The sequence below is a fragment of the Watersipora subatra genome, chromosome 3 (assembly GCF_963576615.1).
Source record: "Watersipora subatra chromosome 3, tzWatSuba1.1, whole genome shotgun sequence".
Classification (NCBI taxonomy): Eukaryota; Metazoa; Bryozoa; class Gymnolaemata; order Cheilostomatida; family Watersiporidae; genus Watersipora; species Watersipora subatra.
The window spans coordinates 10,393,233-10,514,901 of record NC_088710.1 but is presented as its reverse complement, the minus strand read 5'-3'; the positions used below and the strand labels follow the sequence as shown (position 1 = coordinate 10,514,901).

Below are 121,669 nucleotides of genomic sequence, written 5' to 3'. Positions count from 1 at the left end.
ATTTGTAAGCCATTGATGAATTGTCAAAGGTTAAAGGTTAACTTTGTCAAAGGTTGACTCGCAACAAAATTCACATTACAGTTATTTGGTATCAAAAGATTCACCATGTCTTACTCTGTTGTGTTGTAGGTGCAAAAGATGTAGAAATGTGATTACAAGCTTTTAAAAGCTCAAAAATGAACAGTTAATCAACGCCTTCTCGAAACCAACGTAGATTAGAATAAAAAGTTACAGTACAAGTTAAAAAACTGTTAAAATGGAGTGAAGGAATGCATTGCGGAAAATTCTGACTTTTATTGATCACCAGTTCAAAAGCAGCACATTCTGATTGATATTATTTCTGTTTATACCAATTATATTTTCAGTTAAGGATAACTTCACTATGCAATAAGCACTATGCAGTATGCTATATTTACTATTAACTATGCAATATGCCCTATGTACTATACAACATGGAATTTCACAATGTGAAATATGCACTATGTTCTATTATTTGATATGCTATAAACACTGCATGCAAAAAGTGTAAAATGTTTGCTTACACAAAATTAAAACCTGTAAACCGCAAGGTAAATAAATCATAATTTAAGCAGTTGTATTACTTAGCACAAGCTGGTTTATCTTTAAATAAAAAGGAAAGTTCTAGCATTAAGTTCATGTTTCTGATACTTTGCTATTTTAATTTAGCACTCTATTTTTTCATACCAATTTTTTAGTTTTTTCACCCCATCCGCCGTTTACTTAAGCAAGCTATGATATGGTTTCCTACAGAATCATTCGGAGTGAAGTGTAAAAACTGGGAGAATGTTATGCCATTTTCCTTCCTCCAGCTTTAGAGAGTGAGAGCAGCTGTTCCATTGGTTGATGGCATGGTTGCTTGTGCTGTTAGGCCCGATCAACACATGGCCGATAATAGCGTCACTCGTGTTATAACGTCTTCTCTCTGTAACTAAGAGACAACGAAAAGCATGATGACTACGTGTGACTACTTCCAAACAGTTTGTAATCAACTCTAACCATAGACATGAGCCTAACCACTGAGAGCTGACAAGTGTGATTATTTGTATGAGTGCCATTATAGCGTGAGTAACAGTGGGCACCTGCAAGGGCTTGCCAAACACTTCAAGATTTTATGAGCTTGTGAAAGTATATGACAGCCAGCAAAAGTATGTGATAGCCTCTAATAGAGATTGTGAAGAACTGTGATGGGCTATAAATGACCGTGAAATAGAGTAGGAATGACTGGGTCGGCGTATGAGAGCCGAAGAGAAAAAGAGAGAAGTTGTGAGTGACAGAAAAAGACTTTGGAGAGGTTAGCGATTAAGAGAGACTTGGGAGCTGTGGGTAGTCACAAGTGGCAGTGAGAAACCACGGGTGACAATAAGAGACCACAAGTGACTGCGAGAGATCACTAGTAAGTGAGGAACTGTCAGAAGACACCAATGACTGTGACAGACCAGTAGTATTATGGGAGATGGTGTCAGAAGATGGTGTCTCTTACAATCATTGATGGTCAGAGACCACCAATGATTGTAAGAGACCACCAATGATGGTCAGAGACCACCAATGATTGTAAGAGACTGTAAAAGATGGTGAGAGGCCGCAGTGACACAAAGAGATTCCGAATGAATGTGAGAGAATGTCAAAGGCTACAGTAACTGTGAGAAACCTTGAGCGTCATGAGGTACGATGACGGGCTGTGATAAATTCTGGTATTCCATGATAACATGTACAGCTCCATGCAGTTAGGTAAGAGTTGATGATAACTAGTGAAGGGGCAGAACTAAAATGAACACATGAGAGTTGCATGAGAAGTGAATTTGGACTCTCAAAGAATCCTTTGTTATAATAACTTCTTGATGTCAGGAGAGCAGCCATGACTTGGTAGGCAGCTGTCCTGCAAGCTAAAGGTTAGGGTTGAATTCCAAAAGAGGCCAATTGTGGTGACGTGAATGACATTCAGCATAGCTTTCCAACAACTGGGCATGTCTACAGTCATTGAAACTCCCTTGCCACGGGACTCAAAACATGCGCAGCCAAAATCACAGATCCATAGTTTGTACAACAATGTCGTAAAAACATACACAGTCTCTGCTTGCAGGAAGATAAACAAACATCCTACTCAACCTTCGAGAGATTGCTCGCGCTTTTCACAATATTTTATCAAATGCAAAATGAACAGCTTGTGTGCCACTCTCTTCTGACAAATTTAAACTCTTTTCCAGCTGGAGCAGCATTTTTTTAACATAATCCTCGCTGTCAAGCTTGGCAAAAAACCATTGGCATTAGGTAGAATCTTGTACAGCCTCTATTTATATATATCAGTGTTTGTCTTTTTATTAAACCCTGTGCCTAGTTGAAACAATTACAATGTAGCAATTGCATTCATTGAGCAAATAGTCATTACATTGGTTAAGATACTCACACTTGATACGCTTGCTCGGGTTAATAACTAGCACTGCTGACCGTTACGTGTAATGGTTGTTAAGCTGGTCCAAAACACGGGTATTGTATTAGTAAAAATCTAGCTGTTCAGGTAAGTTACTCAAATTCATTAGGTAATATTCTATTACCCGTGCAATGCTAGGGATTTGGCTAGTATATTCATAAATCTCAGTGTTTGTCTGTCTGTCTGTCTGTCTGTCTGTCTGTCCATCCGTCCAATTATAAAGATAAAGTTTTAGGATTGAAAAATCTGCTGCAATCTAGATTTAAACTCAGAACTTCCAGTTCAACAGACAGGCATGTATTCAATACACTATGTTGTCTCACTGGCCATACTATAGTATAAATTGTGCACATTTTTATTACATCTGCCAATCTTTCATGGCTTCACGCTTACCACTTTAGCTTGCCAAAATGCCTGAAGCTATAACAGAAGAAAAATATGTGCCCATCTGTGAAAAAAAACTATTGCAAGACTATTGTAATCAGTATAGAGCTGATACAGTATGAATTACACAGAAATAAACACAGTACACAGAAATAAACAAACACTTTAATTTAAAATGTTACATGTTTTATATGAAGACTAAACGTAAATTTTCTTTGCAAAAGACTTTTTTATTAGCCGTGCAACGTCAGGCATTCACCTAGTACCATCATTAAGTTACAACTATCGTAGCGACTCAAAATTATTGCACAGGTCTTACATGTACATGTAAATGATAATTCATTATGTCTTAAACAAACACATCTTTTGCCAAAATATATTTTTACCTGTAAAGTTGATAAAATGATCATCGAATATGTTCGAGGTCATATTAAAGAGAAAAACCTCATTCCATGTGGGCGTGTCTCCTGCCTGTAAAGCTGTGATCTTTGTTTCAACTGGTTGTTGAATGCTGGTGTGATAGAGTTCTACTTTTACCTGATAGTCTACAATCACAGGCTCTTTGAATTTATTTATTATAATAAACACTTGTTACTGATTCTGATTCGTTACCTCACTCCTTGTACTGGCAAAAGGGTAACAGCTAAAAGTACTAGCGAATAAAACAAAAAACAGCAACTTATTAGACAGAGTAATGATTGTTTTCCAGTTTAGGAAAGGGTAATTTGTGTTTTTGGAAAACCGTAAACATTTTTATGAAATAAACTGCTGGCTTATCATAGATTTGTTTGTTAGTTGCTGATAAGAAATGGTGAATAATTGCGTAACAGGTTCTCAACTCATTTCAACTTACGTGATAGGAACAAATTGCATACAACATCTAAGAATTATTTTGAGAATATCATTGCTGGCTGCTTTAACAATTTTCCACCTAATATCTGCTTCTTTAGCAGAGAAAGGTACAGTAAACACTATACAGTTACCACTCATTTTATTTTAGTGGCTACCGATTGCCCTTTTTCTTTTTTTTTTCTTTTATGATTCTTGTTTGGTCCAATATAGAAAACATTTTTTCTTGAAATGAAATTTCTGCCAATAAAGAAATATAAATATATGCATTGGCGACTTAATTGGGAACTCAAAAACTAACCAATAAAACACAGGTTGGGTAGTCACTGCACTCACCAGGCCTGAAAGGAAGAGAATCTACTTTTGGTAGTTGTATAGCCTTATGCACCACAACCTTTAATCTGTTGGGAATGGGCTGGTGGCGTACGAGCACCATTAGCTGTCCAAGCTCCTGATCTAACAGTTTTTCTAAAGTAGACCTCTGCAAGCAAATCAAACTGAATATAGATACGACGTGAAGCGCGACTTTGTGCTGGCTTATTTTTCAACCAGTCATATTCTCATGTCTGTATTAGAAAACAAATTGTTGGAAAATTGTCCAACTATAAACAGAGAAATCATTTAATATTTTAAAAGAGAATGGTTTTAAACACAGCTTTTTCAAACATTGTTATATCTATGGCTTTAAAGTATACAACTTTTTTATTTACTACTAATAGTTTTCCATATATTGTTTTAATTTGTCATATATATTTATTTATAAGTTTATAAAAATGTAAATCACGGTGCAAGTTGTATAAATAAAAGAATTTTAATAATTGAAGCAGCCAATTGCTTGATGAAAACTACTTCGGAAGGTTTTACATTTTTAGCCAGGTGAAAATTTAGCTCTCAAGAGAGAGAGGAATGAAAAGATACAAGTTTTGAACTTCATTCAAATTTTTTTAGTAGCAAATCAAAATAATGATAAACATTACTCTAAGCTCATAGTTCCAGATCAATGGTTACCTAGAAATTGACAAACATAAATTAGTTTTAAAAAAGTCTTTGAAACACTAAATAAAATTAAATAGATAAAAATTCAATCTAATTCTGGCCACGTATGATGCTGAGGAGAGCCTTATTGTTTGAGAACAGAAGACACCATAGGGTTGCCCAAAGTAGTTTATATATTTTAAAAAGCAAACAAGAAAATTTTTTTAAATATTTTATTAGATTTTTCATCTAATTTTTTCATTATATGTTTCTGTCTTCATTATATTTCTATTCCTGCAATGTATTTGAATCTAGTATGGCTTTTATCTTTTTTGAAATACCCCAAATAGCTAGTCAGGAAACTCATCCTATATAAAAATTTTAAATTGACTTTTTAATTTTGTTTTATTCATGTTTATTGTTATTCTTTTTTAATGAGAAGTTAAATAAAAAATGCTATAAAAGGTAGCCAGCCTTTTATTACTGTTTTGCAGCCAAAAACAGAGTTATTGCTTATAGCTCAGTATTACATAGAGTATTACATAGAGTATTACATAGAGTATTACATAGAGTATTACATAGAGTATTATATAGAGCACATTTATTTGTTCTACCTTTACTTGTATTACATAGAGTATTACATAGAGTATTACGCAGAGTATTACGTTGAGTATTACATAGAGTATTACGTAGAGTATTACGTAGACTATTACATAGAGTATTACGCAGAGTATTACATAGAGCAAATTTATTTGTTCTACCTTTACTTGTATTACATAGAGTATTACATAGAGTATTACGCAGAGTATTACACTGAGTATTACATAGAGTATTATGTAGAGTATTACGTAGACTATTACGTAGAGTATTACATAGAGTATTACATAGAGTATTACATAGAGTATTACATAGAGCAAATTTATTTGTTCTACCTTTACTTTGCAATTTGTTGAGTAATATTTTTGTGGTAAGACGACAGATCACATAAATAATCACATTATCACAGAAGATCACATGAATAATCACATGATCACAGAAAATCACATAAATAATCACATGATCACAGAAGATCACATGAGTAATCACATGATCACAGAAGATCACATGAATTATCACATGATCACAGAAGATCACATGAATAATCGCATGATCACAGAAGATCACATGAATAATCACATGATCACATGAATAATCACATGATCACAGAAGATCACATGAATAATCACATGATCACAGAAGATCACATGAATAATCGCATGATCACAGAAGATCACATGAATAATCGCATGATCACAGAAGATCACATGAATAATCGCATGATCACAGAAGATCACATGAATAATCCCATGATCACAGAAGATCACATGAATAATCACATGATCACAGAAGATCACATGAATAATCACATGATCACAGAAGATCACATGAATAATCCCATGATCACAGAAGATCACATGAATAATCCCATGATCACAGAAGATCACATGAATAATCGCATGATCACAGAAGATCACATGAATAATCGCATGATCACAGAAGATCACATGAATAATCGCATGATCACAGAAGATCACATGAATAAACTTGCTTTTTTATTTTTTAATCCTGTCATCAAAGGAAATTTCAGGTGCAAAGTTTTTCCAAACTCCAATTGAATGGAAGCCAAGGTGAAAAACAGCTCCCCGACTCTCTTGTTGCTAGGGCTTTTGTTGACTGTCAACAGGAAATGACTAGTCTGTAGGTCGGAGCTCATCACTTGGTCAAAATAGAAGCATTCATTGAATTCTGCACTTAACGAGGGAACGACTCTCGTCAGCTGTTTCTGGTGAGAGCACGGCCGCAGGACTGCTTGTACATAAATGTGATCTTCATCGCTCAGGTGCTGGTCAAGGTTGTTGATGCCAAATATTGTCATCGTCAGCGAAGCATTCTTGTCATTATATAGTATTGAGAGAAAGATCTCAATGGGCAAGGTTTCTCCCGTGTGTGTTTCAGTTAGTTCATTCACAAGTTTCAGACCGCAAACTGACATCACTTCCTGTTTCGAGGCAAAGTGTTGAGGATTTGCTAAATAAATAGAAGACGGTTTTTTCTTTCGACTCAAAGATGCTGTCAAAGAAGTAGGTTTCATGGCACCACTTATGATACTGCCTGTCGACTTGAACTTTTTGATTATGTTAGGTTTGTACCCCGATGGGCTATGCGTGGGCGACAAACTTTGGCTGTCCGAATGATTGGGTATCTGTATGTGGGTGAGAGATTGCGTTTTCATCAGTTCCTGTTGATCTTGAGCAACTGAAAATAATCAAAAACTATCATGTGCGGATTTGTAAAAAATGAATGTTCTATCTTTATAGTCCTTTAATATTCCACATAAATTTAGCTTAAAATGTTTGCTAGGGAATTCTCTGTAAATACAGTTTAGTAAGTTATTTATCTGAGCTGCAACTCATACCATTACAAAGGAATGTTTAAAAGAACTAGTGACAACCAAAGTAGAGCTACTTTTTATTGGTAATCATTAAAAAAGGATGTTTTTCGTTACAAGCCAAAAAAATGGAAAAAATATGTGAGTAATCTTCAGGTACTAGCTAGTGGCTAATAGTAGCCTCCTCCAATGTTCAAATCAAGGCTTTTAAAATGGCTGCCAGTAATGGGAGGCAGCGTCTCACACCCGATAGCTTAGCTAAAGAGCAATGAAGTAACAACTGATAACGCTATTCAGCTAGCTCTTTAATTAAGATTCATAACTCATTGTTTGTAGCAGGAAAGCAAAGAAAAGATATGCATTGAGTAATCGCCAATGTTTTTATCATCACCCAAATATGCAGTAGTGATGCTTAAATATTGCTTGATAGTGGATAGAGTGTTTAGATGACAATTGTGTATGTAGCATACAGTTTTCAAGGTTTAACATGAAAATTTTTATTGATTCTTTATAGTGGCCAGTAACTTTTCAGTGAATGGTAAACTCACCTTCCACATCAATGGTGTCTGCGCTTCTGAATTTTTTGGCAGCTGGATTCAATCTCTTGTCTAGAGGGGCTTGCGTAGGCTGGGCAACAACCAGCATTTTTCCTGAACACCATAAATGTTATAACTGAATGAGAACGCTTTAAACACAAATGTGTTGGTTGGAGAGACTATTTTGGTTTTAGTTTCTGTAAATCTTTTGCTAGCCTAAACGAAGACAATGCTATTGGAGTCAATGTTAACTTCATAGTTACATCATGTTGTTGGTCCTGTAAAAACTAAAGCAAAATATTATGAAACAACCAAGTTATGACTTCTTATTACCCAATTCTATTAGCATGTCCATATGCCTGTAAGAACTCTCCACCACTAACAAAACTAAATGTTAGCATTAGCTCTTACCGTTGCAAAGCACTGATCCAGCGCTTTTTCTTGCTGGGAACCCAAATTTCCTAAATCTTTGTGCTGGTTTCATATCCTTTATGTAAGACCTGTTCTGAACTCGTTCCTTAGCAGCTCTCAGATTTTGTGCCTGCCGATATCTGTAGATTATCACTGAGACAACGATGACTAACAATCCTGACAGAATTCCTGCTGTTGCTCCTATCAAAGCTGCCTCCATTTTTCTGTTAAAAGAAAACAGCTTAAAAGAATACTTACGTATATAAGTCACAAACGATGACACAAACGACTTGTTATAATAAACCCATGAACAGGCAATCTTAGAAAGTTCAGCGATCTCTAATTCCCCAAACTAAAGCCAATGACTTATGACCCAATTATCTTTATGAATAACTAGGTCGAGCTATAAGTTTACTGAGATGTTATTTATATTATCAATCGACTCCTCAGCTATACTATTAGATTACCAGCTTTTAAAACACGTCTGCTCAACTCACTCAATAATTTTTAATTTCTGTCTTCTCATTTTTTTCTTTATTTTGACATGTAATAAAAAACATCATGTTGATGATGATTTCCTATGCCATTAAAAAGTTTTACATATATACTGTAGTTTTTTAGTTAATTAATTAGCTAGTCATTGCTGTTCTTTTTCTTCTTTACTATGCAAGAATTCACAGTTATCTTTTGTCAATAACTTATTACTAAGAGCTTTTTCTTGTTTTTACCGTTATTTAGAATGAGTTCCTCAGGTACAGAGAAGCATACCGTTTACCACCCAACACAGCTATCATATTTGGATTTCTAATAGTGCCCTACAACCAGTCTTTAAAAAACTCACCTTAGTCTCCAGAAAACACCTGCTATCGCATGCCAGTGCTACAGCTATCATACTTGGATTTCTAATAGTGCCCTACAACCACTTTTAAAAGAACTCACCTTATCCTCCAGCGACTACCTGCTATCACATGCCAGTGCTTGTAGGTGACTTTAGTCAGGTTGATAGTTGATATCCTATGAGTAAATCAAAACAATACTGCAGAATACGCAATGCATCAGCGTTTACACCTGTTATATTTGCTCAAAGACTCTTATCGCAGCTACTTGACAAGATCAAAGAGTTGTTACCCCTTATCTTCATTCAATGTGGCGAAAGAGTTATTCTCCACGTCATAGCTTTATTTAACAAGTTTTTAAGCTTTTCACGAGACACTCAAGTCAGACAACCTGTAAGTGCTAAACAGAGAGAAAAGTTCTATATATAAGGTATTGAAAAAACACTGTTGCTATATCCCCATAGTTACTCTCAATAATTTAGAGCAATACATAACAGCAGTTGCATTTTAGGCATCATTTGTGACCTTTCATGTGACTTTCATTAAATAAGTTAATGAAACACTTTGCAATGATTTTTTGTGGAATAGGAAACAGATAAACTTCTTTTTTTAAGTCTAAACAAGTATTTCTCTAACTATGAATATGTATATGCAACCTAAAATGCCCACCTACTCCTTTATGCTAAAGTAAACACGCAGCAAGAGAATTATTATTTTGATTGTTTCACTTAGAGAAATGTTAATGTGTGGTAAAATGAATTGAAAATTAATAGTTATTTTACTATATTACACTACAGTAAAATGTATTACATATTTTTATTTTTTATCCTATATTGCATCATTTTAAGCTACATTTTATGTTATAATTATTATTTTTTTATGTTATGTTATATTGTGCCATACAGCATATTATATCATCTTGCATTACATTGTTTCAAGTAATATTATTTGATATTGTCTAAGTTACATGTATGTCATATTAAATTGTATAATAGAAAATTATGTTGAATTAAATTTTATTATATTGTGTTATATTATATTAATTTATAGATTATATATTATATTATACTTGAATGTATATTTTTTTCTTTCTATTCAATTGTACATGAAAACATTTTTACAGACGAAATTGCTTCAATATGAGGAATAAATTGGTTTTGAGTTCATTAATGAATTTTTTAAAATTGAAACACACTAAAAAATGTTGAGATACCAGTAAAGTTGTTGAAAATAGAAACTATCTTTCCATCACAATCCCGTTTAAAAAACAAACATAAGGTAATAATGTTATTTATTGCACATCATCTTCAACCATTATTATGGAATGCTTGGATGGCGACAGTCACATCAAAATTTCAATCCCGCGCCTGCCAATCTAGATACTAAACTTCAATAATTATTGCCCCATAAATGTATTTTGCAATGTGTTACTCAAATCTATCAGTGTTACCAAACATACCCATGTGAGAGCTATTTCGGCCATGCTGTATGAGTGGACAACTCCTTCTGAGAGGAACAGCATGGTATTGATTCGGAGTTATGTTAAAGGAGTAGACAACTCCCTCTGAGAAGAATAACACAGCATTTATTTTGAGTTATGATGTAGGAGTGAATAACTCCTCCTGAGAGAAACAAAACTGTATTCATGCTCTAAAACAACTTGGTTGTAAAAGAGAGCTTCAATGTAAAAGCTTTTGATTCAATTAATAATTTAAATGGCTAACATTACTACTTTGCTACAAAAAAGGGTACAGGGTATAAGTTACAGCATGATCTATCTGTCAACTGTCTCATCACCTATTAGTAATATAACATTGCCTGCAAACTTTGCCGTATGTCTAAACTTTGGCTAAAAAGTTGAAACACAAAGAATACATTTTTATAAGTCTAACCATAACCATCTGCTCTGAGAGTTAAACAACTCAACTCTACTTTAGCTATATGCATATATAGTTAATTTTGTTTTTGACCTAATAATAATCTGAGACAATGTCATTGCTCTCTGGCTATGTAGTCAACAAATCAGAAACATCAAGCGTATCATAGCTTATCAAGTATGTTAATTTATCGTCTTCATCTTTTATAAGAATTCAATACTAAAGCTAAATGTCACCTACTTATAGGGAAAAAATAAAAGGTGAGCAGCTCTTTTACAAGTGAGTGACATGTTACTTATGATTTAGTGAGGTAGCAGGCAGCAACTGAAATTTTCAAATTCAACTAAAAATAGGAATTGACCTAATAATAAATTTAAAGAGTCTTTTATAAAAGTTCTTTTCGAATTATTTTATCAGCTCTTTTCAAGCAGTTTTAATTTATCACTAGTCTTATTCTTTTTAGGGAGTTGTTTTCTCTCATATGCTTTTTGCTATTGGTGGCACTAACACGAATGTCCATGACTCTTGACACTACTACAACTACAGAGTTAATCATTATACTGTAACAGGGTTAGATACTCTATTTTTCTTTGATGTGACTGTGCAATGCATCAAGATATATATCTAGTTTATCACTACATTATGGTATGTAATGTCAAGGTCATAATAAAAGTGGCTTATTTATATGATAGGCTTGCTTGTTTTTTTCTGCAAAACTAACAAAAATTCTGTAAAATAAAACATATATAAATAGATACATGTATATACGGTATATATATACAGTATATGTATATATAAAGTGTATATACGTATATACATAACTGTCTGTACCGCTACTCTCCACAAGACAGTCAAGCAATAAACACACCCAGTGTTAACCGCCAGTATATATATATTTGAGCAATATACATTACATATATGTATATAAATATACATGCTTGTCACTGTACAACAAATGAGCATGCATGCAGAGAGCGGGGCCGCTGTACGACTCTGCTGGAACAATCGCGATGGTCTTCTTTATATATCGAGACTTTACAATAGGCATCGTCCCTTTTCTTTTGTTTTTTTGCTTCTCAGTCTGCCGAGCCGGCTCACCGGCGACTGAGCCCCCTTCTATAATAGGGAGGCTCGGTCTGGCTATGCTGGTGATTGAGAGGTTTGTCTTACCTGATCTGGTCCTGGTGCTCTGTCGTAACACTCTCTCCTTCTTTCAGTGGAGGCCCTGGGAGATGTCTACTCAGCGCTGGGAGACAAAAGTAGCTGTGACCAAAGCTAGTGTTCTCTGGCTCCAAACTACAGCTTCGGTACCTCAGTCTCAGCAAAACCTTTATCTGCTTTTTATAGGTGCCAAGCTCGTACCAGCTGGCATGTCCAGATGGCCATCTTCTGCCAGTGGCAACTGTCAGTATATAATTGTCGGGCTCCCTCCTCGTGACTGCTGTAAGGAGTCTCATTGGTGGTTGGCGCACCAAGAAGGCAAACTTATCTCTCCATCTAATTTTCCATCTGGGTTGTGGGTCCAACAATTTGGCCTTCCTCTGGCTGCTTCGACAGAGGTGTCTTTTTGCAGATCGGTGCAGACCTCTTCCTCAAGAGTGGGCTGTCAGCTCTGGACCCGGCAGACCCTGGCGGGCTTAGTTGATCTATGGCAGCCCTGGTACTTTGCATCGGCCTTCGGTTTCGGCACCATCTTTGTCAACTTTGTGGCAACCTACTGGGCCTCCGATTGTTTAGGGGGCAGTCAGCCATAGTCAGGGTCGGGTTGCAAGGTAGCATCTCCAAATAGGTTGGCCATAATCGACCAGGTATACTACTCCGGTGTTCTGGTGTGCTTTTTGATGAGTCATGATCTAATCCCTTAGCTCATGCTGATATTGATAGAGGCAGACGTAAGCAGCAGAACGCTGCACTATGTGCTGCCAGATCCTACGTGTGCTCGTAATTACTCCACACAGACCACACATGCCAGGCCTCTCCAGTGCATCTTCCACCCGCTCCCAAGTGCCGTCGCTGATGTATCACATCGTGTAGAAGACTCCTTTCTTAGGCTCTGTCCGTAGCGTGGCCAGCTTTACTCTTAACTCTGTAGAGGTGGTTGCGTAATGGCCGGTGGCCGAAAAGACTCGGTCTGTGTTACAAACAGAATCTGAGCCAGCTCAGGCAACTCGGCCTTTTCTACCTCTTCCACCCGAGTCGAGATGCTCATGGATCTCCAAAGGTGCCTCAGTCAAGGGGGTTCTCGACATCATTTTAAAAGGCACTATGCATACCGGTATAATTTGGCCGATGGCTGTGAGAGTGTCGACCAGGTGGGCCTATACTCGACTGCCTTTGCCGGTAGCAGATTTGCTCGAGAAGGCAGCCTGACCAAAACACTCCTCCGGATTGTCCGGGAGCCTGGCTGCATCATCAGAGATAGCGGGGCCCATGCTCTGATGCACGAATGCAGACTCTTCATCTGAACTCAGCAAGCCAGCCAACACCTCTCCCTTTCTTGTTTCTACAGACTCCAACAAGTTTGGCATATCTGCTAAAGAATGGAGTGTCTCTCCTGAATCAGCCAAAGCTGTATCGACAGGATTCCTTGGAGTAAGATCACTAGTGGTAGCTGCAGTAGTTATGCTGCTGTGCCTTCATGAGAAAACTAGTTTGCAGGAAGGTGCAGAAACAAAAGGCCTTGTTTTACTCATCTCCCAGCCCCCCCCCCCCCCTCCTTCTCACTCTGGCCCCTGTATCACTACGCATGTGGCTTTGCCATAGATATATATACCTAGATTGGCCAATAATAGCTAGTCCCATTGGTGGCCTTGTCAGACTTAAATGCCATGACGCAACGTACTCATATTGTACCTTACGCTTGACTGACCGCAAGATTCATCATTAGTTTACATTGGCTGAAGCTGAGAAGAGTGTGTCAGCTGCTACTAAGGTGAGTTTTTTACTACTTTTAATATCAAAGATAGGCTTGGAACTCCTAAATATCAGCTGTAAGGCTTTATAGTAAAAACTAGAACAGTTTTCATACCAATAGTGGACATATTTTTCCCATATTTGACACTTTGAAAAAATTATTGAAGACAATCAAATCAGCAGACATCATTGTTTGTAAAGTTACTATCAACTTCAACTTGTTTGATTCATTAACTGATTGACTCTCTCTTGGAAGGTTTCTTTAACTTTGCCCAAGGAGCTGCTTGTGTAATACTGCTACTTTGTGATGCTTGAGTCATTAATTTGGATACCATCTTGCTATAAATCACTAAGTCAGAATGGAATTCATATTCATTGCTATTTTGGCAGCGATCTCACCATTATTCATCAAGCTCACAGTCATCTGAGAGGACTAGTAAGAATTGCTGCGTTGCTTTTGGATGTTCCAATTATCCAAGAAAATGCTCAGAGAAAAGCTTCCACAGGTAGGACAATATAACAAACATTCACCCTACTAATCGTTGGAAGAATTCATGAACATACTACATGAGCATGGCTTGGAGCATGGTTATCTTTGGCTATAATCAGGCTTAAAAGTTTCCATTATTTGACAAGGTTAATGCTACACTTCTCAAAGGCAAAAAGTCAATAATCCAATGAGCAAAAAACACCACTAATTGTATGTATCTTTTATTACTGGTTAAGTTTTCCTACTGCTGCTGATCGCAAGGATGTCTGGATTAAAGCAGTGAGACGAGAACAGTGGACCCCAAGTAAATCTTCTGTACTTTGTTCAGACCACTTCACTAGTGACAGCTACCAAGTATCACCTGGTATTGGGAAAAAAGCTAGATTGAAGGCCAATACCATACCAACATTAGAGTTTGTCTTTTAAGACTTTGATAAAATTCAAATTTATCAAAGACAACTGTTGTAATGAAGGATAACTTATATGTCCCTCTCTCGCAAATGCTAGCATTAGCTGCTATTGTATGTATTTAATTTTACATTTTAAATAATCACATTTCCTTGTATTATTTTTTGATTGTTGCTTTTTGAAAGCATGTGGTAAATTATGACAATAACCAACATCTTCTTTCTGTTACAATATCTTGTTTTGAGTGTTTTATTTGCATTTTTAGAGCATGGAAACCAAGCAATATATATTTAATTGTTCGATATATAAATAAATTGCACCAACATGCGAGTATATTAACATACGAGCTCAGTCTCGGAACGCGTTAAGCTCGTAAGTTGAAGTATGACTGTATAAGTTTTTAGCTTTTAAGAGCTTGTAATCACCTTCTCATATATTTCACACCTACAACACAACAGAGTAAGGCATGGTGAATCTTATGATACCAAATAACTGCAATGTGAATTTTGTTGCAAGTCAACCTTTAACTTGCTTATGCATATTGTACAAATAACTTGGTATTGTCCTTTCGTGACTGGATTCTTAGTGGTGGCAATTAGTGCTAGCCTGGCAAAGTTTTTCGCCAATCCAGCACTACTAAGCAACACTCTTGTCGCTTTCTCGCTGTGGTTGCAAACCTCAATCACCACAGGCGAAGACAAAGTCAAGCCACCCTGATTCTTAACTGTAATTAGGGAATTCGTTGCTTGGTTTACATCAACGTTGGTAACATCCATGATGCTAGTGATACAATCATTACACTTCAGCTTTGGTGACCTAGCCAGCTGTAAAATAATCATTCTGTATCATTTTTGACTTCAGACATACTTGCATACTCATCATATTTAGTCATGTTTAGTTCAGCATATTAGTCTATTTACCTAGCCAAGGTCTGGCTCTTTGAGTGGGCGGGCTATTTCCCCTCCCCTCTTCATTCCCCTTCTCTCTTTTTCCCTTCTAACTTATTCTTTGGAGAAGGGGAAAAGAGAGAATGGGGATAAGAGAGGGTTGCAAATAAAGCCATGATGGCTCATGATTTGTGTGCAACAATTCATAGCTTTTATAGTTTTAATCTATGGTGGTTATCAGATATTATCACAGAATTGCTTTAGTTTACTGGATTATGTATACAAGAAGGTTTTTATGTGAAAATAAATGTAATTTTGTTACCTTCTTCCCATTAGATTCATTGTAAACAGGAGTGCAGTCAAGCGTGAGGTACAATACAGTGACGTTGCGTCATGCTATTTAGGTCTGACAGGCTTTTTTCCTATTGGCCAATCTAGGTATATATATCTATGGGCTTTCCTGATTGGCTGTCACCATCAATCGCCACTCCCACTCACCAAACCGGTTTGTTGGTTGTGTAAACCGGGCCAGCCAAGGGTTATGCCGAGTGGCACCAGAAGCCTTTTTTCTCTTGACTGAGAAACCAGACTGACGAGGGACTCATAGGTCAGGCTGGTTTCCCTGAAATTTTGTGTTTTTGCTGCACCTCACTCCTTTGGAGCTTTTGTAGCCGGCCTTCTAGTCATTTGCTAAAGGCAAGAGAGGTGTAAGCCTCTGTCCTTTGCCTTTTCAGCTCAAACGCAGTTTGCTCCAAATGCCTCCTGGTCTTTGCCTCTTTCATGTTAGGCCTTCTCTAGGGCTCCATAGTGACAGGTGCCTGTCCGAGCCCTTCCGGACAAGCATGGAAAGGCTTCAGCTAGCTCTTGCTTTGCACCGAGGACTGGCCCTGTCTCTCTCTCAAGCAGGTGTGGTTTGGCCAGGCCCTTACAACCCAGAGAGGCTCCACAAACTTAGACTAAAATTTAGGGTCCTTTCCTCATCTCCTCCTTTTATTTAGGAGTGAGACCCAGTCTCCTGGTGCATATAGCAGAGGCCCTTCTTGATCTTCCTGTCGGTTTCAACCTGTTCATCTCGGAGAATCGCATGCCCCTTTTCCAGCTTCTTCAACATCTCCACCACATATTTGCCCAAATATTGGGCCTTGGGGGTAGTGGGTTAAATTCCAGCTGGTCAGGTAGCCGCAAGTGTTATTTGAGCATCAGCAGGTAGGTCATCTCTAGTGGCTGATTGCGGTGTGGGGCGATTTGCTCTTATCATCTGAGAAAGTAACCTGTCCCACTTATCCTGACTCTGGGTTAGCAGCAGTGCTTGCAGGGAGTTGCCCAGCTGTCTATTGTTGCACTCAACGACACTGTTGGCTTGAGGGGATAGGGTGTAGTATGAGTCTTCTTCACAGAATCAACACAGCTCGGTCACTAGCTGACTTAACTGTGCACCCTGGTTGGTGAAGATCTGCTCCGATAAACCCATGTAGCAAAACATCCGTTCATCCAATGCCCTTGCAGCCACTCGAGCCATGGTCTCCGGGAGGAATAGGGCATTCTGCTACCTCATAAAGTGAGTACAAAGATCAACTTGTTCTCTATCAGAGTTGCCGGCATTGGTCTCACCAGGTCCACAGCTACCTTCTGCCAAAGTTGCCCGGTATAAAGTCTATGCTTAGTCTAGTCCATGCTTTGCGGCCTAGCCAACTTCACCACTTTTGAGCAGTCTTCTCACTGTTGCTGTTATTCTTGGCCAGTACCAGATCAGTTACAGCTACCTGATCATCCTACCCAACCCAGAATAGGCAAGGGTATGAGTCAGCCAGATGGTCGTTTCCCTGATGGCTGATGGGCAGACCGAGCAAAACCATGGCTTGCCATAGGGGTAATTCTGGGCCTCCAGTACCCCATCGGATCGTAGCCTGAGGAACAGACAAATTTTATGCAGCTGTCGGAATTGTTGACCTCTGAGATACAGCTGCTCCCAAGCCAGATCCTCACCCTGCTCAATGGCGTGGCACATAGTGGCTATCAGTCCTCAGCTCGTGGCTTGCATCTGAGCCAGCTCCCTTATTGTATCTTTATGAGTCTTCACGTGTGCTGTGGCACAGAGTCCTAGGGTAGCCTCGGTCAGTCCTGGGCTGGCTCCATCGGCTGTAGTAGCAGCGAATGGGTTCATGTGACCAACTGTCTTGTGTGTGTTTTTGTTGACTCCGTGCACAGTGAATGGGCTTCCCTTGGGTCCTTCCGGCAAATGCTTGCCTTCCAATGCAAGCTCACTGTGAGTTGGTCCTCTGTCTCTCAGCTTAATGAGCTCACATTGCCAACAGTCTTTGCAAGTCTGCCGGCTGAGCCCATCAGAGTTCTCTTGACGGAGACCAGCTCTGTGCTCCAGTGTGTACGGTCAGGATATCCAACCATCCGGCCATTTGGTTAGAGGGTTCCTTCCATTGACACAGCCACTGCAGAAAGGCATGATCGGTACGCAGGAGGAGCTGTGTGCCGTATAGGTATATCTGAAAGTGTTTTACGGCCTTTACAACAGCGAGCAGTTTCTCCAGGTCATGCAGTAGCTTCCCTCAGCAGGTGTCAGTGTTTTGCTAAAAACAGCTATCACTCTCTCGACCCCCCATTCTGTACTTAGAAGACCACTGCACCTTTGCAGCCACTGTCATCTGTATCTAAAACATTGACCGGCTTGGGTCTGAGTAGCCCAGTACAGTGGTCAAGGAGAGATGTCCCTTTAGCTCGTCAAAGGCTGTTTGGTCTGCCTTGTTCCATGTCTACTCTTCCCCCACTCATCAGTTGGTGTAGAGGCCATGCTATGGTGGCAAAGTTAGAAATATATTGCTGGTATTACCCTACCATTTCTAGGAAGCCTTGCAGCTTTCAGAGTTTCTTGGGGGTTGGCCATTGACAGACCGCCTGGGTCTTCTTCGAGTTGGTAGCTACTCTTTCTATGCTCACCACGTGGCCCATATACTAGACCTGTGATTGGAGGAGATCACACTTTGAGGGCTTCAACTTGCACCGACTCCTTTCAGGGGCTGGAGCACCTCCTCCAATTGTTGGCAGTGAGTGTCAAAGTTGGAGGCGATGACTATGATGTCATTTAGGTAGAGCAGTAGCGTCAATCAATGCAAGCCATGCAGTACTCGCTCTATCGACCTCTAAAAAGTGGCCAGTGCTGAGCTAAGACCAAAGACTCTCTGTTAGAGCTAAGACTTCTTCTGTGTATCAGTGTCCAAGGGTATTTGCCAGTAGCCATTGACCAAGTCCAGTGCACTAAAGTACCTGCTGCCGGACAACGCATCAAGGTTGTCATCAATCCAGGGAAGGGAGTAGGCATCTTGCTTGATGACTGCATTTAGTCAACGGTAACCGACCCAGAAACATTACTTGCCATCCTTTTTCATGACGAGTATGTTCCTGGCTTCTTCCATACAGGTGTCAACTTTGGCCACTTTTTTAAACTGGCTTATAAAGTTCTCGACATCTCCGGATTCCGAGTACTGAGGAGCCTTGAACTGGTGAGCTGGGCCTAATCCCAAAGTACTAATATCAGTTTTTTAATGACCTCTGCCAACCGGTCTGTCTTTCTTTCCGCGCTCCTTGAGCGTTTGTCATCCATATTACCTGTGAGAGAGCTGACCAAACTCAAGAGCCTGGTTGCTCGGGCAACCGAGTTCAGGGAAATCCCTTTTCACAGGTTACTCAAGTAAGTCCCCATCAACTGCTGAGAGACAATGATGCTGGTTCTAGCGCATGGCCCATCAGGGATCATGGATGACTCTCGTTCCTAGACTCATTCTTGCGGAGCTGAGATTTTGATCTCGCCACTGCCACCAGTGTAAAGGAAACTTCCCGTTCCTTCACATTCCACAAGCCAGTCATTCAGTCAAGCAATAAACACACCGAGTGTTAACCACTAGAATATGTATTTAAGCAATATAAATATATAAATAAACATGTATGCCCCTGTACAGTAAACGAGCATGCGTGCAGAGAGTGTGTGCGCAGTACGACTCTGCTGTATTGATCGTGATGATCTTCCTTGTATATCGAGACTTGACGACAGGCACTGCTTTTTTTCCTTTGCTCCTTCTCGATCTGCCAAGCAAGCTCACCGGCGACTGAGCCTCCTTCTATAATAAAGGGAGGGTTGGCCCGGCTATGCCGGTGATTGAAAGGTCGGTCTCGCCGGCTCTGGTTGCAGTCATCTGCCATACCACAGTGATATTTTCAAAATAATTGTTAGATATTGTATGCAATTAGTTTATATCACGTAAGTTGAAATGAGTAGATGGCCTGTAACTGTCATGTAAAAAATGAGAACGCAAACTTAATATAATTTTTATGCTAATGTTTTATGCTCACAGCCGGTTTAAAAGTTTTCAGTCCTTTCTTACAAATTTCTGACACACCCATCCATATATATATATATATATATATATATATATATATATATATATATATATATATATATATATATATATATATATATATAAATCTCAGTGTTTATCATTTGTTTGTTCCTCTGTCATTCGTATGTCCAGTTATAGCAATGAAGTTTTAAGAAAGAAAAATTCGGTTCGCACCGCACTTGAACTCGCAACCTTCAAGTCTGCAGACAGACATGCTAAACCACTATTACATTTCTAGCTAGCCGTAGTGATAAATTATTGTGAACATACCTATGTGCCGCCCAATCTTTAATGCCAATTTATTAATTTATTACCTCTGCAACGCTGGGCATTCAACTAGTCCTCATATAAGGCTGAGTTGTATAGTAAGTGAGAAATATGAGTAATAATGCTAGAACTTTAACTAAACATTAAAATTCATTTTACAGTAAGTCTTGAAATATAGTTATGAGATATGACAGTTTATAGAGAGTACAGTCTCCTTTCATGTATGCCAATAAATAGATTAGTAAATATTGCTGTATATATACATTTGCTATTGTGTGTGTGAACACTGGTTTTAGTATTTACATCTTTGTATTAGGACACGACTCAAGGAGTTTTCGATTTAACCAACATGGCGTTAGTACTTCATAATACAGTTATTGTATATAATGCATAGTATCCATCCTCTTAAGCTAAGTATCGACCAAAACAATACATGGTGGCAGCGGTGGAATAGATTTTTGTTATGGTTGAGACAGAGGAGGATGAACCCGTTGAGCCTGTAACTCCATCAATCGTTGTTCAGAACAATGATAGACATCTACCCAAAATAGACCTTCTTGCTTCATTAGTACTAGATGGTAACAGAGAGGCTAATTTTCGAGTTTTCAAAAGTAGGTGGGGCACATTTTTGGACTCACTAGACTCTCAAAGGAAGATGAAGAGTATCAGCAAGTGTTATTGTTATACACTGCTGAGCAAGATGCTACAAAAATGGTAGAATCATCTGCAGCATATGCCACCGATCAGAGTTGTGCATCAACACTTGACATTCTAGAACAATATTGTGTGAGGAGCAAAATGTCATTCACGAATGATACAACTTTAATGCAAGAAATCAACTGCTTTATGAATCATTTGATGTCTTTTATGCTGGCCTCAGAACATTAGCAAAAAGATGTGGTTATAATAATTTTAAAAGAGATAGTGGTAACAGTGAGACACTACTAGATGAAATGATTCGCGACATAATTGTGCTAGGAATTATGTCGCGAATCATTTCCTAAGAAAAGATGACCTAAGGAAAAGATTAATTTCACAAGGCACTGTATTAACCTTAGCTATTGCAGTTAGACTGTGTCGGAGCCAAAAAGTTACTTCTACAGCGATGAAGTCTATGGGGGCCAGTGTTAAATCAGTTGACGCTGTGCAGCATCCCAAAAAGCTTAAGCAAAAGAGCCACGGCCAAGCATACTTCCCAGCCTGCAACAGATAGAAGACAACATAACTCAAAAGCCAGCAGCTATAGCAAGAAGCAATGCACAATATGTGGCAGGGAGTCACATCCAAAACTGAAATACCCAGCACTATATTCTACTTGTAAAAAATGTCAAAAGACAGGGCATTAGGCAAAGTGTTGTCAGAGTAAAGCTACTCATGAAGTAACTGCTTCAACAAGTTGTCAAGACTACCTTTTCACTGGCGAACTCACAATAAATGAGGTGGCGACATGGAAAGCTGAGGTCAATGGAAATGGCTGCCAGACTACCTTCAAATTAGATAGGGGGAGGGGGGACAGATGAGACAGTTATTAGTCATTTGGAACCTTGGCTTAATAATGTCAATCTCTCAAAGCCAGCAATTGAGCTTCACGGTCCAGGCTAAAAACTAGTTGAACTTTTAGGTACCTTCGAGGCTGTACTTTCTTACAAGGGGAGAAAGCACACAGAGGTAGTTCACGCTGTTAAAGATTAACCAACTTACTTGCTTAGTAGGTCAGCTTGTCTAACACTATGCCTTGTTACTTGCCACAAAGATGAAAGCAAAATGGCTTCTCACAAAGATGATACTGTGGCTAAGTTTCCTAAGTGATTTACAGGTCTAGAGCTCTTGAAAAACTATACATATCAGATTTCATTGAACACTGATGCTAAGCCTACATGCATATACATACAAAAAAATATACCACACCCGCTGAGAGAGAGAAAGCCAAAGAACAACTCAACAGGATGGTAGACCAAAGAGTTATATTGCTAGTCACAGAGACTATATTGCTACGCTAGTAGCTAGAGTTATATTGAGAGTCACATATTGCTAGTCACCTACAGAGTGGTGTAGTGGTTTAGTGAATGTGCTTAAGCTTTCAGATGTTAGACTGTGCGTAGACCTAACAAGACTAAACAATGCAGTAAGAAGAGAGGTTCACTCTATGGCTACAGTAGATGAAAGTTTAAGTCAACTAGGAAACAGCAGAATATTTTTAATGCTTGACGCCAACAGCGGCTTTTGGCAGGTAAATTTTGAAAAGAGTCCAGGAAACTTACAACTTTCTCATCACCGTTTGGTAGATTTTGCTTTAAGCGTCTACCTTTTTGGCATATCTAATGATCCTGAGATATTCAAGAGAGCTATGAGCATGTTGATATCTGAGCGACCAGAAGTGTCTTGTCACATGGATGACATCCTCATTTATGGTGAAGACTTGGAAAGTCATGACAGAGCTTTGTACAGAGTGTTAGAAAAGCTGCAGAAGTCAGGAATCACTCTTAACCTCAGTAAGTGTCAGTTTAGAGCACCTACACTAAACTTCTTGGGTTATGTCATAGATGCTGAGAGAGTAAAACCAGATCCAGCTTAGGTACAGGCAATGAAAAACTTTCCTCCATCTGATAATAAAACTGAGCTAACAAGGTTGAATAAAATGCTAAACCAGGTGGCTAGATTCATTCAGCTGCTGGCTACTATAAAGGGAGCTACTGAAAGAACAGAGAGAATGGCTATGGGATAAACCAAAGGAGCCAGTTTTCAAGAAGATCAAGAGACCACTGATGTCAGCACAAACTAGCTAACAAACCCTAAGCTTGAGACTCTTATAGCAACTGATTCTAGCAATGAAGGGTTAGGAGCTACAATGTTCCGAATACAAGAAGATGGAACAAGAAAGCCTGTAACCTAAGCTTCCAAATCGGAGGGGAACTATGCAGTCATAAAAAAAGAAGCATTAAGAGTGGTCTGAACCTGGGAAAAATTTGATCAATATGTTGGAGTAATGATGTTCACAGTAGAGACAGATCATCGTCCTTTAGTCTCCTTTCTGATGAGTAAAGACTTGGATGAAGTTCCAGCTCAGATCCTAAGGATGCGTTTACGACTCATGAGATACGCTCCAGCGGTAGTGTATGTCCAAAGATGTCGGAACAATATAGCTGATGCACTCTCAAGGAAACCAACTGGGGTTCCGACACTCAAGGACTCATTATTGGTTGATGAGCTAGAAACTAGTACAGCCAGAATTTATGACTTACTTTCACAGAGCCAATTAGTACCAGAGATCCAGGAAGCACAAGAGAATGACGTTATCTGTCAACAAGTTACATATTATTGTAGAAAAGAATGGCCAGCCCACAAGTTTGATTTAAACTGAGTTATCTATCCCTGCTGAGATCAACAAAGCTATTTTTCATGTGTTGGAGGACTTCTATTATATGAGAACAGAATAGTGGTTACTACAGTTCTACAACTAAAGGTACTAGAGCAGATTCACCAGGCACACCAAGGCATTGTAAAATGCCAAGGATGTGCCAGGAGAGCTGTCTGATAGCCTTCTATGATGATCCAAATCAAAATCATGGTCCAACAGTGTGAACTATGCAAGAAGAACTCACCAACTTCTACTGAGCCACTCTGTCCTTCTACACTGCCTGACAGACCATGGCAGAGATTAGGGCAGATCTATTCCAGTTCCAAGATAAACACTATCTGTTGCTAGTAGACTTTTATAGCAGGAGGATTGAAGTTCAACAGCTCAGTTCATTAGGAACCAGGACGGGTATAGACCCCATGAAGTCCATCTTTAGTATTCATGGCATACCTGACCAGGTTCTCTCGGACAACGGACCTCAGTTCGCATCAAAAGAGTTTCAGGAATTTGCTACTTCGTAAAAATTTACAGGCGTAACCAGTTCCTCACCCTATCCCAAAGCTAATAGAAATTCAAAACATGTGATGGGCACTGTTAAGAGGTTGTGGGAGAAGAGCAATGACTACTTTTTGAGCCTAATCATATACCGGGCTACACCCCTGGAGAATGGTTATACACCATCTGAGCTACTTATGGTAAGGATGCTGCAAACTACATTGCTCAGCTTTCTAGGAACTATAATGCATAGACCTGTTCACAGAGCAGATATTCAAGAAAAAGAAAGTCACATCAACTCTAGGACTAAGAAGAACTATGATGAACAACACAGAGCGTTCCAGTTGCCTCCTCTGGACCCAGGAGCAAAAAGTGGTAGTGAGCGATATGGACCGGAAGGTGTGGTCATGCAGTCAGCAGGCCCATGTTCACTGGTTGTTCAGACTGACAAAAGTACTGTCAGGAGGAACAAGGGCGCTCTGGTAAAGATCAAAAACCAAGAAATGTCCGTGGTGGCCTGTGGAGCAGAGGGCGCAGGCCAATGTCAGGTCACTCTAGCTAGCTGCGTGTCATCACAGACAGCACCAGATACTCTGTGCGCAAAAGACACCAATCAATTTCAGGCCACTTCAGCCAGCCAGGTGTCTGCTGCAAAGAGGCGGATAGGCCAGCAAGGGCCACAAGATTACCAGTGAAGCTGAAGGACTATTACACCAACTTTTAGAGAAATGCTTTACCGACAAACGATACCTAGAGGACTATTTTCAATATGGACAATCAACTAGTTTAACTTCTAATCTAGTTCTAATCTAATGAGACGATCAATTTTAAATTAGAACTCCACCTTAGAGGGGGAGATGTTGTATATATACATCTGCTATTGTGTGTGTGTGTGTGCGCACTAGTTTTGGTATTTACACTGTTGTATGAGTACATGGCTCAAGGAGTTTTTGGTTTAACCAACATGGCGTTAGTACTTCATGAATAAAGCTATCGTGTAAAATCCAAAGCATCCATCCTCTTAAGATAAGTATCGACCAAAACAATACAAATATATTATAGGTGCCATGTACTAAACAATTATAGGATTTTAAGGAGTTGTCTTTTCTCAGATAGTTTTGCTAATTTCGTTCCTAAACTTGTTTTGATTGTTACGGGACGATAACTATTCAAAATAGCCCTAGCCGTAACGTTAAAGGATCTGCGAGCATGTCATATTAGTTCTTGGCGCCTAGTGAATCTTAATTTTTTCTACTTCAGAAACTTTTAATTGTTCGAGATTAACGCTCTCAGAGTGGCATTTTTACAATGCCTGGAATTCTCAATCGCTTGGAGATTGAGAATTTCAAGTCTTGGAAAGGAAAGCAAACGATTGGACCATTTGCTAGGTTCACGGCAATTATTGGACCAAATGGTTCTGGTAAGTATTAGGCCTACACATTAAATCTGAATAACACTTTACTCAACCAAAGATATGTGTAAATCGGTAACGTGTAGGTTGACGTGGTTTCTGTTTATTTCAATTCATTTTTAGCATAAATTTTGAGCATCAGTTGACAGCAATAGTCGCAAGCGATTAAGCGCGGCTCAAAATCGGCCCATCGTTACAATTCTGTTGCATTAGGTAACAGCATTTGAATGAGTAGTGCAACTTTATAGATAGAATGACAATAAGTTGCAGTAAAAAGTGGCGTAACATTTTTATTATATCATTTTAAGGATGTTGCGTAATAAAAATATGAAATTAATTGAAAACCTATAACTTTAAATGTTCAAACTGTAGCCCACCAACTCTTACGCAAGCTTTTTCCAAAGCGTTTGCATATGGAACTTGGAATATCATCACCAGTAAGAATATTTTAGGTTATTTGTAGCTAGGTGTATTACTTTCCAAGTTGTTTCATCGTCGCACAATAACTGGAAATAGCAATGAACTGCAACTCTAGCAGTGAATCTGATGATATTAATTGGTTCTAGCATTTTTTCTATCAAGTTATAGGAGCATCTGGTTTATACAATATGACTACAGAGATAATTGCCTCTAAGATATATGTTATGCATGCAAGTATAGCATAGTAAAATGATACAAACTGAGCACCTAAAAGTCAACAACAACCTTTTTAAATGTTAAAATAATCTTCAAATACAGATCTTTACTATTTTTGCTCTTCAAACATTAGACTTGGTTGTCCTGTTATCTGTGATAATCAATTATTTTAGGCAAATCAAATCTCATGGATGCTATCAGTTTTGTGTTGGGTGAAAGACCGTCCCATCTAAGAGTGAAGAAGTTAAGTGTAAGTAGAATCAGATCAAGATGGCATTAGACTTTGATATGAAACTCTAGATTATCTTTTGCTAGTGATAGATATAATCTTTTATCTATAATCTTTATAATAACTTGATATAATTTATGCTGTTTTAGGGCTTATCACAGGAGATTAGTTTGGAAATGTTTTACACGTTTCTGTGCGTGCTATTGGTTACAGTTTCTGTGGAAAATATATACATGTAACGGTGTTGTGTGTTCGCTGTTTCTAAACTGAATGGTTTTGGAGTTGTTTCCATTCCAAACCGTTGAAATGATAAAATCTAAATGCATTCGACACCATTTCGCTTCGTTGAATTTGTGCGAAGGCACTTGTTGTGAGTCAATCTACTACAACCGAATCTACTGTAACAAGTTTAGTTTTGAGGGATACCTTTTGAAGAAAGATCTAGCGCAACTCCGAATCGTTGAAATGGTAGGGTCCAAATTCGTCGGCAGTGGGCAACCAACGCCGGACCTGTTCAAAGCATGGAAACAATCATCATGGCCCTGCTGGAACGTAGGTTTAGTTGTTAATAACATAATGGATGAAAAATGTTAATTCGTTTCTTTCATCAAAATGAAATATTAAATTTCATTTCGCTAAAATGAAATGTCAGCCGAAATGTAAATTTCATTTCGATGCTTTTTATAATATTTTCTGTAAAACTCTTCTCAAATACTTTCTTTGAGTTTGTTATACTGCTATGTAAGGACTTGATTCATGGAGCCCCGGTTGGAAAGCCAGTTGCCAACAAGGCTCACGTAGCAGCCGTGTATGTGGATGAGGAAACCGAGGAAGAGACTGTGTTTATCAGAGGCATATCCGGGTCATCGTCAGAGTGGAGACTCAATGGACGGGTGAGGAATGTTGTATTTTACTCACTTAGGTATCTAGATGTGATAAGGAATGTATTGGCGGCATGCGCTGTTGCATGTGATTAACATGGATTGAAATTCAGTCGTAATATCTGAACAATAAGCAACAACGTGGAGTATTCTTTATGGTAGGACTGATTTAAGTATATCCGCAGAACGGAAGTGAGGATTATCCGTAGTAATGTTTCTTGCCTCGTTATGGCTGTATATAACTCTACGGTTGTGTAAGTCTATGGATATATGTCTATGGATATTTACACTATGTACATGACATGTAAATTTACATACACTCTGAAGTCAGTCATTGCAGTCTCATGAAGATTTTTAAACAGAGAATGCATTTTGGTCATGTGACAGCTATTTCCTGAACATTTTCAATCTTCAGAAGGTTCTTGAAGATTGAAAATGTTCAAATCAACAAAACCTTGGTTCAAATTTAGACATAGAGTGCGTCCTCGGGTTACGATGTCCTTGTTATAAGATTTTTCGTCTTACGAAGTGGAACATGATGGTTTTTCATAATTCATATGAATATATTCAACGGATTCATACGAATTCATACAAATTCATATGAATTCAAATTCATATACGAATTCACATGAATTTGTTTTCAAAAAAATGAATTCAACAAAAATTTTTTACTCGAAATCCAAATCTGGCAGTCGATGTGCTTATTACGTCGAAATAACAAAGATGCTGATATGCTGTTTCCCGAAGACCTTCTCACAACGTCTGAAGGAGATACGATGACCGATTTCTCTGAGTGTAGCATTCCTCGTGTGAAAAGTAGTAATCTTTGCCCTTTGAACTAGTAGCAAAGTGGGAGTTGCAATCTCTTCAAACAAAGGGTCAGGGATCAGACAACCTCTCTTAGCCTGCTAATAAAAATCTACTTTGTTACATATTAAATTTATTTTCAAGTATACAGTAACATAATTAGCATTAATACGTTTTTTGCCTCCTTTCTGCTCTACCCACTACATGTACCAGCTCAAATCACATCACTCCAAAGGTACGGTAATAAAATTTAATTTCTTCTTTCGATGGCCATAAAATGGTCAAGTATTCGAAAGGCTCCTTTCGAGAACAGTATTGCTCGGGCTTTCTTGTCAAATTAGGTTGAAAAAGGTTTTAATGAGGTCGACTAAAGGTTTGAGGAAAGCCCCAAACTGATGGGTGATAAAATTTTAGCGATTGAAAAGGCGAAGTTCAGTAAAATAGTTAAAAGTACATACTAAAACTTAGCTTTAAGTGTGTGTTTAGTAAGCTGAATTCATTTAAAGGTTGACTTGTAACAAAGTTCACATTACAGTTATTTGGTATCAAAAGATTCACTGTCTTACTCTGCTGTGTTGTAAGCGCAAAATATGTGGAAATGTGATTACAAGCCCTTAAAAGCTCAAAAACGAACAGTTAATCGCCTCCATCATGAAACCGCCGTAGATCGTAATCAGTTTATTTCTCTGACGTAATCATTACATTTGGTTATTGTTTTGACACGTGATGTTCTCACGTGAATGGAAAGGCCAATAAAAGGCTCAATATAAAACTTCTAGTAGCACTCATTTATGACAAACACTTCGGGTTTCACCGAAGAGCTCTTACCAAATAAAGATGCTCGGTAGTTTACAGTTTTGTTTCGGCTTGGTCTAATCGTCTAGTCGTAATCTGATCATGAGACCCATACTTCTTGCCAAACAGCGCGAACAATTTCTGCAGCATTTTTCTGCTATCACAGGGGACCAACAAGCTCGTCATGTTTATCAGAGGATGATATGCACTCCTTCGAGTTGAGTTAACAAATTAAACGAATTTTTACAATAGGTTTTGAGATATCAATGCTCAAAATGACAGCATTACCAATGATGATGAAATGGACGCGTAAGGACAATAGACATGGTTTTATTGAATGCGTGAAGTATATTTGTGAAAATATTTCGACGAATGAGGTTGCATGAAAGTGTAAACAGAAGCCATCTTGTTCAACTATGTCCCGTTTGAGCCGTTTTGGAAAGAGATTCTAATCTACGGCAGTTTCGAGGTAGCGGCGATTAGCTGTTCATTTTTGAGCTTTTAAGAGCTTGTAATCACATTTCCACATATTTTGCACCTACAACACAACATAGTAAGACATGGTGAATATTTTGATACCAAATAACTGTAATGTGAATTTTGTTGCCAGTCGACCTTTAAGTTAAGTTCAAAGTTTATGTTATACTTCTGTGTCGAAGGTAAGACTCCTTACAGTTCGTGTCGCTGTTACTGCTATTACAAGTTGTACATTGTAATGTTACATTTGATACAGCTCAACCACTAAATGTACTAAAGTTACTGCAGGTAACTATAGTCACTAAGGTTAACATGTTACTGTGTTCCTAATTTTTAATATGTACAGTACCTATATAAAAATTCTGATGATTCTTACCTTGCATTATACAATTGCTATGGGTTTCTATACCCCTCTATACGACATTTCTTCTATACGATACCGGCGCTAAAACGGATTAAAATCGTATGGCGAGGGTCCATTGTTGTATCATTATTAACTTTCAGTCATTTTCTCTCAAGAACTTTAATATATAATCTTGCTGTATTATTATTATATATTATATATATAATAATAATATATATATATATTATGTATATTATTATTGCTGTGTATTATGCTAATGGCTGTACACCTACCTTATGATTTTATACAGAGATGCAGTGAATCTGAGTACGTGGATGCCTTGGCAGAGATTGGCATCCTTGTGAAGGCTAAGAACTTCCTTGTCTACCAGGGAGAGGTGGAGAGCATCGCTATGAAAAATGCTAAGGACAGGACTGTCATGTTTGAGAAAATCAGCAAGTAGGCTATGCTCCTTCCGCTAAAAGTTTGCTTCATTAGTTTTATAATGCTCGATGGGAAATAGAATCAAGGCTATGTCATTTAGCCTTATAGAATGACATTGCTCTACAAAGCCACTGTATATATGTAGTCACTCTGAGTGCAGAGAGAAGGAGCTAAAAGAAAGAATATTTTTTGTTGATACGTGTAATATTTGCTGAGTTTTAAAAATCTGTTTTTTTTTCTTACATGTTCAATTTTCACTTACCGTAAAACCTTTATTTGAACGCTACCTCTAAAAGAACGCCACTATAAAAAAGTTGAAAAATACAGCATCACCCTTTAATTGAATGCCACCTCTATTTAACCACCACTTTGACATGTTTGTCACGAACCCACAATAAAAAGTGATCAGTAGAAGAGTGTTCACAGAGCGGTACTAATAATGACTCGGTTACATCAATAACAATGAATTTTTTTGGTGTTGCTTTAATGGTTGCCATTAGAGATGCCCCGATTCTAATTTCACCAGCCGATTCAGATACCGATTCGATATACCAATTCTTATTGAAAAATAATCCGATTTAGATACCGATTCAGATATTTTGGGTTGCATAGATAATTGTTAATTTTATTATGCAAATATAAATATAATGCAGAGAAAATATAAATATTGATGTATTATTTGTTTGTCTTTATGGAAAAAAGATATACATGTATATACATTCACATCCTGCCATACCGTGCTTTTAGTAACAAAACAGTGCATGTTTCTTGAAATCTGTTATTAATAATGATAAATACTGTTAGTGATACAGCTTTATCTGTGATAATGAAGTTTCTCTTCTACTGCTGAACGAACTGTTGCGCCTGTACCTGTTTAAAGCAAATAAATGTTTCGTTTAATTACCGTTAGTGATTCAATTATCTCAGTGAAGCGGCTTCATTTTGTATCGCTAACGATGTAGCCAGTCGTGTTGAAGAAAGATTCACTTGTCACGTATCATGGAGGACAGGCTAAATACCGATAAGCCACTGAGGTTATTTTATGCGATACAAACGATACATCATAGTGCCAGAATCAAGAGAGAGATAGATAACTTTATGCATCAACTGCTCAAATTACTTTCGTAATGCTAGTAAATAGAAACATTACACTGCATTCTGTATCTCATCATTTTTCTTATGTGCGTGATTGGCTGCAGTAAATCATATCGCTGTAATTGGGAAATACCACACTTTCTGATTACGTCCTACCTAAAACCAAAAGATTCCTCAGCTGTGTGGATGTTTATTAGGCTATAGACATGAAATAGATTGTGTGACAGACTCGGAATTCATTAGGTAACAGTTAGGAACTTGCAGCTGATGATTTTTTATTAGTGTAGCAGGCTAAAATACGGTTTTCTGCTAAATAGTTGATCTGTAAAAAGTATCTGAAATTTCTGATTTTTTAAGAAAAGATCGGCCGATACCGATTCAGATACTTAACACCCATATCGGCACCGATACCGATTCCGATATTAGAATTGGGGCAACTCTAGTTGCCATAGTTTAAGTGACAGTGGTACAGTACTGAGAAGATCGATCGTTACAATCTCCAGAACTACACTCTGATTTGAAGTCACTAAAGTCTAAATCCGATCCATCGCTTCAGATTTATCCATAACGTGGTTTACAACCTTAATTAAAGGCTTTAAAACATTTTGACGAATGATGAGAATATTCTTCAGGCACTATGTAGGATGTAATAGCAGCCATTGTTACGGCGTATCGAAGTTCGTTGTCTAACTCTAAAGATTTACTGTTTTTTTAAAACTTTGAAAACGATGCCATCAAAATAATTAATAACTGCATCGGGCTAATGCTTCACTCAAAGTAGTTCCTTGGTCAACTCGGTCTGGTACTTCGATGTTCTTGAAAAATGGTTTTGCAAAAATGCTGAGGCCGGCGGCATTAATGTCGCTCCCTCGAAGGAGAGTGCAAAATGTAGGCAACATTAGCATTTCTTCGCCCGTAGAAGAGTTAAGTTTATTTTTCCAAAATTTTGTCAAGCTAATCGAAAACTACAGCACCACCCTCTATTTGAGCGTCACCTTTAATAAAACGCCACTATAGGGCAAGGTTGGAAAAAACTGCCAAGGCGCTCAAATAAAGGTTTTACGGTATGTATTCCATCAAATATCATTGGTCAGTGCAACAGTATCTGATACTATAGGTTGTAGAGCATGCATAGACAACTTGATAAACCTTCTAACTTGAATTTGAGAGGCTAAAGCTTATAACACCAATGGCTCCCGGTTTGGAGACCAGAATAGCACAGCTGTAAAAAATTGTCTGATTTACACAATCATGAAATTTTATATCGATTGTGAAGCCATTGCACTAGATGTTCGGTTAAAAAATCTCGCTGTCATAAGCTTCACAATCAGTTTGAGATGCAATGTAGCACATGCAGACACTTGTTTACCTTTGCCATGTTACATGTCATCACTTGTGCAGATCTGGAGAGCTAAAGGAGCAATATGAGACTGCCAAGGCTGATGTAAAGAAGGCTGAGGAGGAGACTCAGTTCAACTTTACCAAGAAGAAAGGAATCGCAGCGGAGAAAAAAGAAGCCCGAGTAGAGAAAGAAGAGGCTGAGAAATACCAGAAACTCTCTCAGCAAATGGTGAGGGGACAATTTTGACTAGTATGATCTGGTTTTTTGTGAAATTATATTTATGTTTGTGATGAGGTAGTTGGATTATACCATTGTTGATGGAGCTGTTAAATTGTATCTCTGCCCATTGCCAATCACCCGAGAGTATTGGACTAAAATATGTATTTCTATGAAAGCACTAGTCGAAGCTTGCCTAAATTTTGTGACTGCCATCTTGCAAATATGGTGAGAGTTGAAGTCATGCCAACGGAATTTACGACCCAACCGCAACGGTATATCAATCTTTAAGAAAACAAAATCTTGTCATAAATTTTGGGACAACTTTTTAACAGATGTTATGAAAGTTTCTCTGTTGTTTGTGATAACAGAATAAACATAGCGATGGAAGTTACGTGATGGTCTGGTTGCAATGTTGATTTGAGTTAGTGAGTGAACCCTGTCTTTAAATACCTAACACTCAATATTGAAACAGCATGCTTCTTTTGGAACAGTATGTTTCGCACACATTACGCTGCGATAGCTGTATTATATAGTATGTATATAGAATCATGCTATTCTCTGTAGTTCAGCAGGAAGGCTCAATATCTGTAAGAACCTATGGGAAGCCCCATATCATAAGTCGTGTTTTTTTTTGTTCTTGAATGATATTTATAAAGCGTTCTCTCAGTTAGGAGCTCAAGCTATTTAGCGAGTGTCACAGTATTAGCAGTTTCATAGTTAAACAAAATCAACGTTTTGAATTCAGTTGTTTTGTTGTTTCAGTTAATTATTATGACTCTACCTTATCTAAAGGTCCCACTCATAACAAGAGTTTGTAACTTATCATAGAATATACAGTGCATCCTCAGGATACGATTACCCCGATGTACGATTTTTTCACCTTTCGAAGTTGAACGCGATGATTTTTTCACCTCATCATACGAATCTTATTTTATCATACGAGTTCAACAAAATTTTTGCCCGAGTTCAAAATTGGTAGTCGCTATGCTTATTACGTATGTCAAAATAACAAAGACACTGGAATGCTATTCGCCGAAAATGTTTTCACAACGCCAGAAATAGACATGATGACTAGTTTCTCTCAGTTCAGCAATTCTCATGTGTAAAACGATAAAATTTTCCATTTGAGACTGGTAGCAAAGTTGGAGTTGCGATCCCTTCAAACAGAAGGTCAAACAACTTTCCTTCACTTGCTAACGAAAATCCACTTCATTAGGAAAACAGCATCGTTCGGGCTTTTTTGCCGAATTAGGTCAAAAAAAAGTTTTAAACAGGTTCGCTAAAAGTTATAGCGAAGACAGAAACTGATAAGTGATAAAACTTTAGTGTTACCAAGTTGAAATTCAGTAAAATACATACTAAAACTTAACTTTAAGTCTGTTTAGTAATAAACTAAACTTATTCGGAGTGAATTCAAAGTCTATGTTATACGTACGGCTGTCTTGAAAGTAAGAACATAGGCCTGCTGCTTCTACTGCACATACATGTTGTGCATTGTAATGTTACATTTTATTATTGATCGTACTCACTATATACACTAAGGTTACTGTAGGTAACTACAGTTGCGAAGGTTAATATACTATTTTGTTACTAATTTTTAATATGTACCGCACTTGTATAAAATTTTGATGATTTTTAGGGGATGTTTGCATTATATAATTGCTATGGTTTCTATACTCCTACATACGATTTTTTCACCATAAAATGCCACCCCTGGAACGAATCAAAATCCTGAGGGCTCACTGTAATTAAAACAAAACATAATTGCATGCTTGCATTTGTTGTAATAAATTTAGTCTGTCAATGTTTTTCTGTTATTGTTATAAAAGAGTGGCGCGTGTAACATATGACACCTCTGTCCAAATCTTAGACTCATATCATGTAAGCACCGCTGGGAACCTTGCTGTATATATGCCATGTCTTGAGAGGACAATTCTGTGCAAGGTTTGTATTTTTGAACTAGGGTGGATGCTTAGTCATTCGTGTCAGTGAACATTCAGACGCTGTTGTTGTCTTGTCAGGCTGCCAAGAGGCTTGAGTTACAGCTTTATAAACTCTATCACAATGATAAAGAGGTCGAGAATCTAGAGAGAGAGATCAAGTCTCACAGTGAGTCTCTGCGCATCCTTTTTTCATGTTATTTGCGCTCTCATTAACTCCTATTAGTGCTGTGTTAACACATAATGTTCACATTTTTGTACAGATCTTGCTCATTTTTATGAGGTTGTTATGTTGCCCATCTTGAATAACAGGCTCTTTCTCCATGATGCTGGGTTCTGAAGCAATTCTTGTACCCACCATTGAAACGAAATAATGAATTTTTATCAGATTGCGTAAAATAACTTGGGGTTGAGCAAGACCTTCATTAGTGGTATTATCCACACACGTATTGCTTTGTCCGCTGTCTCATGAAACAGAAGGGTCCTCCTATATTGGTATAACCAATGATTACATTGTAGCCACAATAGCGCTCTTCGTAAACACAGTTTTCACTCAGTTGCGTGGCGCTACCTTTCCACTGTCATTGGTTTGTTTGCAGACAAGAAACTGAAGAAAGAAGAGAAGAAAAAGGAAGACATCGAAGATGAAGTGAGAGCCAAGAAAAAAGAACAAGGAACTGTGAACAGGGAGTTGGCTTCTCTTGAAAATAAGTACCAGTTATTGGTGGGTTTTATCACCTTCTGTTGGCCAATAAGTATCATTTTTGAAGATAGTGGTGCATAATTTGTTAATATAAATGATGTCAACTGTTGTCATGCCTTTTTCCATTAGCGAGGTAATAACCAATAAAGAGTTGTCTGCTCTATGAGTGTGGATCATATTCTATTAAAATATAAGAATTTATATATGATATGAGAGTCTATTAGGGACTCATATGTATGAGTACATGTACAAGGTTGAGCATAAAAAATCCTTTTTAAGCTGGGCGTTTCTATTACAGTAAGTTATAGATGGATATCCATATCATATTGGATGGCTGTTCTTACATACCTTTTATAAAACTGACGAGTGGAAAATTTGCAGATCTTAAGACAAAGTTGACCCCTTTTCTTAAATGTAGCATGTGTAAAAATCTACAAATTACAACTATCATACAAAATGACATGTAACTTGCATGTTTTTTAAAATTGTCAGGTTATTTTTATTAAATTAGGCTTACTATTTTATTGTAAAGTAGCAGTATTATATCACGTCTCTGTTGTTGGTCATAAGTGTGTAATTCATACAAGTGATATTCAAGTAATTCATTTTTTACACACGTGTTTGTTTGAAAATGAACAGCGGCTCGCCATCATTGTGTCACCGTGTCTCGGTCATACAGATGTAGACAGTTAATTTAGAGTTATGTTTTCTTTTGTTATCTTCTAATAACAATCCAATAGAATGTGTAATTACAGCAGTTGTCATTTATTAATCAATGAATCATGTTTCAATTTTATGGATCTCTTTCATGTGTGAACTGAAAATGATCTAGGATTGTTATTGCCTAGTAATCATTTATTTGCAATCAGTCAATAAAAAGAGGCGCAGAGACACTTCACCAAGTTTTTGAAGAGGTTTTGTATTTATGCATAAATTTTTATTGGCCTTGGTCATTATCAAGAAAACGATCTTTTTCATTACAAACCAAAAGCAAAAAACCATTCCTTATCGTTACATAATCTTCAAGTGTCGCCTATCAAGTGCTTCTGCCTGTTCAGTTAGTGTCATGCGTGATTGGCTGGTGTTGAACAGGAGAATGACCTGAACAAAAAGAAGCCATTGTACATAAAGGCCAAGGAGCGAACGGCCCACATGGTTAAGAAGTTGGAAGTAGAAAAGAAATCTCTGCGGTCTGCCAAGAAGCTTTATGAGGGGCATTTAAAGGAGGTATGTTCATAGCATGCTGAGAACTCGGGCTCAAATTATGGAACCGAGTTTATCATTTTGATCCTCTGGGAAGTTCAAAAAGGCATTTTATAAAAGTTTACTGTTGTTCATGGTGATGCAAGTTATAATGTTTTTATTTTTAAATGAAATTGCATAGTAATTTTTACATATAACACACATCTAACAAGATTTCATATTTTAATGCATAATGTATTGCATTATACTCATTGTTTATTTGATTTTAAATTACTATTTACATTTATTATCTAAATAGTAAGTATTATATTATTTATAAATATGAAATAATAATATTAATACTAGTTATATTATTATTAATTAATATAAATAGTATGACACCAAATTAAAATATCATCTAGGCTCTGATTACAACTGCTTTTAGTAAATATTTATTGTTCATATTCTATAAAATATTTATTATTAGTGTTTCAAATATTAGTTATCAACAATTTAATCAGTCACAAGAATAGTTACTAGTTTTTAGTTGAATTAGTAAAAAAGAAATTTTAAATATCATTCATTAAATATAGATGGCTTTATTGACTGCAGCATTTGTATATAGATGCAATTTGATTTGAATTAAATCTCACTATATTAATGGATATGGTGTTAATTTCTATACATCAACTGAACAATAATGTTTTCCTTAGATTGGTTTAGGAATGAAGTACTATAATAGCTGTACAGGCTACCTGGTATAATACGCTACTGGTGCAACTAACATATGCCATTTTAGTTCGCCCTTTACAAAAAATGCCACCTAAATTAAAAGAAGGCAAAAGTTCCCAAAATCTGCAAAGAACATGAAGAATAAGCCAAAAACAACAGTCAGTGGTGTCGTAATTATTATTACAATATGATTGAGAAGAAGAGACAAGTTAAGGGAGATGAAATATACAAAACAACAAAACAGTGTACTTTTATTCCTGCAATTCAGTAAACATTGGGTGTCACATCATGCTTAGCCTGTCTTGACAAGCTGTTGTTTTTGCGTAGTTGTCCCCCGTCGAGCGGCGAGCAACAACAGCTTGTCACAAGACGTACTGCACCTGATGCATCAGCTGCACTTATAAGGAGTTGTTCTCTTCTGTCTACGCGGCTCGGCTGCGATGTTATTCCGGTCGCTCCATTGGTAATCATAACGGATTTCACGCAAAAATTTATGTAGAAAAATTAAGATAAGAACGTTTAACTGGCGACCCCTCTCTGCAGTAAACTTTATTAGAATTTGAAAACTTGGGCAACAACAGCGACTAAACATGTCGTTATTTGTGCGCTCAGTCAGTTTTATTTCTATTTTTGTATCAGTCAGTTTTATTTGTTCTTATGGATTTTATTTTGAGTTTATTTTATTCTTAAGTTCTAATAAAGTTTATCACAGAAACTGGTCTTTGGTTATACGTTGTAATCTTGTTTTTTTTTACATAAATTTTTGCGTGAAATCCGTGATTACATGATACTCCATGATTACCAATGGAGCGACTGACATAACATCGCGGCCAAGCCGCGTAGACGGAAGAGAACAACTCCCTATAAGTGCAGCTGATGCATCAGGTGCAGTACGTCTTGTGACAAGCTGTTGTTGCTCGCCGCTCGACGGGGGGACAACTACGCAAAAACAACAGCTCGTCAAGGCAGGCTACATCATGCTGTGCTATCGAGTTTTTTAGTGTCTTATGACTATCACGTCCTTTTGTCGCATGCATTTGCATCCCAATGAGGCGTCACAAAATTGTCAATATCTCATTGACCAATAAGCTGATTTTAAAGTTTTAGATAGATAACATGTTATATTATGACACAGTAAAATTGGAGAATATTTAAAAAACTGACAAATTCACCAAACTTTATGCAAAATTCTCATAATAAAAAATCTTACCCGTATTCGACTCCACAAGTAATTCCTACATACTACTTTCCAAGTCTACTAAAATATATACGTAACAGTTTCATGAGAGAGTGAAATGCTGATGAAAATTTCCAATAAAATAAAGCTGATTGAAATATGTACATATAAATATATCAACTAGCCGGGCATGCAGCTAGTATAAATATATAAACTAAGCTAGTTTAGATTTCACGGAGGTCGAGTTAGAGTAACTTACACTGCCTCTGCGCATCCCCAAATCTCCACTTATGTATGCTAGTCTCTAAAGCAAACTAACAATAAAATCATCTTTTTATTGGTTGTTATTACCTTCTTAATTTAGTTTTTTAAATATAGTTTTTGCATAGTTATGTATAATGCATTTGTTCTAATGCTATATTTAACTGCCTGAAGTCTCTATAATTAGGTTTTTGGATCTCGGAATAGATAAAACCAAATATAATGTATTCTTACTAGGATATTTGCTCCAGCTTATGACCTGTTTGGCTTAGGAAGCAAATCTCTAGATGCATCAGCTTTGTATCCAGAGGTTTGAGTATACTTGTATTGTCTGACGATTTGTTTTAGAGCTACCATCAGTTGAAATTACTCATTTGCATATTTCCTCTCATCATCATGTGTTGGTAGCTCAGGTGCCTATTGATACACGGCTGAATATCTACATATTCATATACTGAGGTCCCTCTAATATTCAACACCAAGATAGGTTAACTTATTGTGTATGCGATGCTTTTCTGAGCTGTGTGAGGTAATAGCTCTTCTCTTATTGGTCGGTTAGCTTTGACACTGATGAGCAAGTTTACAGTTAACCTGGCAGGTTCCTTTATTTTAGATACAAGACTTAGAGCGAGAACTAGCCGAATTTGAGGAGCGCAGATTGCAATGGGAGGCAGAACTAACGCAAGAATCACAGTCCAGAGGACGAAACCTTCAGCTGGAGAGTAAACAGGTAGGATGTTTTTTACACTCTGCTACACAATCGAGTGTGTTATAGTAAACCACAGGCTAGCAAGTATGAATACTGTATTCCTCAGCTTTTGATATCGTACACAAATAATCCAATATCGCTTAGATCATAGTTTAACCTTTCTCTTACAATTTCTTTAATGATATATGACTTCTACATTGGAGTTATTCTCTCATGTATATTAAATACTCGATCTGCATGCTCCTATATTATAGGAGTCTGTTCCTATGTTTCCAAAATGCTTGGGTATCATATCTCTTCAATCCCTAGTAAGCTGCTAAACTATTGAATCAATTTGATTCAAGAGAAAACAATTCCTACAGATCACAAACATGAGGTTGTGTGTATTGAGCTAAAGGTTGTGTTTCTATCCTTACTATCATGTTCATTGCATTTACTAGAAAATCATTATTTCACAGCAAATTGATTTGTTAGTAATATTATGGTACTGGTTATGTTTGCTAAGGCCAGATCTAACCCTAGCTGCTAATGTATCATCTATATTCCACATTATTCTGCGTGTGTATGTATAGGAAGTGTGCATGTATAGCGAGTGTGCATTAGTGGTTATATACTGCCAGATGAAAGAATATGAGAGACTGAAATCAGAAGCTGCCAAAAGGTCAGCCAAGTACGCTCAAGAGTTGGATTCTGTGGAGAGAGAGCAGAAAATGGACCAAGATCGGTAAGTTTTTCTCTCAGCTCTGTCCTAGCATGTGCTTGGCTTATGTACATATATCGGCATGTGTGCAGGTGCTTGATGGATGAATACTTTGTGGTTTATGGCTTTCGATACTCCGATGCCTGCCATATTAGTCCTGGCACATATTTGCAGGTGTTTATGGGAAGGACGTTTGTTGTCATATTTGTGCCGGTTTATGTATTATTACAACCATCCAGCAAAATCGTATTGTTTACCATTCAGAGTTTTGGTGTCGTGAAGGGGTGCGGTGAACTGTAGTCTCAGCTCTGCCTCAACTATAAATTTACTCTGTCAATGACTTTGTTGATTAATTTTCTTTTATTAAAAATTTGTGCATGTAACATATGGCAGCGCTGTCAGAATCTCAAACTCATGGTCAGGGTACATTTCATATGCGTGTACCATTACTGGTGCGTGCGCTTTGTTTTGAGAGGACAACTCCCAGTAAAATTTATATTCTGAACTAGGATGACAAACTCATCCTTTCTGTCTCCCTACAGTCACTCTAATTGACTGAGATTAGCACGTAGTGCCTGCACTCTGAAGCACTGTTGCGGTAGGGAGGGTCTGACTAACTCCCCACTCATATTCTGTCATGTAGGCTCGACAATGAGGATAGAATGAGGAATGAGCTCATGGCTAAGATAAGACAGAAGGAGAACGAGAAGGAAGAGAACACCAAGCGTTTGGACAAACTCACTGAACATATCGCGTTAGTTAATATATCCTAGTATCCTATGGGTCAGTTAGCATGTGTGGTCAGTAGTGACATATTATAATCAGCCGATAAGACAGAAACAATGCAAAGCCAGCGCATTGAGGGTAATACTTGCGTCATGGGTAGTGTTTGTTGGACCTTGAGTGAAACATTTGTTTTTATATCCACTCCTTAACACATTTTAAGGTGTTAAAGAAGTTAAGCAAAACACAGGTTTAAACTAAAGTTCGTGTATATTTGTACTGCGACTTTTACTACTCGTTTTTATCCATCAGGCACTAGAGTGGGTCCCCTACGCTCAATCTCCAGACCATCAGCTGTTTCTTCATTAAGCACCATCACAGCGTTTATAATCTATAGAACTACACGCTTGGCATAGCGCCATGGAAGTGATGAAACCCTTCACATTGCTCGACTTATCTATACAGTAGGCGCTCCGACAACATAAATAATTTGTTCCAGGAACGTTTAGGCTATAGGGAATTTATGTTGTATGAACAGTGAAATACGTGTAAATTGCCTAATCCGTTCCAAGATCTTTCCAAACTCACCCCTTTGGCCATGTAAAAAGGAAAACTTGACTTGACTCTTTCAATTTGTGGGCTGTACCGTAACTGCAGAATTATTGGTTTGCATCGACAACTTTTCTCCTTTTTCTGATCAATCTCACTGGTTTTATAGACCATGATTGCGATAATTTTTACAAAAAGTTGATGGAGAGCACATCTCTTTGACGTTCATTTACAACGATTTACTTATTTTTTCTAAACAGCAAACTCTATTGTACAAAGTAAAACTAATAACAAATATTTTATACATCTACAATAAAGCAAAACATCAAAATATTTTTATTACAAAAAGTAGTACATTTACTGCCTGTTCTTTGGCTAGAACTTTCGACGAAAAAAGAACTTTTGACGATACTCCAACTCGTGACATTGAGATTGGTAGGCCAACGCTGTAACACCTGCACGAATCGATAGCCTTTGTATTTATGAATAATTGAGCAGCTACCCTATTCTCTGTTTTGTCGACACATCTGAAAATTTATCACGACAAACTAGAATGTTGTGAAAGTTGTTGACATAATAGATATAATGCTATATGCGCATCATTTTTTCTCTTGCAAGTGCAGCGAGATAGATAAACATTCAAATCGAATTCGAGAACTTGCCTGGCTTGACACTTTACGTTTATATGGAATTTTTTACGTTGTACGAATCAAAAACTTCACATAAATTCTTCACATTTTTTGAAATTTCAATTATAAGAGGTATACGTTCGAGGACTGTCTACTTGATGTATGAATATCGGTGTCTGTCTGTCTACGTGCCCAGTTATAGCAAGAAAGTTTTAGGATTGAAAAATTCACTTGGCACCATATTTGAACTCGGAGCCACCAGTTCTGCCAACCGGCATTTATCCAATACACTGTCCAACTGGCTATACTGTGGAATAAATTGTTATCATATTTATTACGCCTGCCAATCTTTCATGGCTTCACGGTTAACACTTCAGCTAGCGTGATGCGTGAAGAATTCACAAAATATGTATCCAAGCATGAAGAAAAATGCTTAAAATCATTGGGCCAGCAAGACTTGTAATGAGTATAGAGCTGTCGTAGATGCTGCAGCCCGTAGAGTATGAGTTACACAGAAATAAACACAGTAAACAAAAATACAAAAACGTCCTTCATTTAAAAGTTAGAATGGCAAAAGTAGTACCTGTTGATGTAGAAGAAAATTTTCTGTGCAAAAACTTGTTTTATTACTTGTGCAATGCCAGGCATTCAGTTAGTATATATAAATTGCACATGTATATAAAGTATTAGAGAAGTAAATGGAGTACTTGTGTTGGTTAGCTGCTCGCGGTTTCATGCTTGTGCAGTCATCAGCCTGTAGGTCTCAACTAAAATAAGATGGCTTGTTTTAGTTGAGACCTAAAGCTTTCGTGCTTCTCAACCGCCGACAGCTAACCAAGATAGGTGATCTATCTACTTCTCGCTTACTTTATACAGCTGCATTTTAACAACTTACTTTACAACTTATTACAAATTTAACTTTGCTACTGGTTTTAAAAGGGAAAATATTACCATTTTACACACGAGAATTGCTGAACTGAGAGAACACGGTCATTTAGTCTTTTTCAGGCATTATGAAAATAGTTTCGGTGAACAGCATTTTGGCATCTTTGTTATTTTGACATACGTAATAAGCACACCGACTGCCAAATTTAAACTCGGGCAAAAATTTTGTTGAATTTGGTTGGTGAAATAAGATTTGTATGGTGAACTGAAAAAATCATCATGTTCCACTTTGTAAGGTCAAAAAATCGTATAACAGGGTAATCGTAGACTACCTATGATGGTGCACAGTAATCTGTTCCCATCTTCGAAAAAAACACATTAAAACAGGATATTACGATGGAAAACGTGTTTTAATTGTTGTGATTTACTACCTACGCTCACCAAGAAATAAAGACTTATTTAGCGATTATGATCTGCAATAAAATACAACATTATGTACACTACATTAGCTAGTCGAAATCTTTACTATAATAAGGGCCTTGTCCATCCTTTCGTCTGGGTGTTAAGAAAAAAAGATTGCATCTCACAGTAATCAAACCCGTAAATTCTGCAGATGCACGGATGCTAAGCCAAGCGCACTACCACCAAGCCACACGGCTAGCTTGCCACAGCTTGGAATAATTGTACTTGTAATCGTTACTCGTCATGATCTCTCATGTAATCATGATTATCAAGGGTGGTAAAATAATTCAAGTGTACTAATTATTCCATAGTATCGCGAGCAGTCTGTGTGGTGTAGTGGATAGCACACCTGTCTGCAGAAGTCTCCAAGTTCCATGTCAGTGCAAAGTGGGTTATTTGTTTCTTAAACTTTCTCACTATAACTGGACATACGGACTACAGACCAACAAATGACAAACATTTATATTTATATAATTATATAGATTATAAGGACCTTGTGCACACTCAGTAAGAGAATGTTGACTGATTAGGAATGTACATCCAAGACATTTCTTTGGGTCAATGCAATTTTAATACAAAGAGTTGAAACCTTGACTATCTGCTTGTGGAGAAGTACTGGTTTATGATGTGCACTGGATGTTGTCTTTCCATTGGAAGGAAGCATCTCCTAACACCTGTTTTCTGCTATGACAAATCAGCTATGATGAGAAAGCGAGCCAATTATGAGTGGATTCCAGTTATGCTGTTTGAGCCTCTCTGATTGCACCCAAACCGTGAAGCAAGAACCTGAGCTATGTAACACACAGCTCTAAGCGAACCTTTGCTATCCCGCGCACCTGCTACTCTATATGGCCTTTTCTTCTCGTTGAAATGCAGGGCAAGTGAAAAGACTATCGCTGACCAGAAAGGAAGTGAAATAGCCTTAGCTCTTGAAGTAGAATCAGCGCAAGGGCGCTTACAGACTATCAACGCTGAACTCGAGGAGGTGGTGTCACAGCTTGGTGAGGCCAGGGTCGATAAGAATGAGTCCTCAAGGGCACAACGCAAGGCAGAGCTTATAGATAATCTGAAACGACTTTACCCTGGTGTGGTAGGTATTCTCTCCTCTTAAATATCTACTGTGGTTGGGTAGGTATTCTCTTTAATAGCAGTCTAGTCTACTAGTCTGCTAGTCTACCTTACTGTGGTAGGTATTCTCTCTGTCTAATAGCTAGTCTACCCTGGTCTAGTAGTGCACATTCTAAAGACAACCAGTTTCTTGTCACTGCTTCTCTTTGTTTTTTTTCGCACGTCAGCATTTTAGTACCTGACTGCCTGTGTACTGAGTCCGCAACTGAACATTGTTTTAGTTTTGGAGAACATCAATTTATCGTTGGGCTCTTTATTTCTACCTATTTTCGAGAAGCTGCCCTATGCATATGATGGTGATAAATAACCTACGTTTCTCTCTAAAGCATGGTCGTCTGCTGGATATGTGTGTGCCGATACACAAACGCTACCACCTCGCTGTGACGAAGGTGATGGGCAAGGACATGGATGCTATCGTGTGTGACAATGTGAGAACTGCTCAGGACTGCATCCAGTACATGAAGGAGCAGCGTATTGAACCTGAGACCTTTCTGCCCCTCGATAACCTCAAAACAAAGCCTGTCAATGAACAGCTCAGGTAATCATATAGCCTGAGACTAGGAAAAACATATGTCTGAAGGCTATAAAAGTGACTAACTGCATGAGGCCTGGGTAGTTCCTTGAAGATAAACTTGCAAAACTTTAGTAGATTCTATCAGAAAAATATTTTTCTATCATTTGTGATTGTTTTTAATGTTTGAGGTGATCAGACTGCCAGAATGTTTCAAGATTAAGTTGATAAAACTTCATCGCGATTGAAAAGGGAAAATGCAATTATAACATCTATAGTTGCAAACAGACGGACAAAATAGGGACACGTAACGCTGTAACTTGAACACAATAGCCGATACCAGCTATAGCAATGATAACAACTAGTGATGTCATTCCGCACGTGCTTTTCTTCTGAGCTTTTTAATTGTGATCAAGTTGTGCCGATTCTAATCTTGAAACATTTTGGCAGTCAGACCACCTCAAGCATTGAAAACAATTGCAAATGATAGAAAACTACTTATTATTATAAAATCTTCTAAAATTCTGTGTGATTTCATCTTTAACTCCATTGTTACCAAATTAGTTTCTTTACTATTACATAATTACATATTCAGTAAAACCTAATATTTGACAAGGTCAAGTATAAGTTGTCATCACTTTTCAACCACCCGGTCTATAAGAAACATTTTGATACCAAATTAATCAGCATAAAATCTTACGTCAGCTGATGCCATACAAAATGTCACAAGTGTGTTGCAGAATGAGCTCTTTCGTTTAAGCGCAGATATGATTTGATTAACTATTCACTAATTAGAAGCGTTTTGTTTGAAGCCCGCTAAAGCCGTATCATGTGGCTCTTGGCCATACGGAAACACTCTGCCCAGCGGGACTTCGCTACTCGTGGTTGTGAAAGAGTCAAGTTTGCAGTAAAACCTTGTTTACTTATTCATTTGTTCATCCACTACTTGTTGCATTTCTGTCTTGGTTTGATTGGTAAAAACCTCTCAGGTTCAGTTCTGCTCCGGGTAACTGTTTCCTGACTATTGGATAGGCATGAATTCATATCACCCAATTGCGTATAGTTGTCTTGAAAACGCACGCACTTCCGATCGCCATACCGTAAAATTTGGAGTTTTCTCCCCATTGATTTCAAAAACACGCTTGTGAAGTTTTAATTTGTAACAACCTCTCCTTACATATGTATATTTTGATTTAATGCAATTATTGTTTTTGTTTTAGCTATATAAAATATAAAGGCAGTGTTTCTGTCAATGCCTGATTTCAGAAAAACCTGCTGTTTTATTTCTTAGTTTTCTTCTACAGGGAGATCCGACAGCCTGGCAATGTGAAGCTCGTGGTGGATGTCATTCGATACGATCCTCCCGTGATAAAGAGGGCTCTCCTTTATGCCTGTGGTGATGCTCTAGTCTGCGAAACTGTTGAAGACGCTAGACAGGTGATTGTTAAGGCACTGAGAAGCCTGTTTTCCTCCTCTGCCCATCGATGTACAGTTATTTTTTCTACAATCTCATATCGGCTCTCTCTATCAGCTTCCTCTATCAGTGCTATCATTGATTTCATGTTAGGTGGCCTACACTATGGACACCCGACACAAGGCTGTCGCTCTTGATGGTACTCTCTTCCAGAAGTCAGGTGTTATATCAGGTGGAGCAAGGTAATACGTTGCATCTTCTTTATTTTTTTGAGTTGTGAGGGTGCACAGTTAGGTAGTTGAGGTAGACATGTACTAGTTCATCGAGTCATTTGATCACTCAGATGTATATCTCCAGCACAAAGCCATGTAGCTATGTTTTGCTATAGCTACATGTAGCTGTAGCAATTCTTGTTATATAGCAAAATGTTGCTATTGCCATGTTGCTATGTTTTGCTATAACTATGTGTAGCTATAGAAATTCTTGCTATATAGCAACATGTTGCTATTGCTGTGTAGCTATAGTTTTGCAGGTTGCAGAATTCATATAGTGGAGCATGTAGATGTATATTAATGTTGGTTCATAGTTATACAGGCTGATATATCTTCAGAGTTTTATAGCAACTCGAGTCACATAGTCATATGATGACACTGAGTTTTACAGATAGCTAGTCATATAGTAGTAGTCCATACTAGCTCGCTTTCTGCGTAGTGATCTGAAGGCAAAGGCGAGGAGGTGGGATGAGAAACAAGTAAACAAGCTGAAGACGAGGAAAAATGTCCTGACGGAGGAGCTGAAGGAGGTGCAGAAAGCTAAGAGGAAGGAGTCTGAGCTGAATACTATTAGGTCACAGATAAAGGGCAATGAGACGAGACTCAAGTACACCCTGCAGGACCGAGATAACACGGTACAGTAGGGGTTTCTAGGCATGGGAGAGTAGGCATGCGGGGTACAGGAATGAGTTTGCAGTATACAGGCGTGGATATGTGGTATACAGGAGTGGATATGTGGTATACAGGAGTGTATATGTGGTATACAGGAGTGTATATGCGGTATACAGGAGTGGATATGTGGTATACAGGAGTGGATATGTGGTATACAGGAGTGTATATGCGGTATACAGGAGTGTATATGTGGTATACAGGAGTGGATATGTGGTATACAGGAGTGTATATGCGGTATACAGGAGTGTATATGCGGTATACAGGAGTGGATATGTGGTATACAGGAGTGTATATGTGGTATACAGGAGTGGATATGTGGTATACAGGAGTGTATATGTGGTATACAGGAGTGTATATGCGGTATACAGGAGTGTATATGCGGTATACAGGAGTGGATATGTGGTATACAGGAGTGTATATGCGGTATACAGGAGTGTATATGCGGTATACAGGAGTGTATATGCGGTATACAGGAGTGTATATGCGGTATACAGGAGTGTATATGTGGTATACAGGAGTGTATATGCGGTATACAGGAGTGTATATGCGGTATACAGGAGTGGATATGTGGTATACAGGAGTGTATATGCGGTATACAGGAGTGTATATGCGGTATACAGGAGTGTATATGCGGTATACAGGAGTGGATATGTGGTATACAGGAGTGTATATGCGGTATACAGGAGTGTATATGTGGTATACAGGAGTGTATATGCGGTATACAGGAGTGTATATGCGGTATACAGGAGTGTATATGCGGTATACAGGAGTGGATATGTGGTATACAGGAGTGTATATGCGGTATACAGGAGTGTATATGCGGTATACAGGAGTGGATGCAAAGTTTCTATGCTAATCTATTGCACCCACAAGTTTACATAAGAGTAATGTACGGTTATTTGTTTGCAAGGTCAGAGTAAGGTCTTATCAAATTTAACCATCGCATCCAAATGATTTTTCAGACTACAATTCATTAGGTGTTTGTGTTTTAGAGAAACAAAGTTATGTCTAAAAATGACCAAGACATCACCAACTATAAGAAACAACTGGAGAAGTTTGGGGTAAGTTGTTATTTTTGCTCAAGGTTGATTATAGTAGTTTGCTGTATTTGTTGATTCATCCGTTTTCATCAAGTTATAGATAATGTGAAGGTGACTGATGTGTCTGTAGCCAGCTATGAATGATGTGGAAATAAGGATGGAAAAGCGACAGGACAAAATCCTGGAGGTTAGAGAAAAGATGAACACTGTTGAAGATACCATCTTCTCTGATTTCTGTAGCCAGATAGGGGTGGACAATATTAGGTATGCAGTTGGTTGGTGATGCTGTAAATTTGCGTAGTCATGGTTGCCAATGAGTACTATGGCTGGTAATAATGTATAGAGGTCATTGAGTAAATTTCAAAAAGGAATACTTTCATACTGTTCTAGGAACTAGTATTTCAAATAAAAATTAAAACAAGCTACCCTGCAGGATGAAATTATTCGCGGAGTTAAATTTCGTGAGAATTGTCTTTTCATGCATATTCACAGACTAAATTATTCGTGGATGAACACATTCGCGAATAAATTAATCCGTAAAAGCAGCTAGCAATAGAGTAAAACCCTCACGTGCGTATAACACATGTTTAGGTTTTTATTTAGCTAAGAAATTTATGTTGTTCATGCTAAGCTATAAATTTTTGACTGAATCCAGAGGTTTTCATGAATATTCATCGATTTGAAGGCCTTTGGTGAACCAACAACTTGTAATAAGTTATGAGTCTTTTTCAACGTAAAAAACTTCGGGAGAGATTTTTGCGATGATGACCTGTACCGAATTCTGAATAACTTGTGACAGCCTTGAATAATTTTGTAAAGAAGTGTGATGCATTGGCAATGGGCTTAACTCAAAGCCTTGGCGATAAATTTAAAAGAGTTTGGAACTCAGCTACGTTTACTAACTCTGTCTAGCGGCTAGTTTCAATTTGAGACGGTAGTTGTTCTTCCTTGTGTTAAAAATAAAACCAATTATTCGGAGATTTTAATAAATCGCGGAACTGACAGTACGCGAATTATTAAATCCATTGGATAATTTCATCCAGTAGGGCAGGGATGTCAAACTCAATTGTACAAGGGGCCAAAATTCAAAACACACTTTAGGTCGCGGGTCGAACAGGATAAACATTTATTTAACACATTAGAACTAAATCTTTTTGGAACATGAATAAGAATGAAAACAGACAGGAATATTATTCTGAAACAAACTTCAACCGTAAAGGTTGACTTGCAACAAAGTTTACGTTACAGTTATTTGGTATCAAAAAGTTCACCTTGTCTTACTCTGCTGTGTTGTTGGTTTAAAATATGTGGAAATGTGATCACAAGCTCTTAAACGCTCAGAAACGAACAGTTAAAAAAAGTGGTCCATGTTGGAATCCCCTATTTTGACGATGTATTCATTTGACGACGTAAATGCTGGTTCAAAAAATGCTTTTAATGTTGAATTGGCAGTTCAAAATGCGAGAGGATAGAAAACTCCAAACATGGTTCTTTATAGTTCCTGTTCATAGGTAGTTGGTTAGGCAGTCTCTGTACCGCTATAGAGTTTACGAGGAGAGAGAACTGCAGGAGCAGCAGGCCAGGGAGAAGAAAAAGCTCGAGATGGAGAATCAAAAGAACAGGTTGGTTGAACAACTCGAGTTTGAACGCTCCAAAGATACAAAGTCTAAACTGACCAAGTGGACGAAAGCAGTCAACGACGATGAGAATGAGATGATGAAGCTGCAGGCTGAAGAAAAGCGACAGATGGAGGTAAGTTACTGTTCTCAAGTAGATAATGACAGGCGGCGGTAGGTTACTGTTCTCTAGTAGATAATGACAGGTGGAGATAGGTAGCAGACATGGGATGGTATCATCTGGTTGCTCTGGTAGTTTGTGAAGGTTTAAAAAATAGCAATAGTATATTTGTAGGAATGTATGTATAGGATATGTATGTATAGGATATGTATGTATAGGATATGTATGTATAGGATATGTATGTATAGGATATGTATAGGATATGTATGTATAGGATATGTATAGGATATGTATGTATAGGATATGTATGTATAGGATATGTATGTATAGGATATGTATGTATAGGATATGTATGTATAGGATATGTATAGGATATGTATGTATAGGAATGTATGTATAGGATCTGTATGTATAGGATCTGTATGTATAGGATATGTATGTATAGGATATGTATGTATAGGATATGTATGTATAGGATATGTATAGGATATGTATGTATAGGAATGTATGTATAGGATCTGTATGTATAGGATCTGTATGTATAGGATATGTATGTATAGGATATGTATGTATAGGATATGTATAGGAATGTATGTATAGGATCTGTATGTATAGGATATGTATGTATAGGATATGTATGTATAGGATATGTATGTATAGGAAAGTAGCCACACTAGCGTAGATGAAAATTATTGGGTCAGCCAGTCACATAACAGCAGAGATGAAATACAAACTTTGGATTGGGCCACTTGGTTGTTATATTTATCTTGTCATTTATGGAGTTTTGCTGTTATGATTGGCAGTTTTTGTCATCTCTATGGGCAACAAACTCAGCCAATGATTGAGCTCCTCCCTTCCTCAAATCTGCTTGATCTTCATGATGGTCAAGCGTCATATAGCAACTAATGAGCTGTTTACGCTTCACAATTCCTTGCTCATCATCCTCAGTTTGTAGTTTACCACTCTTTGATACTCTTGGTATTCCGCTATACACGTGAATAAAATAATCACATGATTGGGCTGTTGTGACATCACATTGCTCATGAATACAATCACATGATTGGGCAGTTATGACATCACATTGCTCATGAATACAATCACATGATTGGGCTGTTATGACATCACATTGCTCATGAATACAATCACATGATTGGGCAATTATGACATCACATTGCTCATGAATAAAATCACATGATTGGGCTGTTATGACATCACATTGCTCATGAATACAATCACATGATTGGGCAGTTATGACATCACATTGCTCATGAATACAATCACATGATTGGGCAGTTATGACATCACATTGCTCGAGAATGCTGATATTGTGTGGTAGGTCACTTGTTGGCATTGATCTCTATATATTTACGGTTTATAGAGTATAGAGGAGGACCTGAACTCCAAGGAGGAGCTCAACACGCGCAAGACAACATTAAAGGCACAGTTTGAGCAAGTTGAACTAGAGATCAGTGAGGTGAAGAAGAGGCTGAGCACTCAGTTTAAAGAGATCACTGTTATACAGAAGACGATCACTGGCATAGAGAATCGTCTTGAACAGAAACGTAGTGACAGGCACAGCCTTCTTCAACAGTGCAAGGTTTGACAACTTCTCGTATTCTGGTCTGAATTATCACTTCATGATTAAAAATCTGCTGTCGCTATATTTATAAATAACATATCATTGTCTTTATCTCCTACCATTAGTGTTTTAGTCTTCTGCTTTTAATGCATTTTAGTTAGGCTTTTGTCAAGCAGAAACTCAATAGCCGCTGTCTGTATAATCATATATGTGTATGTCCAATCAACTTGCTCCCCAGAGTTCACTTTTGACATATGGTTTTCTCTAATGACCGCTCAGTATGTCTGTCCACTTGTTCAAGTCATGAGTACATCTCAACGATGTCCACCTTTTTACAAGTTCTATTATACAATTCATCATAATGGATTGTAAGTTTATAATTTGCGTGTAGAAAGGTAGCATTTAGCTGATGGTACCTATGCTGTCATGCTCAACACTGCTGTCAGGTGCTGATACTTCTGTAGATGGATGACATCAGAGTGCCGGTCAAGACCGGCTCTATGCAAGACTTTGAGGAGGCGCTGTCGCAAGGCATCGAAAGCGACTCACCTTCCCTAGACACTCTCTCTAGTCAGGAGGCGAAGCAGATCTACGCCAAAGAGGCACGCATACAGCTCGACTATTCCAAACTCAACTCTGATCTCAAGGAGGTTAGCATCGTAACCATAGCGATATAGGTTTAGGTGTCAGACCTTTAAATACAAATTTACTGCCTAAAATAGTATTTAATCAGTTTGTATTGAGGTCCAACAGCCATGAACTGTATCTCTCACAGGTCTGTTTATAGCAGGGGTTCCCAACCTTTTTTATTTAGTTCCCTTTTATACTTTTCATAAATTTGATTCCCCACACTTTTAACTCACATGACTAAAAACAACCGATGCAAATTATAATCCCATTTTATTGTACATATCTAAACTTAATAATTATAAATTTTTATACAGTACACGTACAACACACAACAATACATGACCTTCGGCATGAAAGTGAATTGGTTTATGACTAGGTTAACTTACTACCCAAACAGAATCTGGAAGGATGTGTTCACATATATCTGGGTTCTGACTAGTAGATCATTATTAGCGACTAGCGTCATAGATAAATCCAAAATGTGAAATGATGAAACCCAAACTCACACGGCACTGCAAGACATAAATTAAAAATTTAACAAACCAGACACCTCTCTGTTCCCCCTTGTATATTCAGTATTCCCTCCTAAGGGGGAATTCCTCCCTGGTTGGGAACCCCTGGAGGAATTCCTCCCTGGTTGGGAACCCCAGGGGGAATTCCTCCCTGGTTGGGAACCCCTGGTTTATAGGGTCTCATTTAAAACTGATAAAAATATGGTGTTTTAAGCTGTCTACATATTTAAAGCTATTGTTCAACCTGGAACTACATGTAGTTGGCTTGTTGCAAAACATTTGCAGAAATAAAAACGTGTGAATTTCTCATTTTTATTTCTAGCGATAATGTAAAAGCCAAATTTAGTTTCAGCTGGGATTAAGAAACCAAAGATTAGCTGCTTTCTGAATATTTAAAAGTTCAAAAGGTTATTTAAAAGGTTGGCAGCTCGTTCAAGCTCGCAATACAATTTTGTTAACTTGGTTCACTAAATATTCACATATTCAGATGCTGATAGGCCAAACAGGCTCATCATCTGACCCAGTGTCCTAATTACTTCTTGTTTAAAAGTTGTTGATACTACAAGCTGTATGGAGAGATTTAACAACTGGTCAGAGATGATGGAGCATTCTAATGATATGCAAAAGTCAGTATTCAAAAAGTTAATAGAGATTCTAAAAGGATTAAAAATTAAATAAATTGCTGATAAAACTAATAGAACCACCAGTTATTGGTTGTTGTAAGTAAAGCGAGGTGCATGTTTATACAAAGTGATATCATGATTTTTTGTTGGTTTTAAATGCACCATATAAACTTCAGCCATGCGAAAAATATAATAAGTTTAGGTTTTTGTACATATCTTGGTATTTTACTCCTAGATTGTAGTCAGACAATACATGTTGCATGTAGACAACAAAACACAAGTGCTATATTTTAGTTGCTACCTTTGTCTTTGCTAGATGCTTTTGCGCTATAAGCGACATTCCTAACTGGAATCAACCGTCGTCCGTCATCAGCTTGTCTTCACCACACGCTTGTGCTTGTATAGGCCTACCTATATTAGGGTGCAATGTAAAGATATCAATAATTGATCTTGCAATTATATAAAAGTATGGCTGATTAGATTAGTGTAGCTTCATGAGAAATGCAATGAAATGCCACTGTGACTTCTTGAAACTTCTGAAGGTATAAATTTGACACAAGCAATTGAGTGAGTCTTTTTACATGACCTTTTTGTGTCTCAAGTTGTCAAGTTCTGTTTTATCTAATTCTTTACGTTGTTTAGTTGTGCTTTGGATTTGTGGTATTCTCTCGTGAGCTGCTACTAGTAACCAACAATACATGCTGTTTTCTGTAACGATGTGATTTGATGAAATCAACGTTAGAAAGTATAGCCGTTTTATTCCAATACTAAATAAGCCTCAATCTGTGTGACTGATTTCCTGTTTTTTACCTGGATTCATAATAAATAATAGAATGAAAACGGGTGGTGGTGAGACTTGCCTTAACATTTACGGTCTGCTGTCTAGAGTGGTAATATGGATTGTATGCGACTTTGCTTGGTTTCTGAAATATTCTGCAATATTTGATATATATATAGACATTTATATATACATGTAGAAATTGTAGATATTCCTCTGAATATAAAACTTTCCACACCTCATCTGTTCTGTTTCGTTATATGCCCTGTTAGGGACGCGATCCTCGTTACACTATTGTATATTCCTGTTAGTTGGATGGCACTGAAGAGGTGGATCCTCGTTACACTATTTAATATTCCTGTTAGTTGGATGGCACTGAAGAGGTGGATCCTCGTTACACTATTGTATATTCCTGTTAGTTGGATGGCACTGAAGAGGTGGATCCTCATTACACTATTGTATATTCCTGTTAGTTGGATGGCACTGAAGAGGTGGATTCTCATTACACTATTGTATATTCCTGTTAGTTGGATGGCACTGAAGAGGTGGATTCTCATTACACTATTGTATATTCCTGTTAGTTGGATGACACTGAAGAGGTGGATCCTCATTACACTATTGTATATTCCTGTTAGTTGGATGGCACTGAAGAGGTGGATCCTCATTACACTATTGTATATTCCTGTTAGTTGGATGGCACTGAAGAGGTGGATCCTCATTACACTATTGTATATTCCTGTTAGTTGGATGGGACTGAAGAAGTGGATCCTCATTACACTATTGTATATTCCTGTTAGTTTGATGGGACTGAAGAGGTGGATTCTCATTACACTATCGTATATTCCTGTTAGTTGGATGGGACTGAAGAGGTGGATCCTCATTACACTATTTTATATTCCTGTTAGTTGGATGGGACTGAAGAGGTGGATCCTCATTACATTATTGTATATTCCTGTTAGTTGGATGGCACTGAAGAGGTGGATCCTCATTACACTATTGTATATTCCTGTTAGTTGGATGGCACTGAAGAGGTGGATCCTCATTACACTATTGTATATTCCTGTTAGTTGGATGGGACTGAAGAAGTGGATCCTCATTACACTATTGTATATTCCTGTTAGTTGGATGGGACTGAAGAGGTGGATTCTCATTACACTATCGTATATTCCTGTTAGTTGGATGGGACTGAAGAGGTGGATCCTCATTACACTATTTTATATTCCTGTTAGTTGGATGGGACTGAAGAGGTGGATCCTCATTACATTATTGTATATTCCTGTTAGTTGGATGGCACTGAAGAGGTGGATCCTCATTACACTATTGTATATTCCTGTTAGTTGGATGGGACTGAAGAAGTGGATCCTCATTACACTATTGTATATTCCTGTTAGTTGGATGGGACTGAAGAGGTGGATTCTCATTACACTATCGTATATTCCTGTTAGTTGGATGGGACTGAAGAGGTGGATCCTCATTACACTATTGTATATTCCTGTTAGTTGGATGGGACTGAAGAGGTGGATCCTCGTTACACTATTTTATATTCCTGTTAGTTAAATGGCACTGAGGAGGTGGATCCTCATTACACTATTGTATATTCCTGTTAGTTGGATGGCACTGAGGAGGTGGATCCTCATTACACTATTGTATATTCCTGTTAGTTGGATGGCACTGAAGAGGTGGATCCTCATTACACTATTGTATATTCCTGTTAGTTGGATGGCACTGAAGAGGTGGATCCTCGTTACACTATTGTATATTCCTGTTAGTTGGATGGCACTGAAGAGGTGGATCCTCGTTACACTATTGTATATTCCTGTTAGTTGGATGGCACTGAAGAGGTGGATCCTCGTTACACTATTGTATATTCCTGTTAGTTGGATGGGACTGAAGAGGTGGATCCTCGTTACACTATTTTATATTCCTGTTAGTTGGATGGCACTGAGGAGGTGGATCCTCATTACACTATTGTATATTCCTGTTAGTTGGATGGCACTGAAGAGGTGGATCCTCATTACACTATTGTATATTCCTGTTAGTTGGATGGGACTGAAGAGGTGGATCCTCGTTACACTATTTTATATTCCTGTTAGTTGGATGGCACTGAGGAGGTGGATCCTCATTACACTATTGTATATTCCTGTTAGTTGGATGGGACTGAAGAGGTGGATCCTTGTTACATATTTTATATTCCTGTTAGTTGGATGGCACTGAGGAGGTGGATCCTCATTACACTATTGTATATTCCTGTTAGTTGGATGGCACTGAAGAGGTGGATCCTCATTACACTATTGTATATTCCTGTTAGTTGGATGGCACTGAAGAGGTGGATCCTCATTACACTATTGTATATTCCTGTTAGTTGGATGGCACTGAAGAGGTGGATCCTCATTACACTATTGTATATTCCTGTTAGTTGAATGGCACTGAGGAGGTGGATCCTCATTACACTATTTTATATTCCTGTTAGTTGGATGGCACTGAGGAGGTGGAGAAGATGAAGGAGGAATTGCTGCGAGCAATAGCAGAACTGGAGGCAACGATACAAAGGATTGCGGCTCCGAACATGAGAGCCCTTGAGAAGTGCGTACAGCTTGTAGCCCTGTTAATTATGAGTTGTTGGCTTTTTGGCTCATTACTGTGGCGTATTACCCAATGATAAACCAACATGGTAAGATGAAAGCGCGAGAGTTGTACTCTTTCTTTCCCTAAAATATGATGATCTTCACTCTGATTGGCTGCAAACCCAGTATACAGATTCAAGGTTATAGCTGCACGATATAGTCTGCTCTAATAGTCAGTTTCATGTGTTTTGTACTAAAAATGTTGCTGTTTGTGTATATACTTTTGTTTTGTTTTTATCAAAGTTGACAAATTTCATGTTAGTAGTCACTTGCGATCATGTTAGTAGTCGGTTTAGAAAGTACATTTCTAAATAAAAAAAATCATTTCAATAAGATACAATAATGTTTTTAACCTTGAGGATTTAAACTGTGCTATGAAATGTGCATTGAAACATCATGCTAAACTTATGCTTCCAGTTTTTCTGTAAAAAGATCCCATGGCAATAGTTGTTACTTTTGCTGGTTTTTCTGGCCATCCAACTTTACCTGTAATGTTAAACCATAATTGTCACGTACAACTTTTATCGTATTCTTTAGGTAAATCAGACACGCTGATTCCGGTTTTGTACTCAAAATAAAGATTGGTCCACAAACCTTCAAAGTCATGGAGGTTTTTTTAAAGCGTTTCGATATCCGTCTCAAAAACAACACAATCGGCACAACAAGCTCCGCCCAAAAATATGTGACGAAGCCTAGCTTTTGAGGAACGGAAGTTAGGGATGTTTAGTCTGATTTAGAAAGATAGAGATGGGCGTCTTAAAACCCATTATTATCTAAATTCAGCCTGTGAAATAATCTCAGTTTTTTATGAACGGTAAATAAACTATTTAAAATTGCTCGTAGCTTGTTACATGTTGTTTAATAGGCTGAACTCCGAGAAAAATGAGCTCAAAAAAGTGTGATTTTATCACAAGCTAGCGTTGTTTTCGCCCTTTTTTGAGCTCATTTTTAAATATACCATGTTAAATAGCTTATTTACCTTTCAGAAAAAACTGAGATTATTTTGAAAGCTGAATTTGTATAATAATGGGTTTTAAAACACCCATCTCTATCATTTTAAATCGGACTAAACATCCCCAACTTCCGTTCCTAAAAAGCTAGGTTACGTCACATATTTATGGGCGGAGCTTGTTGTGTCGGTCGTGTTGTTTTCGAGACCGATATTAAAACGCTGTAAAAAAGCCTTCATTACTCTGAAAGTTAGTGGACCAATCTTTATTTTGAGTGCAAAATCGGAATCAGCGTGTCTGATTTACCTATTAAATACGATAAAAGTTGTACGTGACAGTTATGGTTAAAATATGTGTGCATTATGTGTTTCCTTAAGTGGCTCTGTGGTATTTAGACTTGAAACTGTACAAGAGAAATTTGTGGAAACAGCGGATGAGTTTGAAAGAGCCAAGAAATCTGCCCGCCGTACGAAGCAGGTATTTGAGAGAGTAAGGAGGGAGCGGTTTGAGAAGTTCAACCAGTGCTTCGAGAAAGTGGCCGACAGAATTGATGACATTTACAAGGTGTGTATTCACCTCAATTGAGTCCATATGAAGCCTGCTACTGTGTCTATGTGCGTATTTTCCGTGTATATGTGTGTATTTTCCGTGTATTCGTTGCTATGATTACAGTGTTGTGTTAACTAACAAATGCTATATGAATTATTTTGTTTCAAGTGCAACTTGTCTTTTATCACTTTAAATTCCGACTATCTGTGCGTTGACAAGTTTAATGTTGTGTTATTTACTAGAAACTATAGTGTATAGATATATACTCGTGTTGGGCCGGTATTGGGTTATCCGCTCTTACCGATACCGAGGGATTCTCGGTATCCGAAGAAACCAATCATGTTCGGAGACAGCTAGTTATCCGCGGCCGGTTTGATATGATCGGTATTTATCCGTAAAAGCCTATCGGTAAAGCCTATCCGGTTATACGGATATCCGGATACGCTTCGTTGACGAACATGCTAATCTCAGCACGCATTGGCGAACAAATTCAACGAAAATTTCCACGCTTACTGTATCTACTATTATATTACGTTACATTGATAATGCCACCAGCCTCGAAGGTTTGGGAGTTCTCCACAGATGGGAAGATGTATAAAGATTTTAACGGGACTGGACTCTAATTGGACTGCGTATAATTATGTGATTACATTACCTGATTACAATATGTGATAGTAAGATTTCTGTAAACTGTTTCAGTATATTTAACAAAGAGAGCCCCTTGCCATTATCTATCTGTTCTCCATTACATATAACTATATTTTTAATAGAATAAACAATAAAAAAACATCTATCATGAAACTTATATTTCCATCTTTTTTTTTTGCTTGTAAAACAAGGAGTCTCCTTGCCGTAACAATATACTGCTGACTAAAGAATGTTTTTTGCACAGGCTACTTTTTGCACAACAATAAAAGTTGTTCGAGACAGTTATGGTTTAAAGTTTAAACCATTAAACTTATGGTTTAAAGCTTGAACCATTAAACTTTAAACCATTTAAAGACACACACTGATAACCACATACCGAACAATAGTACCGACAATACCGAACTTTCTTAGTTGGCAAAGGATACCGAAGATGGTAAATACCGAGGATACCGGGAAAACTGATAAAAAAGTGCAAGGATATCCGATCCGGCACTAAATTAGATACCGGCCCAACACTAATATATTCACTATTATATTTATAATGTATATATATTCATAATATATATATATGATGGAAATGGCTAAGATCTTGAGGCAAGTGCTCAAACTCTTAATTCTCTGGTAGGAGACCCAAGCTTGAGTTTCATCTTATGGATCAACATGGTCGATGTTTAAGTATGAATTCTGTTAGTTGTAGTGAAATAAATACGGTTTGTCGATTGCAGAGTCTTACACGGAATCAGAGTGCTCAGGCATTCCTGGGACCAGAGAATGTAGAGGAACCATACTTGGAAGGGATCAACTATAACTGCGTGGCGCCTGGGAAGAGGTTCAGACCGATGGACAATCTCTCTGGTGGTGAGAAAACGGTTGCTGCCTTGGCTCTACTCTTTGCCATGCACAGGTGTGTGCTTTTTGCATGAGATTTGTTGTATCGCCTTTAAGAGAGGTGTGTCAGCAGAGTCTATGTATTAGATAACATGGTCATGTGACAGAAAGATTTACTCAAAAGTAACAATTCCTAAAATACTCTATAATTATTCAACATGCTTGCATACAGCAGTAACACAGGTCTCTGTCAATTGCAATATCTTATCATTATGTATATTGTCTATCTATATTGTCACTATCTATTCATCTAGATGAGAAATTAATGCTTCAAATACGTCACCGTTTCTGTTATTTAACGCTTTTGAAGCACTTTCTTCAAGGTAGCCTAGTATTCGTCACATAACAAATCTTATCCTTAATACAATAATGGGGAGTTGTCATTTCACCTATTCCTTCGAGTACGTATTGCTAAGAATTTATGTACATTATGTTGCTATCAATCACAGCACATGCAAAACCTCCCATTTTTCATTTGCACTACGAATATGAAAATATCCTAGTTTTTCAATTTCTCTTCATAAATGCATGTATGAAGTACTGTGTATTTGACAATTAAACTGGGCAGACGTCAGTATCTCAACGAGCAATATACAGGCATACCATGGGAGGCAAAACTATAACTGGTTTACACATGACCTGTACTGCACAGCTTGAAACTGGTTATGTTGTGATGGATAGTATCCAAATAAGGTTTTTTTCTTCACGTTATATCACTCTACATTCCATCAATGTCTCCTTGCATAAAATCGAAATATGGCTTGTCCACATATGCAAAGAACTTACTTCTTGTGGACATATTCAAGGAACTTACATAAAAATCTGTTGAATTCCATCTGAGCCTCCATGAAATTCAAATACATATCTAAAGACTGGCTAGTCAGAGAACACTATTCCACATGCCAAAACTTCAGAGTTATAATTTATTGTCCACACTCAGTTCTCTTGGCAGTTGATCATGTTGAAATAACTGTAACCTGTAATAAACCTGTATGTAATCTAAATGTAACCTGAATAAATCCCATCGCTTTTTATTCACTTAAAAACATTTTAATTATAAAATTTCACAGAAACTCGCCGATTTATTATGTTGTCAATCAGTTCAAATGTTTCATTGTATGGTAAAACTGTCATAGGTTGGAATGTTTTCAATAAAGTTACATTGTATGTTTAATTCATTCCAGAGCATTACCTCTTAGTAAATACATATAGTGTTATAACAAATGCATGATGTAAAAATATGTAAAGTGCCAAATTTAAAAATTTAAATTGTGAAAACTAGATTAATAAAAAAGTAATTGGTAAAATATGTTATGGTCGTTGCATTCCTTTGAGACGAAAGTGTATGTTCGACCTTTATTAATTATACGTTTAGTTTTTAATCTCTGCCAGTTTTTTCACTTTTATTTACAGAGTAATTTTGAAAATTTTCGAAATTACGTTATACTTCGAGACAAATATTTTTCTTTTGTCAAAAATTTGTATAAATAGGTGCTCGCAGTCAAGGTTGGCTGCATAAGGAGCAGACAATTCTTAAGTGGTCTCAGTTCTATGTCCTAGTCATTGATATCAAAAGATCTGTTAGCCATAGCTGTCTCATCATAGAAAGAAATTCTTACACAGCATGTAAGGCAGCACCATTTCACTTCTACTGGGATAGTTGGCCGTCATGAAGTATAAAAACAAAATTATGTTACAAGTTAATTCTGTCTCCTTACATCCCTTCAAACACCATTTTAGCTTCCAGCCAGCTCCATTCTTTGTGCTTGATGAGGTGGACGCTGCTTTGGACAACACCAACATTGGAAAGGTAAGTTCTTCTCAAACAGGCGGTTGTCATCTGTAGTGGTTCATGTCAGTGGTATATTGATACCGTATCAAGTCTAGCCACACAAGCAAGGAGAGAATAGACGCATCGATTCTCGCAGTTTCGGTAATCCCGTGTAAATTGACTTTTTTGTATACTAGCTTGAAGGATTGGGCTTCACTTTCTCTGTACTACAACTAGTAAGATGATAAAAGTACCACCTACGCACCGGACTATTATAAAGTAGATTTGATTTGTTTAATATCGACCACAGTGTATGATGTTAGCTGCACAGCAGGTTGTAATAACATATTTCACCAGCAGTTGGAAAATTTGTCTGTTGCAGTTTTGTGCTTTATATATATATATATATACTAGCTGTGCTACCCGGCGTTGCCCGGGTAATAGAAAAGGCTTTGAACAGAAAATTGATTTGTATTTAACATATAACAACATTTGCCATTCTAATTTTCAAACTACTGTACATATCATGAAAAAAGGGTTTGTCTTATAAGCAATGAGAAGTAGTGAGAGTTGCTTGCTATTAGCCTGCGTGCCATTAGCCAGTATGTTTAATAATGTGAGCGAACAGCTTCTCGTGACGTTATGCTATGACACGTCGTACGCAAAGCCGTTAGATATTTGCTCTCATATAATGACTTATATTGGCAAGCTAGCAATTCAATTTCCTTAGTCTAGTGGGTAGGGTGTCCGACTGGTAAAGGGCAGAGTCCGAGATCAAATCTTCTTTGAAACGGAATCTTTATTCCAAGATTTTAAGGTCTATAGCCGGAATGCATGCAAACATAGCCACGGACATACTTTCAGAAATGTATATAGATAGATATACTAGCTCAGTATCCGGCATTGCTCGGGTAATAAAAAAGTTTTTGAAACAGAAATTTCATTTTTATTCAACATATGCAAAATTTACTATTTTAACTTTTTAATGAAGGTGTTTATTTATTTATATATTTAATTATTTTTATATTTGGCCAGTGTTTTTGAGCTGGCTGACACCTTATGAGGATTCAATTACGAATTCGTGGGATTAGAACTTTCGTGATAAACGTGCATATTGAACTCAATATTTGTTTGTTGAGGAAAGGAAATAATAATAATGAAATAAACTTTATAAACTTACAAATTTATATAAACTTTATAAATGTATTAATTTGTTAACAAATACAAGAGAGTGAGGAATAACTGATAACTATAACCTTATACTATAGTACAGTAAAATAGTACGGTAAATAGGTTTGTTCTAAAATGTGAATGATTCAATAACGAATTCGTGGAATTTGAAGGAAAAAAAAAGTGTTAGCTAATACACAAAGTATTGTAATGAACTTTTGCGATAAATGTCTCAATATTCGTTCGTTGAGAAAAGAAAATGGCGCGTGTTAGTATATTATATTCATACTAAATAAAAAATAATCATACAAACGACAATGTTTTAAATGAAATTGATGAAAGATAATTATAAAAATTAATTGTTAAGATAAAAACAGCTTGAAAACTGTAAATAAAGAAATGAGGCAAAGTTTTGTTTGTACTCAATTATAGTGGCACGCAAGCTAAGAGCCAAGCGTGCTAGTATTTTAGCAAGCGCTGCATAGGTATTTGCCCAAAACATTTGCAGCATTGCATGGTCAACAAGCGTAGTGGTTAAGTCCCGTGTTCGCAGTCCTGGAGGTCCAGAGATCGAATCCTCAGGGAGGTGGAATTTTTGTTCCTAACACTTTATCGCTATGACTGGTCAGACAGACACTCGCATTTATATACCGGTATGTAGACTAGCCGAATTGCTGGCGTTGCACTGGTAGTAGAATAGTTACCTAATGAATTTGAGTAACTTACCTGGAAAGCTAGATCTTTAATAAAATAATACCCGTGGTTTTGGCCAGCTTAACAACCGTTACGCGTAACTGTCACAGTACCAGATATTAACCCCAAGCAAGCGCTTCAAGCGTGAGTATCTTAACCAATGTAATGACTATTCGCCCAATGAAACCATTGTATTCTATGTAGCTTAATGGTTAAATTTGCTGCCACTAGAACTGGGGGTCCCGAGATCAATTCCAGTGCTATGAGGATTTTTCAAATTTTTTTTTTAATTACTAAAACTGGACACAGGGATAAAAAGACAAACACTGAGATTTATATATGTATAGATTAATTGGCCAAAATGGAAGTCTTTTGTTTGATAGTTTTAATGGATGTTATTTTTGCTGCCCAAGATTCCTTGTATCAGTGCCCTTAATTGATTACACAGCTGCTATAACATGCATATATATGTGAGATATATATGTGTGTGCGCACGCGCCTGTGTGTGTGCGTGTGAGATATATATATGTGAGATATTTAAATATCACACACTTTATACTGTTCTGTCCTATATGACATGGAAACTGCCATGACTCATATCCAGTTTGTAATGAAGACCACATGTTGTAATCTTTGCCATGTCATCCATATAATACTGTCAGTAGGCCCAGGGATGCTTGAGATTTCATTTATTGTCAACCAGATAGAAGCGGATGGTTGTCTAAGAGGCTGGTTAGGCGGTTGTCCAAGAGGCTGGTTAGGTGGTTGTCTAAGAGGCTGGTTAGGTGGTTGTCTAAGAGGCTGGTTAGGCGGTTGTCTAAGAGGCTGGTTAGGTGGTTGTCTAAGAGACTGGTTAGGTGGTTGTCTAAGAGACTGGTTAGGTGGTTGTCTAAGAGGCTGGTTAGGTGGTTGTCTAAGAGGCTGGTTAGGTGGTTGTCTAAGAGGCTGGTTAGGTGGTTGTCTAAGAGGCTGGTTAGGTGGTTGTCTAAGAGACTGGTTAGGTGGTTGTCTAAGAGGCTGGTTAGGTGGTTGTCTAAGAGGCTGGTTAGGTGGTTGTCTAAGAGACTGGTTAGGTGGTTGTCTAAGAGGCTGGTTAGGTGGTTGTCTAAGAGGCTGGTTAGGTGGTTGTCTAAGAGGCTGGTTAGGTGGTTGTCTAAGAGGCTGGTTAGGTGGTTGTCTAAGAGGCTGGTTAGATGGTTGTCTAAGAGGCTGGTTAGGTGGTTGTCTAAGAGGCTGGTTAGGTGGTTGTCTAAGAGGCTGGTTAGGTGGTTGTCTAAGAGGCTGGTTAGATGGTTGTCTAAGAGACTGGTTAGGTGGTTGTCTAAGAGACTGGTTAGATGGTTGTCTAAGAGGCTGGTTAGGTGGTTGTCTAAGAGGCTGGTTAGGTGGTTGTCTAAGAGGCTGGTTAGGTGGTTGTCTAAGAGGCTGGTTAGGTGGTTGTCCAAGAGGCTGGTTAGGTGGTTGTCTAAGAGGCTGGTTAGGTGGTTGTCTAAGAGGCTGGTTAGGTGGTTGTCTAAGAGGCTGGTTAGGTGGTTGTCTAAGAGACTGGTTAGGTGGTTGTCTAAGAGGCTGGTTAGGTGGTTGTCTAAGAGGCTGGTTAGGTGGTTGTCTAAGAGGCTGGTTAGGTGGTTGTCCAAGAGGCTGGTTAGTTGGTTGTCTAAGAGGCTGGTTAGGTGGTTGTCTAAGAGGCTGGTTAGGTGGTTGTCTAAGAGGCTGGTTAGGTGGTTGTCTAAGAGGCTGGTTAGGTGGTTGTCTAAGAGGCTGGTTAGGTGGTTGTCCAAGAGGCTGGTTAGGTGGTTGTCTAAGAGGCTGGTTAGGTGGTTGTCTAAGAGGCTGGTTAGGTGGTTGTCTAAGAGGCTGGTTAGGTGGTTGTCTAAGAGGCTGGTTAGGTGGTTGTCTAAGAGGCTGGTTAGGTGGTTGTCTAAGAGGCTGGTTAGGTGGTTGTCTAAGAGGCTGGTTAGGTGGTTGTCTAAGAGGCTGGTTAGGTGGTTGTCTAAGAGGCTGGTTAGGTGGTTGTCTAAGAGGCTGGTTAGGTGGTTGTCTAAGAGACTGGTTAGGTGGTTGTCTAAGAGGCTGGTTAGGTGGTTGTCTAAGAGACTGGTTAGGTGGTTGTCTAAGAGGCTGGTTAGGTGGTTGTCTAAGAGGCTGGTTAGATGGTTGTCTAAGAGGCTGGTTAGGTGGTTGTCTAAGAGGCTGGTTAGGCGGTTGTCCAAGAGGCTGGTTAGGTGGTTGTCCAAGAGGCTGGTTAGGTGGTTGTCTAAGAGACTGGTTAGATGGTTGTCTAAGAGGCTGGTTAGGTGGTTGTCTAAGAGGCTGGTTAGGTGGTTGTCTAAGAGGCTGGTTAGGTGGTTGTCTAAGAGACTGGTTAGGTGGTTGTCTAAGAGGCTGGTTAGGTGGTTGTCTAAGAGGCTGGTTAGGCGGTTGTCCAAGAGGCTGGTTAGGTGGTTGTCTAAGAGGCTGGTTAGGTGGTTGTCTAAGAGGCTGGTTAGGTGGTTGTCTAAGAGGCTGGTTAGGTGGTTGTCTAAGAGGCTGGTTAGGTGGTTGTCTAAGAGGCTGGTTAGGTGGTTGTCTAAGAGGCTGGTTAGGTGGTTGTCTAAGAGGCTGGTTAGATGGTTGTCTAAGAGACTGGTTAGGTGGTTGTCTAAGAGGCTGTTTAGGTGGTTGTCTAAGAGGCTGGTTAGAAGGTTGTCTAAGAGACTGGTTAGGTGGTTGTCTAAGAGACTGGTTAGGTGGTTGTCTAAGAGGCTGGTTAGGCGGTTGTCTAAGAGGCTGGTTAGGTGGTTGTCTAAGAGGCTGGTTAGGCGGTTGTCTAAGAGGCTGGTTAGATGGTTGTCTAAGAGGCTGGTTAGGTGGTTGTCTAAGAGGCTGGTTAGGTGGTTGTCTAAGAGGCTGGTTAGGTGGTTGTCTAAGAGGCTGGTTAGGCGGTTGTCTAAGAGGCTGGTTAGATGGTTGTCTAAGAGGCTGGTTAGGTGGTTGTCTAAGAGGCTGGTTAGATGGTTGTCTAAGAGGCTGGTTAGGTGGTTGTCTAAGAGGCTGGTTAGGTGGTTGTCTAAGAGGCTGGTTAGGTGGTTGTCTAAGAGGCTGGTTAGGTGGTTGTCTAAGAGGCTGGTTAGGTGGTTGTCTAAGAGGCTGGTTAGGTGGTTGTCTAAGAGGCTGGTTAGGTGGTTGTCTAAGAGGCTGGTTAGATGGTTGTCTAAGAGACTGGTTAGGTGGTTGTCTAAGAGGCTGTTTAGGTGGTTGTCTAAGAGGCTGGTTAGATGGTTGTCTAAGAGACTGGTTAGGTGGTTGTCTAAGAGACTGGTTAGGTGGTTGTCTAAGAGGCTGGTTAGGCGGTTGTCTAAGAGACTGGTTTTCAAGAATCAGACGGAGTTTTGAGACCAAATAGTTTTGGGACCTGGTGGAAGGCGTAGAGCATTTGTGTGAAGTGTGGATAAAATCAGTCAAAAATGTGAAAACACATTTATGCGGACTAACAGACGCACAATGCGGACTAACAGACAGACATAATGACAATGTGGGATTTATTAATATAGGTTATTTATCAATAAATAATAACTTACCATAATTTGTATTTAGAACTGCAAGAGTTAATTACCATTTAACATTAAACGTCAATAACTGACAAGCAATTAGTTTTCATATTTTTTTACATATTATAAGTTTTCTATGTAGCTATGGAAACTTGTCTGCAATCATTCTTCAAAGGGGTAACAACTCCTTCAAACGATGTGTGAAGCCTGGAAAAGCAGTGAATGTCCCTGTTGAATAGTTCACTCAGTCAGTATTATTCAGGTAGCTGCATTCATGAGGGAGGAAGCCGATAATAATTTCCAGCTGATTGTCATTTCTCTGAAGGAAGAGTTCTACTCGCATGCTGATGCTCTAATCGGCGTCTACCCTACGGTAGGTCTATTATTTTATGGCACATCACAGAGTAGAATGAAATATAATTACATGTGTGAAGGGAGGGTAAATTTTCCCACAAATGTGGAAAGTTCAGAGTATGCTGAAATGTTTTAAGTTATAACTACCTCTTCATTTTCATTGTTAAAGCTGACGTTTCAAGAAGGTTGACATTTGTTAAAAATTTATTGGGTGTTGAGTAAAGTTTACTTGATTTCTACATCGTCCTTGGATGGTGGGTTGGGTTAATCATGAGTAGAGGTGTGACCGCATATCACATGCCAAGAGATATACACTTTTATTGGGTCTGCTTTTTCCGGTAGTCGCCAGTTAACCAATTTGGTTGACACTTCCAAGCTTTCATTGTCCACCAGTCGATAATTTGCATGAAAAACAGGTGAATGGATGACTTATGATGTTGTTTGCTTAAAACTTGTAACTTATTGGTGATCTGTATAACATCTTGTAGGAAGGTGACTGCGTTGAGAGTAGGGTTGTTACCTTGGACTTAACAGCCTATCCTGATAACATGCTTGAGAACAACCGAAAAAGTCCAGTAAAAGGAGCACGGCAAAGATAGTCAGTGTTCATTCATGCCTAGAGGGCTGCTACATTTATGTTATTCCCAAATTGTTTGTAATCAAGCTAGCAAGTTGGGGCATGGGGTCATACACATGCTGATCAGAAGGATATGAGATATTAACATGTACTGATGTTACAATATTTCATTTCGATGTTTGTATGCAAGCTTATACATGTACATCAAAATTTTGCATCAGATTGAGACTTTTCAAATTTTGTACAGCAACTAAACCAGTTTGGAATTATAGAACCAATTATGGTGTTTAGCTTTATAGCGAGCGCAACACTCCCTTGGTCACTCACACATACCCATTATTCGTTAATAGATGAAATTTTTACATCTACTGAAATTTCAACTGTTTTCTTCTGAGATCAGTAAAGCTTCATTAGCTCTAGGATTCAAGGAATGTTTCGTAGAAAGATCTCATTGCCCTAGCTTTACTCAAATTGTAACAAGTGTTTCCAGCACTGCTGAAATGATGATTATATTGGATATGCATTTTACTGACATCAGCAACAAGTTGCAACTAGACATAGTTATTGGCCATAGACATTAAGACAGCGTTATTTAGTAATTGCTACTACCGAATACAGTAAGTACAGACAGCCACACCTGGCTGTTCTTGGACTAACTTTACACTATTTACAAAATTAACGCGCAAGTCTGCGCATGAGAATAGAAAAGACAAAATGTTATTGCACCATATTTCAGCGGCTTGCAGAGCGCTACTAAATATAGGACAAACTAAAAATACAGAGTTAATACCTAAAAACTAGTAAACAACAATAGCTGATGCCTTGACACGAATTTTGAGAAGTTCATGTGTAACTTTTTAGAGGTGCGGTTAAGTTGGTCTACTTCAGTCCCAACTTGACGATCATCTGCTCATAAATCGTCCACGCAAGTGCAGCCATCATTGTTCTCCTAATAACTCGTGGCACAATGCCTGAGGCAAAGCCATGCACTCCATGATTCTACAAGGAAACCCTCATTGGCAGTGTTCCAAATGTTTGAAGAAAGCAGCATTAAGTATACGGCAAACCTGAATATTAGCTATCATTATCATTGCGTAATCTCCATAATTTATGTGATTTATGGTCAAATGAAAGACTTCTAATTCATGTCAATTCTCTCTGGAAAATAACTGCTAAGAGGACATGCCTGGTGGAGTAATATTGAAATCAAATGATCATAAAATGACAAAGAGCAGATGTGCCTGGTTAGAGGATCCTGGTTAGCTGCTGGTATAAACCGGTTTTGTCCAACCACAATAAGGTGTGGCATTAGTTGAGTGGCAAGCACTCAGAAATGGTTGCTTTGAGTGGAAAAGAAACCAGCCAGATACTCAAGAAAACAACCAATCATCACGGCCATAAAATAGCAACTTACCTGGTAAATATACTTGACAGCTGATGACACTGTAGTGGTTCGTGTCTGCATGTGAGTTTTGATGACATCGGCTGGTTGTGTTACAGCTGAGGCCATGGCTCCAGCCATAACTCCACAGGTGAAATGGATCAGGGGCTTCGCGCTGCTGTCAAATTTCTCTGAATAAGAAATAGTGGGATAAGTTTTTGCGAAAGCAGTTAGGAAATCACGATGTTGATGCGTGGATATTGAAATATTGTTGCTGAGTAAGACATGACTAGGTGCCATGCAAGTCATAGAAGGATTGACAATGCATTGTTCAGCCAAACACTACGCTTTCTTTGTGCAGAAACTCCAAGCCATTGTGTACAATATCAGTCGAGTCGAAATAAAGGTCGGGCAATGAACTGTGAACAAACCCTATGAGCTCGCATGCGGTTGAGGAGTGCAGAGTGCAGAAGGCGTTACAGAAGGTTATATATCGCTTGAGATAAACACTGTTTACAGACCTAATGCTAAATTGCTAACATAGCGAAAGAGTGTTCTCATAAACAAGCGATCGTATATCAACTACTAGTTCATGTAATATATAGTCATGATCAAAGAGTCGGTGGTAGAATTTCCTAATGAAATTGTAGATACATGTATATAATTATTTTTTAAAAACACCATGTTACAATTCATATTTCTAAGAGACGAGTTTCTATCAGCGGTGATACGAGCAGAGTGTATGCCTTACCAGAGTTGACTAACTTTTTAGCCTTAGTGTAGAAGAGCAGATAAAGGCCGCTGGAAGGAGCATCCCTAAGAAGCGTCGCAGTCATCCCGCTGTAAAGACCCCTTGTCCCTTCAGCTATATAAATCGTCCTCAGCGCGTTTCGTACACTGCTGTACTCAAAATTTCCACTCTAAAAGGAGTAAAATGCAGTGGTTAACGATAAAAATCTATCAACAATGTTCCCCTACAAGAAAGCGTTAAGGTAGAGAGGACTGGAGTTAGAAAAGCTTACCTCTAATAACCAAGAATAAACGAGATTGACTGCAGTACCCCACAGTTAAGACGGATGAAATGGATGCATAGTTTGGTCATAAACAGACATATTCACGAAATAAACAAATCCATGCTTTTACAGCCAGTTCACAAGCAATGTGGAAGATACTTTCCGGTTAAATTAACAAACAATGCTTAGCTGCCACTGCTCAATGTCTAAACAAGCATAAAAGCAACATTAATTTCATAATTTTCACTGCAAGCAAAAAGGAAAGCCAAAAAAGTGAAGGTACTGCAGGCTCCTCCCATTTAGACTTGCAAACCAACCAATGCTATTAAGTCCGGAGGCTACCCAGTCGTCTGTATCTGCTCCGGCGGTGGAACGAGTCACCTCGGGCTGCTCTATTGTAGACATGGGAAGACACGAGTAGGCACGCTGGCTGGGCAATCAGCACGTTGGACAACTATAGCATTACCCAAATATAGCATCCAGTTTATACGACTAACACTCGTCTGCCTGCCTAGATAAACCAAAACTGGGAATGAGTCGGTGATACAGCAAGAGGCCACTCACACAGATGGATGCTATCGTTAGAAACACCTACTTACCTTTACATGCAATGTATGTCACAAGCGTGTGTTACAGCTATTTGAGAGTCGTCTATCGTTCCAATACAGCATTTAGATTGATACCATGTAAACTCAAACTTGTGAAGCAGAAAACTTAGACACTCGCATATAAAAAAAAAGCAATGCTTTTTCACACAAAAAATTTTAACGCTAAGATACATCGAAATTTATTTTTCTACAGTGAATAATGACAGAACTTCAGGCCACAACTCAAGGTTACAAGAATAATCTAGGATGCTTTTAAATTTCTATAAAAAAAAAACTGTTTAGGCGGTAAGCAAAAAACTGATAGTGACAGTTGACAACTCTAAAAATTTAACACTAACCAATGGATGATATGATGGCACTTCAAAATGAATTATGAAAAAATGTAGCATTGTTCCGGTTTTTTTTATTTCAAAAAAGTGGTTCTCCACTGACAGCTGTTTTCTACAGTTTTTGCAGCTAAATGTCATTAATATAACAAAACCGGACCTATGTTGGCACTGATGAGAATAATAATGAAGCACTGTATCCCAAGTTAACACAGATACAATTTGGGTGTGCAAAGGTCACGACTGCCGATTACAGAAATGATTTATGCAGCAGGCATTGCATCAAAGGTCATATTTTAACATTGGCAAGGATACCAAACAATTAGCGAAACTGAATTAAACCTCATTCATCAGAATTGTTAGTTTATTACTCCCAAACATGTTTTTGTTAACATTGGTTTTACATGCAATATGCAAAGTGTACGGCTCATAAAAAATGCACTATCGGACTCCAAAGCTTTTATGAAAAGCATTTGTTGTTCGTTATTTACAATTTTTTATAAAATACTAAAATGCATCGCATAAATGTTCCAAATTCGCAGCGCCCTTTTGATCATTCATTCAAAGTATAAGCTGAAAGACATGGAGAACCAACTTGCTAAGCCTCATTTTGTTGTTTTGCTCACGTTACAAGTTTGTGTAAAAAAATGTTATTCAAAATTTTTTATATTTGTATGAATGTAGTTATCCAAAAAAAATTTGAAAAATAGAAGCTAGCCAGAATTTGCCAAATATTACTGATACTGTTGCACCTCTTAATAAATCAAACTACTCGTGTAGGATTACTCTATTTCTTACTAACAGATTGGTAAGAGAGAAACTTGGACAGCAACGAGTTCCGTATACTAGACTTTTGTGACGCTATGTAACATTACATAAATTTTAAATTTAACTTAAATGAATTTAGCTCATTAAACACACACTCTAAGCAAATTTTTAATATGTTACTAAACTTAACTTTAATTTATTCATCATCTTAATTCTTTATTCCCTGTTTTCGCCTCGGCACTTTTTGCCTCGCCTTCACTGTAACTTTTAGCCGACCTTATTGAAACTTTTTTCAAACTAATTTGACAAGCAAGACCGAGCGATGCCGTTTAAATTTGAATTTCGGAGAGACATGTTGATATTGTATGGTGGGGAAAACGCCGTAGCGAGACCGCAAAAACTTTGTGTTCCCGTCGTAAGACGAAAAACCCGTAAGACAGGGACGCCGAAACCCAGGGGTCCACTGTACCTCTATTGACTAAGAGTTGTGAAAATTCATTTACTACCAGTTTGACTATGTTTTATTTTAAATTCTTTTTAGTGTAAATTGTATAACTTTGGAAGCTGAAATAAAACTTCTTTTACTAGTATCTTTTTCATCAAATGCTCGAAATACTTTTAATAATAGTTTCAAATAATTCTTTTCACTTTAAAACAACAATGAGTGCTAGCTTAAACCTGATTTGCTCTCATTAAATAGATGGAATGGACAAAAACCCGGAAGCGACGAAAACTTTAGCCTAATCTACAACTTGTTTGTGATCAACAAGCAGCAAGTCCAACCATTAATATAAGCTGAGCTGTCAGAGTGAGCCATATAAAACTAGTAGGAGAGTGAGCAAAAGAAGCTGAAGATATCAAAGGCATTTAGTACCACAGGTTGAGCGTTGAAAGCACAAAACGCATAGCTTGGAATTGTAAGCAGTGAAAGCCAAAGGGAGTAGAGAGCCTCGTAACAAAAAATATAGCCCTAAAACTCACCTCAAATCTAACCTTGACCACTGTGAAAGGCAACATAGTGATGCCAGCCACGCATCTGGCTCCAACACCCAAGGCAACCAGCTCAAGGCTGCCCGGATTCTCTGACCTATAAGAGACACACATACCAGTACTGAAAGGACTTGAGGCAGCATTACAAACTCTATTACCATATCCCTTAAGCTGTAGCACCGCATAGTCCTAAAATAGCTAATAAGAACAGCCAACCTGCCTGATCAATAATCTTGCAAGCACCTGCAGTGAGTTGTCTGAAACTCGGTGAATATCAGTTTTGAATTACATTACTTCGCAACGCAAACAGATTGCACTCTGTAGAAGACTTGATTTACAGTTGCCACTTACTATGATATAAATTTCGACTGCATTTCTCAAACATTTATTCTTATATATCATAAGAGAAGACTAACTGTTATAAAACTGCTCCCTATACACACTACACCTGCTGCTAACCCCTTATGTCAGCAACACTTTCATCGCCTGTCATGCGTGTGTCACCGTAATAGCCTCACTAACATACAAAAATTATTTCACCTTGAATGCTGATAAAATACAACCTACAAAGGCTCTGTTTTTACTCACCCAAGGTTGCTCTTCATGGTGTGTAGGGCACAGAAATAGAGCCCCACTCCTGGTACACAGCGCAGCAGAGACTGTAAAGAGATGACAATTTCACTAGTGCCACGATACCAAATTCAGAGCCTATTTTAGCTGTAATCAGTTTTTCCTAGGTTGTCCAAAAAAACAAAGGTTGGCAAATACTTCATAAATGTTAAAAAGATAACAACTTAGATTGAAAAAGATTGTTAGAAAATTCGTTTGTTTCTAGTTTTGACATCATGGTTAATATTCGTCACTAGCATGTCTATTTATCAAACACGACTGCTTCCAACGCATAGGCATGCCTAACACTATATAAATATATAGGATACTACCAGTTACCAGGCAACATTAGAACATTAAAATATAATAGTCCTACTACAAGCGCAGTACTTTACAGTAGTTGAAGCAACTTATACCAGCTACACTTATCCGTTCTTTTGGCATTTATTAGAAGTATTTCCATTTTAACAATTGTGATTTTATGTAATTGTAAACAAAACCAAGGAGTTGATATCAGAGCAGTAATAAATAAATCCGTTGAACGGAAAAACATGTTTTAACAAACAGCAATAAAAGTTAAGTTGACAGTAATTTGAGATTTTAAAAATAGTAAAAACCGGTGTATTATTTCTTAATTACATCCAACCACAAAAGTTTATAGTTGAGATATGCTAATTTAGAAAAATAGCCCAATAGGCCTACTATCTCCAGTTCTACTGCTGAGAAACAATGAAATGCGGAAACTGCATGTATTACTAAACATGATCCAAGTTGATATCACAAATAGAGTGATGTACATACTGGTGTTAAGCCACTCCATAGCCCTATCACCTTTTCCTTGCGCAGTACCCGTAGACAGATAGTCACCATTCCAGAGGAGCCATACCTTAATAGAATCGATGGAAACTGACACACACATGATAGAGAAGTTTGTCGATAGGTGGTAGTTCAAAGAACATACAGAATTGTACAATATTTAGCATTATAATTATGAGCCTGGAGGAAATGAGTCGTGAGTATACAGTATAAAACTGTTGCTATGTAAAAACATGAGTGTGTTCAGTTACTTTACTGCACAGTATCAAATGTTTCTCAACTTCCAAATCACTATATCCATCAGCAAATTAATGGTGAACAGATAAAGATTGAGTAAAACAAGTAGGCCTATATGGTTGAGGCAACCAGCGGTCAATAAACATGAGTTGTATCAGCTTGTAGAATATTGATATTCTGCTGGGCTTAGGCCATGAATTATCGTTAACGCTTATAACAAAACAGAAACCGGTTTAAACTGGACTGAGCCGGATCGCAATCGCTGGCTAACCATTAGACGGCGCGTAAACCTACTGTAAGAAAAGTATTTGTTCGTTCTGATAAAATCGGCAGTCACAATAGCTTAGTTGTGAAACAAACAGACAATGGAAGGACAGAGCGACAATTGTAGATGATCCAGTTTTGAAGTGAGTTGGTTTGTAGGTTAGAAATTGGAGATGCATGTTACATGTGAAAACAGCGCCATTTGAATTCAGTGTTTGCATTGGGCAAATATTGTAACTGTAATTCTGTGAAAACATATTTCTGACATGCAGCATGTTCTTACACATAGAAGATTACCAGAAACAAAAATGTCCTCTTTCCTTATAGACTATAGAGCATCACACACAGAGCTTCTTACCAATACCAGTGTATTATCTTCAAAAACATTTTTGTGTGTAAGCATCCCAATCAATCATTAGCAGTGTATAGCAGCTTTGTACTCTTAGTGAGCGTTTACTAACCCTTGGCTGTCTGCGAGACAGGTTATTGTCCTAGAGATGTAGCAATTTCAACTAACATACTAAATACCTTGCAAAAAATCCATAAATTACTCATACACGCCTAAAAACCTCCGAGTGTTTAAGCCCAAAAACCTCCGAGTTTAAGTTAGATGGTTCAGGTAGGTGGTTCAGGTAGCTTTTTTAGTTAAACAGCACTGGAGGGCCGTATGCAATGGTCACAATTTAATATGCATGGTCACACATTCCCATTGGTCGATTTATGTACGCCGAGTCAGCGTCAGCCAGTTAAAAGGAAACTAAGGCTAACTTATTTTCTATTAAACATTTATCATGAACCAAAATATCTACAAACAGAAATTGTCCCCAGCAAATGGGCACTAAGAGATGGCTGGCAAGGCAATCACTCTTTGCTATTGGCTAATCAATCTGCTGTGGATGGATTACCTATTGGATCACTGGATAGCAGAGGACCACCAAGGTGGTTAACTACTCCTTCTATGTAAGTCTTGCAGCCAGCAGATCGAGATGTTAAAACTGCGTAGTGTAACTTCCCCTTATAAAAGACTAGGACTAGTATGCTGGCAGTCCAGCTATGACAGATCGTCAGGAGTAATAACTATGTGTACAATTATTCTTAGATGTGATAAGGTGGTCGAGTGGGCAGATGGTACCATGCTTGGTTGGGAATCTGAATAACCGGGTTTAACTCCCGTGTCATGCTTTTTTCTTATGCTTTTAGCGTGGCTTCGGACAGACAGACACGGCTCTTATTATAGTAAAGAATTGCCAGCGTTTTCACTCAAACTCCATAAATTCTGACCAACTGTCAACCATAATCATATTGTATGACTTGAATCAGTTTATTATAATAGGGCAGCGAACCTAATGTTCTCATTTACATCAGTCTTTGTCTATCTATGCAGTCATGTGGTCTACATACCCAACAGCACTACGGGGAGTCGACTGTATTCGTGTCTTAAGCAAGTCGAGGGGCTGGAAGAGCAGTGTAGAGCATGTCCCACTAATGGATCCAGCAAGAAACGATTTCACAACTGGCGACTGCAAAAACATAAATTAACCAATCAGAAGCAACCGAGGGTCGTCAATATTTTTTGAAATTTTCAAATATATTTATTTTTTATATATATTATGTATTGCTCAGCAGTTGTAAGTGTGCAATAGTTTAAAAAATTGCTATAATTACTAGTTTCCAATTTTGTGAGTTTTCAAATTTTTTAATTTCCATCTTTAGAATTTAAGGGTTCAAAATGTTTTAAACATTTTGATAGCGTTTAAACCTTTTTCGTAGTTTAAAACTTTACCAAAGTTGACTACAACCATTTAAAACTACAAAAATAGTAAATAAACTTTTAATGTCGGACTTAAAAATGTTGTGTAGCAAAATAATTTTTTCAAAAGATTATGGGTTTTTTTAAGTTTTCATTATTTTAACGATAACATTTTACTTATATAAGAAAACAAGTTTAAGGTAAAATTTATTTTAAGTTTTTCAATTTTATTATGCAATCAGTATCGAATTTGTTGTGATAAATGGAAGCAAATGAACAAAATAAATAAAATATATTTGTAGTATTTAAAGAGTTATGTTTGTCTCAAAATATATTAAAAACTCTCATAGTTAATGATGGACTTAAAAGATGAGTTGGTTTGATTAAATGTTTGAAAGGCAATGGAGTGCAACCTTACGAACTGATGAAGCATGAGTGGAGGAGCATATGAAGGTGAACATATTTATACCTACCGATGTAAACTTGTCCATGGATGGCAAGGCTGGTATCGATTGTCCTACAGACATGTCCACTATGGTGACATCCTGTTAACTCAAGACTATTCGCCCATATTTTCTAAGAAGTAAAACATATATTCATCAAAACAATGACAAGTTTATTAAGTTATCACAGTAATGCTGAGACTTGTTTGATGTCCAACGAGAAACTCGTTATTTGGATAATAAAAATGGAATTAGCTCTCCTACTGCAAAAATTCAATTAATTTTTTTAATGTGACAATTTTTTCTATGCCAAACCAAGTCTGTGCTTCCTAAACAAATCTTTTTAAATATATAGCTTTGCCCCTCACAAATTACTCTGATGGAATGGCTATATTCTTATAAACCTGATCTCATATGATCTTTGCATTCGACTAATGAATTATTCAGGTTAGACGACTTAAACAATAATATATATTGCGATAATAATTATTATTATTATTCAACTGCAACAGTGGTACAATACATTTTGTTAATTGCGTGGAAAGAGATTTATTATATGAATAATACTACTCACTGCAACAACGAATATCGATTCCATAAAACCAAACAGTGTAAAAAACAGCAAACTTTTCTAGTATATACTTGGAAGTTGTTGTAGATTAAAAGAAAATGTTGCAAGATAATGGAAGGCCAAATAATAAGCTGGATCATAGATGGGTTAGTCAAACCTATCATCAAACAAGCTTATCAAAGTGCATTACAACCCAGAGCCCTTGACAGAATGAGACATATCTCCCACATATGAGATTGCATAGACCAATTAGTGTCAAGGTAATTATTGGGAAGAACATTGATGAAAATGAGTACAGACGAGAACAATTTTTGAGACTAACTACAACCAAAGTCAAGATGCCTTGAAACAAATGACAATACCATTAGATCAAATGCATAGCATCTTGTTTTATATACATTTAGCCTCTGTGATCTTTCCATACTCATGGTTTCAAAAGTTCACCTTGGTAGGAAATGTTATGCAATACCTGGGTTTGGCTTAATCCTCTAACTACGTCAATAGTCTAATTTAACTTAGATTGTTACATGATTACATAGCATTCTCTAAGGATTTATTTTGAAGAAAAATGGAGTTGGAACTTGGGTCAATGAAGCATTTTACATAAACATAAATTATGCATAAATGTTTATGGTCAGACCAACCTACAACGATAATGAATAATCAAAGCGATTATGAAAAGAAAAGTAGATTTTCTTGTGTTTCTTCTTTCAGCAATCAAACGTTAATAGAATGTCGTGCTAAAATATCTTGACTATAATACGACTAACTAAACTCAAATTATAAAACAACCACTAGGTCAAAGTCAGTTTGGTTTATAACAAGGATAGACTTTCATTTGCAACTGATTGGGGAATTGTATTTAAACATTTGAATTTACAAAAGTTTTGTTAAAATACTGCACAAAACTAAAAAATACCAAATAAGGTTCTTTGCATTTGTAGAAACTAGCAAATCCACTACAAAAGCGGACTTCGTATTTCAAATACGATCAAAACTAAATTGTAAAGGACTATCGATTAAACACCAGGTTTTAGTGCATAAAAAGCAGTCCGTCTTCTCAAAAATAAGGCATACAATGCACTGAAGCGGTACAACATGTTATGACCCCACACTGCTGGACCTATACCCAGACTATTGATGAAGCGAAGTAACTTTGTTAGATAATCTAAAAATATCCCAGCAAGTATTTTATCCGACTTTTAGTTTAGAATTCTTACAACTATTATTCAAGCAGATCGGAACATTATATCAAAATGTCTTTGTAATACTGTGCTATTTACGAAAGGCCGCGAAACTGACCAAAAATAAAAGTGTAAACTACATAACCCTATTGTTGTTTCACGCTGACAGAAATACGTTGTATAGCACTATATCATTTAAATATATTTAAATGTTTGATTTGCACCCCCATGCACCAGCAAAACAAAAAGATTCCTGGCTTTCAAAAGAAGCGCAAAGAGATTAACAAAATGCAGTCACAGAGAATTAAGGAATGATATGTTCTCACAAAGTTTTTGCCATTGTGGCTACATGTACGACTGCCCGCAGCGCATAAAAGTTCAAAGTGAGTACTACCTGACTGGATGGGTCGAAGATACTAAGAAAAACCTTTTATTTGCTGCAAAAAGGTCAGCTATCGTATCTCGTGTGGCTCATCTGGTATGCCTTTGCCAAATTATGCAATGTTGCGTCAATCTAGCAGTTTATTGCTATAATTCAGCTTTTTACGCGAACGGTAGTACTGCTTAGGTATGTTAATTGAGTATCTGGGACCACAGTCTACGAGTACAAAGTGTACAAGGTAAGACAACCATTATTGAAGCTCATAAACGGTCTATGATCTGATAACACCTTGATTTTTAATCAGAGCTATGTCAATGTCAGCCCTCTTCCTGAAATTTTCGCGAGTTGTCTAAACATAAACTAAAACTCTAAACTGTTTTATTTATTTCTCGTCAGTCATATTTGTATTAACAGAATTTTTGTTGTACTACATAATACGTAGTATTATACATAATTGTTTTTGGGTTCAATGCCATCACATAGCTTGAACCTGATCATTTTATTCATGTTATATGTTTATTTCTTAGCTCTATTAATTCTGCTTGCGTTACTAGGTATATTACGAACCTTGTAACTATTTATGGTAAAAGCAGAGCATGCAATAATGCATTTAAATGTTGCTATTATTTATTGTAATTTAGCAGGCTAAATTTTAGCTAAGCGCTAATTTATATTGAAGACTACACTGAGCTCACGGTAGTGTTTTTGGGCACACCTGAGAGGGCAGTTAGATTGCTTCATATTTTATAGCCAATGTTGATGTGGATGGTTTTGCAACATAAATGTGGTATTTTTTGAATACTTTTTATAAGAAGTATGTGCTTCTTGTCTGCTGCATTGGAGTAGCATGTTTATTCTGGACTGATTGTCTTTGAATGTACATTGAAATTTGTGCAAGAAGCGTTTTAGAAGCTTGTATGAGATGATTGGGATTTTGTTAGTTGCTAGAGATTTGTTGAAAATAACCTAAAAAAATATTCGGCTCCTTGTTAGTTCTTTTTCTGCAGACCTGAATTGGAGGTAAATGTTTCTACTGACCACAACAAAGCATCATTTAAAAAGAAGTATTAGCCAATCGATTTATGATTATCGTTAGTTTGATGATCTGTGAATGCTAAACTTTTGGTAGATTACATTTTGTTAAGCATAGCAAAAAACTTATTATTCAATTTCAAGTTTTTGAGTTCCTATGAGACATTTGCTTTTTTAGCAATGACTTGAGCTAAGGATATTATTTGTGAAATTTTTAATAGCAATGGTTTAAAGATGTTTCTGACATGGTAACACATCTGTTGAAAAAACAGGCTTATTAAGTTGGTTCTTTCAGAGCTCAGATACTTTGAGGCAGTTATGTAATGCAGTCATTGGATCACTCGTGGCTTTTTTCAGATTGGCAGAAAGGTTATAACATGGTCTAACTCTTTTCTGCATAGTATTCTTTGCTGTCTTGTCACTCTTAAATGATTGTGTTTTTTACCATCTCACAATTATTTCTGTTCCAACAAGTTGTTTAGGTTCTCAAGGGTTTTTGTTTACTGATTTGTAAAAAACTAGATGTGAAGACGTTTTATTTACCACTTTCATTTTCCATTCCATTTTTAGGTTGTTTTGCCATGACTGGTTGGTATTTTTAGTAGATTTTTGCTTTGCCAATTAACTAGGTACATACGCATACCAACCATCTCTTAATCAATGTCGATAAAGTGGTCATTTGAGCATGAATGTATCACACCAATGATGGTTACAGGGTCTAATCTGTTGCTAGAGATGGTGTACTATCCTAAGGATTTGTGTTGGGTACTGGAATCAGTAGTTTTGCGCTGCAAGAAATGAGCATTAATAGGAAATTTTAGTTCAACACTCCATCGTTTTGACAGCGAGTGTCAACTCTTGACATATTTATATGTTTAGCTGGAGATAAGAGAATGTTTAGAGTATTTAGTACAAGCTGATGCAAAAGGCTTGTCGCCATCTGATATATCTAGCATCAGTAGTCAATAATGGCATCCAACTAGTGAAAATATTTTTAATTTAGCTAGCGTAGATTCTGACACAGAGTTTTTAACTGTGATTATTATATATATACTGTAAAACCTCTAATTGAATGCCATGGCGCTCTATTTTTCAACCCTTTCTATATGGTGGTGGTAAATAAAGGTGACGTTCAAATAGAGGTGGCGTTCAATTAGAGGTGGCGTTCAATTAGAGATTTCACGATATCCTTCACCTAAGTGACTTTGTGTCGTTTGCTCGTTTACTACCTTGGGTTAATTGAGGACAGATAACAACTCCAAAACTTGATCAAGATTATTCTGGTGATTTTTAGTAAAAGCCGTAATATTATATCAATATGCCCTCAATTTGATTTAGTATTATTTTGAAACACTCTTTATTGCACTAAAGTATACATAGGATTGGATACAAATGACGGTTCAGGCTTTCATGTTTTATTTTTGATAAGAATTAACTCCGTAAAACTGACTACATATACAGGAAGAACACACGATCAAGTACCTAATAAGATCAGTCAATACATAAAGTTTGGGCAATGCAAAGACATGTAAGGAACTTTCAAGTACTTTCATGCTAACCAAAGCCACTATGCGCTTTCAAATTACAAAAACAAACCCCATTTTGAAAGTTATCAAAAAATCAGTAAGTGAAAGATGTAAAATGTATGCTTATTTCCATATTCAGCAGCTAGGGTATAAGTACACGCAATGTAAATTTCAAAATGCTGACTCCTACTAACCTAAACTCAGAATGGTTCTCTCTTCACACATTTGTCAAAGTATCTATGAAACTTTATAAAAACAGTAGATTATGGCTTTAACGATGAGATGGTAGTACTTCAAGACTTCACCTCTGTGACTCGAATCCTCATCTTTGCACAAGCAGCAGTACTGAAGCAGGAAATGAAGCTAAATGTTTTGCGACGGGAAAATTGTTTCTATTTTATAAGCTTTAACTTTAGTTTTTGATGTCCTATTACTTCACTACAAATGTCTCACCGATTGTCATTTAAAAACAACCGATAAGATGAAAATTAGCAGCTACCATAAATATTTAAGTACTATGACAATTTCACAAACAAGCCGAAATCCTGAACCGATTGTCTAATGGAGTCTTGTTGGTTAATAGTGCCATCTTTACCAAGATAATACGTTAGTTAAGTGTTTGGTTCAAATGCAAGTAGTGGCGCTAAAAAAAGTCTTTTAGGCAAAATGTCATTAGATCAAGGACTTATAATTTTTATGTTTAGCGTATCATTTATGAAAGTTTTTTTCATCATAGCAGTCAGTCGACAACAACAATGACTATGTGGATCTAATCCAACATCTCCAACCAGTTCTTTGTCAGCTGTAGCAGCCTTATTACTAAACAATTAATGGTGGTACAAAGTTGGTAAGGTGGTTTCTTTGTATGATTGAGAAAGGTTTCAGTTTTTGACAAGCACCTTAATCTCATTATTTGGTGAGTTTTCAGGTGGGTGCCTAACACTTATGGAGTTTTTTGTTAGCATTTTTATCCCATCTGTAAAACACAAGCTTCTGTTGTAGTAAAAGAGCTGCAGACTTTTTAGCGCCTCTGCGTGTATCAGCACCAACCATCTAGTTAACCTACTCTCTTAGTAAAGTTGGCACTGCTTGATCAACAAGACTCCATTAGACAACCGATTCAGGATTTTTATTTCGAAAAACCTGCGAAGTTGTCAATGTGCTTAAATATTTATGGTATCTGTTAATTTTCGTTACATCAGTTTGTTTTTAAAATGACAATTGGTGATAGGCTCTTGGACATTTGTAGCGAAGTGATAGAACATCAAAAACTAAGGTTGAAGTATTTAAAATAAGATAAAGTAGAAGTAATTTCACAGTACTAGCAAAATAAATCTCAACACCAAAATAAAGTTTTATTCACATCAATCGGTATAGCTTGTGGAGTAGTGAATAGAGAGAAAAAGAATGATTGCTCAGCCCATATTTACTTGCAATAAGCTTATTGATATGTGATTTATCGTATGCATGGCAGCCTTGGAACTCATTGCTGTTACAGCAGCCCTTGTAGTCAGTCTATTCAGGGTCTGGCACAGGTCGGTGTTGAATCATAAATGTTCAATGAGCTTAAAATAACAATTTTATAAGTTTAAGTCAAAGTTTTATTTGTAATCTGGCATTTGGATTATCTCTATGTGATTTAAAACAAAAATGGATGGTACATGCTACCGGACTATAAATTAGTCAATAGTTAGATAAATATTTTTGTTTAATTGTCAGGACTATTATGATAAAAGTAGTCCATATTAATGCTCTTTGTGGACAATACCTTTTTACTTTCCTCATTGCCTTAAATTGTCTCCGTCTGACATTCAGCTATTCTGACACATCTGACAGGTACTTCACTGTTTACTGTACAGTTAGATGTTATGGCACGTACATAGACAGTTGCTCTGACACATCTGACAGGTACTTCATAGTTTACTGTACAATCAAGCGTTATGACATATCTGGCTAGCACTGATGACATGTGTTATAGTTGATTGAAAAGCTTTGTGTCTTCCTTGCAGGAGGAGTTTTGTGGAGGTGGCCAATGTCTCTTGGCTAATATGTCTGCACCAGTCACCCTGGGAGACTCCGGGCAGAATTCAGGGTAAGTAGTGTTTGTTCTTGTGTAGGGAACTTTATAGCTTTTGTAGCAATAATGTAAGTCACTTAATACTTTTAGCTTGGTCCACGTGTAAAACATGGCAGGCATTGAGTTTCAAAGTAAATTGATTTTCCAAAAAAGCAGCTTGGCTAACAACCATCATACAGTTACACGTATGAAAGGGAAAAACTTTTAAAAATTTCCAAACTCAGTTCACAACTATCGGTTGTAGTTTTCTTCAGTAGGTGTTGTCGTAGCTCTAGTTAGAATGCACCTCCTAACAGTTTTAAAACTTTTTGCTGACGTCATCATTCACCATTTTCACCATTTCCATCAATGGAATAACAGAATCAGCGCAGCGGTTTTAAAGTGTTCACATGATACGATAATTACAAAGATTGCTAGGCTAAAATACTACTCACCCAATTTTTATGACCTTGAAAGCAAGGTTGTGTAAAAAGCTCGTTTTGGAGTTGTTTAAGCTTGCCTTTTTTGCAACGGTAGAGTCAGAGCACCTGCAGTCTGCTTCAGCACTGTCAGAGTCCTTTATGTTGAGATAATTACCTAGATAACAGTTATATAAAATAGAGTTCACCATCACAGTAACCTAGGCTAGAGGTCAAATTAATTTTCAATGGCTTGCTTCTTTGTCTGTCTACTTTACTAGGTGAAGTTAGTTCTGTTTATGAGAGAAATAGGAAATGGTAAGGTCAGTTCTGTAAACAAGATTAATCCAATGACTGAACAGTAAACATATACACATAAAACTTATAGAGTTACCTAATTAATGTGAGCCAACTCTTTCTTATGTCTATGCTTTAATCTAAGACTGATATATAGAGCTAGTAAATGTCTAGTTGTATTTATATTTGTATGTTTATGACAAGAGGCTGTCTACTGTATGGTTTGTGTGTACTAATAATTTTAATGGTTGATAATGCTGCACACAGAAATGGGGCCTCACATTTCCACACCAGCCTTTATCACTCACACCATTATCGACAGCCACCCCATTTACCCAGAAGGCTTCATCTCATCCTGTGCACGATATTCCAAGTAGAGATCTCACCAGGTGACAAGTGAGTGGCATGTATGTAGTTGTCAATGGCAGCTGTTTATAGCAATATGTCATAATTGTATGGCTGACATTAGGCGTAGGTGTTACTAGGTTAGAAAATCTGTCCATTACCTACAGAATCCAGTAATTGGGGTTACACTGTTTACAGATGAAACTGCTTGGTGGACAGATTTTCTCTGTGGGTTTGATTGGCATTGCCTGCAGGTGAAGCTACAGTAGAAATACAGATTTTTACTTTAATAACTAAGTCAGAGTGGTTAATATTGTTTGCTTATAGGGCTAAACAGGTAAGGCTTAAAGGGGAGGCTACATATCACTTGAATTGAAGTTGTTGAACTGAGCATATTTTAGCCTAAGAGACTTAAGTTGTTGAACTAAGCATATTTTAGCCTAGGGGACTTAAGTTGTTGAACTGAGCATATTTTAGCTTAGGGGACTTAAGTTTGCGCATAGTTGTCATACAATCCTGAAATAAAACTAGGAAGTTAATATAATTCTAGCCATTTCCTGTCTTCCATTTGTTGTATTTCGAATCACAATGGAGTCATTTCTTTCTGCAAAATAAATTCATATAGTAGGTACTAATTGTATTTATATTATATATGTTTACTTACACCAAGTTGTCCAATCAAATGCAAGTGTCAGATGCAACTGTCCAAACTAAGCTGAGCATGTCTGAAGTCATTCTGTTCCAAGCTTTCTGGTTTAATTCACTTCGGAAGCTTTTGTTATTGGAGATGCACTAGCCAAGCTGACATTGCCTGCAGGTGGCACAGTTCATTAGTTACAACAAACAACTGGTAAATGTATGATGTCACTCACCAGGCATTTGAACCAAGCTCTGTAAATTCTACTAAACTTTGTCATGAGAGTGTGCAAAGGAATGGAAGCTCTTGTCTTGCTAAGTGTTTAAGTGCTCTGATAAAAAATGCTGTTTGTCACAGACACACAGAGCCTCTTTTGTGTATATATAAAATACGGCATAATAGCTAGTCTATGGCGTTAGATGATGCTTTTACTTCCTCCTTGCCTTTCACAGTTTTGTTTAATAAACCTGTTAATTCATGCTTTCAGATGCATTGTGGGAAAGTTTATATTTGTCGTAAGTGTCTTCCTCTCATTGGGATTCCTCGTGCTAACGCTGCTCTACACTGTCTATGATATAAAGAGTGCTAAGACCACGCAGACTGTCACCACAGGGCTCTTCGGTGCCTTCATAATCCTTCTATGGTTAGTCTACATATGTTACCTCTATGGATATTTCGGTTTTTGAGTAATAATATAGATATAACAGCCCTTGTATAGAGACAGACATAGATAATAGGTGCGAACACAGTGTTAAAATAAAGAGTTGGATGCCTGTGTATGGAGGCAGGCATAGGCATAGATAGTAGATGTGACGCAGTGTTGAAATGGAAGAATTAGCAGCACTAGTATCTGTAGTGCTATGAATAGTGGCCTTAGTATCAGCAAAGGTTATTTAGGAATAGCCATAATCATTCATCCTTTTTGCATACATGAATATTGTAATTTATGTGATCTGTTGTCAGGAGCATACTTGAGGGCATACCTATGACTCATGACTATGGTATGTTTGAATAACTAGGCAGTTAGATGAAAACATAAATTGAACAGGATTGTTTCTGTAATCTATATTTTCGACCACAGGATAGCCATGACCATCTACGGCAATCGGCTAGGCAAGAGAATTCTCAAGAGCGCAACCTTTGTCGATAGTCTCCGCGTCCACTCTAAGACGGTGTTTAAGATCCCAGCTACACTCCTTCTCTTTCTAATGGGCCTAGCCGCCCTAGCTATTGAGGGTTTTAGGTATGAACTTCTTGTCTATGATTATATTTTAATACTTGGAAATTGTTACCCAAGTTCGGGGTTGTTTTCTTTATTTGCATGAAAAGTAAACTGACATTTCTGTGTCGCTTACTATAGATCTACCACAAAAATCAATTTAATGGTAGAACAGTAACACTCTGTTACTTTGATTGTCAGTTGGTTGAAATAATTAGCCTGGGATTCATGTTATAAGAACATATTCATTCTTAGCCGGGGATTCATGTTATAAGAACATATTCATTCTTAGCCTGGAATTCATGTTATAAGAACATATTCATTCTTAGTCTGGGATTCATGTTATAAGAACATATTCATTCTTAGCCTGGGATTCATGCTATAAGAACATATTCATTCTTAGCCGGGGATTCATGTTATAAGAACATATTCATTCTTAGCCTGGGATTCATGTTATAAGAACATATTCATTCTTAGCCTGGGATTCATGTTATAAGAACATATTCATTCTTAGCCTGGGATTCATGTTATAAGAGCATATTCATTCTTAGCCTGGGATTCATGTTATAAGAACATATTCATTCAACAAAACTGAAATCTCACCACTAAAATGTTGTCAATGATTTATTTGTCATACATTATTGTTGATCACCGTCAGGAATCTTAGCCTCGGTGACATTGCATCACAGTTGTGTTTTGGTAATGTACGTAATATACATCGATCTAGTATACCTGAACAGCCAATGTTTAGGTTATATACATGTAGATATATTCATAGATATAATAAACCCTGTACTATATTTATGGATTACTGTATATATGGGTCTACTATATCTATGGCTATATCTGTAGAGATGGATAAATCTCATTGTCTGTCAATGATTTGGTCTGTCCAGCTATAGCTATTAGAATCTTGGAATGAAAAGCTCGCTTTGTGCTGAATTTGAACTCGTGAAGATTGCAACCGCATGTTTGTAAACCAATCATCTAACTACAAGTCTACAAAGGCTCTTACGATATCATTACTCTTACTGTATACCCTTTTCTCGTTTGCACACGCTGAATGACGTATTAATTGATACGTTGCGCCCACGGGTACGATGTGCCTGTTATAAATTTTTTTTGCTCAACTAAGAAACACGATGCTTTTTCATCTTCGCCATACTACGGCAAACTGTTTTCCGCCATACGATATCAACAATGATTTTTCTCAAAATTAAAATCGGGCGATTGTTGTAATGATTACGATGAAATAACAAAAATGTCGATATGCTGTTTTGCAGCTATCATCGTTATCTGTTGTAGTAAAAATGAATGCGCAAACAGATAAGTGATAAAATTTCAGGTACAAGTTTGAAGTTTACTAAAATAAATAAAAAAATAAAATACATACAAAAGCTTTCTATAAGTATGTGTACAGTAAACTAAATTCATCTAAGTTAGATTCAGCGTTTATGTTACACATCTGTCTCGAAGGTAAAAACTCTCCACGTAGTACACTGTAATGTTAAAAATTTCCTGCAGATCATAACCACAAAATGCTCTAAAGTTATTGTAGGTACCTATAGTTACTAATGTAAACAATTTGTTTTGTTACTTTTTTTAATGATGATGATTTTGGTAATTTTCCCTAGGAGGTGATTGCATTAGATAATTACTATGGGTTTATGTACCACTCTATACGTCTATACGATATTTTCGTCTTATGATGCCGACACGGAAACAAACTAAAATCATATAATTGTGTACCAAATAATTTTTCATTGTAATCGTAGCAACACAGACTATATTTAGCCATTACTCGCTAATAATTCCACATTTAAACACTTTTACAGTTTTATTTTTTCTTCTAATTTATTTCAACATAACACGTTTTTCATGATATTAAATATAAAAGTTACAAAAAGGTTTGAAAAAGTTTGAAAACCTTTTAAAGCTGTTTAATTTTTTCTCTTAATTCATTTGAACTGCACACAAAGAAAACACTTATAAACACTTGAAAACACTTATTTTCTCGTGATATGAAGTGTAAAAATTAGAATGATAACTGCTGTATATGTTAAATACATAGATATATAAACCTAGATTGGCCAGTAATAGCTATTCCTATCGGTTGCCTTGTCAGACTTAAATAGCATGATGTAACGTCATTGTATTGTACCTCACGCTTGACTGCACTGCTGGTAACAATGAAGCTTATGAGTAAAATTTGACAAAATCACATTTATTTTCACATAAAAATCTTCTTGGATACATAATCCAGTAAACTAAAGCAATTATGTGATAATATCTGATAACCACCTTAGATTAAAACTATAAAATGTATGAATTGTTGCACACAAATCATGAGCCATCAGGGCTTTATTTGCCACCCTCTCCTATCCCTATTCTCTCCTTTCCCCTTCTCCAAAGAAGAAGTGAGAAGGGGAAAAGAGAGAAGGGAGAAAGGAAATGGGGGGGGGGCAAATAGCCCACCCACTCAACGAGCCAGACCCTGGCTAGGTAAATAGACTAATATCATGCTGAACTAAACATGACTAAATATGATGAGTATGCAAGAATGTCTTAAGTCAAAAATGAGACAGAATGATTATTTTACAGCTGGCTATGTAGCTGGCTAGGTCACCAAAGCTGAAATGTAATGATTGTATCACTAGCATCGTAGATGTTACCAACTATGATGTAAACCAAGCAACGAATTCCCTAATCACAGTTTAGAATCGTGGTGGCTTGACTTTGTCTTCGCCTGTGGTGATTGAGGCTTGCAACCACAGTGAGAAAGCAACGAGAGTGTTGCTTAGTAGTGCTGGATTGGTGAAAAACTTTCCCAGGCTAGCACTAAGTGCTACCATGGAGAAGTTGCTGAGGTTCAACATCATGCTATTGTTTAAAGGTTGACTTGCAATAAAATTCACATTACAGTTATTTGGTATCAAAAGATTCACCATGTCTTACTCTGTTGTGTTGTAGGTGCCAAATATGTGGAAATGTGATTACAAGCTCTTAAAAGTTAAAAAACGAACAGTTAATCGCAGCCACACGAGACCGCCGTAGTTTGGATTCGCTTTCCCAAACGGCTCAAATAGGACGTAGTTGGTACAGGATGGTTTCTGTTTACACTTTCATGCAACCTCATTTGTCAAAATATTTTTATAAATATACTTCACGCATTCAATAAAACCATGTCTATTGTTCTTACGCGTCTGTTTTATCGTCATTGTAATGCTGTCACTTTTAGCACTGATATCTTATAACTTACGGTAAAAAATCGTTAAACTTTTTAACCTTAGCTCGAAGGAGTACATATCATTGTCTGATAATCATGACGAGCCTGTTGGTCACCTGTGATAATCGAAAAATGCTGCAAAAATTATCTTCGAAATATTGGGTCACGCGATCAGGTGACGACTTGACGATTTAATAATGCCAAAACAAAACTGTAAAGTAGCGAGCATCTATATTTGATACGGGGTATTCGGTAAAACCCGAAGTGTTTGTCTTAAACTAGTGCTACGATAAGTTTTATATTTAGCTTGTTATTGGCTTTTCAATTCACGTGAGAACATCACGTGACCAGACGATAACCAAACTGTAATGTCTACGTCATCGAAATAAAGAGATTCCAATCTACGGCGGCTTTTCGTTTTTGAGCTTTTAAATGTTTGTAATCATCTTTCCACGTATTTGGCACTACAACACAACAGAGTAAAACATGGTGAATATTTTGATACCAAATAACTGTAATGTGAAATTTGTTGCAAGTCAACCTTTAAGCTACAAAGAACGATCCACCTCAATACTATTGAGGCATTTACAATGAGGGCATCCTGAGGAATTTAAAAGCGCGTCTAAGAACCTTCAATCCAGCAAATTTATTTTATTTTTAGTTTCTTTCACTAATACCAGAAGTTTTAGGGAAGTGATGGATTTTTGTTTTCCACTATGCTGGGTTATCTATTTCTATATTTGTAAAGTATTTCTTAACTAATCTTTTGTTGATTATAATAGCAGTTGAAAATAAAATTTGTAATAAAAACACTAGCCAAATCATGCCATTAATCTATCACCCATTGAATAGCATTGATCCACCAATGTCTAGCCATAAATTGTAGATTGCATCTATAAACCAAGCCACAAAATATAATGATTGGTGTGATAAGGGTTTCTTCTATCTCAGTTTATTGATGTAACAACATTAGGCTATTATAGAACTATCTCTTAACCTTAAATGAATAAAAAATCGTGCTGACCCGGTCCGACCCGATCTTAGCCCTCATTGCTGACCCCGAGTCTGGTCCGACCCTGCATTCCTTGGTCTCGTTCCAGCTCTAGCTAAGAAAGCCGTTGGTTCCATTTCCCTGATCAGATCAAAACTTCACAGGCTCATCATATTTAGTCATGTTTAGTTCAACATGATATTAGTCTATTTACCTAGCCAGGGTCTGGATCTTTGAGTGGGTGGGCTATTTGCCCCCCCTCTCTTTTCTCCCTTCTCTTTTTTCCCCTTCTCACTTCTTCTTTGGAGAAGGGGAAAAGAGAGAATGGGGATAAGAGAGGGTGGCAAATAAAGCCCTGATGGCTCATGACTTGTTCGCAACAATTCATAACTTTTATAGTTTTAATCTAAGGAGGTTATCAGATATTATCACAGAATTGCTTTAGGTTACTGGATTATGTATCCAAAAAGGTTTTTACGTGAAAATAAATGTGATTTTGTCAAATTCTCCTCATAAGCTTCATTGTTAACAGCAGTGCAGTCAAGCGTGGGGTACAATACAATGACGTTACGTCATGCTATTTAAGTCTGACAGGCTTTTTCCCTATTGGCCAATCTAGGTATATATATCTATGGTTAAATAAAAGTAAATTTTCTATCCAAAGACTTTTGTATTACCTGGGCAATGCCAGGCATTCAACTAGTTTATATATATATAGCATTGCGCTCTGTTACCTCCCCTTATTTCACTTTTAAACCATTCAAAAGTTAAAATATCTCAATATTAAAATAAAATATTTTGACACTTTTTGTTGCTAATGACTTACATCATAACTCAAGCCAGTAATAATAGCTGTTGATATTAGAGCCCTTTAAATACAGGTATAAAATAATGGTTTCTCTTTTTATTAAATTATTATAAATGGCCTATCTTATGAAAGGTCAGAAATGTATGAGACACGTTGCTGTCTGTTTGCAGATCATACGAGTTCTACTGGGACATGAAAGGATGTGTGAAGGTAGACCTGGATGGAACCATTTGCCGGGTGCTTTTCATTTTTAAGGTTCTGCAAATGATCACTTGTCTTACCTTTAACATATGCATTGCTGCGGCTGTCCTCTCTATCTGCAGAACCCACACAATAGGTCAGCATACAGGTCACATGATGGCCTCATTTTATATATGAGATTGTTCTCGCTAGTATGCTATGTGCAAGTTGCCTTGATTTCTAAATTTTTCTCTCTTCTCTTTTCTTTCTTCTTTTTATCTCTGTATGCTTCAAGAATTCATCATGACTGACACAACGTAATAGATATTTGTGGAAAAAGAGACAAAGTTCATCTTTATTTATAGAGATAAAGATGATTTATAGAAATCTAAGATGCATTGCCTTGCGTTCGTGATCCTAGCTCAGGCTACTTTTTTATTTGCTTTTTTTAAATATCCGCCCACCAAACCTACATGTATATAGTACTAGCTGTGCTACCCGGCGTTGCCCGGGTAATAAAAAAGTCTGGACAGAAAATTGATTTGTATTTAACATATAACAACATTTGCCATTATAACTTTCAAAGTACATATCATGAGAGAAGTGTTTTGTGTAGTTGAAATAAATTAAGAGAAAAATGAAAACAACTGTAAAGGTTTTAAAACTTTGTCAAACAACTGTAACTTTCAAGCTATTAGCCTGGCACATTGCCAATGGAAAATTGCAGTAAGCTGCTAGGCTTCTAATGACGGTACTCCTTGACATTGCGTCAGCATTGTTGTCCAGCTGCAGTTATTCTAATAATAGCTATAGCTGGAATGCAGACAGACATACGACAAACGGACATTCTTTGAAAAAGATATATAGATATACCTGTAATATAAGATATCAAATGATATGATCTTTATTAAGTTAAAAAGGTAGACAACCAAGACATATTACTGTCAGACACCTATCAGGCCAAGGTCAAGTCAGTTCAAACCCTCAGATTTGTGATTTCTAAGGTAGCACAGAATGTAGCATTGAAGATGGAGTTTTTTTCTTCTCTTGTTACTCAGCATAAGATGGTTCATATTTATGTACACTAGACATGGTACAGTTATGTTTTTGTTACTAAAGGTGAGCCGGCATACACTAGAGGGGATACAGTTGTTTTTGTTGCTAAGAGTGAACTGGTTTATACTTTTATTACTAGGAGTAAGACGGTTTATACGAGCTTTGGAGATGGATGGACATACTTGTGAGCAGAAGCACAGACAACGATTCCTTAAGATGCAGTTTGCAGCTTCTCACAACCTCAGCGGTAATCTTAGTGTAATATGCAAACACAAAAAAATTATTTGTCATATTTATTTCAATGTCGGACTTCTGCTCTTGAAATGTAAAAACCTGGAATATCCTTTTTAATAAGTGCTGTTTACTTTGTATTAAGTATCAGCAAAAGCACTTCTACTGGTAATTGCATAGAGAAAAATCTGATCTAAGCCATAAGGTCATGCCTAAATTACTCTATGCGCAGAGATGTACCTACCTGAGCAGTGCTATAGAGAGGAGTCAGATACAGACAGCATTGATGGAGAGGATGATCAGCATTCACTGATAACCTATGTTCCTAACACCGCTTCAGTCAGTACGGGGAGTATCAATGGGGATGTCTCTTCCACTGCTTCAGATTTAAGACAGCCAGTTAGTTTCTAAAATCCATCAGAGGGCATTAACATAGATTAAAACACACTCCGTGTATTTCAATATTTTTTATACATTATTATTAATGATTAATCACTATTATTATTGTTATGATACAATGTGTTGTAGAAACGAGAAGGAACTGTATTAAGCAGAGATGATATTTTGTTTTCTTACTGGAAATTGTCTGTAAGTATAGCTGATTTATTGTGCTGTGCAGCATCATGTGGTACTTCGTAAGATCATGTAGTTCTCTGTAGCATCATTTGATACTCTGTAGCAAGCATCGTGCGGTACTCTGTAAGATCATGTGGTTCTCTGTAGCATCATGTGGTACTCTGTAGCATCGTGTAATGCTCTGTAGTATCTTATGGTGCCCTGTTGCGTCGTGTAGTCCTCTGTAGAATTTTATGTTGTTCAGCAGGATTGCGCTGTGTACTCAAGTACTGCGTGGTGATTCACCAGGTAGAGGAGTGTTTCATATCTGTCTAATCATGAGGTAATCTCTCTAACTGATTTTAAACCGAGCAAAGAGTGTGTTTACCCTCTACTACTTTCTGTGTTTTATAGAGTCGGATGCGTATGACGTCACGTGTGATTCAACGCTGGACTGGCTCTTGGATAACCTTCACTATCCTCTGGCTGCTAAAGTGGATATTCGCATGGCTCAACCACCCAGCCACTTACTTAGAGATTGCACTCTTCATTCTACCACTTGTGATGTCTGTTATCATTTGCACCGCGTATGGGGAGACAAACTCCGAAGCAGTTAAAATAGTCTCGGTATGTTCTATTCTTTAGATTATGGGCTTACGCTGCCAATAATGATTACCGAAATTCGTTTAAAACTGGTTATTATTTGGCATTCCTCGCGTTTCCATCCTTTGAATTGGTTTGGAGTTGCTTCCTCTCCAAACAATTCGAAGCATGGAAACACTAATAATTTTGAGCAACTAAAATTGCATTACAGAGTAACACCCAGGCTTTAAATCCGTAAGCATCAGCTGATAGTTATAGATGATGCAAAGCAATCCTACACACATGTAATATAATATTGTCTTCTAAAGTCCAGTCAAAAGGTTTATCCAGGTTTTATAAAAACAGCAAAAGTTTTTTGTAAAATGATTGTCATAAGACAGTTGATACCTATTCAATTTGTTAACACCAATCAGAAGTTGCCGTAAAACCTCTAATTGAACACCATGGTGCTCTATTTTTCAACTCTTCCTCTATAGTGGCGGTGAATTGGAGGCGGCGTTCGATTAGAGGTTTTACGGTAGTTATAAAAATAATTTCATTGTAGTAGGTGAGTCAAAGCTATACAGAAGACAGGATGTTATGTATGTTTACCGTTATGATAAATTACTGTTCTTGACTTACATACAGGCATCTACAAAAAATGTACATAACAGGCATACACATATATATACATAGATATGTATATACAGAAGTATACATATAAGCATCTGTGTATAGATATATAGATATAGATAGACATATACGTATAGGCATATATACATATATGCAGATATATACATATGTTGAAGTACACATATTGTATATATGCATGCAGACTTGTACATGTATATATACAGTCACAGTAATGAAATCACCAACCACATTCTGAAATCGTCAACCACATTCTGAAATCGTCAACCACATTCTGAAATCGTCAACCACATTCTGAAATCATCAACTACATTCTGTCTCCATGATGCCTTGTCATGTTTAAAGCTTATCTAAGTATTGATTTGAAGGAATAGTGTAGGAACACATACCGCACTGTTTCATTTCTCTTAGTTTTCACTATTTTTAAATATTACTTGTATTAATTTTGTTGAGTTGCTACAGAAAGCATGTAACTTTCATTTTTCATAACTTGCAATATTTAAAGTATTTTTTTATTTTTGCCGCTTTTTTATTCTAATTGTCAGGTTTTACAATTATGTTTAAAGCCTGCATTTTGTTGATTCATTGAGAATGTGTGATCATACGCAATAGACATTGTCTGGAGTTATCATATCGGGAACACATTAAATCAGTCATAAAACGATGTCTAGTTTCCTAGATAATTGGACTACTCTATGGATAAGTTGATGATAAATATTTTCTTTATATTTTTGGTCTATTTTCTCATGTTTGTTTATGTTTGCAGTGCATCACTCCATTGCAAGATAGACTCGATATGATAAAGACTCTGCCATGCATTGTCATAGGCATGACACTTTACAACCACCCGCTTGTACATGCCAACATTCTCACCGTCGTCGCTGGCCTTGGTCTAGCCCTCTCTTCCCGAATGATATTGGATGAGTTTCTCCCTCCTAGTCCACATAGTTAACCTCCCTGATGATTTGACTGTTCTTTACCCATCATTCTTAGTTTTTCATATGATCCCATTGGTCAGATTTTATAACCCACCAAAGTTTTATCTTTTTATGCGAGTGCAATATTCTTCATGTTATTTTATATCCAGGTGCTTTATTTGTCATATTATGGCATCCGTTATAATCTTTAGTCAGAATAATGAAATATCAATTTTGTTTCACTGTTTATAAAGCATTGCTAAAAAATGCTAAGAGTAGATACTTTACTGTAACTGCAATCCGTTTTATCACTATCATTCACATAATGTATATATCTGTAATATCAATGTGTTAATAAAGGTATCTTCCTCCTCAACAGTTGTTGAATGTTGTCAAGATAGTGGGAGCACAACTCCTTTTTCATGTTACATATCTCATATTATCATCAGTAATATTAGCATGTTAATAATGGTCTCATCACCCTAGTCAGTCTCTGTAAATTGACAAAATGATGGGAGCATAACTCCTTATTTACACTTTCAAATGTTTTTTAAATGGTTCAATTATGTGCTTGGTTGCTTGATAGTGTCTATAGATTATCCTGTGCATTTCTTCGATGCGAAACAACTATATTGTCACTTTAAACAAAATTCTAATTAAATATTTCAATCATAGGAGATATAAACAGTTGCGGTGACTCTTAACCTCACCTAAAATAACGTTAACTAGCACTGTAAGAGAGGATAACTCTAACTATTTAAAAATTTTATGCAGTGGTTAGCCGAGGTCATTTCAATTTTATATTCCCAAGTCTTTAGGAGTGTCAGTTCTATTTGCTGTTTATAGGAGATGAAGGCTTATTATTGTCTCCTAAACTAGTAGCAGTAATGTGCGGTGTCATATAATTATGAAATCAATTATTATAATGATAATTATAAATGATTATTGCTCATCGTTATATCGTGCAGTGCTATTTTTTAAAGTGCCAACCACAATAAACATGCATATTGGTTAGATAGATATATAGATAGATAAATAGATAGATAGATAGGTAGATAGGTAGATAGATAAATAGATAGGTAGATAGATAGATAGGTAGGTAGGTAGGTAGGTAGATAGGTAGATAGATAGATAGATAAATAGATAGATAGATAGATAGATAGATAGATAGATAGATAGATAGATAGATAGATAGATAAGATAGATTTAACCCATGCAACTAAAAATAAAGAATATTTAAGCAAAATTATGTGTACTGGAAGAAAAAGCTCTTTTTGCATAACTCTGCTTTACAATGTAAATTGGCAAGGTGTTGGTATCTGATATAAGGTGTAGTTGAATTTAAGGGAGAAGTAGTAATTTAATGGATGGTCAGTCAGATTGCAGATACAACTTGAGTATTTTAAACAGCAAATATCTAAAAACACATTTAGCTCCTCAGCAGGTTAGATGCTGGTCGTAGCTGTCAGTATTAGGTAGCCATAACCCTAAAGCATGTTTGAAAGTGTTCTATTTTTCGTTATCAGTCTATGGTACAAAAGGATACCAACTTGATTCTACCATCTCAACTACAAGCTGCTAAGTTAAAGAACAATTCATGCCTTGCACTTATTATGTCCACTGACTACTTCTATACCAGTTTTCCTTCACATCATTATCAACTAGCCACAAACAGAGACAAAATAAATATATTGTATTGTTTCAATGACTACACTTTTGTCCAATTCAGTTTTGTGTAGCAAAATCGACAGCAATGTTAAAATAAAAATAACAATGTATAAAAACATGAAAATAAACTAGCTAAGAAATAAATGAAACAGATGTTAAACGATAGCAAAATTAACGAGTGCCCGGCCAGGATCTATTCCCATTTCCATTGCTATTCCCGTTGTTTCCTCCTACATTATTGTTTCCGTTATCATTGCCATCATCGCTGCTGCCATGATTTTCATTGCCGTTGTCGTTACCATTTCCACCACCATTGTTGTTGTTACCATTTTCATTTCCATTATCTCCGCTGCCTTTGTTATTGCTGCCGTTTTCGTTCCCATTATCTCCTTCACCATTGTTGTGGTTTCCGTTTTCATTTCCACTGTCACCACTGCCTTGGTTTTCGTTCCCATTTGCATTTCCATTGTGTCCAGGGCCATTGTTAGCATTGCCGTTGCCATTGCCCATTTCTCCTTGACCTTTGTTAGAGTTTCCATTATCATTTCCATTTTCTCCTCCACCGTGGTTGAGGTTGCCATTACTGTTGCCCTGGTCACCTCTGCCCGTGTTGTTGTTTCCATTCCCATTGCCATACACTCCAAGTCCAGAGTTTTCGTTCCCATTGCTAATACCCCTATAACCGCTTCCAAAGTTGTAGTTGCCATTGTCATTTCCTGCCGGTCCAGACCCGGTGTTTCTATTTCCGTTGGCCAAACCGTTTCGACCTCGACCTCTGTTAAAATTGCCATTTCTGTTGCCACGAAAACCAGACCCTTCATTTTCATTACCATTATCATTGCCACTGTCACTGTTACCCTCATTGTTATTTCCGTTCACATTTCCATTTTGACCATCTCCAGTATTTGCATTTCCATTTCGATTTCCTTTTGTTCGTTTTCCTTTGTTATTGTTTCCATTGAGATTACCGCTATATGTATATTGTCCAAAGTTAAGGTTGCCATTATCATTGCCGTTATAAGACGACCTCCCAGTTCCTACATTATTATTTCCATTTCCATTGCCACTATCTCCCCCTATATTAAGGTTTCCATTGTTATTTCCATTGGTACCATCCGTGTTGTTTCTGCCATTGTTGTTGCCACTGTCTGCAAACAAGGATTTGCTTCATAAATGTTAACAATCTGTAAACAATTAGTAACTGTTAACAAATGTGTAACAATTGTTAACTGCTAAGATCTATTTAACATATTGCTAACAGCAAATTGTTAGCTGCTGACAGCAAATTGTTAGCTGCTGACATTCATTTAACAGTTTTTAACTGGTAGAAACAGTGTATGAATTTTTTCCGACAATAATTTAACAACTATCAGTTGTTAACTTTAGACAACTGCATAGCACATTAACTGGTAACAATCAATCAGAAATTGTCCTTTCATAACTCACTTTTAACAATTATTAACTGTCAGCAAACCATCTATTAATGCAGTGGTTTTGAATAAGTGCTAATCAGGTGCTTGCAAGTTTGTGACTAAATGTCTTACCTCTCTTTAGGCGTATCAATGGATAGGCAGATACTAGTACCAAAGCTGTACTCAGCAGTATAACACTGACTGTTTGGTTCCTAAACAGAAAGTTACATACGTGTTTATAAACGGACACCAAAACTGTGATATAGAACTACTGTTGGCTCTATAAATACGATTCCTACTCGATACTTGCAAGAATGCAATTAGTTTCCTATTTGGAGTTGTCATTTCAAACATTATTCTGCAAAATTGGAATAGCAAACGGTTATTTAGTGACAAGGTATTCTCATGAGGTGACAACTCCAAGTTATCAACCAAGTTGGTTCGCTAAAGGCTTGTACGCATCATCACAGTAATGCCACACTACATTAGTGATCCTCTGTTATAACCTTGTTCACATTATCACAAACCCATCCGTGTTTACATCAGCAAATAGACTGCGGCATAGAGTTCTCACTAGGGGAGAGTGGGGTAAGTTCAGCATTGGAGCAAGTTGAGCATTGCCATTTCCTACCAACCATGTGCTTTGTTGTTTACATTTGTGGCATGATTTTATGGCCATGAACATTACATCCAGGTATTTACAAAACACTGTGTATTTACAATTATTTACAATTAATTTGTAAATAAATATTTACAAAATACAAATAGACTGTAGCATAATGTTCTCGTTATACAATGCGGTTGTTGAAACGATTACTGTAAATACTAGTCCCGCAGCTACTGTTATGAAGGTAAACATAGATTAAGCATTCCGTCACAACCAATCATCATCACTGAAATAGCACACGTTACACAGACTGTCGTGGATGCTCGACAAAATGTTGGGAAAGTTTGACAGCTGCAATGCTTCTTAACATATCTGGCATGTCATCGGTCTACGGTGTCCATAGTCCACGAATAATTGCTGGGAGGACAACTTCAACCTATTTCAATACAGTGTGAATCAGCCTTAAAGGTTGTCTTGCAACAAAATTCACATTACAGTTATTTGGTATCAAAAGATTCACCATGTCTTACTCTATTGTGTTGTAGGTGCAAAATATGTGGAAATGTGATTACAAGCTCTTAAAAGCTCAAAAACTAAAAGCCGCCATAGATTGGAATCTGTTTATTTCTCTGACGTATTCATTACATTTGGTTATGGTTTTGCCACGTGATATTCTCTCGTGAATTGAAAGGCCAATAAAAGGCTCAATATAAAACTTATCGTAGCACTAGTTTATGACAAACACTTCGGGTTTTACCGAAGACCCCGTATCAAATATAGATGCTTGCTATTTTACAGTTTTGTTTCGACTTGGTCTAATCGTCTAGTCGTAATCTGATCATGTGACCCAATACTTCGCAAATCATTTCTGCAGCGATTTTAAATAATCACAGGAGACCAACAGGCTTGTCATAATTATCAGACAATGATATGTGCTCCTTCAAGCTAAGGTTAAAAAATTAAACGAATTTTTACGGTAAGTTATAAGACGTCAGTGCTAAAAGTGACAGCACTACAACGACGATGAAATAGACGCGTAAGAAGAATAGACATGGTTTTATTGAATGCGTGAAGTATATTTGTGAAAATATTTCGACGAATGAGGTTGCATGAAAGTGTAAACAGAAGCCATCTCCTCAACTACGTCACATTTGAGCTGTTTTGGAAAGCGAATCCAAACTATGCGGTCTCGTGTGGCTGCAATTAACTGTTCGTTTTTCAGCTTTTAAGAGCTGGTAATCACATTTCCACATATTTTACACCTACAACACAACAAAGTAAGACATGGTGAATCTTTTCATATCAAATAACTGTAATGTGAATTTTGTTGCAAGTCAACCTTTAACAGATTTGTGACCATAAGAATCACTTATTTTAACACAAACTGTTGTTGATATCAGAATTCTGCCACTGAAGATGTATGTGCCAATCAGCAAATTCCTGTTTGCTGATTGGCTGTTAGCTTAGTCAAAACTGTCCATTTTTGTGGGTTGTTAAATGTTTATTAAGCTTTTAAACAAATACCTGATTTAGAAGCTTTGATGAGATTTTGATTTAGCAACATGGTTAATTGTAGTACACTAATTAATATGTTATTAAAACTTTTATAAGTACTATTATATACAATAACCTGTGATATAGATACAAATTATACATTATACATAACATTATATATACAGTGTATTACAGTTTTGTAATTTTTTAATAATAGATTCTGAATGTTGTGAAATTTAGAATAAAACATTTTTTGCCTCAGTAAAAGGGTTATTGCTATATTGCTTAAACTGTTTTACACATTTTATATATGACATAACTTATATAAACATATTTTTAAACATATAAACGTATCTTTAACAATACATACATGTAAACATTATACATTTTGCATATTATATTGTATCATATTACATTCGTATTATGTTTTATTATAGTAAGTTATAATAAATTATATCGCATTATATCATATCATATTGCTTTATATTATACAAATCGGCTCTTACATTACATATGTAATATATTATACTACATATGATATTATATCATATTACAACATATCATACCATATTATATTGTATTGTTTTAATTGTGTTCAATCTCATTTTTAAAAATTTCATAGACGCTGTTAGTCGTTAAATCTTATAAAAAATACTACTGGTTATACCAACAATTAAAGTGGTTTAGTTGCAATGAGAGAGCCTCATGTTTACAACTTTATCATAAAGGCCCAAAGAACACAAAATTGTTCAGGTTTTGAGCCAGCAAATATCTTTGGAGTATTATGTGTTAGTTGGATTTGCTAGTTCACACTGCTAGTCAACATAGGGCAACACAACTCCTACTTAATCTGAAGTCAGAAAAAGGCAAATCTCCATCTGCATACCTGGAAAGCTACTTCAGTTGTGAAGGGGGAGCAATTCTCAAATATGTATATGCCCTTCCTGACTAGAGAGCACTCATCAATCTATATGTATATATATATATATATATATATATATATATATATATATATATTTCTGAAAATTGGTCGTACATTATGTGTATTCGTGTATTCTTCGTATTGATTGTCCAGCTATAGCTATTATTTTAGCATTGCGCCCACATGCTACGACGCTTCTGTCTATATATATATTTCTCAAAGTTAGTGTGCCCATCCGTATGTGTGTCTCTCCGGCTATAACTATAGCGCACGATGACTATTTTACCAATGCCGCTACGCGTTACGACGTCCCTGTTAAGAAATATTTTTTGTAAGGCTCAATACTATATCTGGGTTAAAGGCCAATTCTTCTCACGCGGACAAATATACTGTATTCATGAGACGAGCCTCGACATTCTCTCTCCTTTCGGTCAGACAAAGTACAATATCTCATTTTTACATTTGTACCAGTATCGAGAGATAATAATATCATCGTATTCAAGGTTTTGATGGATAGCTTCTGGTGGAACAGTAATCTTTTTTATACACACACTTCTATGCACTAATTGTTATTATTAATTCAACATATTCAAGATTTTTATTTTGTTTTTTCAGTTCATAATAATTGTATTATTAACGAATCATCCTTTATTGTAATTGTAGCAAAACCGACTTAATTTAGCTATTAGTTGCTAATTATTTCACATTTATATCTAAACCCTTTAATAGTTGTTTTATTTTATTTCTTATTTATTTGACCTGCACAAAACATTTTTATCATGATATGAAATGTAAAAGTTACAGTTTGACAAAGTTTGAAAACCTTTACAGTTGTTTTTATTTTCTCTGTTAATTTATTTCAATTATACAAAACACTTTTCTCATGATATGTAGTTGAAAAGTTAGAATGGCGAATGTTGTTATATGTTAAATACAAATAAATTTTCTGTCCAAATACTTTTTTATCACCCGGGTAATGCCGGGTTGAACAGCTAGTGTTGTAATATAATTCTAAAGAGTAATTGAATTAGTGAGACAAAAAAGATCAGACTTTTAGGTGAAACAAATAGTTTCAACACTGAGCATTACAGCATCACAGGTATTAGCAATGTCAACGGGAGGTGCAAAAACAGGTATTAGCAATGTCAACGAGGGGTGCAAACACAGGCATTAGCGATGTCAGCGGGAGGTGCAAACACAGGTATTAGCAATGTCAACTGGAGGTGCAAACACAGGTATTAGAAATGTCAACTGGAGGTGCAAACACAGGCATTAGCAATGTCAACGGGAGGTGCAAACACAGGTATTAGCAATGTCAACTGGAGGTGCAAACACAGGTATTAGCAATGTCAACGAGAGGTGCAAACACAGGTATTAGCAATGTCAACTGGAGGTGCAAACACAGGTATTAGAAATGTCAGCGGGAGGTGCAAACACAGGTATTAGCAATGTCAACTGGAGGTGCAAACACAGGTATTAGCAATGTCAATGGCAGGTGCAAACACAGGTATTAGCAATGTCAACGGTAGGTGCAAACACAGATATTAGCAATGTCAATGGCAGGTGCAAACACAGGTATTGGCAATGTCAACGGTAGGTGCAAACACAGATATTAGCAATGTCAATGGCAGGTGCAAACACAGGTATTAGCAATGTCAGCGGGAGGTGCAAAAACTAAAATTAGTATTCACAAACCCCAAAAGTGTGAGAATGGCGCAAAAAAATGTTTGAACTTTTTCGTGAAATTCTATAACTTTACTGCACACTGGGAAATAAATAAAATAGACTCTCAAACTAAATGCATACTTCCACTGCGCACATTTACTAACATGTACTTACTTTTGTCTATTATAAATGATAGAAAAAAATTTAGATAAATGATTGACAAAACTGTGAACCTCCGTGATGAAGAAAAAACACAAGTACTATAATATTTAAAGGTACGCAAAAGGATAAAAATGAATGACATTATTTTTCTGTAATGTATTTCAACAAAATAGTAATAGCTACATGTATTTACTTACTTGTGCATGCTGTCTGGAGTTGCTCTGTGTGTTGTACTCAGGACTATTAGCTTCTGCAAGGAAAATATTGTACTATGCAGTCTTATGCCTGGTTCAACTATTTATTCTGTGATGTCATAAGCACCTGGTTGCCCTTGTCACTTACCTCACCATCACTTGCTTGCGCGATACTATCACACCTACTAATAGAAAGAAATATTTTTAACCAACAATCATTGGTTTGAAAAAAAGGCCATGTAAATTAAAATAATTTAAGTATATGTAGAAATTTTTAATAAACCAGTAGCTTTAATATTATATTACAAAACCTACATGTTAAATCACAATTTCACTTGGCACCAAGTTAAACTGTAAAATGTAGTCTCTTCTGGTAGCAAAAGAGATGAATCATCCATCTTTAACAGTACCTTCAGGTCGACAGGATACAGAGCGACACGGCAGAACGTAAAACGACGATTAACTCTACACACACTTAGCTATATATTAAATTCAGATGACAAATGAATCACTAGCTGGATGAGATGAAAGAAAGTATTAAAACCTAAAACTTGGAAGTACATCCAAGCACTCTCAAGCACCTGCCAGCGCCTGCCAACACCTGCCAGCACCCGCTTGAGTTAAACATGCTAATACAGTGCTTTATTGTCATTGTATCATAAGCCTCAATGTTATAAACTGCTATAAACACTGAGTACAATAATTTGAGTTTTAGTTGTTGACATAACTTTACAATTTTAAGTAGGTGTAATAGCTGTCACATGGCTTTTATAAAAGAACACAAACATGCATGTACATGAACTACCATAATCATAAAGCAATATTTGATTATAGTGCAAGATACTGCCAGATGTTACCAGGAGGTTTAGCATGCCAAGCCTTTATATAAAAGGTCCTGAGTTGAATCTCCAAACATAGCATCTCTCAACCATAGACCAGACCCAAAGTTTATATGATTGAATTATTGAATATTGAAACCATATTGAATAGTTGCTTGACCGGCTTGATGAAAAGACGGTAACCATATAGCAAAACAAAATGTCACCTCCATAGCATAAAAATCTATGTGAACGTATAGATATAAAATATACACTAAAATATAATGAACGTTTTTCCACCATTCTATCAGTCTAACAGGTTCTACTGTCTTCATTAAGATACTGAATAGTTTTGGTTGTTAAAAATGCTAATAGCAAGTTAAAACAAGTTCTTGTTTCCAGAGTTACAAGGAGAGAGGCCTACTCTGGCCTTGTTAGAATGGCGTTAGTTGTCTCCAGGATCAAAACCAAAATTGAGCTCTGACATTGTTTATACTGAAGCTGAAAAACGCTTCTTTGACTGGACACACTGAATGATCAACGCTTTTTATAAAATCTCTTCTTTTGACTAATAGATATTTCTCAGCAAAAGTAACAAATTTAAATTAATTGTTTATCATCTTTTTTATTTTTGTTAAATAAAGAAAAAATTATCGCAATGACAGATTTTTCGTTTTAGTAACTTTCCAAAGTATGAATAGTGGATTCAGGACTATCAGCATCAGCCAATGAGACACAATCAAGGTGTGAAATGTTCCAAAAATACGGGAGCTCTCTGCTTGTTAAGCTTGATTGAAAGCACATGCCAAAAGTGTGGCTGTTTGAATTGGTGCCACTAACCGAGAAAAAAATTATTTTGTCTTCTCGTATAGTTAAGTCAGCACTAATGCGCTGTCTCTAAGACTATGTTCAATTATAGAACAGATGTAAGACAACTCACAAATACATTTTAATTGTAGCCACAGTTCTGATTATACATTGACCGTTTTACGGCTCATTTGCTAAACAACAAATGAGAAAGGGCACCTGCTGTACCCCTCAGTGTAATGCTGAGGACATACTGCCCTTAAAACAGGCACGGGATGATTCACTCCTCCAACATTTAGATAAATCATGCAGGGATTAATTATAATCTATGAGATTAAACATGCCAGTGAGACTAATAAGGGAAATGTTTCCTGGTTGTGTTTCATCTTCCTCATATTTGTTGCTACAGAGCAATATGCTGGTCTCATCATATCAATTTGTTCATTAGATAAGGTTTGCATCATTAAGGATCTCAGGCTAACACAAAGATTATCTTTGAGTAGATGTTTGATAATGTTAATAAGCTAATGTTTGGGTTGAGAATCAAGTACAGACTTTAAAATGCATAGTTGGAGGAAGGATGTGGATATTAGGGATGTTGGCCTGTTGTTAAGCTCTCTGTGAAAGGAAGCCATTTGTATTGCACGCTGCCGAACTGTCTTAAAGATGGCTTCCTGTTACTTCACATCGATGCATGACTCAACTTTAAATCAAAAATCAAATGCAAAACTTATATCTATGAGACTGCATACATGCAACTGTAGTCTAGTGGTCTAGTAGTTAGCACTCTGTACTGCAACAAGGCAGGTCAGGGGTTCAATCCTCACCATGGTTACCTGGAAGGTTTCATGTCACTCTCATGTCAAGTAAAGAGACACAACCTTGACAGAAATACAAGAAGCCACTTTTGTACTTTTAAAAATGGAGATATAACATCAGGGACTACAGCAGGCTGGTTCACACTATATCACTGTATCTCAGAGTTGTCCTCTCGGCAATTATTTGATGATTATGTGCACCACAAACCAAGGCCATGCAGATGTCGGGAAACATTGCAGCTGCCAAACTTTCCCAATACGTTGCCGAGTACTCATGATACTTTGTGCAATGTGCACCATTTTGGTGATTGTGATTGGCTGTTGTGGATTGCTTGATCTATATTCCCTTCATGATAGTTGCTGCGAGACTAATATATCTTCGTTCTAGCGACCACATTGTATAATAGAATGTTATACTGCAGACTATTTAACACTGCTAACTGCATCAAAGTTTTGCAGGCTGGGAAATACTTCTTAGAAAAGTTATTAGCTGACAGATGCTAGAGCAAACGTTACATCTTCACTTTTCTAATCAGTAATGAGAGATTTTTTATGCTCCTGGTTAGTTAAGTACTATTACTAGCTGACAAAGTGTAGCAAGTTGGTTAGTTAAGTATTATTACTAGCTGACAAAGTGTAGCAAGTTGGTTAGTTAAGTATTATTACTAGCTGACAAAGTGTAGCAAGTTGGTTAGTTAAGTATTATTACTAGCTGACAAAGTGTAGCAAGTTGGTTAGTTAAGTATTATTACTAGCTGACAAAGTGTAGCAAGTTGGTTAGTTAAGTGTTATTACTAGCTGACAAAGTGTAGCAAGTTGGTTAGTTAAGTATTATTACTAGCTGACAAAGTGTAGCAAGTTGGTTAGTTAAGTATTATTACTAGCTGACAAAGTGTAGCAAGTTGGTTAGTTAAGTGTTATTACTAGCTGACAAAGTGTAGCAAGTTGGTTAGTTAAGTATTATTACTAGCTGACAAAGTGTAGCAAGTTGGTTAGTTAAGTATTTTTACTAGCTGACAAAGTGTAGCAAGTTGAGGAGTGCTTATAAAACTGTAGGTTGCTTTTGGATTACTTAGCTTAAAAAGGTAGACAAAATATCGACAAAATATCTGACATAGAATGGGGAATTTAATTCTGTGAGTATTTATAAATTTGGAGTTATCCTCTATGTGCGTCTTTTACCAAACTCTGGCCAGCATAGTAATTACTCTATGGATGAAGTGATAACGACTCCAATAAACAGTACAGATAAGATTTGTGTTTTGTAAAGTTTGGTTATCAGAGCTTAAAACATTAAACTATTTATAAAGATCCCATGCTAAGCGGTGGACTGATGAATCACCAGGCATGAGCTAATGTGCAGTCAACTGACTCTGCTTGAGTTGGTTATTGTTCGGACCGGTGAAGTCTAATCAAGGCCAAAGCTACTGTAATCAACCTAAAATTGCGAGGGGTATATGATTGAAATCTGAGTGCTTTAAGTGTACTACTCCGATGGCAAATACATAACAATGTAATTGCAATGATAACAACCTTAACATATTAAACACCATAATAATAACACGTAATTTATATACTCCCAGAACACAGACGCAGAAATAATGGTAGTTTTTACAGTTTTTTCTAGAAAAGTAATGGAATAACTAACAGGTCAAAGTTGAACCAGCTCGATTGAACCCTTGACCTGCCGTGTTGCAGTGCAGAGTGCTAACTACTAGACCACTAGACCACAGCTGCATGTATGCAGACTCATGGATCTAAGTTTTGCGTTTGGCTTTTCATTTCAAAGCTGAGTCATGCATCGATGTGAAGTAACAGGAAGCCATCTTTATAACAGTTCGGCAGCGTGCAACACAAATGGCTTCCTTTCACAAAGAGCTTAGCAACATGCCAACATCCCTAATATCCACATCCTTCCTCCAACTATGCATTTTAAGGTCTGCACTTCATTCTCAACTCAAACATTAACTCAAAGATAATCTGTGTTCGCCTTAGATCTTCAATGATGTAGACCTTTGCCAATGGACAACTGATATAATGAGACCAGCATACTGCTCTGCAGCAACATATATGAAAAAGATGAAACACTACCAGGAAACATTTCCATTATTAGTCTCACTGGTATTTATAGAAATAGCAATAGGGCTTCCTTTTGTGAGTTTTTACTATAAGGTTTTTATTTGTTGGAGAATGACCAGCTCCAAGGCCTTCAAGTAAGATAGTACCGAATCAAGGAAAAGCTTAGGTTCTCTGATGCTTATACCCAATGTTGATGGGCTGTACCACAGAAATCCTGTTTTTGCACTTACACTGTGAAGTTTCCCAGAGAAACTTCGAAGACATCTGTAGATCATCTAGACCAGAGAGAGTTCTAACTGTTAGGTTTCTGATAGTTGTTACTTGGTCGATGATACAATGAATACGAGAAGGTTAACGCAGGTCAAAATCTCTATTTAACCTAGACCCATAGAAATAGTTATGTGAACCACATAGACACATAACATAGACATATAATATATATAAAAAGATGTATATGCATAAAGATATAAAAACAGTAATGTAATGATACAATTTTAACTTAAAGAAAACACTAAATATTAAAATAGCATTACACATCACCGTGATGTGTTGTGATTTTTTATGTGTTAGAAATGCACTCCAATAAGTGTTAATATTGTGTAATGCGTAGGAATTTGTTTCCATAGACAGATGACTCGAAAAATCTCTACAATTGAGAGACTGATGATCCTCAGCTTTTCCTGCTATTTATGCCATTGCAGTCTAAATGATGTTTGATATTCACTGGCATTTTGAGGTCCACAGCCTATTTGCGGGGTGGATTACGGCAGTTACTGAGTCCAGATCTGATAACACTTCTTCAAGTCATTTTTTCGTCCTTCTGTCAAAAACTCATATTAACTAATCAGCGCATTTCACTGGTATTACACCTTCGGAGCTGTGTTCATGAGACCAGCTGTAATAGACTATATAAGTCTATTAAAACTGCAGCTGCTACAGTCGTGATCAACTTCAGCGATGAGCGGCCATGGCCTGGTGGTCAAGAATGCTTGACCTGCAAACAACGGATTGGGGTTCAATTCTCAAAAAAGCCACTGGTGGTGAGAAGAAAGGTATCTAGCCTTAACTTGCTCTCTGCAACTGGGTATGTTTCCAGTCGTTGAGGTTCTCTTATCGCTGGGCTCAGACATGTCTAGCCAAAATCCTAGAGCCATTGTTTGTGCAGTAATACTCTAAATAATACTGCACAGCCTTTGCTTGCAGTAAGCGAAGCAGACACCCTACTCTATTTTTGAGGAATTATGTATATACTTTTGCTAGGTGAAGACCCGGCATTGCTAATTAAAAATTAATAATAATATAAAATTAAAAACAGCAGGTAATGTAGTGGCTTTTGGTTAAGCTGACTAATTAGTCGATGGCAAAATTGACCCATTGGTTAATTTGAGTAAATTAAGCTAGTAACATAAGATTGCTTATATAAAGACCGTGAAGACTGTGAAACGGTGAGCCACGAAGCAAGCTCGTGTGACGTTAAGCATTACACAATGTCTGTATGCTTATTTCAACCAATGTAATGGCTATATGCATGATTAGGGCCAGCGTTGCAAGTAGCTGTGTTGCTTAATAGATAGAATTTTTGCATGCAGACCAGGAGGTTCCGAGTTCAAATCTAGTGCGAAGTGGATTTTTTATTTCTAAAGCTTTATTGCTGTAACTGGACACAGGAACTATAGACGACTAACAGACAAAAATTATATATAGATTGGGCAGTCCATAATAATTTTTATAGAAAATATGTTTTACTAATGGTGTCACAAAAATCAATCAATAAAAAAGTATTAGCATGAGATCAAAAACGCAAAAATAAAAATTTATACAAGGGAGGCTTGAAGCTATTGAGGTTAGGTATCTCTTGTCTCTTTTGACAAAAGATTAAAATACTTAGCCATACAATTGTTGAGTGCATCTTTGGGTACAAAATAAGATATCTGGCACTTGAGGATTGACACATATCAGTGATGTGTGACGAGTAAAACCATTCAGTATTTTGAATCTGACAATCTTAGTAAAGTTAACATATCTGGCAGTGGGAGAACATACACTGCTCTAAACAAAAATGTAGTTGGTGTAAACAAAGTGGTATTATTTCCAAATTACACACAAGTCGTAATTCAGTATCTTGCGAAACAAATAGCCTCTCTACTAGTGATTGACTTCACAATGAAGACTTAATCTTCACCTTTGCAAAGGTCAGAAGGTCAGTACAAAAAAAACAAAAAACAACAACCCAGTGTTAAACATTTCTTTCTCTCCCTCTCTCCTTCTCTCTCCCTCTCCTCTCTCTCCCTCTTTCTCTCTCTCTCTCTCTCTCCTTCCCTCCCTCCCTCTCTCTCTCTCTCCTTCTCTCCCTCTCTCTCCCTCTCTCTCCCTCTCTCTCCCTTTCTCTCCCTCTCTCCCTCTCTCCCTCTCTCCCTCTTTCCTTCTCCTCTCTCTCCCTCTCCTCTCTCTCCCTCTTTCTCTCTCTCTCTCTCTCTCTCTCTCTCAAATCTCTCTCCCTCTCTCTCCTTCTCTCCCTCTCTCTCCCTCTCTCTCCCTCTTTCCCGCTCTCTCCCTCTCTCTCTCTCCCTCTCTCTCCCTCCCTCCCTCTCTCTCCCTCTCTCTCCCTCCCTCCCTCTCTCTCTCTCTCTCTCGCAGTCAGTCAAGGCGACTAATACTGTCTATGATTGTTGTTTACGAGTATAAGTTAACGAGTTGCGAGTATAATGGTTGATGTGAGAGCGGTCTTGTTCCTTTCTGTGTACATGGCTCAACCATCTCAGACTTTTTTCAATAAGAATGTCAGCCAATGATGGTAAGCCTGTCCATTAAATATTTACTAAGAGGAATTCCAGACAGGAGCCAATATTTACCACACTTCAGTCATCTCCTTCTGACCTATCAAAAAGGAAGTGGGACTGGTGAGTGAGTTTTTAACCACTAAACTCTTTACACAGCAACCATTTTTCACTTTAATTTACTTTCACCACTTCCCTGTTCTACCAGACTTCACCAGACTTTAACAGGTACATCATCTATAATAAATTTCAATCATCCAAAAGATCTACATTTAAAACGCTTTTAAAATTAATAGCCGATTGCCGCAATAGCCTTTCTTGTAACATTTTATTACATAAACGCTGTGTATTTATTAGAATATCTTTTGATCATTTTGTACATGTAGTTTGAATGTCAATTTTAAAGTTTTTACACAACCATGGAATATTTTGTTTTGAATGTTGCGCGTGTTAAATCGATTTTTACTTTTTCTTACTGAAATAAAGACACAGAACAGGCGCTGACTAATAAAGCAGCTTACAATGCAGCCTCAAGCTGGTTAGCTGTAGAACTAGTATTCTAGCAAGTTCTTTGCTTTATTGACCAGTATACAAACTGAAAGAGGAGGGGAGAGGGGAGAGGGGAGAGGGGAGAGGGGAGAGGGGAGAGGGGAGAGGGGAGAGGGGAGAGGGGAGAGGGGAGAGGGAGAGGGGAGAGGGGAGAGGGGAGAGGGGAGAGGGGAGAGGGGAGAGGGAAAGAGTGGGGAAATGGCGGAAAGGGGACACGGTGGAGGAGGGTTGGAGAAGGGGAGGGTTGCGGAGGGGGAGGAGTTGGAAAAGGGGTGAGGAGGGGGCGTCCCAACTATAGCATATTCACTACTAATGGTTTTATAGCACTTGCTAATCACACTTGTGAGCTGACTTCTTATTGTGCTTCTTTTGAAAGTAAAATAAGTTTGTACTTTGTATCAACAAAATTTTGTTGAAGTATATCAACATCTCCATTGTTGAGCAACTTTGTTCATTTTAAAATGTTTCTTTAATACCTGTCAGCTCACCATTTTACGTTATGGGAGGAGTACTAGACGCATGGATTTGGCTAAAATTCAACAAATCTCATAATCTAACGTCAGCAAAATGTACAAATGGGACAAAAAGCTGTTTTACATTTTCAAATCAGTTTTATATATTTTTTATAAAACACTACTACTTGTGCAGTCCAGCAAGTGCAACAGTACTTATTCCGCAGCGCAGCAAGGCTGTTGATTGGCGAGGGTGGTGGAGTGTCAGTCAGACAAATTGAAAGTAACAAGTTCGTATCCTGTATGATTTAATCATTTTCCCCCATCCAACCTTGACCTTGGACAGATGGACACGGCTCTTATTATAGTAAAGCGGATTGTGGCAGTTCCACTATCTTACTTCTAGTTGTCTTAATAATCAACACATCTTATCAAAGAATCAAGGAGTTGTTGTCTCTGTGCATATGCTCTCATCAATTGCTAGGTGAAGCACTCACAGATAAGTTGCTAAAATTTTCGTTGCATTGCTACAGGGTGACAATGCTTCCAGCGCCATCATTCGGAAAATGTAAATGGCTTATTTCTAGACTTTGGCTCTGTGAAACAACATGAGAAGGTGTCAAGTTCACCACAGAGACCTCAAAAAGCATCTATGGGACACTTTGCCAGAGAAAGAAAATATCTATCATCTAGAACTTCTCAGACATAGATCGCCCTGTTCTTGCTCTTGGCACAACTTGCTTACTCTGTAAGTAACCTGCTTAAAGGTTTACTTGCAACAAAATTCACATTACAATTATTTGGTATCAAATGGTTCGTCATGTCTTACTCTGCTTTGTTGTAGGTACAAAATATGTGGAAATGTGATTACAAGCTCTTGAAAGCTAAAAAAACGAACAATTAAAAAAACGAAAAATCAAAAACAACAGAAAGAATTCTGGCTGTCAGATTTCTGACACTATTTATTCAATCATCATCAATCGGATCAATCTGAAAATTTGAATCCATTTTTAGAAATTGGTATTATTTACACAAGTTAAAATCACTATTTGATTTAGGCTCATAAAATGAATAGACAAAAAGGTGAATTATACAGACATATAATAATATCCTAATATGTATATCATAATATGATATACAGACAATATGATATACAGATAATGGTGTAATGATACAATTTTAGTTTAAAGATAAGACTCGGCAATAAAATAACATAACATATGAAATGTACTCTAATAGATGTCAATATCGTGTAATGTGTAAAAAGTTTATGTACAAAGGGAGATAACTTTAAAAAATGTTGTCTACGTTTGCTGTTGTAGTTTACAGGATTTACTGCAATTTAAATACGTTGTTAACAAAAGCTGAGCATTCATAAAAGTGTTGGTATTAGGAGTGGAAATTCAGAGAACCTGTTACATTTGCTGGCATTGAATTTAATTCATTTATAACTTTTTTGGCATATTTAAACATCTGACAACTGCTGAAGTATTCATGTTGATCTTTAGTGTCTTCACTTTCTGATTATTGAACTCACACCGCATTAAATAGTCTGATTAAAAGGAGTTGTCTTGTCATCGCTTTTGTAGGAGAACACAATATTTTCAAATTGTTACAATTGCCTATAAAGTGTTCATAGCCTTAGTTTAACTCTAATTAATTTTCCGATCATGTTTAATCATTATTTTATTATTATTCTAAAAGAGGAAAATGAATTTTTCAGTTATAAAGATTTTTTAGCTGAATTCAAACAAATGATTGCACAATTGCATATGCTTGGGCTTTACTGTTAAGTATTTTTCCTAGCTTTTTGTTCACAATTTACACCGAATGCTAGATGCTTATCTAAACCATGGTCTTATAATTACAGTACTAGCATCCTGGCTGTATCAAGTGCCTTGAAAGGTTATTATGTGCTCCAATAAACCACAGAAAATGAGCATATAATGCACAATAGTTTTTATATTTGTAAGGCAAGTGGTTTGTGCAGGTTGTAGCATGCTATATGTCTGCGTCGAACATCATGGGTTAAAGTCCTACATAATGCAATCTTTTTCTCAACTTCCAACACTAGCTTTAATCAGACAGACTGAAGGACAGACAAACGGACAAACAGGTATCTTATTATAGTAAAGGTTACATAAACATCTATAGACATTTATAAAATGATTGGCTAGGTGGTAGAGTTTTTGATTATAGTCTTATAAACATGTTTATGAACATTCATAGAGGGTGTAGCTAAAGTTCATACAAATAGGTTTCAGTCTAAATTATTGCAAATTAATTATTTTGCACACAAATATATTCACAAATACATAAATTGGCTAGGTGGTAGAGTCTTTGGTAAATTAAACATGTTTGCAAACAAATATATAAAACACATGAAATATGATAAAAACTCAGAGTGAAGTGCTGTCTAAAGTAGTACAAAATAACACAAGTTGTATGAGAAAACAATGCTAAACAATTTACTATAACATTAATCAAAAGTTTACTATAATTATATATAGAATGTTTCTGTTTTTTCATGTAAAAGCTATATTTTTATAGATTCAAGGAACTTTATAAATTTTTAGGTTATTAATCTTTTACCAGGAATGTTAGCATCTTTCCAATTGATGTTTCAAGAAGACTGCCTTAAAAACTGTATAGCTCTGAACTTACATAATGGCTACCTCAGATTTTTATTTTGCCGATTTGTTTTACAGGAAACATTCAAGGACCTATCCAGTGCTTTCATGTTCTCTACAGATTAGCACATTGCCTCAAGATTTTCAGACTTTTCCAAACAAATAAACTGCTGCAGGATTTTCATTTGAGCAATCGTTAAGATTATATAAGGAGGTTTCTATAAATAAGTTTGAAAATAATTTTCATCAATGTCACTCCCTCAAGTCAGAAGATGCTAAATGGATTAAAGTGCGTGAAATCTAATGATGGATTCTGCGCACTTTCATAAATTCTGTGTTTCTCATACAACAATGGCTATAGACATGCTTGTTTAATAATCGTGTTTTAATGATTACTTGCTGAGACCATTGAAATCTGTACTTTAACAGCAACAACTCTTAATCAGAGGCTGCCATTAGATATTATCAGCATCTATAAATTAAATCTCGGAATCATCTATGTTCTTACCTAGGAATGAGCTCAAGGGCCTGTTAGTTTCCATAAATCATGAATCTAAAACTGGTACTTTATAACTCTTCAATCATTTGCAAGCGGTCGGCAAAGAAAATCTTATCAGACTGATGTCAAGTGGTCTATATGTTAAAAATTTTATACTGGCAAAATGTTCTGGCATCATCAGAGATCAAAGAAAAAACTTGGGGTGTCAAGAAATAAATGGGTCAAACACATTTGTCCATATGAATCTTTACGATGATGAATTAAAATTTTTTAGTAAGTTCGTCAATTGTTTATTAATTTCCTGTGGAAGTCGTTATCTTTCTTCTAGTTCATTCTGGCTACAGGAAGTCTCCACATTGTAAGGCATTGAGGGCACTTATAAACAAGCCTCCCGTAGCGTGTGAAATTATTTCAAAGTAGGTATCAATATGTTATGTTCCTCGCTTTTTATTGCCCGCACTTAAATCGCTAATTGAATCTTCAAGTCTTCAAAATCTCTTCGAGTTGTTTGTCTATTGATTTTTCAACTTTCATTGTTTTTTGATAAGCTACCCATGTGAAAATTTTGCTTAAAAATGAATATTATGCAAGATTTCATTAAAATAAAATTCATATTTTTATGAAATTTAATATCAAAACTAGAAGTAGGACTTACTTTTTGTGTTGTGAACAAGGGTTTATAACTACTAATACGCTTGGCACTCCCGTGCACCATGAGAGATCATCATGAGTAATAAGTACACAGAGCATTATCTAACAAATAGTTAGGGCTCTCAAGTGGTGTAGCGTGGGTGCCTTCAAATCTGACACCAAGAGTTAGATTCTCTTGCTGGGCAATTTTTTATTGTTCTTAGTTTGGCTTTGGACATAGACATAGATTAGTATCTTGGTAGTCTAGTGTGCTATGAGAGATCATCATGTGTAATAACTATATGCACAATTATTCCATCAAATACCGAAGTGGTCATAGAGGGTTGGACAACGAAACTAAAGGTTGAGAGTTTGAATCCCGGTGAAAGCAATCTTTTTTCTTATCTAGTAATGGCTCTTATTATAGTAAAGTTTAACGAGCAATGATCGTGTGTAATATATTTGGCTTCTGACCTGAATATCAACAGCAACAGGCACTTACTAATAAAGCAGATCATCCTCGCTGTAGAACAAGAATTCTAGCATGCTCTTTACATTAGTGACTAGCATGTGACTCAGGGGAGCATATGGCATATTCTGTGTTTCTACACCACTAATTGTTTTATAACACTTGCTAGTTGCGCCAACTGTGAGTTGACTTCATGTACTTTTTTCAACAGTAAAATATGTTTGTATCAACAAAATTGCGTTGAACTAACTTTTTTGCGCTGTTTCATTTTATAAAATTATCCCAAAAACTTTACACAAATCTTGAACCTTAGAAGGTAAATCAGAAGGTAAAGAAAGAGAAATAATTAGCAGTAACTAGAAGTTGTTGAGCGTTGCTAAGACCATATTAACAGCAGACTAAAAAACAAGATACTAGCGCAGACGAGAAACACCAATATTACCATCGGGATGTGCTCTTATCAGACTGAGATAGAATTAAGTTTCTTTGTTTAATTAAAGATGTGGAAGTCTACCTCTATTGTGTTTGCTCAGCTGTGACTGAGACCGTTCCTGTTGTATCTAGCGTCTAGGATGGACGACAGATATTGGTTAAGTGCATTGAAGGCCTAATAAATCACCATTGAGTTTCTTCTTCTTATCAGATAAAGAGTATTAATTATGATTTGATCAATTGATTACTAGTCGATTTTATGGCCTTACAAGGGAGATAATAGCCAAAAGAAATAGTAGCAGCTTGCATAAATTTTATCAAACAAAATTTTAACAGCTACATTTTTCAGAGATTTTTCAGAAGAAAAGACTAATTTTTAAGTTTTTTATTTTTGGAGCTAACAGTATGGCATTTTGCTAAAAACTTTGAAAATTGTAAATATATTGGTACAAATATTTGAATCAGAGCTTATTTTATGGAGACTAGTGTGCAGTAAGAGATCATCAGGTGTGCCGACAAAGTACAGAGAATAAGTATGGACACAACTATTCTGAAATGCTGCAAGAAAGGTGATTAACCAGGTGTTTGAGTGTAAGGCTGGTTAGCTGCGTGTCATGAGTTTGCTTTTCATAAGAAGCAATCTTTTATCCCAAACTCTAACAATGGTTTCTGGTAACGGATAGACGGACAGACAGACAAACAGACACAGTTCTTATTTAAATAAAGCGTAGCAGCCGACCAATAGGGTATAGTTTATCTAAACAGATGACTCATATGATCCTACCTTCTGATATACACTTACGAGAGCTATGTGTCTACCAGAAAACCAACATTTGTAAAAATCAAGCTGTGCTATTATTGGTTTTTATAAAATAACTTTCTTTAAATTATGTCAAAAACATTGCTATTTTATATATTTTGTGTCATATAAATAGACTTCACATACTTATTCCATAGTTGATATAAATTATTTTTGACAAGTTGGTGCACATCAGGTGTGCATCTAGTACTTGGTATAAGGCAATATTCGACAAACTAGATCTTGCTTGTTTGTAAAGAGTTTAGAAATTTATAAGTTTAGAAAAGGTTTATAAAGATAATAAAAGAAAAGAAATGAGTGTCAAGCATGCAATCAATTGGTTCCTGTCCTTCCTTTTTAAATTAGATCTCTCACTATGTAAAAAATCAGCAGTAAATGATCTTGGCACTTTATCAAGTGATTTTGATGTAAATAATAGGAAGATTATAAAAACAATCAAAAACAAAGTTTTAGTAACAAATACTATCAACAATTTGCTAAAGATTCTTATTATAAAAACCATAATTTGATATTTATTTATTGGTATTAATTTCGTTTCAAACAAAAATGTCTTTTAAAAATGCCTTGCAAGAATAAAAAAAGGGCAACAGTTAGCCACTAAAATCAAATAAATAGTTTGACAAATAGTGTTTAAAGATTCTTTCTCTGCTAAGAGAACGGATATTAAGTGAAACATTGTTAAAGTAGCTAGCGATGATATTTTCAAAATAATAGTTAGATGTTGCATGCAATTGGTTTATATTACGTAAGTTGAAATTAGTTAAAAACCTGTAACTGTCATATAAAAGATGAGGACCAAAACTATGGAAGATTTTGAAACGATTAATTAAAGTAAAATAAACATTTAACATAGGTAAAGTAAGAAGATGCAAAGATTTGGAAAGATTATTCGTTGGAATAATGTATGCTGGAATATGATTTAGATTGGCAGTTAATCGGAAGGCTCATTTTTCAACAAAAAATATCTAGAGAGTGCTATGTAAATATATCAATATTTATCAACAAGTAACAATATCTGTCAATATGTATCAACATGTATCAATAGGTATCAATATGTATCGACATGTATCAATAGGTATCAATATGTATCAATATGTATTGATATGTATCGATAGGTATCAATATGTATCAATATGTATTGGCATGTATCAATAGGTATCAATAATTATGTATCAATATGTATCAATATGCATCGATAGGTATCAATATGTATCAATAGGTATCAATATGTATCGACATGTATCAATAGGTATCAATATGTATCAATATGTATTGATATGTATCGATAGGTATCAATATGTATCAATATGTATTGGCATGTATCAATAGGTATCAATAATTATGTATCAATATGTATCAATATGCATCGATAGGTATCAATATGTAACAACATGTATCAATATCTATTAATATGTATCAAAATTAATCAATATGTATCACTATGTATCAATATGTATCAATGTGCATCAATATGTATCAACATGTACAAATTTATGTTTGCTTCTTGTGAAAGAAATGGACTAAAAAATAATGATTTTGCTGAAGCAAATGTTGGAGGTAACATAATATGAACCAAATCAAAAATCTCTATATGAAATACTGACAAACAAATGATTTTTTGAAAATAAAATCTGATATGCATGCGCATTCCAGCTAATAGTACCAAACATTTTAGTCACTTTCACTATAAAGTATGCTTTCTTCCTTAGCAGACTAACCTGTATCTTTGACCAGGCAACAAGAGAAATTTAAGATCTAAAGTTCTTCCTTCTACCAGAACCAATTGTTTACAGAGAAGGTGCACTAGAGCTCAAGCCATTGACCTCCCCAGTTTCATGTCGGCATGCGGTGCAATAAATTTATTACTTTTCAAATACATCTTATCCCCATCATGTTTGCAGTTGTTACTATAGTGGTGATAATAATTATGGGGCCACTAAGTAATTTTCACGTTATTTGTCATTAATGGCGCTCACTTCCTTTATTATCTCAGACCATACATGGTCGATATGTTTGAGAATCAAGTTTTGTAGACACTCTGTCTGCCACCAAAAGTATTCTCAAGAAATAATACATTTACTGAACACCCATTTTATCCTATCCTGTGATTGACAATACAAGCTGACCAACTAAATATTAAGACGCTACTAATACTCCAAATACTCCAAATGCCAGCAATTTACTTTTATATAGTTACATGCACGTGTATGTTCAAAAAACCATGATAAGTTTGATCAGTTTTGTCAACAAATATAAACCTATTTTATATTGGATTTGTTTCTTAATGACCTGATATTGCAACGTTTTATTAAAACCCGGCTAAAAGGCAAATATTAATTGATATTTAATAATATTTATGAGTAGAACTTCATTAGCTTTCCAATGATGTGTTTATTGCAAGAATTAATCTAAAAAATACTTAACCAACTATGAATTAATAACAAATAACATGGTAGTTTCAGTGCTGCCATAATTAGGAGCAAAACTACTAGCTAGAATAAAGACTTTTTTAGGGTGTACTTAAATTTGCTTGTCTTAATATTTAACATTCATGTAAGACAGGCTCCCTCAGTTTTGTAGTATAACTACAGTAGGCTTTTTGGTAAATAGAACATATCCTATAGATTGATTTAAAAAAAACTAAATCATTAAAACATCTTGTTTTCGGCAGTTTAAATCTTTCACACCGCTGGTACAGAAGCATATAGACAGACTATGACAGACTGTTTTGAAGCACAAATAAAAACATCACAAATCACGAATCAAACCGTCGCTAACCAAAAATAAAAACATCAATAGTAAATATTTAAAAAGCTAAACTTTTACCTGCTCAATCTTTCTGAAAACAATTTCCGGTCAAGATGCATTTCTATCGGAGTAAATAATTTGCCAAAAAATTTCCTACTAAAGCAGCACTCATCAACTGAAGAAAGAGACAATCTATGATGATCTTTTCTCCACACTTTCTCTAGTTATGTAACATTTATGGCTCTAGTTCCTGTGCATCATCCAAATATCTGTACATATAAACACTTTGGCTCTAGTTACTATTCATAAAACATAATAAAATTGCTCTTTTTAAGAATGTTTTATATAATGACATAAATAGCAAAAAGCAGAGATTTTACAGGAAATACCATACGGTAATAACGCGACGTAAAGAAAACCATTTCTTTAAGATGACTCTATCATTCGTTTTTACTTCTTACTTCCACCGTAGTTTGCATTTATCAAATTATCCTTTGATGCGTAAAGAATTCTCTCAGCTGATGCCAAGATGTGCTGATAGGAAGTGATTTAAGTGGCAAAAGATAAAAGTTTGTTAGGTTATATGAGCATTTATCTTGAGAAAAGGAAGTCTAACAGGTAACGACAAGTTTGCTTCAGACGTTGTGCGGGTAGAGTAACCACTTACCTCTTATCAGTAGATCACGCCTGCTTAGTATATATACGGCTTTCTACCAGGGCCAAATCATCCGAGTCTTCTGGTATCGCAGCAATACAAGGTAAGAACACACAAACACTTCATTTAATTCTCTGTTTAGAATAAAAAAATTACTTAGAATAGAAAAATGCTTTGTACAAGCTACAAACCGAACATACAGCAAATCGGCCTAACACACTAACACCTGGGTCAACTTTTAAATAGTTGCGCATATATTCATTCTCTGTGCTTTTTCATCGTACCTGATGATCTCTTACGGCACAATAGTCTGCCAGGGTACTAGTCTCTGTAAAATGA

General features: G+C 36.8%; 6 protein-coding genes across 7 annotated transcripts in view; 4 read left to right on the top strand and 2 right to left on the bottom strand.

The window, feature by feature from the left end:
- Positions 1 to 20,582: 20,582 nt before the first annotated feature.
- LOC137390327 (uncharacterized) lies at positions 20,583 to 23,998 on the top strand. The gene is made up of 4 exons (XM_068076659.1): positions 20,583 to 20,730; positions 22,405 to 22,611; positions 23,119 to 23,318; positions 23,765 to 23,998. Exons 1-4 carry the CDS (start codon positions 20,583 to 20,585, stop codon positions 23,996 to 23,998), a joined length of 789 nt encoding a protein of 262 aa, XP_067932760.1.
- Positions 23,999 to 25,216: 1,218 nt separating this feature from the next.
- Positions 25,217 to 68,321, top strand: LOC137391518 (structural maintenance of chromosomes protein 1A-like). The gene is made up of 27 exons (XM_068078020.1): positions 25,217 to 25,392; positions 26,193 to 26,269; positions 26,995 to 27,141; positions 29,862 to 30,010; positions 32,492 to 32,660; positions 34,673 to 34,760; positions 35,191 to 35,315; positions 36,387 to 36,521; positions 39,260 to 39,376; positions 39,976 to 40,079; positions 40,699 to 40,809; positions 44,180 to 44,393; positions 44,758 to 44,969; positions 46,247 to 46,379; positions 46,510 to 46,598; positions 47,068 to 47,263; positions 48,293 to 48,361; positions 48,471 to 48,604; positions 49,885 to 50,092; positions 51,456 to 51,674; positions 52,121 to 52,306; positions 56,670 to 56,782; positions 58,169 to 58,337; positions 59,696 to 59,874; positions 61,599 to 61,668; positions 67,285 to 67,395; positions 67,865 to 68,321. Exons 1-27 carry the CDS (start codon positions 25,281 to 25,283, stop codon positions 67,973 to 67,975), a joined length of 3,747 nt encoding a protein of 1,248 aa, XP_067934121.1. The 5' UTR covers positions 25,217 to 25,280; the 3' UTR covers positions 67,976 to 68,321.
- A 107-nt stretch (positions 68,322 to 68,428) lies between these two features.
- On the bottom strand, positions 68,429 to 79,448 carry LOC137391517 (mitochondrial glycine transporter B-like). Its single transcript, XM_068078019.1, has 9 exons — positions 79,308 to 79,448; positions 77,189 to 77,291; positions 76,367 to 76,485; positions 74,450 to 74,534; positions 73,628 to 73,698; positions 73,031 to 73,136; positions 70,086 to 70,254; positions 69,368 to 69,525; positions 68,429 to 68,952 (listed from the first exon to the last, which is right to left on the bottom strand). The coding sequence occupies exons 2-9, from the start codon at positions 77,240 to 77,242 to the stop codon at positions 68,833 to 68,835; spliced, it is 882 nt and encodes a 293-aa protein (XP_067934120.1). The 5' UTR covers positions 77,243 to 77,291; positions 79,308 to 79,448; the 3' UTR covers positions 68,429 to 68,832.
- Positions 79,449 to 83,859: 4,411 nt separating this feature from the next.
- Positions 83,860 to 96,392, top strand: LOC137391327 (uncharacterized). Of its 2 annotated transcripts, none has more exons than XM_068077766.1 (10): positions 83,860 to 83,945; positions 84,893 to 85,021; positions 86,095 to 86,250; positions 86,689 to 86,850; positions 92,022 to 92,188; positions 93,227 to 93,334; positions 93,551 to 93,657; positions 93,847 to 93,906; positions 94,288 to 94,500; positions 95,873 to 96,392. In XM_068077766.1, the coding sequence occupies exons 1-10, from the start codon at positions 83,902 to 83,904 to the stop codon at positions 96,056 to 96,058; spliced, it is 1,332 nt and encodes a 443-aa protein (XP_067933867.1). In that variant the 5' UTR covers positions 83,860 to 83,901; the 3' UTR covers positions 96,059 to 96,392. The 2 variants fall into 2 exon arrangements, with proteins under 2 accessions (XP_067933867.1, XP_067933866.1); XM_068077765.1 differs by having other exon boundaries at positions 93,551 to 93,717.
- Positions 96,393 to 97,699: 1,307 nt separating this feature from the next.
- On the bottom strand, positions 97,700 to 104,220 carry LOC137391344 (probable serine/threonine-protein kinase clkA). The gene is made up of 3 exons (XM_068077791.1): positions 104,151 to 104,220; positions 99,236 to 99,315; positions 97,700 to 98,839 (listed from the first exon to the last, which is right to left on the bottom strand). Exons 1-3 carry the CDS (start codon positions 104,156 to 104,158, stop codon positions 97,863 to 97,865), a joined length of 1,065 nt encoding a protein of 354 aa, XP_067933892.1. The 5' UTR covers positions 104,159 to 104,220; the 3' UTR covers positions 97,700 to 97,862.
- A 17,189-nt stretch (positions 104,221 to 121,409) lies between these two features.
- The window catches only part of LOC137391315 (N66 matrix protein-like), a 2,648-nt gene continuing 2,388 nt past the window's right edge, over positions 121,410 to 121,669 (top strand). Inside the window, exon 1 of the mRNA XM_068077744.1 lies at positions 121,410 to 121,433. The gene's annotated coding sequence lies outside the window, so the exon portion shown is untranslated. The remainder of the gene's footprint in view (positions 121,434 to 121,669) is intronic.

Bases quoted from the DNA above. Each gene is read 5' to 3' on its own strand.
- LOC137391518 (XM_068078020.1), top strand. From the start codon at position 25,281: ATGCCTGGAATTCTCAATCGCTTGGAGATTGAGAATTTCAAGTCTTGG. The intron at 30,011-32,491 runs GTAGGCTATGCT...TCACTTGTGCAG, and splicing joins ATGTTTGAGAAAATCAGCAA to ATCTGGAGAGCTAAAGGAGC. The intron at 58,338-59,695 runs GTGTGTATTCAC...TGTCGATTGCAG, and splicing joins GAATTGATGACATTTACAAG to AGTCTTACACGGAATCAGAG.
- LOC137391517 (XM_068078019.1), bottom strand. From the start codon at position 77,242: ATGTCTGTAGGACAATCGATACCAGCCTTGCCATCCATGGACAAGTTT. The intron at 70,255-73,030 runs GTGAGTTTTAGG...TACTCCTTTTAG, and splicing joins TGGTCAAGGTTAGATTTGAG to AGTGGAAATTTTGAGTACAG. The intron at 68,953-69,367 runs GTAAGTTGCTAT...GTTTCCTTGTAG, and splicing joins CTGTCAAGTATATTTACCAG to AATCATGGAGTGCATGGCTT.
- LOC137390327 (XM_068076659.1), top strand. From the start codon at position 20,583: ATGGTTGAGACAGAGGAGGATGAACCCGTTGAGCCTGTAACTCCATCA. The intron at 20,731-22,404 runs GTAGGTGGGGCA...ACCGTTTGGTAG, and splicing joins TAATTTTCGAGTTTTCAAAA to ATTTTGCTTTAAGCGTCTAC. The intron at 22,612-23,118 runs GTAAGTGTCAGT...TGATGTTCACAG, and splicing joins AGGAATCACTCTTAACCTCA to TAGAGACAGATCATCGTCCT.
- LOC137391327 (XM_068077765.1), top strand. From the start codon at position 83,902: ATGTCTGCACCAGTCACCCTGGGAGACTCCGGGCAGAATTCAGG. The intron at 85,022-86,094 runs GTGAGTGGCATG...TCATGCTTTCAG, and splicing joins GAGATCTCACCAGGTGACAA to ATGCATTGTGGGAAAGTTTA. The intron at 86,851-92,021 runs GTATGAACTTCT...GTCTGTTTGCAG, and splicing joins CTAGCTATTGAGGGTTTTAG to ATCATACGAGTTCTACTGGG.
- LOC137391344 (XM_068077791.1), bottom strand. The intron at 98,840-99,235 runs GTAAGACATTTA...CCTTGTTTGCAG, and splicing joins ATTGATACGCCTAAAGAGAG to ACAGTGGCAACAACAATGGC.